The sequence below is a fragment of the Hyperoodon ampullatus genome (assembly GCF_949752795.1).
Source record: "Hyperoodon ampullatus genome assembly, chromosome: 3".
In the NCBI taxonomy this organism is placed as follows: Eukaryota; Metazoa; Chordata; class Mammalia; order Artiodactyla; family Ziphiidae; genus Hyperoodon; species Hyperoodon ampullatus.
The window spans coordinates 32,865,346-33,009,524 of record NC_136916.1 but is presented as its reverse complement, the minus strand read 5'-3'; the positions used below and the strand labels follow the sequence as shown (position 1 = coordinate 33,009,524).

General features: G+C 42.4%; 2 protein-coding genes and 1 pseudogene across 4 annotated transcripts; 2 read left to right on the top strand and 1 right to left on the bottom strand.

Moving 5' to 3' along the window:
- Positions 1–29,113: 29,113 nt before the first annotated feature.
- Positions 29,114–37,656, top strand: BCL2A1 (BCL2 related protein A1; the record flags this gene model as incomplete). The annotated part of the gene is made up of 2 exons (XM_079699719.1): positions 29,114–29,533; positions 37,549–37,656. The coding sequence occupies 2 exons, from the start codon at positions 29,114–29,116 to the stop codon at positions 37,654–37,656; spliced, it is 528 nt and encodes a 175-aa protein (XP_079555845.1).
- Positions 37,657–43,651: 5,995 nt separating this feature from the next.
- On the top strand, positions 43,652–96,085 carry LOC307050685 (5-formyltetrahydrofolate cyclo-ligase; the record flags this gene model as incomplete). Of its 2 annotated transcripts, none has more annotated exons than XM_079700880.1 (3): positions 43,652–43,776; positions 52,167–52,428; positions 95,714–96,085. In XM_079700880.1, 3 exons carry the CDS (start codon positions 43,660–43,662, stop codon positions 95,968–95,970), a joined length of 636 nt encoding a protein of 211 aa, XP_079557006.1. In that variant the 3' UTR covers positions 95,971–96,085. The 2 variants fall into 2 exon arrangements, with proteins under 2 accessions (XP_079557006.1, XP_079557005.1); XM_079700879.1 differs by having other exon boundaries at positions 43,660–43,833.
- Positions 96,086–104,713: 8,628 nt separating this feature from the next.
- Positions 104,714–105,249, bottom strand: LOC307050061 (riboflavin kinase-like; annotated as a pseudogene). Its single transcript has one exon. The product of its transcript is annotated as a riboflavin kinase-like (transcript).
- Positions 105,250–144,179: the final 38,930 nt, after the last annotated feature.

The window sequence follows — 144,179 nt, the reverse complement described above, 5'->3', positions numbered from 1 at the left end:
TAAGCCGTGAGAAAAACCTGTATAGTTTGAGATTATTATAGTATGAGGATAGTTTCTGGCTTCTTCAACCTAGAAAGAATAGCTGTGTCTAAGCATTTGCCGATAAATAGTTGACAATAACAGAGGCTAGAAAATGGGAACTGAAAAATTATACTGTATAATTAAAATATGGCTCTGTCCAAAAACCTGGGTTTTAAGAAAAAAAGACTTTAAGCGGTCCAAATCCAGCAAACAGTTAGATGTAATGGAGCCTGAAGGGCTTAAAATGAGAGAGATGAGCTATTGAAAATATTAATGAATTCAAGGCTTTGATAAAGTTTGAAGCTAAGATGAACTTTTAATTGAACTCACCTTTGGTGAGGTTTAAGCGAGACCCCTAGGCCACTATAAGCCATATGTTTCATGAAGATTTATCCTTAATGGAAGATCTCTAACTCTCAATGCAAACACTTTTTTTTTAATTTAATAGTTTTAAATTATATTCTTTTCATTACATAGTAATTATACATGACCGAGTTTCATTTTGAGCCACTTAGCGCCTCATCTTCCTAACTGTCATGCAAAATATATTAGTGCATCAAATTAGGATGGCCAGCTTTTGAACTATAGTTACCTCACCTCCGGTTTTTTTTTGTGACGTGGTTGAATATGGAGCAATTAACTCCAACTAGATGAAGTAGGTCAAAAGGGCCAAGAACCTGCAACTAGATGTGCCCATTGGGCTCTTGGTGTGGAAACCAGAGAGTGTGTTGTCAAGAGGTGTGGATGGGTCCAGGTGAATGGTTGGCCTCTAGGAACAGGGGTATAGCATGGATGGAGGGATTCATATCCCTGTGTACATAATAACATGCCTCTCTCCCCACATTTCAACATCATTTACTCATGTCACCCCAATATCCTGACTTTCCAGAGCACGGAAGGAGTGTATTGGCCAAATTATGTAATTGGACATAAAACAAGATAGAGTATGTTATCGGCTATGAAGCTGGATTCCCATGTTTTCTTGTTCTGCTATAAGGTGAACTTCCCATTTTTGCTATTCAATCAGTATAAAGACTAAAAGCAAAGATGCACTCTGAGTATTAGCTTTTGCCCAGGAGGTCCTGCAAGAAGTGGCAGGAGGGGACTTCCCTGGTGGTCCAGTGGTTAAGACTACACACTCCGAATGCAGGGGGCCCGGGTTCCATCCCTAGTCAGGGAACTAGATCCTGCATGCATGCTGCAACTAAGAGCCCTCATGCTGCAACTAAATACCCCGTGTGCTGCAACCAAGACCTGGCACAGCCTAAATAAATAAAGAAAAGAAATGGCAGGACTGCTCACCACAGCGCAGGGAATGGGACAGGAATGGGAAAGTAGGAGACGGCATGAGCTGGAGACCCGGGCAGAATCCACAGCTCCTCGGAGAGCTGAGGCCCAGGCAAAGAGATTCAGGTCCCTGTGACACGGGGACTCTGGGTTATACAATCAGCAACCAGACTGCCTTGTTGCTGAAGGCCCTCAATGCCCCTGGGGCCCCCTAAGTCTTGTCTAGGAGCCTGGGGCAGATGGGAGTCAGAGAGCCACAGAGAGGAAAGGAGGACAGTAGGGGGCATGACAGGTGCTGATGTGCTCGTGAGGGACAGTCAACATGACATGGCTTCCTACCCATCTTCATTAGCTCACCTTCAGCTGGCTTGAAGAATGTTTGTTTATACTTAGTTTCCTTACCCGGTCTAATGATGGGGAGAGGAGGCTTTCCAAGATATTCAGCCAATACAAGAACTTTGTAGAGAGGAGCTGGAAGTGCAAGGGAGTGGGGTGGGAGGAGGGATTGAGAAAATTCACCTGCGTGGCCCCAGGCCGTGGGCACCTCGTGTAAGACTCTTCACTGGTCCTTTTGACACCACCATCCACAAAGTAAAATCTCTGCAAACAGTCTGGCCTTCCCGTATTTTGTATTTTGTAGCAGCTGGGACCTGTTCCCCCTCCCCCCGCCGTGAGATCGCCTCATTCCACTAATGATTATAGTGGCTTAATTCTTCTGCCATCCTTGGCCCAGCCTCAGTAGTGATGGGAAGTGGAGGCGTGGAGCCCGTCAGTCAGCGAAGTCTGCCGTGTTTGAGGAACCCTTACCAGACGCAGAGTGCTCTCTAGGTTGCTGGGAACGGCAGGGGCCGGGGTGGCAAAGAAGCCAAAGTCTCCTCTTCGGGAGCCCCCTCCTTGGACCACAAAGCAGGCGTTGCACAGACTCGAGGAGTCTGATGTTGGTGCGTGGTGCACGTTATCATGCGCTGTGCCTCCTGAGTAAAGCTCGATGGCCTTACCATATTAAAAAAAAAAGCTTCACACTTACAGGAGATAATGGAAGGAGATACTGTGCCCTCCAGGAGGTGGAGCTTTGCGCAAAATAGAGTCCCCTCCTTCCCGCAGCACACGCCAGGCTGGACCGCTTGCCCTCTTGCGTGAGTGGAGCACAGCCTCACAGGCTCACGTGGCGGCAGTATTCAGGGTCCTTCATCGTCTGGTCTCGAACTGTCCTTCTGGCTTCATCTGCCATTGCTCCCTTCTTTGTTGTGGGACCACCAGACGACCCTACTGCCCCACTCTGGCGTGGGCTCTGCGGGCCCGTATCCTTCCGAGGCTCTTCTCCCTTCTCTGCCTGGTGAAGTCCTCTATACTCTTTTTTCCCCACAGTTAATTTTTGTCTCGTCTTAAAAAATACTGTGAAATGTGACACACACAGAAAAGTGTAAAAAACATAAATTCACAGCTCTGTGAATTATTATAAGGCAAATATCCCAGTAACAACACCCAGATCAAGAAAGAGAACATTCTCAGTCCGCCAGCATCGCCTCCTCCCACTTCCACTCCCCTCCCCCAAAGGCTCTTCTAATTACAATCCTCTCTCTCCGTCATTCTGATGTTTATGCAAACGTCCCTGCGTTTTCTTTTTTCTTTTCACCACATAGGAATGCAACCCTAAATTCTACCGTTCAGTTTTGCCTTTTTTGAACGCTATATAAATGCAATCATACAGAATGTACTCTTGGTGTTTTGCTTCTTTGCCTCAATTTTGTCCTTGTGAAATTCATCCAGGTTGCTGTGCGTAGCTGTTGGTAGTTCACTTACAATGTTGTATAGATTTCCTTTGTATAAATACACCACAAATCATTTATCCATTCTGCTGTGATAGACATTTGGATTATTTCTGATTTTTGGTGATTATGAATAATGCTGCTGTGAACACTCTTTTGCATCTCTCGTGTTCTATATAGGCCTTCATTTCTGCTGGATACAAACCTTGGAGTGGAATTTTTGGATCTTAGGGTATGCATATTGTCAACTTTAACAAATCCAGCAAACTGGTGATTGTATCAATTTATATTCCCATCAGCAGTTTATGAGAGCAGTGGCTGCTTTATATCTGTACCAACACTTGGTATTGTTGGTCTTTTAAATTTTAGCCATTCTGGTGGGGGTAAACGGTTTTAGTTTGCACTTCTCTGAAGATTAGTGAGATTGAACACCTTTGTATCTATTTATTGGCCATTTAGTATTCTCTGTTGCAAAGTTCTATTCAAGTCTTTCACTAATTTTTTTACTGTGTACTCTTTCTTTCCTTATTCTGGAGATACATATATATATATATATGCATATGTATGTATGTATACATATGTATTTAAAATATACATGTATGTATATATGTGCATTCATATACACATACATATATATAAAATAAACACATAATAGAATACATGTATATTTTATTCACATACGTATGTATATACGTACATATATAAATGTATATAGTATATATATAAATGTATGTTAAATTATCTCTATATAATATGTACACATATACATATATGTATATATAATCAGTTCTTTATGTAACGTGAATGTGATACTTTTTGTCTGTTACATGTATTGCAAATCTCTCTACCACTCAGAGGCTTGTCATTCTCTTAACAGAATCCTTTGATAGAGAGAAGTTTTTAAATTTTATGTGGCCAAATTTATCAGTCTTTCCCTTACTGTTAGTGCTTTAATTTTCTACTTAGGAAATACTTGTCATGAATATATTTTTTCTAGTATCTAGTAGGAACTTTAAAATATTTTAAATTGAGATATAACATGCATAAAGTATATAAAGTACTGGAGCTTAAGTGTACAGCTCAATGAATTTTTACAGATGTATATACCCATGTAACCACCACTCAGATCAGGATAGAAATTTATAGCAAACCAAAAGACTTTCCAGCACCTTTTCCAATCACTTATAACCTCCTCCCTAAGAGAGCCACTGTTCTAAATCTGTTTATCTTTTCTCCTGTTGTTGGATATCTGAGTTGTTTCAGTTTTTGACTATTATAAATAAGTTGCTATGAACATTCTTATACACATTTTTTGTGGACATAGCACAGATTTCTCTTATATTATATAGATAGATAGATACACACACACACACACACACACACGCACTTAGGAAAAGAATAGTCAGGTCATGGTGTTGACATATGTGTAGATATCAGCAGACCTTTTCCAAAGCGATATACCAGTTTACACCCACAAAAGCAATATAAGAGAGTACCAGTTGCTCCACATCCTCACCTGCACTTGGTATTGTCATTTATTTTAATTTTAGCCATTCTTCTTCATGGCTAGTAGTATCATATTATAGTTGAATTCACATTTCCTTAACAAGTAACGATATGGAATGCCTTTTTATATATTTATTGGTCATTTGTATATCCTCTTTTATGAAGTTCCTTATGAAATCCTTTGTCTATTTAAAAAAAATCGGGTTAATTTTTTTCTTATTGATTTGTGGAAGTTCTTTATATACTGTAGTTATGAGTCCTTTGTTGGGTATATGCTTTGTAAATAATTTTTTCCAGTCCATGGTTTGTCTTTCACCCTCTTAATAGTGCCTTTTAATTCAGAGAAGTTTTAAATTTTAATGAAGTATAATATATCAATTATTTATTATGAATAGAGCTTTTTGTGTCCTGTTTAAGAACTATTTGTCTACCCTGAGGTCTTGAAAATATTCTCCTGTGTTTTCTTCTAGAATCTTTATTATTTTACCTTTCACATTTAGGTTCATGATTCAGCTCAAATTACTTTTGTGTGTGATATGAGGTAAGAGTTAAAATTCTCTTTTTCCCCCCCATGTACAGTATCCACTTTACCCACTACCATTTAATGAAAAGATCATCTGTTCCCTCATTGAACTGTAAGTCAAGGGATTATATGTATGGGTTAATTTTTTTCAACTTTATTGAGGCATAATTGACAAATAAAAATTGTGTGTATTTACAGTGTACAATGTGATGTCTTGATATATGTGTACATTGTAAAGTGATTACCACAATCAAGCTAATTAACATATCCATTACCTTCCATATTTAATCTTTTTTCTGGTAAGAACATTTAAGATCTACTCTCAGTAAATTTCAAGTGTACAATACAATATTATTAACTATAGTCATTATGCCTACATTAGAACTTCAGAACTTAATCCTGCACACTGAAACTTTGTACACTTTGATGAGCATCTCCCCATTTCCCCCACCTACCCCAGCCCCTGGCAACAATCATTCTACTCTTTGTTTCTTATCTAAAAGACAGAAGATAGCAAGTGTTGGTAAGGATGTGGAGAAAAGGGAACTCTTGTACACTGTTGGTGGGAATGTAAATTGGTACAGCCATTATGGAAAACAGTATGGAGGCTCCTCAAAAAATTAAAAATAGGGCTTCCCTGGTGGCGCAGTGGTTGAGAATCCGCCTGCCGATGCAGGGGACACAGGTTCGTGCCCCGGTCCAGGAAGATCCCACATGCCGCGGAGTGGCTGGGCCCGTGAGCTATGGCTGCTGAGCCTGCGCTTCTGGAGCCTGTGCTCCGCAACGGGAGAGGCCACAACAGTGAGAGGCCCGCGTACCGCAAAAAAAAAAAAAAAAAAAAAAAATTAAAAATAAAACTACCTTATGATCCAGCAATCCCACTTCGGGGGGGAATTTATATCCAAAGGAAATGAAATCAATATCTTGAAGAGATATCTGCATTCCCATGTTCATTGTAGCATTATTTACAATAGCCAAGACATGGAAACAACCTAAGTGTCCATCAGTGATGAATGGATAAGGAAAATATGGCATATGCATACAGTGGAATATTATTCAGCCTTATAAAAGTAGGAAAATCCTGTCATTTGTGACAATATGGATGAACCTGGAGGACATTATGCTAAATGAAATAAGCCAAGCACAGAGAGACAAATACTGCATGAACTCACTTATATGCAGAATCTAAAAAAGTCAGACTTGGGGCTTCCCTGGTGGCGCAGTGGTTGAGAGTCCGCCTGCCGATGCGGGGGACACGGGTTCATGCCCCGGTCCGGGAGGATCCCGCATGCCGCGGAGCGGCTGGGCCCGTGAGCCATGGCCGCTGAGCCTGCATGTCCGGAGCCTGTGCTCCACAACGGGAGGGGCCACAACAGTGAGAGGCCCGTGTATCGCAAAAAAAAAAAAAAAAAAAAGTCAAACTCATAGAAGCATATGGATCTACTTTAGACTCTTCTGTTCCGTTGGTCTATTTCCCTATCCTTGTCCTAAAATCACACTGTCCTAAACTAATGTAGCTTTATAGTAAGGGTTGAAATATGGTAATTCAAGTTTTCCAGCTTTTCTTTTTCAACATTGTCTTGGCTATTTAGGTCCTTTACATTTCCATACAAACATTTTGGAATCAACTTCTCAATTACTACAATAACCAGTTGAAATTTTTTTTTCAAGATTACACTGAATGGACTTCTTTAACAGATAGTCTTCCAATCCATAAACACATTGTATTTCTCCATTTATTTAAGTTTTCTTCAGTTTCTCCTAATGTTTAATAGTTTTCTGCAGAGGTTTTGTACATCTTTTCTTAAATTATTGCTATATTGATATTTTTGAACGCTAATGCAGATACTGTCTTTTTTTTTTTTTTTTTTTTTGCGGTACGCGGCCCTCTCACTGTTGCAGCCTCTCCCGTTGCGGAGCACAGGCTCCGGACGCGCAGGCTCAGCGGCCATGGCTCACGGGCCCAGCCGCTCCACGCATGCGGGATCTTCCCGGACCGGGGCACGAACCTATGTCCCCTGCATCAGCAGGTGGATTCTCAACCACTGCGCCACCAGGGAAGCCCCAGATCATGTCTTTTTAAAAGTCTCTTATTATGGAAATAATTTCAACATATGCAAAATAAACAGCACAGTTTAATGAACTCCCATCATACAGCTTTAATGCGACTCAACATCCTGCCTTTCTTGTTTCAAGTATACCTCTGCTCACCACCCACCTCCACTCAATTATCATTTTATTATAGTTTTTTATTCCTGATGTAAAATTTATATACATTGAAATGCACGTCTCAGCAGTACATATTTTACAAATGGATATTCTTGTGTAAAACAGAGCCACGTCTAAATGTAGAACATTTCAACCCCAGAAAATTCCCTCATACCCTCTCCCAGTCAATCTTCCCCAGACTCCACAGCAACCACTGTTGTGATATCTTTTTCACTTTAGAGTAGATCTGCCCATGTTAGAGTCCCATATAAATGAAATTATACACTACAAACTCTTTTGTGTCCAGCTTCTTTCTCTCAGCAAATATCTGTTAAATTCCTCCCCTTTGTTGCATGTACCACTAGTTCATTACTTCTTATTGCTGATTAGTTTTACATTGTATGGATGGATAAACACTCTGTTTATACATTCCTCTGTTGATGGACATTTGGGTTGTTTCCCTTGTTTGGTTAGAATGGATAAAGCTGCTATGAACATTCTTGCACCAGCCTATTTCGTGGACATATGCTTTCCTTTTTCTTGTGTCAATACCTAGGGGTGGAATTCCTGGGTCAAAGGGTTTCCCCTCCCTAACATTTTATTATGAAAAGTTTCAAGCATATGCAAAAATCAAAAGTCTTTTATAGTCAGTGAAATCTTGTGTATGCATCGAAACTTATATACCTATTCTACCATTAACTTTGTACTCTACCGGCTTTATCACATAACCATCCATCTTTTCATCACTCTATCCATTGATTAACCTATTTTATTTTAGTCAATTTTCAAGTGAACTGCAGACATCAGTACAGTCCTTCTGTATAGTTCAGCATACATATTATTAACTAGAATTTAATATTTGCTTATAGTTTTTCATTTGGATGTAAAATTTACAGTCAGTTAAGGGCACACGAGATTCTTCATGATGCATGTACACTTGCTCAATTTTGATAATGCATATGTCACCCGAACCCCCATCGAGATATAGAATATTGCCATCACCCCCGAATGTTCTCTTACAACCTTTGCATTCAGTCCCCACTTTTGTCCCTTAGAGACAACCACTTCTGATATTTTTCCACTGTAGCTTAGTTTTGACTGTTCTAGAATTTCATATAAATGGGATGATACAGTATTTACTTTTTTGTAAGGTTTTTTTCACTTAGCATAACGTTTCTGAGATCCATCCCTCTTGTTGCCCGTATCAATAGTTCATTCTTTTTTTTTATTACTGAGTAGTATTCCATTTATGTATGTACTACAGTTTGTTTTTTCAGCATTCTGTTGATGGGCAACTGATCTGTTTCCAGATTGGGGCTATTATGTAAAAATCTGCTAAGAATATTCTTTATAAAACTTTGTAGAGAACATGTATTTTCATTTTTCTTGAGTAAATTCCTGAATAGAATTGGATGTCATATGGCAAGTGTACTTTTAACCCTAAAAGAAAATGCCAAACTGTTTTCCAAAGTGGTTGTACCATTTTACATTTCTACCAGCAAGTCATGAGAATTCCGGTTGCTTCACCTCCTCACCAACATTTGGTAACTGCTATGCTGTGTGTGTGTGGTAAAATATACATAACATAAATTTTATTATTAGTTATATTTAATATATTCACAGTGTTGTACAACCAGCACTACTATTTAGTTCGAGAACATTTTCGTTACCCCAAAAGGAAATCCTTTACCCACGAAGCAGTCAGTTTCCGTTCTCCCCTCCCTCCAGTCCCTGGCAATCGCTAAAATGGACATACAATACGTGGCCTTTTGTGCCTGACTTCTTTCACTCAGCATAATGTCTTCAAGGTTCATCATGTTGTAGCACGTATCAATGCTTCGTTCCTTTGTGTGACTGAATAACACTGCATTATATGGATATACCACACGTTGTTTATCCATTCATCAGCTGATGGATGTTTGGATTGTTTCCACCCTTTGGCTATTGTGAATAATGCTGCTATGTCCACATTTTTGTTTGCACATCTGTTTTCAGTTCTTTCAAGTATATACCTAGAAGTGGAATCGCTTGGTCATATAATAATTCTGTGTCAGCTGCAGGTGTTTTTTTGTAGATATTCTTTATTAGATCAAGGAAATTCTATTACTAGTGTGTTACCTTTTTAAAATTCAAAATACATATTCTGTTTTATCAAAAGTTTTTCTACACTTCCTGACTTGATCCAACCATTTCCCTTTTTATGTCAATTTGGAAAATTATACTGAATAACTTTAAAAATACTAAACAACTTTGAATTCTGGAGTCAGCCCAACTTTGTCATGATGTGCATACATCAGAAGAGCTTGCAGCGTCTCAGCAGTACCACTGAGAATCAGTAACTGGCCCTCTGGAAGAAATGGCCCCAAATGCTGTCTTCCTATCTCACTCCTGCCTCGCTCCTGGTGAGCAGGTGTTCGGGTCGTCCTCAGGATAGCTGGTCTAAATCACTTAGTCCACCATCGCTGGACGTGGAGATCCTACTCCTATATGTTCTTCAAAGTCTAGTGCAAATGCCATTGTAACAGGGAAGAGCCAAATCAGACTACATGTTGGATCTGTTTCTTTTACTTTAACCTTTGCTTCCTGCTGCTTTTGTTCACTAAAAGGATATACATAATGGCCTGCCTCGGGGAACCCTGCCCCTCTGCCTGAATGTTAAACCAAAGTGCCTTTGTTCAGGGAAGCATCCTGACCCTGTCCACCTGTGGACTGCTGCAAGAAAGAAGAAATTAACACATCCTCTCCGGGAGGCTGGCCATTCCAGGGTATATTTCAAAAACTTACGGCCTTTTTACTTTACTTCCTCATCTCCTCCCACTCTCTTTGCTGTAAAAGAAACTGGCATCCAAACCCCGAATAAAGTCGTACTCCTTTGCCTCAACGGCTCGTCTCCGATTAATTGGCCTGTCATGCGGCGATCAGAGCGAGCTTGGACTCGGTAACACCATCTCCTCTTTAAAATCCTTCCCTACTTCATGTTCTGTGTGATCGCCCCTTCCCCTACTTGTCTCCTTTGCCAGATTTTAAGCCCTTTGAAGGGAGGGGCACATCGTGGTTATCTTCAGGTTTATAGATCCTGTCATTATATAGTATGTGTTCCATGCATGTCTAGGGAATGAGTGAATATATCCTTCAAGAGAAACATAAAGCAGGAGAACAGGAAAAGCCCTAGAGGTCACTAGGTCTTGCAGTGAGCTTTTTTTTTTTTTTTTTTTAAAGCAACAGAATCCTTTTTCCAATTGAACTCCTATGCAGAGCCCACCACTAAGACATACAAATGGAGGTGCTCTGATGGAGGTGGGGGGCGTTGAGGGAAAACATAGAGCTTGGATCCTTTTTTTTTTTTTTTTAATTTTATATTTTGGCTGTGCAGCATACGGGCTCTTAGCTCCCTGACCAGGGGGATTGAACCCGCCCCCACCCCCCCTCCTCGCAGTGGAAGCAAGGAGCCTTAACTACTGGACAGCCAGGGTAGTCCCAGAGCCCGGATCCTTTAACTCGCCCTCTCCCCACCAGGAGTCCTCCAGGCACATCTCTCCTGAGCTGTAGACCCACTGGACCACCTCCCTTTAATATTCGGTCGGTGCCTCCGGCATGTCCTGGGCGGGTCTCATCCTCTCCACCAAACATGCCCTCCTTCTTGGGTTTCTTACCTCAGCAAGTGTGTCCTTGACCTCCTTAACGCCTCCAGCTTCCTCACTGCCTTGTTGCCAGTCACTGTGGGTCTGCTCCTTGAATGCCTCTTATCCATCTTTTCCTCTCCATCCTCATGATCTCTACCTTAATTTGGGTCCCAAGCATGTCTCTCCTAGTTACACAAGCATTGCAGAATTACAAAAGCATCCTCATGATCTCTACCTTAATTTGGGTCCCAAGCATGTCTCTCCTAGTTACACAAGCATTGCAGAATTACAAAAGCATCCTCATGATCTCTACCTTAATTTGGGTCCCAAGCATGTCTCTCCTAGTTACACAAGCATTGCAGAATTACAAAAGCATCCTCCCCAGCCTCTATCATTTCCAGTCCTCTCCCAGCCAAACTCTCCTCTGTTCCTGAAATGTTCTTTCTCAAATGCAAATCTGACTGAGTCAGTGCCTTGCTTTAAGCCCCACTATCCACGGGATAAGTACTATTCCTGTTAGCCCCTGACCACGGCTCACCTTTCTCCCCCTGGTTGTTGGGCTCTGGTTTATATTGAAGTTGCAGTTACCCCGAACTTCTCTTCTCTTTCCCGCCCCATCTCTCCATGCCTCCTTCTCAGCCTGGCAAACTCCTACACATGCTAAAGCGTCAGCTCCATTGTCATCTCGTCGGGAGGCTTTCCGACTCACCCTGTGTTCCCCTGTATCAGAGCACTTGGCCCAGGGGATTACGATCGATCGTCATGCACTTGGCCGTCTCCTTCACTAGACTGGGAACAGCTCAAGGGCCAACATCTTCCCTGCCAAATCTCCGGTGCCTACCAAACGGCTGTCACAGACAAGAGATTTCTTAAAATACAAGGGATGTGTATTGCAAACAAAACAGACGTAGCCACACTGATTTGCAGGTGCTTCCCCATGAGGAGTTGCTATTCCCGGTGCCAGGGGCCTCCGAGTTTTCTCAGTCCAGGCCAAACCTTTGGTAACGGGGACAGCAGCGCTTTCCACTCCGCTGTTAAACAGAGAGGCAAAGGCTTCTGTTCCTCTGCTGCAGTCCTACCTGGAAACACGAGGTGGCGCTCTGCGGAGGCCTACGGAGGTAGGCTCTGGGTGATCAGCCTGCCCAGCCCAGCAACAGGGGAGCCCCGATAATCCAGAATCAGTGGCAAGACTGACACTTCACCTGTTATGATAAATAGAGCTAACAGATGTTTGCATATATTCATCTATGTGCATATATGAATTTAAGAAAAACTTATAAGTAGCATTTTATCTACGTATGTTGGAATCAGTGCTGGGTTTTACTCCTGGCTCTGCTGCTTCTAGCTGGGTGAACTGTCAAGTTTGGGGTGTCAGATTCCTCCCCTGTGGAAGAGAGATAATACTCTGTGAGCTTTAAACGAAATGACGTTTGCAAGGTTCCTGGCATCATTCCTGGCACATGCTAGATGGTTGAGGAATATTCATTTTCCCTTTTAAACGTTTTTGTATCACCTTCTATGCCTCCTTGACACTGATTGCTTTCTTTTTTTTTTTTTTTTTTAATAGCTTCTATACCTGTCTTGTTGCTACTTATTCTGGTCTGGGAACTCCCTGAGGGCAGGACTTGTCTGATTTTTCTTTAACTTCAGCACCCAGGTCAGAGCTAGGTACATAGCGGGTATTCAGTAAATATTCCATGAAAGGATGATGACTAAATACAGCACTCCTCTCCTCATGCCCCCACCCCAGGGTCCTCTTCCTGGGCCAGATAAAAACCTAAGTTATTTAGGTCTAGGGTGGTGGCTGTTTTTGCATAAAACACACAATTGAGAAAATCTGGTAAAATCTGAGCTGGTACTTTTGCTGCCAGTGATCCCAGAGGCTTGTCTTCCTGCACGCGCCATCTGGAGAGTCTGGAAAGCCTGCCTGCAGTCCTGTTAGAAAGGCGGCCCTCCTGGGCTGTGAAGAGGCGCGCAGCTCCTTAAGGTAGACACAGGAGCACCTGTTGTGGGCAGAGCCAGCAGGCGGCACTTGCCACCCTGGCTTGGCAGGCAGAGAGGACACAGAGCCAGAGACGGTGGGTGGGCCGGGGTTCCCCTCCTTCTGTTTGGGGTTCTGTTTGAGTCCCAGTAATCCTGCCAGCCCTTCTATTCCTGGGGGAATAGGTCAGGCATCTCCCTGGGAGTCCTTTCCTAGGCCTGGGAGGAGCAGTACACTCCTTGGGGCTTGCCAGCCCAGCCAGGTTGGCAAAGGGGAGAGACCCCAAGTTCCCTCTGGCTGAGGGAAGAACTGTGCAGGTGACCCTGAACTACAAACAGTTCAGCAGGGAGGAGCTCCACTGGGAGGCTTCCTTAAAATCCCTAACTTGGCCAAGGATTTGAATTTTCCCCTGTTTGTGACTTTTTTCTTTACGTATGTGATAGTTCATCTCTTAAGAAATGGGAAGTGGGAATAGAAGATTCTGGAAATTCCCCAAGCTTTTCTAATGCTGGAGCAGTATGGCTGTTGAAGCTCTCTGTTGCAGGGATGGAGTTGGGGACAATGAAGATGACAATGGGAGGGAGTTTCCTTTGGAAGGTACCTTTTATTAGGAATGGTTACTTCTTGAGGGTGCCAGAAAATAAAGGTCATAAAGACCCTCAAATGCGATGGAGCTTCTATTAAAAAACAAACGAACAAAAAAACCCTTTTTTCAGCATGGGAAAAAAAATTGTTGTTTTTTTGGTTTTTAGGTCGCACCATGTGGGATGCGGGATCTTAGTTCCCCATCCAGGGATTGAACCCGTGCCCCCTGCAGTGGAAGCACGGAGTCTTAACCACTGGATGGCCAGGGAAGTTCCAGCATGGAAAAACTTTAACATCCACAAGATAAAGAGAATAGAGAACCCCGAGGTGCCCCTCACCCAGCTTCACAAATTTCCAACATTTTGCCCAGCTTGTTTCTTCCTCTCCCAACTTTTTTTTCCTTTTTGTTAGAGTAGAAGCTACCCAACTTATTTTAGGAGGCTAATAAGCCCTTATAAGGATCTAAGATAAGGATCGAAGGACTTTTGGAGCTGGGAGGGAATCTGGAAATGTTTTGGGGACTTCCCTGGTGGTCCATGGCACGGTCAAAAAAAAAAAGTTTTGGTCCAACTTTCTTAGGTTACAGGTGGAAAAACTGAAGCCGAATGAGGAAAATGGGACAAGAAGCCAGGCCTCGGAACTCCCAGCATCATAGACTCTTCTAGCTCCAAGCAATGAAAGGCCACAGAACATTGCAGCAAAATCTCTTCTGTAGGAGGGAAAATGTTAAGGAGGACTCCGAAAGACCCCACGCTCCTTAGAGCGCAGTGAAGCGGTTCACACTGATATGGCGCTTCCGAGTTCGTGAAACACCTTCATTCTGATTAGTGCATTTGATCCCCCCAACATCTATGACAGTAGGTGTTATCATTGTAAACCCATAGGAAATTCTGGAAGGTAAAGGGATTTAAGTTAGTGGCAGAGCCAGGACTAGCACCCGGGTCTCAGAATGTCTTTTCCTGTCGAGGGCCTTTCTCTCAGCTGTGCTGTGTCCCTGCTGGAAGGGGGTGTACTTTACTGCTGGGCCCCCTGCTCTCTGGACCCCGATGGCCTTGGGCCTCCAAGCACTAATTACAGCCTCACCCTGAAGAAGAAAAACCACAGAGATGGTGGCTTTTGAAGGGAGGGATCTGTTCTCCTGTATAAGATCCGCTCATGGCTGATGCCACTGTAGATTCTGACTCAGACCGGGGTTGCAGGGAGTTCCCCGTCAAGCAGGAGCATCTTCCTGCTTCCTGGTTTGGCTCAAGGTGATATAAGCAGAGCAAGGGGAAGAGCATTCCAGAAGGCTTTGGGCACACGGGACTACAGGTTTGATCTGGAGTGAGTCTTCTCCCTCACTGCCAGTTGGGCAGCATCTTGAGGGGCAGGGGAGGGGTAGCACCATAGCCCTTCAGGTAAAGGGAGGACCCTTTCTGGGGGCTGAGAAAGCCAAGCCAGCCCTGTCTATACTGTCCTGCAAAAATATTGGGCTGGCCAAAAAGTTCGTTCAGGTGTTTTGTAACCTCTTAAGGAAAACATGAACAAACTTTTAGGCCAAGCAAATACTATAATACGTTCACATGTGCTCTAAGCCCCAAATGCCTACCTTTCAAAGTCTTGGGGCACAAGCAGAGCCAGCAGAGGAGGACCCTTAGGGGATGGAGGAGCCCTGTGCTGACTGAGGGCTTCCTGAGGGCAAAGTCCTGCACAAAGTCCTTCCATGCTGCTCTTTGCAGATGGGGAAGGCGAACCATCCTCAGAGCACACCTGTTATTGCTAGTATTCAGTTAGGAGATGTCTCCGAGATCGCAGAGTTGGAGAGTGGCCGAGCTGGGATCAGAGCTCTGTTCTCTCTGGCTCTTCCCACCCTTGCCACCTGGCCCCCGAAGGCAGAACGTAGATCCCCCTCCCTTTCTGCCTCAGCTCCCGGGGAACAAGGCTGTGCCACCACTGCTGCTTGAACATGTGCTCAGTGCTGCCGTCCTTGTCTGTCTCCTCCTGATGCTGTCTCCCGGGGCCCCGCCAGCACTCACACGGCCCTCTTGGCCCACCTGTCTCTACCTCTGATCTCCATCACCACTTCTCTTAGGACAGCTTCTTCTCTGTTTATTTAGTTATTTATTATTGTTTTTGCAAAAGCTTTCTTTATGAACCACATGACTCCGGTTATACCACTGAGATTCTTTAAGCCTCAGTTCCCTCTCTCATCTGTAAAATGAGACGTTTGGACCTAAGGACACCTTTTCCAGTTCCCTTCCCTCTCTGCCATTCTGTGATTCTCAGAGAGAAGCCCCTCGCCTGTTCTCTGTTACTTTAGCCCAAAGTTTCATGTATATTTGCCAAGACTTTTAAATTACCAAGTGACAGATGCTCACTGAACGTGATAAATTGGATTATTGTTGCCAATTGTTCACTCCTTCCCTGTAATGAAGTCATAAATCCACACCTTTTTTCCAGAAGGCTTTACAAAACTTCCCACTAGAGTAGGAAGAGTATATTTCCCTGCCTCGTTGGGATTTGGCTAAGCTAATAGAATGTTAGCAGATGTGACATGAGTAGAGGTTTTATTTTATTATATTTTTAAATTTTTATTGGAGTTTACTTGCTTTACAATGTTGTGTTGGTTTCTGCTGTACAGCAAAAGTGAATGTCATACATGTACATATATCCCCTCTTTTTAAGATTTCCTTCCCATTTTGGTCACCACAGAGCACTGAGTGGAGTTCCCTGTGCTATACAGCAGGTTCTCATTAGTTATCTATTTTAGACATAGTGGTGTATATATGTCAATCCCATTCTCCCAATTCATTGCACTCCCCCTTGGTATCCATACATTTGTTCTCTACATCTGTGACTCTATTTCTGCTTTGCTAATAAGTTCATCTGTACCATTTTTCTAGATTCCACATATATGTGTTAATATACAATATTTGTTTTTCTCTTTCTGACTTACTTCACTCTGTATGACAATCTCTAGGTCCATCCATGTCTCTGCAAATGAGACCATTTCATTCCTTTTTATGCCTGAGTAGTACTCCATTGTATATATGTACCACATCTTCATCCATTCATCTGTCGGTGGACATTTAGGTTGCTTCCATGTCCTGGCCACAGCTATATAGGACACACTTTTCTCATGACAGATAGCAGAAGCCCAAGAGGCCACACCAAACTCCGAAGCACGTTTAAAACCTCTACTCGCTACAGCACTATTTACGATAGTATGTAGCTGCTGGTCCCAGAATAAGAGGCATGTGGAGCTAACGGGCATGTGGACTCCCCCCCTCAACACGTTGATGACACCATTTGAGCCCCCAAATCCAGCTATACCTGCACTAGATATACCAATAAAATTCTCTTTTTTGTTTAAGTCAGTGTTTAGTCAGCCATTGCTGTAATAATGCTGTGTAACAAACAATTCCCACATCTTAATGGCCAAAAAAGAGAATTTTGTTGGTTGACGTAACTGAAAAGTCCAGCAGGGCATCTGGTGCAGGTCTGGCTGGATTCAGGGGCTGGAATGGTATCATTGAGGCTCTGTCACTCTCCAGATCTCAAACAGGCTTTCTCCACTCATTCGTGGATTCAATCAACAAATACTGATGGAGTGCCCGCTATGTTCCAGATGCTGAGGTTACAGTGGTGAAAAGAGAGGCCTCTGCCCTCGGGATGCTTATGTTTTAGTGGGAGAGACAGACGATAAAAACGGAAGCAAACAAATAAGTAATCTAGTGCCAGGTAGTGATAAGAGCTATAAAGTAAATAAGGTGAGGAAGAAAACCATGCAAATACCTGGAGGGGAGGATTCCAAGTAGCACAGGACCATGAGTGCAAGGGCCCTGAAGGGCAGGTGGTCGGAGTGAGCTGAGCAGTTGGAAGGGAGGCAGGAACTAGGCAGAAAGGGGAGTGGCCAGATGGCCTGGACTGTTGGAGGTATGGTACAGAGTTTGGAATCTTGTTCCGGTGTTAAAGGAAGCCATAACAGGGTTTCAAACAGGAGAGTGTCATAAATTATAATACATGTGTATTTTAAACCTTGACCCTACATAAAACGTGTTAAAGTGCCAGTTGTTTTTTTTTCCATACAAACTATTTAGTAAATAGACTTTAAAGTCTGCTTTGAAGTAATGAGGTTGATATCTTAAAATTCAATATGGTTTCATTTGCCTAATGGTAATCAAGTATTTAATCTTTAGTTTGGGGGTTAATCAAACTAGGTTATGGGTCTCCCCTCTTATAGCCAGGATTGCTGATGGTACAGTTACAGAAAAGTCATCAAAAGTCAGCCTGCTTGCAAAAGCCAAACACTGTCAACACTTTTCCCAGAGTTTCATAACAATCTAGCTTTTGCCTTAGATACCTCATGTCCTAAGTGACACCACTGGTAACACCACAGCACTGGTTTTGAGGTAGTTTCAGAGATGCCAATAATGGACATTTTCCCCATTATGGTCAATTCATGGTCTAGCTTCTTAATACATTTAAAGTAGCTCTGTGTATGTGTGCGTGTGCATGCATGTGAGAGGGAGTGGGGAAGGAAAGAGAGAGAGAATCAGTGAAATAAAAGCATGTCTTCTGTTATTTTATAAGGTAAAAGAATTATCTGTTGAACTTGACATCATTTTCATCTGCTCTTACTTTCCTACACTCCAAAAAGTTAGTCTTCTTTTCCAATGAACATATTCTTCATAAAGTCAAATGAATATGATCCAGTAATTCCACTTATGGATATACTATATCCAAAAGATTTGAAAGCAAGGATTCAAACAAATATTTATACACCAATATTCATAGTAGCATTATTGACAATAGCCAGAAAGTGGAAGCAACCTAACTGTCCATTGACAAGTGAATAAACAAAATGTGGCATGTACACACAATGGAATATTTAGCCCTAAAAAGAAAAGAAATTCTGACACATACAACAACATGGATGAAACTTGAGGACATTACACTAAGTGAAATAAGCCAGTCACAAAAGGACAAATATTGCATGATTTCACTTAAATGAGGCACTTCAAATTCATAGAAACAGGAAGTAGAGTTGTGGTTGCCAGGGTCTGAGCGGGGAGGGAAGACGGGTGTGGAGTTTTAGTTTGGGATGATGGAAACATTCTGGTAACAATTGCACAATAATGTGAATGTTGCTAATGCCACTGAACTGTATTCTTAAATATGGTTAAGATGATAAATTTTATGTTATGCATGTTTTACCACACACACATACAACGAAAGTCAAATGGCTTTTCTGCTCCAAAATCTTTCTAAAATCCAGGTCTAGCATAAGTCTGTCTGCTACAAACGCCAGCTACCGCCTCATTAAAGTGCAGTTCATTCCAATAAACCTCAAGGCAAGGCCTCAGTTAGGAGCTCTCATTCCATCTTCATAGCGCTGACAATTATTTCTTTGTATAAACAAGTGTTTAAATATGAGGTAAGCAAAGTCACTTGTGTAAACCTCGTTGCTGCTAGGAAATTCACTGGAAGATGTGATCGCAGGCATGGATCCTCATTTCTTGAGGCACAATGTTAGTGCAGAAGCTCCTCCACAGTCACAAAGGTACAACCCATTCTCCACGGCAGCTTCTTTGTCCCCAGCCAGGCCCAGACGGCCTTTTTACACAGGGAATCATTTCAGTAGCCTTGAAGAGCAAGGCCTCCTCTTTGCAATCTTTAATGCAAGTGTCAATAAGGAAACTCTACATGTCAGAATGCAAGTTGTCCATGTCACTTTAAAAGCCATAGAAACACCACACTTCTGTAATTCATACTTTTGGTCTAAATCAGCACACCACATTTTTATATCCAGCTCCATCACTTGCTGCAATGAAAGCTGGAAACTCTGATACAAAAATCTCTCTCCACAGGCTTCAAGTCTTCTGGTGCTAAATGTCCTTGGAGAGAGCTACCTCCTCAAGGAGGTGTCTAAGAGGATGCCTCGGCCTTCTGGTACCCCTGCCAGGTACCGTGCTATTCGATGGGAAAGATGGTGCACAGCTGTGATTTTCTCTCAGAAGAAGTTCATCTTCCACACAGGTGGCAGGTACTTTTGTTTCAGTGAACTCAGAAAACTCCTGGAAGATCTTCCTCTCGCCCTCACTTCTTATCTGCCAGGCTGAGCCTCTTCAAGGGAGAAAGGTGACCTGCTATAGCTGGTGGTTAGGTGATAGTGGCAAGCCTGGTGTGGACAGAGAGAGTGATGACTCGAGAGATGGTGGGGGGTGGTGAGTGCAAAGTGAGTGAAGGGTCCTGGTGGTCCTGGGAAGTAGAGACTGCAGGGCAAGAGTGGAAGCAGAGACATCCGTTGGGGGACTGCTGTGTTTTTTAGGCAAGAAATGATGGAGGTTTGCACTAGGTTTGGTGGCAGTGGAGGTGGTGAGACATGGTCAGATTGGGGAGATATTTTGAAGGTAGAGTTCTGAGGCTGTGCTGATACATTGGACGTGGAGTGTGTGGTCGAAAGAGAAGACAAGCACGGTCCCAAGTGTTCTGGACTGAGTGGATGGTGAGGCCGTTTGCTGAGATGAGGACTACAGCGGGAGGGGTAGGTTACGGGGCATGTGGGAAACTCAAAGCTTGGTTCCAACATGGTGATGTGAAATGCCTATTAGATATTCAAGGGCAGATGTTAGGTAGGCAGTTGGGTATATGAGTCTGCAGTTCAGAGGAAAGGCATGCCGGAGAGATAGACTGGGTGGGAAGAAGAAGTCCCAGAATTCTACGTTCTGGGTCAGACCACACCACTCCGCCCCTGCTACACCTACACTGATAGGTGTGAAAGAGGGAGTCTGGAAGGCTCTTTGGTGCCCTCCACTTCCGCACTGGCCGGAGGGAAGACGGTCATGCCTCAACAAGGACAGTTTGGGTGGAATCGTGAGGAAAAAGGGCTAGTTGGGGTGGGTTCAAGGGAGAATAGGATGGGAGGAAATGGAGACGGAAAGTATAGAAAATTCTTTTGAGGAGGAGAAAAATGTGGTAGTAATTGTAGGTAGACGGGAGTCAAGGGGGGCTTTTTTCTTTTTCCTTTAAGGTGAGAGGAATTCCTAAATGTTGATCTTGCTGATGAGAGTGATCCAGTAGGGAGGAACAGATTTGCCGGTTCAGGAGACTGTGGAGGTAACTGAGGGAGCAAATCCTAGGCAAGAAGGGGCAGGATCTAGTGCCTTCACTGTCATGGGAGGGAATGGGAGGAGAAGGCCAAGGACGGTCCAACCCAGACCACATGGAATCGTACCTCCAGGAAAGTGCAGTCCCGTGAACTGCAAGAATGGAGGTCATGAGACCACCGTCCCATGCTGGGAAGGGAGAAACCCCTGACACTCACTGTGCGTCCACTTCACGGCAGCCACTGTTCACCCCACTCTACTATGAACAGAGTTTCTCAGGAAACTTTAATCCTGACCGTTTTTCAAGAATGTTCTCAGTAGGGCCAAAGCCTGTTCTTCTCCTGATGGCACTGTGTTGGGGAAATACATCTGTTTTGAAGCCCTTCCACGAAACAACTCTAACTTTGACAAAAAGAAGAATTAACTGGAAGCATTCTGAGAGTCTCAGATACCTAAACGTGGGATGGAACAATTGCAACCAAGGACTGGAAGGCACTAGGAACCTCTCCCCACTTGTCACCTCCCCTCCTTTCTGCACAGGGATTTCATTCACTTTTACCAACTGCCTTTCCAAAGAGAGAAGCATGGCCACTTCCCAGCCTCCTCTGGGAAGTCCTTTCTTTCTTCTCCAGACTGAACTTTGATGTCATTTAGTCTTGTGGCACTTATTCTGCATTTGAATTTTCTGGTGGTTTGTGTCATATCCCCTTACACCTGTGTTAATGAAACAAAACCCCTGCATACGCATCCCCGGACCCAGCGTGGGGCCTGGCATGTGATGGGCACTCAGTCAAGTTTGTTGAGCAGTCGGCTGAGTGAGTGGCTGTTGGCCGTCTGCCCTTTGCTCTTTGGGGAAATCTGAGTTCTTGTGTCTCCAACAGAGAATTGCCCTTAAGGGGCCCAGTTTCACTTGCTCTTACCGAGCACACTTCTGCTTCCTTCATTTGTGTTGTGTCTCATTGCCATTCCATTTAGGGCTGTGGAAAGTCCGAGGCCCTCTGCCCAAATCCCTTGAAGGCCCTATTCAAATAGGGTTTTCTCTTGTACTTCCCCCAAGATGAAATTTGGGGAAAGAAAAGATAATTTTACTTTTGCTTTGCGAAGTAAAACTTAACCGAAATACTAATATAGCTTCAGCCACAGTATCAGTCTAATTGTGAAGTAGGCCATTTGTCAAATACTTGACATTACTGGCCAAGATAATAATAGAATCCAGTCAACATGTATCTTGCATGTGTCAGTCCCTGTGCTGGGCCTTCTGAAGAAATCAAAGCTGAATAGGCAGCTCTCTTCCTAGGAGAGCTGCCAGCCAAGGGCACCAGACAGCACCATAGCTGCCGTATAAGACACGTCAGATGTGTTATTGCTCGGGCACAGGGTCCTGTGGGAACACACACTGAGATTTCTCCTGGCTCAGGTGAGTAGGGAAGGCTTGGTTTGACTGGGCCTTGAAGATGGAGAAGGTTGGCAACACACGGATGAAAGAGGAAAGCCGCTGCCGTTGGAGACAGCAGGAAGAACAAATTCCTGGAGCAAGGAGAGCACCCCACAGAGTCAGGGCAGGGGGCAGGACTGGGGTGAGGTGAGGTCGAGTCAGAGCATGAAGACCCTTCGAGGAGCTTGAGCTCCTCTTCAAAGACAGCGGGAAGCCCTTGGAGGATCCTGATCTGGGGAGCGGAATGAGCAATGGGTATTCAAGTGAGATTCAGAGAGGGTGAGGAAAGATGGTCTGAGCATGCACCTGTCCACACAGGTGTGCAGAAGGGATGAGGGACAAATCAGTGCAGGAGGACATCTTGCACTCAGACATTCTGTCTTATGTGGGCCCATTTATAATTGCCACCTCCCCCTGGCTTCGCCCCCCACCCCCACTCTTTCTCCTCCTCCATCTCCTTTGTGGCCTCTATAACCTTAGTCAAAACCCCACCCCACAAGCCGCATTTGGCGACACCTCTCATCTTCCCTCCCTGCCTCTCAGCTCCCTTGGTCCACAGCTGGTTGTTCTCTCCAGGGCCCAGCTTCAGCCTTTTCCCCAAAGACAACAGGAGAACTGGGGGAAGTCCCACCTGCTTATCTTGCTCCTAGGACTTCCTGGAAATTCGTCTCCTCTGATAGGAACCAAGCTCCCACCGGGAGCCCTGTCACACTGGGCTACTGGCTTTTCGTGACAGGGAGGGGACTTGCCTCCACTGTGTTTTCTGATTATCGAGGCTTGGCTCCACCAGACCAAGGGAGATGACGGGGCGGGGTGGGGGGGTACCCAGGTGGCTTCTATTTTCCCCCCTCCCTTTTGTGTTACGATGGTGTTCCCACTGAAGACCATTGCTCTCTGCAGAGAATATTCCCCGGCCCGAGCCTTGGAAAAGGGAAGCAGTCATGATAAGCTCAGAGGAGCTAAAGAGTAAACCACGGTGGGAGTTCCCCTGGGCCACCTCCTCCGAAGGAGCCAAAAGCCAAGCAAGTTTCCACCCAAGGTCTGCCTTTGGGGAAAAGAGAAGTGGACCTCGGCAGCCTCTCCCTGAGGTCATGCACACAGGACCCTTAGTCCTCAAGCCAGTCTTCAGCCAGGGTGGCTTCAGGCTTCTTCCCTCATATTCCCCATCAAAACTTAACCTTTGTCAGTCATTGCTTTCTGCTTCCTGGTCAGAGCAGGAGGTGGACTCATGGCATGATGAGATCTCTGCGATCAGGAGGGAGATTAAATGAGGTCTTCTCCAGGCAATTGTGCCTCAACCCACTTAGAAGACTTCTGGCTTCCGAGGATCTAATCCAGAGGATTCTCAGCCCTGCAGTAACCTGATGGTTATAGAGGTGGGCAGGATCACCCCAAGATTAGAATTGCCTCCTTGATTTTCCAATCCAAAGGACTGTATGAGGATGATATTGGTTACGTTGTACACGAACATGATTGTGTACAACATGATTGTGTACAAGTGACTTTGTGTGTGAGTTGCACATTGTGGCAATTTTAAAACATGTCTGCAAATTCTTGACACTCTTCCTATCAATAAAAGTGTCTGTGCTTCCTTTCCTTGAATTTGAGCAGGCACGTAATGGCTTCTACTACTAGAATATGATAGAAATGATACTCTGTGAGTTCTAAACTGGGTCATAAGAGACCACTTGGCTCCTACATTTGTCACTAGAATGCTTCCTCTTAGGATCTTCAGCCACCATGTGAGAAGTATGACCAATTTGAGATTGCCACACTGGAGAGACCATGCAGAGAGATCCTGAGACTATGTGAAGAGAGATGCCCGGCCAACCCCAGCTGTTCTAGCCGCAGCTGTTGAGACATTCCAGCTAAACCCCAGACATCGTGGAGCAGAGACCAGTCATCCATCCTGAGCCCTGCCCACGTTTCACATTCATGAGCAAAATAGATGATTATTGTTTGAAGCCACTAAGTGTTGGGAGCCGATTTGTTAGAAAGCAGTTAGAAAGCAATAGACAACATGTGTATGGATGTGGCAATTTATGTAAACACCATGGCTAGACATGAGGTTGTAGTTCACATGTATGTTTGTGATAATAATTGCAACATTGCAGCCCCCAGTACCTTACAACTGGAAGAAGTTGTTAATTAGTTATTAGGAGGCTTCATACTCTTCTTATTCTTATTTTCATGACAAACACTAGTAATTCCCTCAGCCCTAGCCAAGACACCATGCTTCTTCAGTAGAAACTTCTGGCAAAATGAGTGCAGTATGGAGAACACTTTCATCAGGCCTTAGGTGCTTACTAGGTGTGCACAGATTTGGGAAATCATATTCTACCGTCAACCCCCCTCCCCCATCCATCTGCACCCCTCAGTCCACAGTAGATCAGTGTCATACATGTGCACTTCCAGACTCTCAGAAGCCTGGCTCCATGGCCTTAGGATGGGTTCCAGGAAGGATCCCCATATTTGAAGCTATACCTCTGCAACTTCCTCTAATTATTCCCTCTGCAGTTCCTTTGATGCAATTCCCTATAATGTGGCATAGTTTCTTCTAGATTAAAAATTCTTTAAGGGCAGAAAGTTTTCTCCGGCATTTAACACAAACCCCGGTACTCAGTAGCAGCTTAGTGTGCGTTTATGGAATAATTAAGTATACATATGGTAGAGACATGGTTGGACGTAGAGGCATGGTTGGACCTAGAGACTGTCATACAGAGTGAATTAAGTCAGAAAGAGAAAAACAAATATCGTATAATATCACTTCTATGTGGAATCTAGAGAAATGGTACAGATGAACTGGTTTGCAAGGCAGAAATAGAGGCACAGATGTAGAGAACAAGCGTATGGACACCAAGGGGGGAAAGGGAAGGGGTGGGATGAATTGGGAGATTGGGATTGACATATATACACTAATATGTATAAAATAGATAACTGATGAGAACCTGCTGTATAGCACAGGGAACTCTACTTCACTTTGCTGTACAGTAGAAACTAACACAACATTGTAAAACAACTATACCTCAATAAAAAAAAAAAAGTACACATATGGTTTCCAGACCCCACCCATTCTGGCTGACCCCCTCAGACTGTACTCAGGTGAACCCCTGATTTCATAAAAAGCTCCTCATGGGGACAGAGCTGCTCAGGAGATAGGGAACCATGTGCTGGTCCTTAATGGCCTAGATAAAGGACCCTGGTGAACGCAGACTCAGGTGACAGTGGCATTGAGAAAGGATACCTCCCTTTGTCCCCCGCCTGGTTCCTGGTCAGCTACTTGTCTCTGTCCCACACTTTGCTCCTCCGCAACACACCCCCACTCCAGTCTCTGCACTTTATATACAAATAATTCTTTTCGGAAAAGACTTTGTCTTTCTTCCACCTATCCTTGAAAAGTGAGTATTTGGAAATGCTCCAAAATAAACTAAAGCAGGCTACAATACTTAAGAATTTTTAAAATAATTCCTTTTCAGATCCAGAAGATCAGGAATATAGAAACTTAAACGTAGTTGGCCCCAGTTGTGACATCAGTGCGTTTCATTTGTTCAACAGAGATCAACTACCTGGCTTCCCTGGGTCCAGGCTTCAACACTGGCAAGAGAGAGAAAAAAAGTAGTCCCTGACCTTGGAAGGCTTAATTGCCACTCTTAAACCACATGCTTATACTATTTTTCCAGAAATGCTCATCACCATGGGAATGTAATGGTGGGAGAAAATAAATTTTCCCATCCCTGTGGTGGTTCTTACATGCTTGGAGGAGAAAAAGCCGCCTGCCCTTGGCTTCCTGATCCTGTGAGCCCACAGACATCCTCTAGGAGGGGAGGGGGCGACTTCCCCAGGGGACATCCTGGAGAAGTGGCTTGACCATGTGTCTGTACGCTCCCTTGTTCTATACAGGTCCCGTGTCAGTTTAGAACTCCATGGAGAAAATGCCAAGAGAGGATTAGATGTGTGAGAGATTTGGGGGGCGGGGGGAATGCCTGTGCGGGAAAACGGGGAGGGAGGTGGAAGAGGCTGGGAGAGCTGTCAGACCACAGCGCAGGGCTGACCTGGCAGAAGAAGAGCCAGGAGGAAGGAAGATTGGGCAAGGAGAGCCTCAGGCTGGAGTGCAGTCTAAGCAAGGCTTCACAAAGCCGATGGCAAGTCACTGAATCAAAGTCACCTTTCGAAGGAGGCTGACCTACAGGAATTGCTCTTCCTATTCCTGCCTTGCCCAGTCATTGACTGGGGACAGCCTGTGGGTAGCGCAGCCTCAGTGCAGAGGCGGGTAGGCAGTAGATTCAGGGCCCAGCACCTGGCGCCCTTAGTCAATTACATTCTCGTGGTACGAGGTCTGAGAGGTGGGTTTTCATGGCCCACAAGTTCCTATGAACCAGCACCCTAAGCACCATCTCTCCCTTCCTTCTCTGGAGATAATTCAGAACTACAAGTTAAATGGATTTTTTTTTTTTCTGTTTGCAGCTCTTCAGAGACAGTGATGCAAAGAATCAAAGTTACTCCATAAGTGGATAGAAAACAAAAAAGTGAATTCCATTTCTCAAGGGACCCTGCATTATCTCCTCTTTCTCTCACCCACTGCTCCTGCCTACTAGAGACTGGCTCCTCAGTCGACAGTAAGACGCAGCCAGCAGACAGGGATATGGTTCCCTAACTGCCTTAATTGCCAGGTACTCTGGTGAAGAGACTTGAAATCCGCCCCCAAACCCCCAGTGCTCTTCTTAGCCAGTAATTTCACCACGTCTGCCAGCTGTTTCCCAGAATTGGTGCCAAAGTTAAATAAATGGCAGATTTGCATTTCACTTGAAACTGTGCACTTAGGAAGTTACGCCTTTACCAGGAAGCCCGATTTCACATTAGTCCATAAAAGAATGATGGGGAACCAGGGCTGATTAGGCCCCCACATTGCACCAGGTGTGGTTGTAGGCGCTACAGGGGTCATCTGTTTCATACCTCACCCCTCTGAGGTCAATGTGTATCGTTGCATTTTACAAACCCAGGGCACATAGTAAGGGAGCAGGGATTTGGGGAGGACCGAGGCTGGGTCCTCTGACTCCAAGTCTAGTGTTCTTTCTGGCTCCTAACTTCTATCCATACATTGGACAATTTGGCTGACTTAAGAGGAATTAGAGGGGGACTTCCCTGGTGGTCCAGTGGGTAAGACTCTGAGCTCCCAATGCAGGGAAACCAGGTTCGATCCCTGGTCTGGGAACTAGATCCCGCATGCGTTCCGCCAACTAAGAGTTCGCATGCCACAACTAAAGATCCCACGAGCCGCAGCTAAGAAGTCCGCATGCCACATCTAAGACCCAGCACAGCCTAAATAAATAAGTAAATAAATATTTTTAAAAAGAGGAATTAGAGGTATTGGCTTATAGCAGGATTTTGTCTTCTATCAGAAGTTCTTGGGTTGTAAAGATAAATGTATTTGAATTACTGTGAGTAAAATGCTGTTAAGAGAGCTTGGAACACTGTGATCACACCTTTAGTGGCTATGACCACAACTGCCATGAGGATGATGATCCACCTGAAAGTCTAGCTCAGGAAATCTATCCTAGGAAAATTCCTTTGGGTTAAGGAGTCCTTTCTAATCAACTCTTCTATAATCCTGGTGCTCAGGAGTAAAATATCAAGCTACTAATTTCCTAGTGTGACTTTTTAGAGGATCTCTTACATTTAGGGCAGCCATAGATACTAGACTGTTTTGACAGGAGACTGGACTTGGGAAATGAATAACAGAAAGGAAAGGGATGGAGAAGCTTGAACCCCTTTAGTTTTTTTAAATAAATTTATTTATTTTATTTATTTATTTTTGGCTGTGTTGGGTCTTCATTGCTGCGTGGGGGCTTTCTCTAGTTGTGGTGAGTGGGGTCTACTCTTTTTTGCAGTTCGCAGGCTCTAGGCGTGTGGGCTTCAGTAGTTGCAGCATGCGGGCTCAGCAGTTGTGGCTCACGGGCTTAGTTGCTCTGTGGCATGTGGGATCTTCCCGGACCAGGGATCAGAACCCGTGTCCCCTGTATTGGTAGGTGGATTCTTAACCACTGCGCCACCAGGGAAGTCCCTAAAATGACCCATTTTAAAGTGAACAATTTAGTGATGTTTAGTATCTTCACAATGGTGTGCAGCCACCACCTCTATGTGGTCCCAAAACATTTTCGTCACAAAATAAAAGCCTGTACCTACTAAGCAGGTACTCCCCTCTCCTCTTAGCCTCCAGCAATCACCAAGTTGCTTTCTGTCTCTGGATTTACTTATTCTGGATATTTCACATAAATGGGACCATACAATATGTGACCTCTTACGTTTGGCTTCTTTCACTTGGCATCATGATTCTGAGGTTCATCCATGCTGTAACATGTATCCACACTTCCTTTCTATGGCGGAATAATCTTCCACAATGTATCTCACCATCTGCAGATGGACATTTGGGTTGTTTCCACCTTTTGGCTATTTTAAGTGATGCTGCTGTGAACATTCGTGTGTAAGGATTTGTGTGAGTCCCTGTTTTCAGTTCTTTTGGGCATATACTTATAAGTGGAATTTCTGGGTCATGAGGTAATTCTATATTTACCTTTTTTTTTTTTTTTCCTTTTGGCCACGCTGCACAGCACGTGGGATCTTAGTTCCCCAGCCAGGGGTGGAACCCGTGCCCCCAGCAGTGGATGCAGAGTCTTAACCACTCGAGTGCCAGGGAAGTCCCTATAGTATTTAACTTCTTGAGGAACTGCTAAACTTTTTACAGGGGTTGCACTCTTTTACAATCCTGCTAGCAGTGTATGAGGGTTCTAATTTCTCCACATCCTTGAATTTAAAACTTTAAAAACTGCATTAATCACTTACAGGATGAGGAAGTGGCCTCTCTTTGAAAAATTTTCCTCTTTCACATGTTAAACTTTCTCTTTCACACAGAGCCTACGCATGAAAGTGACAAGGAGGAAGGATACTATCAAGTGATGCAAACAGAAATTCCACCAGCCTCCAGATACCATGTGTCATATTACGCCAAGCTGCGTGAGTTTGTGCTTCAGACTGCCTCAGTCCCGTCCAGGTGAACAAGCTCAAGACTTTGCTCTCCAGCAGGAAGATGATGACCGACAGCGAGTTTGGCTATATTCACATGCTGGCCCAGGACTACCTGAAGTACGTCTTGCAGATACCACAACCTGGGTCTGGTCCAAGCAAAACATCCAGGGTGTTACAAGATGTTGCTTTCTCAGTCCAAAACGAAGTTGAAAAGAATTTGAAACCATGCTTGGACAATATTGATGTTGTGTCCATAGACACTGCCAGAACAATATTCAACCAAGTGATGGAAAGGGAATTTGAAGATGGCATCGTTAACTGGGGAAGAATTGTGACCATATTTGCATTTGAAGGCATTCTCATCAAGAAACTTCTAGGAGGGCGAATTGCCCCAGATGTGGACACTTACAAGGAGATTTCTTACTTTGTTGCAGAGTTCATAACCAAAAACACAGGAGAATGGATAAGGCAGAACGGAGGCTGGGTATGTGTGATGGAAATATTCTTTGTTGTTCTTTACTTTGAAATAGGAATTGACAGTTTCCTTGCTGATTAAAAAAAAAAAAAAACTACCTAAGGATTATATTTCCTTTGGGTAGTTTGTTTTAAAAGTTTTAAAATTTTAAAATAAAATTTCTAGCTCATTTCCAATGAACCTTAAAACTTTATAGTTGGAAAACTCTTGTGGTTTCAGTTTTTATTCCTAACCGTGTAAATTGCAGGAGTGAGTTTTGGGGATTAATAAAAGATGCACCTCCCTAATGCATCTTTAGAGTCAGAGTCTAGTCTGAGACTTAGCTCTTGTTAGCATTGTCATGACAATGTAGAATTAGTATAGAAAGAGTTGGTATTAGAAGCTGTTATATTTAGATATTATGTTACAAAAGACAGGTGTAAATTTTTGCAAGTTCATTGCTTACAAATTGATTTTTTTTCTCAGTTTTCTAATATGACAAATTCTGGCTGGTAAAGCTTGGTGACTAAAAAAAAATAATGTACTGCACCACCAGCAAGAAACTATTCAAGAATTTCCAAATAAAAATTCACTTTATTATCAGTGTCTCAAAAAGCTAAGATCGTGCAGGGAGGCTATATTACAACTCATATTGATAAGGGGCCTTTCCCAGCTGGACCTATATGCTTTTCTTTATATCCCAATACACTGAATACTTACTTTTTTACAGCACTTATGTCCTCTCTTCAACACAAACCTTGGCCTCCCCTCTTCCCAGAGCTATCCAGTGGTATCAATTCTTTTACATGCAAAACATGCCTGTTGAACATATCCATAGAAAATATACTCAGCACTTCTTTGTAAAAACAATTGTTATAAATTGTTAAATACTATGTAACAATACTAATATAATACTAATTTATAGTATTTATAAATTATTTGTATAAATAGTACATGGTACTTATTCTGCTTTTTTTTTTATCCAAGGGCATTTTAATAAGTATTTTATTTTTATTTTTTAAAATTTATTTATTTTTGGCTGTGTTAGGTCTTTGTTGCTGTGTGCAGGCTTTCTCTAGTTGCGGCAAGCGGGGGCTACTCTTCGTTGTGGTGTGTGGGCTTCTCATTGCAGTGGCTTCTCTTGTTGCAGAGCACGGGCTCTAGGCGCATGGGCTTCAGTAGTTGTGGCACACGGGTTCAGTAGTTGTGGCTCGCGGGCTCTAGAGCACAGGCTCAGTAGTTGTGGTGCATGGGCTTAGTTTTTCCACGTTAATAAGTATTTAAAAGAGTACTACAGGGACTTCCCTGGTGGTCCAAGGGTTAATTAAGACTCCATGCTTCCACTGCAGGGGGCTCAGTCGCAGCATAGTCAAAAAAAAAAAGAGTACTACATATACGCTGTTGTATGTAAATGCTGTTGAATGTTTGGTTCTTTCTAGCTGATGGATATTTATGTATTTCCAGAGCTATCACAAACGATACTTCATTGAATATCTTTAATCATGTCTTCCCTTGTATGTGTGTTTTTCTAGGATGGATATTGAGACATAGAATTGCTAGGTCATGGTGTAGACACTTTTTAAAATTTACTAGATTCTTGTCCTCCAAAGTGGTTCTACCAAGTCATGCTCCCGTCACAGCTTGTTCAAATATCCCACATTTCCTCCCATCCCGGCTGACTAACATTAGGTTATAGTAGTCTGTCATAGTTTCCCTATTCCGCTGGCTTAAAAATATATACCTAATTTATCTTGTTTTAATTCTTGTTTCCTTGATTACTAGTGAGGTTAAGCATCTTTTCATATTGAGCGTCTTTACATATGTTTATTGACCATTTGTAATTCTTATTCAGAGAACTGCCTATTTATATCCTTCGCTGTTTTCCTATTATTTTGTCTTTTTCTCACTGATTTGTAGGAATTCTTGGAATATTCTGGACACAAATTATTTTTATATATGTGATAGATATCTTCTAATTTGTTGTCTTTTAAAACTATAGCTGTCTTCGGTGCTTATGTTTTAAACGTTGATGAAATCTTCTACTTGATGTTTTTTGCATTTTGTTGAGGTCTTCCTGCATAATGATAGGGCTTACTGCAGCCACTCCCCTTTCTCCATCACCTTTTCTTCCTGGAACTCAGCCTGACTTGGGGCTAGACAAAGCATGTGAGATATTTGGTCATGTTTTTTTCTGGTTGCTGTGGAAAGCTATACTGAAGGACGGGTGGAAGTTTCAGCTATTACACTGTGTAGGTTTCAAGTGAAAGGAGAAGTTCGTTAGCACAGAGGCCCACGTATGAGCATACTAGTTTACAAGCTCTGCATGAGTGTGCACTGTATTTGGAACACCCAGAAAATGAATAAACGTTACTGAAAATTTTAACTTCTTAACAATAAATTTTGTAAGCTCCTGGAACTCATAATTAGTGGAGGGTGTGGAATTGTCTCTGAGAAAGTCTAGAAGTGTACTCATCTTTTGGGGGTGGTACAGGTGCAAGTGTGAGTGAGTATGGCAGGATATAAACACACATGTGCCCCCCCCACACACATCAGCCTTCACCAAGTCCTTATGTAGGTTTTAAGCTCTTGACTTTTACACTTGAACAGCTTAGACAGAATAGAAATGCCCTTTAAGATGTCATTTCAAAGCAACCTCAATATTCCTTTCCCAGCTCATAGGAGACACTGAATCTGTTCAAGACGGGCAGTGCTTTTTTGAATCAGTACAGACCAGCATGGCAAACCAGTATCTTCTTTGCATACTGATGTTGACAAATCTGCTCAAATGAATGAACCTACTCTTGAATGACTTACTTCCAGGGAAAGGGTACAATCCCATGCCTGTGCTAGTGGAGTCAGGTGGCCCATAGAAAGAGAGGAAGATGAGGAGGCATTTTACAACTTCATCAAGAAGAAAGTACCAACTTCTGACTTTCTACCGTCCTGGAAAACTCTCCAAGTCAGTCACTGATCTCTTGTCCTGTCCACAGTCATTCATATGTGCTTGTCATTGGCTCCAGATTAAAGATGCATGCCTATAATGAGAGATGAGAGGGGCATTTCACCTACAACTAGAGAGTACCCATATTTAATTAAATTTTAAGTGTGCCCAGAGATTTTATGAAAACTTTTGGATCAAGAATGTGGTATGTGAGGACAGCAGAGATAATAAGAGCACCAACTCTGAATCAGACGGACCTGAGTTCATTTCATGCTTACTACCTGTGTGACGTAAACAAGTTATTTAACTTCCCTAAACCGCATGTGTAAAATGGGGAGACTATTGCTGTCTATCTCCCAGGACTGGTGTAAGGATTAAATCAGTTAATATTATATATAAAGCACCCAGAACACAGTTTCTACAAATAAGAACTCAATACAAGCTTAGGGCTATTGTTATTATTAGTAGTAGTAATGCCTAACTTCCCTGAATAGATTTAACCTGCAGAAATTATATCATCAACTATAGTTAGATATTAGCCACCATCTAAAACAGATGCCCTAAAGGTAAAAAAATAAGACCAGTGTATCAAAAATGGGGCCATAATCTCATAAGTTAGATTACTTATGAGATTAAGTGAGTTACTTTCCTTCCTTTCTTCCTCCCCTTTTTCCTTCCCTCCCTCCCTCTTTCTCCCTTTTCTTTCTTTCCTTTTCTTTGCTGCTTCTCATCTCACTTTCTATTCCCCTTCCACATTTACCGTTATTTCTTCCTGTCCCTCTGCCAATTTGACGTGCTGAAAACGAATAGGCTCTCATAGATCTCACAGGAGAGCTAGTGCTATTTGTTTTTGTCAGTCTTTGGCATTCATGAGGAAAGGCTGGTTCTTAAAAACCATTAGAATGTGCCTGAGATGAAATTCATCTCACCCCTTGGGATTGCCTTTCCTTTACAGCTAGGTGGCTTTCTTACTTTTGCCCTCTTCACTTAAGCATTCTCCTGTGCCTGTGCTAGTTGAGTGGAAAGGACACTCAGCCCTCAGCTCCACACGGGAAGAATCATGTCTACCTAATGCACCACCGAATACTGCAGGCTTGGCCCAGGGCCTATGGTATAGAAGGTAGCCAACAAATATTTGTTGATGGAGTGATTGAATGAACTAGCATAGAAACTGAGATTTGAACTCTGGTTTTCCCATTCACTAGAATCGTGATCTTGAGTGAGTTTCAAAAGTAACTTGAAACTCAAATTCCTAATATAATAAATATAATAAATATTATATTATGTTATATGCAATATATAATGAAGACAGTAATACATACCTTAGAAGGGAAGTTAAAAGATTAAAGGACATTTCTGTAAGAGTGCTTTGTAAACTGTCAGATATTAATACAACTATGAAGGTTATATGGGAAATTCCAGAAAGTTTAAATATGTAATTCTTAAAACTACTCTAATACCAAAAGAAAGCCCCTTTTGAAATTAGGGATGTACAGTCAGAATTGGTGCTTTCCAAGTGACCAGTATATTAAAGCCTGAGTCATAAGAGTTAGGCAAAGTAGGTTGTATTTTTTTATGATTGTCTTGCTTTAAATAATGGTCTGGTGAGGGCAAATAAAAGGACATACACAGGCATGTAGACGACTGACTAAGTATTCAATCCGGCAAAGGCATTTCCAAAAGGCGTAAAGATCTAGCAGCAGTGTAATACAATCTCAAGAATTCTTACATATCCTTTGATTAAATAGATTTGGGGGCCAGATTCGTCTTGTATTTCTTTTGAATTTTAACTTGAGATTTAAAAATCATTTAATGAAAACTAAGGTGAAACATAGTTTAAGTCTTCCTGTGGGTCCTTCAGGAAACCTAAGTTCAGCTCTCTAACCTTGGGAGTCACCCGTGACCCCTTTCCCTCATACCCTCCGTCCAACTCATCAGCAAATTCTGTTGGGGGCACCTTTGAAATACTGCATATCCAGTGCCTCCAGGCAACTTTCCTCTCTCACTTGACTATGTCAAGAGCCTCCTACCAGTGTCCCTACTTCCATGCTTGCCCTGCCATGGTCTGTTCTCCACGTAGCAGTCAGGGTGATTTTTTAAACAACTTGCCTCACTTATTCCATGTTAACACTTTTGGTGTCTACAGAATATCCCACCAGTTTTACGCATCATAATTTACTTAAGCAATTCCCAACTGTTAGACATTTGGGTTGGTTTCTGTTTTCCCTTCTTAGAAATAATGCTTCAATACTGAACATGAAGATGGTTTTCCCCCCACATTTTAGAAGACTGCCTCATGATCACTTTCTAACACTAGAATGATTGGTTCATATATGAGTATAATTACACTACTTATACATATTGGAATACATATTGCTTTCCGAAGGTTTGTATCAATGGGACAATGTCACAACTTTACCAGCATTGGGCGGAACCATTAGATATAATTTTGAGGGTTTAATAGGCTTAAGATAACAAGGTCAATTTAATAGGTCTAAAAAACAATAACATGTATTAAAATGTGAATTTATTTAACTGCTAGTAATGTGGAATTTTTTCCCATATACTTTTTTTAAAGACAATTCTATTTTTTTATACAGCAGGTTCTTGTTAGTTATCTATTTTATACATATTAGTGTATATATGTCAATCCCAACCTCCCAATTCATCCCACCCCCTCTTCCCCCCATATACCTGTTAATGATTTATATTTCTCTTTTTAACAGCCTTTGCCTTTTTTAACTATTAAGGGCTTGATGATTTTTCTCTTACATTTCAATGAACTCTTTCATGGCAAATGTAAATAGTCTCCTGGTCTGTTGTTATTTTAGTTTCTTATCGTTTTAAAAAACTTTAATCTTCGTATTGCTGAATTTGTCAGTTTTTTCCTTTGTTCACGCTTTAATATTTATTCATTTATTTATTATTTATTTATTTATTTTGGCTGCGCCCGGTCTTAGTTGTGGCATGCGGGTTTCTTATTAATCTTTTTTTTTTTTTTTTTGCGGTATGTGGGCCTCTCACTGTTGTGGCCTCTCCCGTTGCGGAGCACAGGCTCCGGACGTGCAGGCTCAGCGGCCATGGCTCACGGGCCCAGCCGCTCTGCGGCATGTGGGATCTTCCCGGACCGGGGCACAAACCCATGTCCCCTGCATTGGCAGGCGGACTCTCAACCACTGCGCCACCAGGGAAGTCCGTCATGCGGGTTTCTTAGTTGTGACATGCATGCGGGATCTAGTTCCCCGACCAGGGATCGAACCCGGGCCCCCTGCATTGGGAGCACGGAGTCTTACCACTGGACCACCAGGGAAGTCCCTCCTTTGTTCATGCTTTAGTTTAGAACTTTAATATATATAAGAGGATAACATATTAACTGCTTAATTGTAATAGATGGTGATCATTGTAACAATAATAAAAATCATTTTGGAGTGCCCCCTTAATACGGGGTTTGTGAAAATTCTAGGAAGGCGAGCACTGAAGTGGATGCACACCTAGAATGTATGGGAAATGTGTGAGTGTGTAAGGGCAGGGGAAAGAGGAAGAAGAGAAGGGGCAGTCTGTCTCCTCTGTTAGTACGTGACAGCATGCATCTCACAGCATGACTCCACACTTCACACAGAGGGTTAGTGGAAGCTGGCTTTCTGGCTCAGTCTTTTCAATGGAAAATTCCCCTGACTGGTGTTTGTCTGTGCTGCCAGTGATGCTCAAAAAGACAATTCCAAGGCACTACAGAGTTCTCTGTCAAAGAAATATGCTTGGTTTACATTTTGATATTAGTCACATAGACTGTGAACTACTTGAAGACATTTGTAACTCCCAGAAATGGAACTTGCTGGAGGCAGAGCAAATGTTTACAAGATGAACATTTAAAAAATATTATTTTAACTATTTTCTAATCTTCTTGGTGGTGGTTTGAAAATTTACGGAGTGAAAAGAACGGTGTCTGCATCCCAGTAGAGGTCCAAGCACTAAGAAGTCAGGTAACCTTATGTAACTTATTTTTTTCTGGACCTCAGTTTCCTCATTTGTCAAAATAAGAGAGGGCATTAGGCCGGGTGATCTCAGAGGTACTTTTCAGTGAGGATGATCTATAAGAATAGATTATAAATTAATTACATACAGTGTCCGGTTTATACTCTTATTTTTTAAAGAAAACATGTCTGATCAAAAAGGGAATGAATTGTAATGGAAACCACGATGTTCTCACAGGCTCAGAGGCACTGATTTAATCTGGCTTTACTGTTGAGTCCTTATGACTCTCAGCACAATGGGGTTTACAAATATAAATGCATATTTCAATACCAGACATTTAAAAGAGGGGAAAAAAGATAGATTTTCTGTCCTCTAGAGCTATGCCATCCAATATAGCAGCCACTTGTCAACTGTGACTCTTGAACAGTTGCAGTGTGGCTGGTCTGAATTAAGAGATGCCCTAAGTACAAACACACATTGGGTTTTAAAGATTCAGTACAAAAAAAAGTAAAATATCTTGTTTCCATATTGATTACATATTGAAATCATAACACTTTATTTATTTACTCATTCATTCATTCATTTATTTTTGGCTGTGAGGCAGGCAGGCGGGATCCTAGTTCAGCAAGCAGGGATCGAACCCACGCCCCCTGCAGTGGAAGTACAGAGTCTTAACCACTAGACCACTAGGGAAGTCCCAAGATCACAACGTTTTAGATGAACTAAACATATTTTAAAAATTAATTTTGCCTCTTTCTTTTTACTTTTAAGAATGTGGCTACTGGGAATTCCCTGGTGACCCAGTGGTTAGGACTCTGCGCTTTCACTGCAGAAGGTGTGGGTTCAATCCCTGGTTGGGGAACTAAGATCCCGCAAAAAAAAAAAAAAAAAAAAAATGTGGCTACTAAAAAAATTACATAGGTAGCTCGCACTATATTTTTATTGGACAGTGCTGCTCTAGAGCAGTCTGGAATGGGAGATAGAGAATGATAATAGGATGAATAGAATAAAACTGGTGAAAGTACAGAGAAGATTGACTACCTGCATTATTTAAATGAAAGTTTCTTTGCTTTTCATTCCAGCAAACTTAGTCTCCACTAATTTTTAAAATGTTAAATTTGTTCTCTCATAGGAAAATGGCTTTGTAAAGAAGTTTGAACCCAAATCTGGCTGGCTGACTTTTCTGGAAGTTACAGGAAAGATCTGTGAAATATTATGTCTCCTGAAGCAATACTATTGACCAAAAAGGACACTCCATATTGTGAAATCTGCCTAATTTTCTTGAATTGTACAAGAAGCACTTGCCAACACTTACTTCTACTTCTAAACAAAGAACTTTGATGATATAACTTGACATTCCAGAGTTATGGGAATTTTGTCCCCATGTTAATGAATAAATTGTATGTATTTGTCTCTATACGTAATTTGTGTCCTGCGTGTGGGTCCAACAAAAGGGTAAAGCTCAATACAGGGTACAGAGATTGAATTAAGAGAATGATGACCAGGAAGGTGATGTCTTTGGCAGATTTTCTTATGGGTGTGTCCATTACCCAAAAATCATTTTCGGTGTTGCCAGTCTAGACTGATGATGGGTGAGGTCTGCTTCCCATGTACCTCTGGGCTCCAAGCTTTCTGGAGTCCCCAGTGCCCCTAGATGCTTACATAGAGTTTTCCACCAATGCCCTCTCTGCCACACTTTAGAGTTGCCACGTAAAGTTGATGAATATGGCAACCAGATATGGAGGAGACTCCGGGATAGTCTGAACAAAGACAGGTAAATGATTCAACACTGGGCCACTGTTAAACTCTCTATTTAAAAATTTCACAAAGTAGAAAATTATGTCATTTATTAGCCCCTGTGTTCTGATTTTTAGGTCAGCAAATCTGGTTGCAATATGGGAGCACTGTACCTTGTTCTCGACTTTCCCACTCTTCCCTTTCCTCCCTCAATACCATGTCTGCCCCACTGGGGCTTGCTTTTCCTTTCCTAGGAAGTTGTTGATTGATCCAATAAAGAAACCAGAGTCTTCCCTCCCCAGCACCCGCTTCAGGCTATGGGCATTTTCACAGGGGATTTCAGTTAATTCATGCTTTACCTCTCATAGTGATTCTTAATGGTGGGGATTAGGACATTGGGGCAAGTCAGCAGGGAAATATTTTTGACAAAAGTAGCTTTGGTTACTTATCAAATCACATCTGAGAGGCAACTACCTAGGCCACCTGGGCTTGTGTCTGCACGAGGTAGGGAGCATTTTCTTTTTCCTCCTTCAGCCAAGTGCCTCCCCTCCCCCTACTGAACTGTGTTAAGTTTTAATTCATTTCTGCATTAATCAGAGCTAAGTGGTGGGAATGAATAGTCATGAACGGACATAAACAGGAAGCATGTGTAAGGGTACTGCTACCTGGAATACACTTGCACAAGAAACCACAAACCCTGGCTTTTACACTGCCATGATCTATTTAACAAACTGACACTGGGATATCACTGACCATTTCTGGCTTGGTTGGTGACCTGGTCTTTCAAAGTGCAGCTCACTGTGTGTTCTGTTTAGCACTTTACTTAAAAGAAAAAAGGTTTTTATGAACCTCAACTCCTACCTCAAGCCAAACACAAAAATGAAAGTGAAAACAGATCACAGACCTAAATGTTAACTATAAAACTCCAAGAGGAAAACACAGGAGAAAATCTTCACAACCTTGGAGTAGGCAAAGATTTCTTAGCTACAACACAAAAAACCTGAACCAGAAAAGAAAAAAAAAGGTAATTTAGAAATCACCAAAATTTTAAAATTCTTTTAAAAAGACACAGTTAAGCAGTCAAAGAGAGGGTATGTGAATTATATCTCAATAAAGCTGTTAAAAAAAAAACTCAAAGAAAGCAAGCCATGGAATGAGAGATAATATATGTCACATTATTATCTGACAAAGGACTTGTATCCAGAATAAATATAATACTCATACAATTCGATAACAACAGGACCATCAACCTAATTTAAAAATTGGCAAAAAATTGGAACACACTTCACACACAAAAGTAGATGGTCAACAGACATGGAAAAGATGCTGGACACCATTAATCATGAGGGAGATGCAAATTAAAACCACAATGAGACCACTGCACATCCTCCAGGATGGCTAAAATAAAAAAGACTAATAATACCACCCTTGAGAAAGATGTGGAATAACTGGAACTCTCATCTACCACTGGTGATAATGGTAAACTGTACAACTACTTTGGAAAACAGATTGGCAACTTCTCATAAAGTTAAACACATACTTGCTGTAGGACCCAGCAACTCTACTCTTAGGTATTTATTCAAAAGAAATAAAAACATAGGGACTTCCCTGGTAGAGCAGTGGTTAAGAAGCCACCTGCCAATGCAGGGGACATGGGTTCGAGCCTTGGTTCAGGAAGATCCCACATGCCACGGAGCAACTAAGCCCAGGCGCCACAACTACTGAGCCTGCACTCTAGAGCCCGCGAGCCACAACTACTGAGCCCGCATGCCACAACTACTGAAGTCCGTGCGCCTAGAGCCTGTGTTCCACAACAAGAGAAGCCACTGCAATGAGAAGCTCACGCACCGCAACGAAGAGTAGTCCCCGCTCACAGCAATTAAAGAAAGCCCGTGTGCAGCAATGAAGACCCAACACAGCCAAAAATAAATAAATAAATTAATTAATTAAAAAAAAAATCACTTCCTTACTCTATGGCCCTACAATTTGTTCCAGGCCCATCTTGTTCCTGCCTCAACTCTAGAATCAAGAAGCCCTGGTTGTTTATCAGAGAATATTTAGAAATCAAGATCTGGATGCTAGATTTCATTGCTACTGCAGTGTCACTGCTTCTAGGCCCTCTCCCAAACAGAGCTAGGAAATATATGTGTGCTTTTAACATACATATCTCTATTTATTTCTGTATCTATCCATTTGTTTATATATTTAAAACCATGGGTTCATACTGACACTTCAGGTTTTTTTTGGAGTATAGTTGATTTACAGTGTTGTGTTAGTTTCCATACTGACACTTCTAATTATCCAGCACCACAGGGTTCATTCCCCAATTCCCTCTTTCTTTATGTGTAACTTGTTTTTCCAACAAGGAGAAACCTGACTCATTATCCACAATATCTTTCCTTATTTGTTCAATTCTAGAATAAAGTTGCTTCACAATTGTTAATATACATCCCTGTGAAAAATAAACGTACTAACTAGAGTGCAATATTTGTATAAAGTTATTTTTGTCTTTGGCCTTACAGTATACAGTCAAAATACTGTTTTCCAAACTTACTTAGTTTTTTTTCTTCTCCACCCACTTGTTGTGGTTATGCTAATCATTGACAATACAGTTCAGTCTGTTCGTCCCTGCTTGTATTCTATTTTGGCTTCTCTCCACACCCTTCTTGTATGCATATGTATGTAGAACATTATAAGGGTTCCCATTTCTCCACAGCCTTGTCAACATTTATCTCTTGTTTTTTTGACTATAGCCACCCTAGTAAGAAATGGTACCTCTCTGTGGTTTTGATTTGGATTTCTCTAATGACTTAATGGTGATCTTTTTAAGTGCTTATTGGTCATTTGGATATCTGATGTGGAGAAATGTCTATTCAAGTCCTTTGTGCATTTTTATTATTTTTTTATTTTATTTATTTATTTATTTATTTATTTATTTGTGGTACGTGGGCCTCTCACTGCCGTGGCCTCTCCGTTTGCGGAGCACAGTCTCCGGATGCGCAGGCTCAGCGGCCATGGCTCACGGGCCCAGCCGCTCCGCGGCACGTGGTATCTTCCCAGACCGGGGCACGAACCCGTGTCCCCTGCATCGGCAGGCGGACCCTCAACCACTGCGCCACCAGGGAAGCCCCTTTGCGCATTTTTTAATTGAATTATCTTTTTTTTTAAATTGCTGAGTTGAAGAGTTTTTTATATATTTTAGATACAAGTCCCTTGTCAGATATATGATTTGTGTGAATATTCTCTCCCAGTCTGTAGGCTGTCTTTTCATTTTCTTGATAGTGTCCTTTGATGCACAAATGTTTTTAATTTTGATGAAGTCCAATTTACTTTCCCTTTCTTGCTTGTGGTTTTGGTGTTCTAAGAAACCACTGCCGAAGCCAAGGTGATGAAGATTTATGCCTATGTTTTCTTCCAAGAGTTTCATTTTAGCTCTTATATTTAGGTCTTTGATCTATTTTGAGTTAACTTTTGCATGTAGACATTTAGTTGTCCCAGCATCATTTGTTAGAAAAGACTATTCTTTACCTATAGAATTATCTTGGTACTTTTGTCAAAAAAAAAAAACCCATCAACTATAAATGTAAAGGCTTATTTCTGGACTCTCAATTCTATGACATTTTCCTATCTATCTTTAAGCAAATACCATACTGTCTTGATTACTGTAGCTCTGTAGTAACTTTTGAAGTTGGAAAATTCTTTTTCAAGGTTGCTTTGGTTTTTCTGGGTTCCTTGCATTTCCATATGAATTTTAGGATTGGCTTATTGATTTCTGCAAAAAGGCCAAATTTGATAGGGACTGCATTGATTCTATAGATTAATTTGTGGAGTACTGCTATCTTAAAAATACTAAGTCTTCCGATCTATAAACATGAGCTGTCCTTTCACTTATACAGGTTTTCTTTCTTTCAACAATGCCATGTAGCTTTCAGAAGTTTAACTCTCCCTTTGTTAAATTTATTCCTAAGTATTTTATTTTTCTAATGCTCTTGTAAATGGAATTTTAAAAAAATGTCAGATTATTCATTGTTAGCATATAGAAATCTGTATTAGAGCTCTTCAGAGACACTGAACGAATGGGATATATATATATATATATATATATATATATATATACCTTATATCTTATTATATATACCTGATAGTATATCTCCTATTAATATTATCTCCTGATATATGTGTATGTGTATATATATATACGTATGTATTGATACAGAATAGACAATATCTATCTAGAAAGAGAACATAAAGAATTGCTTATGTGATTATGGAGGCTAGGAAGTCTGTTCTATGTCTCCTGTTCTTTCTATTCTATTCCACTGGTCCACTGTATATTCAAGTGGCAGTACCACACTGTTTTAATTATAGAGCCTTTATAATATGTTTCAGTGTCTGGAAAGGCTAGTTCCCTGCTGTGGTCTTTTGTTTTTTCAGCGTTTTCCTAGCTATTCTTCAATGCTTCTTTTTCCACACACATTTTAGCAAATCTGATTTACTGACATAAAACTTATTAAACTTTCACATAGACTTGCTATATTTTCTCTAAATTTCCAACAATTTCAAAGTTTATTTTCTTTATCCACCGAATAATTAAATTTCTCACCTTTTCATCAGATTACTGACCCTTTCTCCACGCCTAGTTATTCCCTTGAGCTACTATCCTCTCTCTTCCCAATCCAGGTCACATGCCCTGCAAGAGAAAAAAATTCTTGGTGTCCCCACTTCCTCAAGTCTTCCGTTTCTGAAGGACCAGAACTTTAAAAAAATTTTTCATTTTATTTTTTTGGCCATGCGGCATGTGGGATCTCAGTTCCCCCACCAGGGATGAACCCACACCCCCTGCTTTGGAAGCGTTGTCTTAACCACTGGACCGCCAGGGAAGTCCCGGAACAGAACTTTTATAGTAAGTTCCAGTTATTCTACAGCGAAAATACTGTTGGACCTTGAGCCTGTAATGAACTAACTTTCAGTCCTGAGTTCTCCAGAGGTGAACAGAAGAGACATGCTGATACTAAGAGAAAATCACTTGCTTCATCAAGCATCTGTCCCGCCCATCGGCAGTAAACCAGCTCCCTCCCAGCTACTGGAAAAGAGAAAGAGGAAGGCGTTATTACAGACAAAAAAAAGTCATCTTCCCTTTAGCTAACAGGACTGTGTATCATGTAGATTTCTCTATTCGGCCTGCCTTTGCCTTTTCAGGCCCCAGAGAGCCCCAGTACTACACGACACGTGGCACCCAGGGAATCCTGAGTCTTTATAGAACTCCTTCCAGTAGTATCGCCGGCCCAGGGAGGTCAGGCGTGCAGATCTGTCACGGCTGCCCTCGACTTGCTGGGGGAGGGGCGTACATTGACCGCGAAAGCTGCACGTAGTTCGGGTACCAAGGGCGGGAGGCGTGGTGCGCCCGGCGACCCGGAAGCGGGGGGCGCGCCCGGCCGAGCCCGGACACTCCCCGGGGCCGGCGGACCCAGTGGCCTGCGGACGGGACTCGGATCGCACCCGCGATATGGCGGCGGCGGCCGTGAGCAGCGCCAAGCGGAGCCTGCGGGCCGAGCTGAAGCGGCGTCTGCGGGCGCTGAGCGCCGAGGAGCGGCTGCGCCAGTCCCGCCTCTTGGCCCAGAAGGTGGGAGAACGCGACAACAGCCACCGTCACGCCGGGCCCGGGCGCCCCCAGGCCTGCGGATCTGCGCAGGCGCAGGCCTCCGACGCGCGCACGTCCGCCCGGCGCGCGCACGTCCGCTGAGGGCGCGCAGTGTTCCCCTCTGCGCGCGCAAGTCCTGTTGTGGGTGTTGGGACGCTGTTGGCCTCAGTGTCCGGGGGCGATCGCGCCGTGGAGAGTTATGGGGTTTGTGAGGGAGAGGATGGAAGTGGGTGACAGAATGCTGAGGTAAGAGCAGCGTGAGAGCAGAAAGATCTGGAGGGTAAGACGGGCGGACACCTGAGCGCCAGTGTGCCTTCAGTGAGTCTTAATAAATTACAGGAGACTTGCTCCCGGCGGTCCGGTGGTTAGGACTCAGCACTCCCACTGCAGGGGGCGCGGGTTGGCTCCCTGGTCGGGGAACTAAGATCGCACATGCCACGCAGCGCGACCAAAAAAAAAAAAGAAAAATTAGAGTCCAGTCATGGCAGTAAAATGATCAGAGAAAGATGCAATTACTTCAGACGAGGGAGCCCAAAATGGGGTGCAGAGATGCTCAAGGATGGAAGCCCTTCACTGAGCCTGTGGAGGGCAGAGCCCTGTCTCCGTAGCCTCAGGGCCTAGCCTTCTCCTGTCACTCAGTAGGTGAACACTAAATTTTTTTTTTTTTTTTTTTTTTTGTCGGTACGCGGGCCTCTCACTGTTGTGGCCTCTCCCGTTGCGGAGCACAGGCTCCGGACGCGCAGGCTCAGCGGCCATGGCTCACGGGCCCAGCCGCTCCGCGGCATGTGGGATCTTCCCGGACTGGGGCACGAACCCGTGTCCCCTGCATCGGCAGGCGGACTCTCAACCACTGCGCCACCAGGGAAGCCCTTAAATGCTTTTTTGAATTAATGAAAGAACTGATTCTCATACTTAGGCTGCCCAAGAAGATAGGAAGCAGAAGAGAGAAATTAGGGGAATGAGTCCAGTTTCGTGCCTGTTGGTTATAATACCTCGATTTTGTTACTTTCGCAGACTGACTTGTTATATACTACCTTGTAGTATAATACGAGTTCATGTAATGCCAGTTTTCATATCAGTAAAAGGGCGGACAGATCCTGTCCTGAAGGCATGTGCTAAAGATGTCTGGGAGACTGGTTTTTGTTGGACGCCCGAGGGAAAAAAAATTGATGTCCCATGAATAAGTAAATGTTAGTAATTCTAAGTCAAACTAATGATCCGTCTTCCCCAGCATCCTGTCTCTGACATAGATACCAATGTTATATTCGGAAATTAGCATGAGAGTTCTTTTCCTTGATGTCCCTTAAATTAGATATGCCGTAAGAATTTCTTAATTATCCTTCACTAGTCTATCAAACATTAGTTTCTCAAATTCAAGGTTCCTATGGGTTAAAGCAGTAAAGCAAATACAAGCATTTCATTCCCCTCTTCATATACATAGGTGTGCAGGAGGGGATCTATGCAGATGTTAGTTTATTTATTCAAACTCAGTATTTTTAGCTATATGAGGAAGGCATTAGTTGCTTTAGTAGATGTAGAGAAGTATAGGATCTTATCCTTACTCTCTAGGTGCTTAAAATTTAACTAATTAATTCACATATATTGAACTCATACTGTGGGCCATATTTTGCTATGTACTGGGTTGTAGGAATGAAAAAGATAGGCTTGTTGGACTTCCCTCGTGTTCCAGTGGTTAAGACTCTGCGCTCCCAGTGCAGGGAGCCAGGGTTCGATCACTGGTCAGGGAACTAGATCCTGCGTGCTGCAACTAAGAACTCGTATGCCGCAACTAAAAGATCCCATGTGCTGCAACTGAAGACCCAGCGCAGCCAAATAAATAAATATTAGGGTAGGATTGTTGCTCTGAAGGAGCAGAGAGTCTTCAAGAGGAAACAGACGTGTGAATAAAGAATTGCAGTGCTTTGAGATATACGGTAAAGGTAAACACCAAAGCTGTAGAAACCTAGCTTAGGGGAGGGGGAATCAGAAGGCTTTCTTTCTATAGGGAGATGTTTGAGAAATATTTTGTAGTACAAGATGAATTTTGTCTGGTGAAGGGAAGATAGGGTGAGTGAATATGTGCAGGAATATTTTGGCAAGAGAAGGAAAGACAATTTAACATGGGTTTTGGAACTCTTTAGCTCTGGATTTAATCTGGCTCCACTGCGTTTTAGCTGCATATGGCCTTGGACAAGTCCTCTAATCTTTCTGAGCCTCTGGTTCCTTATCTGTAAAAAGGATAATGTCATCCTTGAAGACCTATTGTGAAGGTTAAAGAAGTGTGTTAAGGGATGCATTGAGTGCTTTATATATTTTTGATATATCCTTTAGGAAGAGAATATTGGCAGCATTTTTGGAAAATGGGTTGGGGGTGGAAGAATGAGAAAAAAATACATGGAGACCAGTAAGGGGCTGTTGTGATAATTTGGGTGAGAAGTAACAAAGATGTAAACAAGGGCATGGGCAGTGAAGGTGAGGGGAAAAAGCAGGTAAATGGGAGACTATGTAGTGAGGATCAGCGGGCCTTGGCAATTAACTGGATGGAGATTAGAGAGTACTGGAAAAGGGGAGTCACCTATGATTCCAAACTTTAGAGCTGGGGATAAAGGGTTTTGAACATTACTAGGCACAAGGAAGGTAAGAGTTGGAGCAGATTTTGGAGGGGCATGGGGACAATAAAGATGAGTTCAGTTTAGTTTCTTTGTCTATAGTAGATTAGAATTAAAAAAAAACTCCAGGTGGGAATAGTAGCCATATAGAGACAGAACCACTGATATCAGTAGATTGACAACTGAGAGCTGGCATCAGAGAGAGAAAAATTCAGAAGCAGACCCATGACTCCCAGTATAAATACATTTTACTCCATACAAATAAATGTACTCATATAAGAAATCTGTTTCACAACCAGGTGTTTGACAACTCTTACTATATGCAACGAATTTTAATATTTTCTATTTCATTTGCTGATTGTAACCCACTGTTGACTTCATGACCAACCAATAGATCAAAGCCCAAAATATCAACATACTGGGACTAGAACAGTGTTTTGCCATTGTGCATGTTCAATACAATAAAGGTATTAAATGATGCCTTTCTCCCAATAATTTAAAAAAAGGCAAATTTATTCTTATTGACACAGCACTTTTTTAATAATTTAGAAGTTTATCAGAAAAGTAATGTATGGTAAACAAATTATACTTTATGCCATATCTTGACTCCTCAACAAATAAGTTGAGGAAATTAGTGCCAAGTACTCATTTTGTTTTCCATTCTATCTGCCAATTTCTGACACCTGTATCATTATATTTACATTGCCAAGTTTTTATAATATTTGTGCTCTGTTCTGTAACTATAATGAGTCTACTGAGCATTTTCTGTGCCTGATTTCCAAACTTGAAATTCAAGTAAATATTATTTACAGTATTGTGGTTATATATATAGTGTTCACTACAGAACCAAATTGTATCATTGAATGTGTAAGAAAAGGATATACAATTCAATGTCACTAGATGTGTGTGGCTAGGAGGGGAATATTTCAAGTGTTAATATCAAATACTTTCTTTTTTCTTATGCTTTATAATTGCTCGAAATTATGGCGTTCTTAATTTTCCTATTTGGAGTATAAATTTCTAATTTAGCTCTCTGTTCAAGTTTCCGATTGCCTTTGTTTTTCCTTTTTGGCAAAATAAGAATATGCCTTATCAATAGATCAATAGATTCTTTTTCATTTTGTTTGTTAAAATAAATCCACTTTCTTCTTTTTTTTTTAAATTTATTTTATTTATTTATTTTTAGCTGCGTTGCGTTTTTGTTGCTGCGTGCAGGCTTTCTTTAGTTGCGGTGAGTAAGGGCTGCTCTTCATTGTGATGAGCGGGCTTCTCATTGCGGTGGCTTCTCTTGCTGTGGAGCACGGGCTCTAGGTGCACAGGCTCAGTAGTTGTGGCTTGTGGGCTCTGAGCTCAGGCTCAATACTTGTGGTGCACGGGCTTAGTTGCTCTGCGGCATGTGGGATCTTCCTGGACCAGGGCTCGAACCCATGTCCCCTGCATTGGCAGGCGGATTCTTAACCACTGCGCCACCAGGGAAGCCCTCCACTTTCTTGTTGAAAGCACTCTAGTCCACTGCTCCCTCTGGTCTGGTCGACTTTGAGTCTGTGCTATAGCCATTGCCCTGGGGTTCCTCTTTCTCTGCTTTTAAGTTAGGGCTGTTTCTTGAATCCAGTATCTTCTCTCTTAGACCTCTTCCTTCCTTCTTCTTTTTCTTTATTTTCTTTATTTATTTTTGGCTGTGTTGGGTCTTCGTTGCTGTGTGCAGGCTTTATCTAGTTGCGGTGAGCGGGGGCTACTCTTTGTTGGGGTGTGCGGGCTTCTCATTGCGGGGGCTTCTCTTGTTGCAGAGCACAGGCTCTAGGCGCGTGGGCTTCAGTAGTTGTGGCATGTGGGCTCAGTAGTTGTGGCTCGCAGGCTCTAGAGCGCAGGCTCAGTAGTTGTGGCATGCAGGCTCAGTAGTTGTGGCTCACGGGCTGTAGAGCGCAGGCTCAGTAGTTGTGCGCATGGGCTTAGCTGCTCTGCAGCATGTGGGATCTCCCTGGACCAGGGCTCGAACCCGTGTCCCCTGCATTGGCAGGTGGATTCTTAACCACTGAGCCACCAGGGAAGCCCCTTTTTTTGTTGTTGTTATCTTATTAGATTGTATTCTCAAGTAACTTTTGGGGAGAAAATATTTATGAGGGTAAACTTTTTAATACTTTATACATTAGGAAATGTTTTTACCTGATTGAGAGTTTGAATTTCAAGTTTAAAATTATTTTTCCTTGTTCTGCTCAGCATCCATGACCTCCATTCAATCTGAAGACTGGTATCTTTACCTATTATATCTTTGATTACTTCTTTTCCTTTCTGCAATTCCTGTTAATCAAATAGTAAAAATCCTAGATTGATCTTCTATGTCTCTTAACATTTTTTCTCATTTTCCCCACGTCTTTGTCTTTTTCCCCTACTTGAGGCTTTCTCCTGAATTGTTTTAATTTTGGTAATCTTAATTTTAATTTCTAGGTGTTTTTTAATTCTCCGATTGCTTTCTTTCCAAAGCAGCCTGTTGTTGTTTTATAGATGCATCTATCTTCTTGAACTTGTCTGAGAAAGCTAATGAGAATTTTTAAAAATCCATGTTCTCTGAATTATAATTATCTCACTTTCCTGTTGGATCGCTCCCCACACCTCCTCTTTTATTTTCATTTATTTATTTATTTATTTATTTATTTATTTATTTATTTTTATTGGAGTATAGTTGCTTTACACTGCTGTGTCAGTTTCTGCTGTACAGCAAAGTGAATCAGCCATGCTTATACATATATCCTCTTTTTTGGATTTCCTTCCCATTGAGGTCACCACAGAGCACTGAGTAAAGTTCCCTGTGCTATATAGTAGGTTCTCCTTAGTTCTCTGTTTCATACATAGTGGTGTATGTATGTCAATCCCAATCTCCCAATTCCTCCCACCCCCTCCCCCTTCCCCCCTTGGTATCCATATGTTTGTTCTCTACATCTGTGTCTCTGTTTGTGCTTTGCAAATAGGTTCATCTGTACCATTTTTATAGATTCCACATATATGCATTCATTTGTTTTTCTCTTTTTGCCTTACTTTGTATGACAGTCTCTAGGTCCATCCACGTCTCTGCAAATGGCACAGTTTCATTCCTTTTACGGTTGAGTAATATTCCATTGTATATATGTACCACATCTTCTTTATCCATTCCTGTGTTGATGGACACTTAGGTTGCTTCCATGTCCTGGCTATTGTAAATAGTGCTACAATGAACATTGGGGTGCATGTGTCTTTTTGAATTATGGTTTTCTCTGGGTATATGCCCAGGAGTGGGACTGCTGGATCATATGGTAGTTCCATTTTTAGTTTTTTAAGGTACTGTTCTCCATAGTGGCTATATCAATTCTCCTTTTAAAAAATCCTTCTAATTTGTGTTTTGGCTTTCTAAAATGTTTGATGAACCATTACTGTCTGTACATATTTATGAATGAAGGTGTGATAGCTAATGGGGATTTCCTTTGCTTTTTTAGTCACTTTGGAATTCCATGGGAAGAATGGATTCTGTCTGACCTGCATCCATGTTCCCCAAGTGTTGCGATCTGCTGCTCTTTTGTCTGTAAATACTGTCCCATCCACTCTGTCTTGCAGAAACTAGTCAAATCTCTATCCTCTTGTTATCAGTGCTATCATGGCTTTCTTTTTTGGTGCTTTTTTACTGTCATATAAATGAGATTTGAGGAAGAAAGAAAGATAAGTGTGTATACATAGTCTCACACTGAATTTTAACTGATGTTTATTACTGCTTATTCAGCTTCTGATTTACTGTGTTCTGCTTTAAACAGAACAAGATGGACATTTAACTTTCCCAGAAAGTACTTGGGTGCCAAAAGCCTCAGATCTGCCCAACATCTGGGTTTCACAGTTCCATTTGCTTTGCCCACTTCAGGCCTGATAATAGCTATGTAACTGCTCGGAAAGGTAAACTTCCTTCCTTAGCACTGGTTTGGTGTGCTCTATCTACTTAACTTCTGTGTCCCTTTTTATTAGGAATAACTTGACTTTCTGTGCCTGTGTCTTTCTGGCACTCATATTTATGTCACTTTTTTAAAAAAATAATTTTATTTATTTATTTTTGGCTGCGTTGGGTCTTCGTTGCTGCATGCGGGCTTTCTCTAGTTGTGGCGAGCTGGAGCTACTCTTTGTTGTGGTGCGTGGGCTTCTCATTGTGGTGGCTTCTCTTATTGCGGAGCACAGGCTCTAGGCACATGGGCTTCAGTAGTTGTGGCACATGGGCTCAGCAGTTGTGGCTCACAGGCTCTAGAGTACAGGCTCAGTAGTTGTGGTGCATGGGCTTAGTTGCTCTGTGGCATGTGGGATCTTCCCGGACCAGGGCTCAAACCTGTGTCCCCTGCATTGGCAGGTGGATTCTTAACCACTGCACCACCAGGAAAGCCCTATAAGTCACTTCTGCAGTAACTTTTCCTTCTTAGCTCGGAGAACGGGGAAGAACAGAAAAGGAAGAAAAAAAAAGGGAACTAAGAGCTAACTTCTGAGACTGGGGAAGTTCTGAGATTATTAAAATTTCTAATGTGAGCAAAACTCAGCCCTTTTCTTCTGCCTCATGAATGATTAAACTGAGTACAAAGGGGGTACTTTCCCTGGCGGTCCAGTGGTTAAGACTCCGTGCTTCCACTGCAGGGGGCACGGGTCCAATCCCTAGGCGGGGAACTAAGATCACGCATGCCAGCACGGTCAAAAAATTAATTAATTAATTAATTAAACTGAGTATGAAGGGATGCTTTCCCCCAGGTGCACCTTCTTTACAACATGGTGCTTGCTTTAGAGGGCCTTTGCCTCTCCAGGATCCTCCCCACCTTCCATCTTTGTGAACATTTTAACATTCATATGAACAGAAGAGCTTATAGCAGATGGGACGGAGGTGGGTAGAGCTAAGAGAACTGTATGGCATGTTGTCCGCCACAGGGAGTTTACAGACTGGCCAGGATGTTACATTTAGGGCACACCAAACAATTAATAATCAACTTATGACAATACATAATTGTTAGGTTGTATAGTGACTCTAAACATAGTAAGGGTTCTCTAGGAGTCAGGAAAAGTTAGGCCTTGAGTTGGGCTTAAATGGGTAGAATTTGGCAGGAGAGAAGGCTGACTATCCAGGGAGTAAAGAAGCTTGTGAGAGCTTCAGTGTTAAAATAAAGAAGAGACTCTCGGGGAAGTGGGTGACAGGATGGAAGTCTGCTAGAACGGGTAGGTGGAGTTCAAGCTTGGAATTCTCGATGTAGACAGCAGGGCCTCACAGTGACTTTTTTTTTTTTTTTTTTTTGCGGTACGCGGGCCTCTCACTGTTGTGGCCTCTCCCGTTGCGGAGCACAGGCTCCGGACGCACAGGCTCAGCAGCCATGGCTCACGGGCCCAGCCACTCCGTGGCATGTGGGATCCTCCTGGACCGGGGCACGAACCCGTGTCCCCTGCATCGGCAGGCGGACTCTCAACCACTGCACCACCAGGGAAGCCCCTCACAGTGACTTTTTAATGAATTGTCACACCTGCCAGAGTAGGTGTGCCAGGGAAGTGTAAAGGGATCAGAGAAGTAAGTGTTGGGTCCAGAAGTTAAAGTCAGGCTTCAGGATGCAGTATTATTTGACCTATTATATACTACTCTGCTGTTTTTGTTTGTTTGTTTCTGGATAAAGAGGTTGGAGAAGGCTGAGAGAAAAGGGAGAAAGTGTTAAAACTGTTAAGGGGAGCCACTAGTTTTTAAAAGTATAACCTTGGAAATTATAACCGCCATCATTTCCCATTTAGGTGTTTACCCATAGTCAATATCAAAAGTCCAAAAGAATCTCCATCTTTCTGAGCATGCAAGATGAAATTGAGACAGAAGAGATCATCAAGGACATTTTCCAACAAGGCAAAACCTGCTTTATTCCACGGTACCAGTTCCAGAGCAATCACATGGATATGGTGAAATTAGCATCGCCTGAGGAAATCTCTTCACTTCCCAAAACATCCTGGAATATTCATCAGCCCAGTGAGGTCGAGGTTCGGGAGGAGGCCTTGTCCACAGGTAAGTGTTATGGTATTAGAATCCGCACCTTTAGATGCTCTCAGGCTGTGATGGGTTGTTAGACCTCTGATCCGCTTGTTATATTTGGGTCAGTGGGGGTCACTTTTCCTACAGGGATGAATTTGTATTTCACTTATATTCCAAGACATCGACCTAACCTAGTTTAGGGTGCGATGCCCTCTGTAAGCTGTGAAGTGTCAACTGTAATAGTAAGGTATTAAGGTATTGTTGCCTTTTCACAGACTCCTGCCCTGACCTTGTGGGTTGGATTATACATTTTCTCTGAATAATATTGCATTTCCCATGGTTTCAATTATGGTCTGTATGGTAATGAGTACCTTATTATTAATGCTATAAGCATTTATATCTCCAGCTCAGACCTGTCAACTACTTGGGTATCACATGGTCATCTCCAACACAACATGTTCCAAACTGAATCATATTCCCTCATGCCCACTATCCTGTGTTTCTCTTAGTGTATAGTACCATCACCACCCAATTCACAGTGCCAGAAATCTCAAGATCATCCTTGACTCTTCTCTTTCCCTCATGTTGCATGTGTGCCCATTGCCGAGTCCTGGTGATTTTACTTACTGAGTTATTTATTGAACCTGTCCACTCCTCTCTAATCCCACTGCTACCACTGCAGTCTAAGCCACCATCTTCCCTTGCTTGGGTTATTATAACAGCTTCCTAACTCTTCTTCCTCTCCTCCCTCTCAATCTATTATCTATGTAGTAATTGAAACAAGATTTCTGAAATGCAAAGCTGACCATTTCTCTCCCCAGTTTAAAGTCTTTCAGTGACTTTCTGCTGCCCTTAGTTTGAATCACACATTCCTTAATGAGGCTCTTCCTGATTTGGCCTTGCTATTCTTTCCATTTTTACATCTTTCTACTCCCTCACTTTATAGTCTGAGTTTCAGCCACTCTGAATCTCTCCCAGTTTCCCATTTTTAAAAAATTGAAATATAGTTGATTGACAATATTGTGTTCGTTTCAGGTGTATAGCAAAATGATTCAGTCATATATATATGTATATTTTCCATTATAGGTTATTATAAGATATTAAATATAGTTCCCTGTGCTGTACAGTAAACCCTCATTGCTTATCTATTTTATACATTGTAATTTGTGTCTGTTAATCCCATACTCCAAATTTATCCGCCTTGGTAACCGTAAGTTTGTTTTCTATGTCTGTGAGTCTGTTTCTGTTTTGTATATAGATTCATTTGTATTATTTTTTTAGATTCCACATACAAGTGACATCATATAATATTTGATATTATATCCATCCATGTTGCCACAAATAGCGATGTTTCATTCTTTTTTTATGGCCGAGTAGTATTCCACTGTGCGCGCGTGTGTGTGTGTGTATGTGTGTGTACACACATGTACACCACATCTTCTTAAACCAATCACCTGTTGATGGGCCCTTGGGTTGTTTCTATGTCTTGGCTATTGCAGATAGCTTCTGTGAACACTGGAGTGTATGTATCTTTTCAAATTAGGCCAACCCCATTTTGCTTTTTCTACTGCTGGACCTTTATACGTGCTATTCCCTGGCCAACAGCCACTTGGGAGATTTAGTCATTATCAAGCAGTCAAAGAGCTGGAAGTAAAACAAGCTAAGGGTACTATTTTGTACTACGATGCCTCAAACCTGTCTTAGAGGTATGTATTTTTGATTAAGACTTAAATAGTTGCAAAGAAATCCCAGTGAAGCTTTATGCAATCTTCTCTCAATTTCTGTTCCTTTTCATTGTTACAACATAGCCTATAAAATCAGTATGACAGCATGGGAAGGGACACAGTCAAGGTCTCATGGTAGTAGGGGGATTATTTACATTGCTACTTTTTCTCCTATATTATACAGTCCTGTGCTTTGCTACATGTTTAGACACCAAAAGTACACTCAGATCTACCTCCTAGACCAGATGAATGCCAACATTATAAAAATTTTAAGACAATGAAACATAAGGGAATGTAGTGTATCTTGGGAGGTAGCCTAAGCTTATAGATAAGGAAAGATAGGAATTGTAGGCTCTGGCATTGCTCACACTTCATCAACTGCTTCTCCAGACTCACGGGCTTGTGGGTGGAGCCCAGGGCACTTTCCTAATTCTGGTTGACCATATTAACATCTCCTTCCATGCTCGCATCACTCTGTGATGTCCCGGCTAATTGAAATGCTACTTGGTATCCTCCAGTAACGAGTTTCTCCAGAGGCAGCCCATTGTCTTTGTAGAAAAGCTCTGCTCCTTGTAGAATATATTGCTTTGGTTGAACTAAAATGTGTCACCCTGAACCTTCATGTATTAGTTCTATTTCTGTTTAAGCACGATAGCGGGGAAGAGTAAGGAAGAAGCATGATCTTTCCTCTTAATTTAGCTGTACTTCCTGGTTAGGATAAACTCCATTCAAACAAGTGAGCTAAATCATTTATATATAGGTTTTAGCACATCATTTGGCACATAGGAGCTATTCAGTAAATGGTAACTATTATTAATTTTAAACAAGGAAGGCAGGATTATTCATTATGCAGTCAACTCAATGCTACCTGAGTGTTTAACATTTGATAATTTCCAACAAACATTTTCTGAACATCTACTTTGTATCAGACACTGTATTAGCTCTGGAAAGATAAGGTCCTGGACTTCAAGGCGCTCACAGTCTAGGTGGGGAGACAGAAAACATACATAAGTAGAATGACTATCCCAACCTGTCTTATATATCAAATATAAGTCAAATGAAAAGAATATTAAGAATATAGAAGTTCAGGGCTTGGCCCTGAATAGAAAAAAGTTCACTCACAAAACTGCTTGTGCATATTTTTTCTCCTCCATACCATTTATTCATGCTGTATTTGTGGGACAGGTTGCTTTTTCTCCCCATGTGTTTTTCTTTGCAGATGCTTGCAATTGGCATTGCAAAGGGTTAGGGAATTACACCTGTAGTTTCTTGCAATTGCAACCTGGGAGCTAATGCTCTTTGCTGTTGTTTATAGAATGTTCGATTCGCAGTCTCTGCTGTTTGTTATCTCCCAGCATCACATTCTGCACCGTGGATTTTTACTCACATCAGCAGTTTAGAATGTGGCATCTTCAATGCTACAGCATAAATCTAGCTTCACAGTGTTTGTGACAAGCTGACTAGAGCTCAGATTGTCCCCAGTATAGCTTATGCAGCCTGCTTATCTTTCTGGTTCGCTCACGTTATGACAGGTTAGAAAAAAGTGAGCTCTGGTGTCCTCAGTTGCAATTATAAGTTCCTAAGCAAAAATTTCACACGGGCTATTTTTGTATTATGTATACAGAAAAATAACAGAAGGGCAAAAGAAGTGGAGGGACTGCCTCTTTACTGAATTTGTTCTCAAAGTGAAGGCTGCTTGGGCAATTAGATTAGCCAAGAATCTTTCCACTGAAAGGACATAATCTAATTCAACGTGGCTTAAGCAAAAATAGGATTTTATTGGCCCAGAGACTGAAAAATCCACAGAAGGGCTAGCTTTAGATATGGCCAGATCAGAGTCATTAGGATCTACTCTATCTCTGCCTTTTGACTCCACTTTCATCTATATTGGCTTCATTTCTTGGTGCCACAGGTGGCCGTGGTAGTTCCAGGTTCCACAGCATCCTTACTGCTAGCAGTCCCAGCAGAAAAGAGCAAGTCTGTTTTCTAACGGTCCCAGTAAAGTCCTGGTCTTAACTCTTACTGACCCGAATTGGGTCAAGTGGCCATCCTGAAATCAATCACTGTGGCCAAGGACATGGACGAGGCTGAGTGACCTAGGCCTGGGTCTTGTCCATCCCTGAGCCACAAACTGTAACCAGGGAGAAAGAATGTGTTGACTGACTGGACATGGTCCTGTGCCCACCTGTGCGGCCCTACCCAAACCACTGAGCTGAGAATGGGCTGGGAGCATTTTGCCACAGGAAAAAGAAGTACTGTTTCCAGAACAAGGGCAATGGATACTGGACAGTCCAAAATCAAACTCACCTATGCTGTTAATCATTTCTGAAATTCTATAGAATATAACAGGCTCTTTGCAGTCATAACTTTGTCAGAGCTGATTTTTTATTTTTGATCTTTCTGGAAGCTCTTTAGGAATTCATATCTATGTGTGGGTGCCTGACACATAACTCAAATAAATAAATGATCATAATGAAGTTTTCTATTCCTCAACCAAAACATTTAAAAGTGACTGAATGGGGCAGTGTCAAGGACAGAATCTTTGAACCTGACATGTGTAACTTCCCTCTAGGTAGTTCATGATCAGTACTTTTGGGAGGGTTAGGCTTGGTTTATTGAAGTCATTCCCATGAAACTGAGCTCCTTTCTTTCTTCAGTAGGGTTGCATGGCACCTGCAAGAATATAGTAAAGAGAGTGGGTATGAATTTCATCAAGGCATTTGGCAGAGTCGTGATAGCCTTGACGATAGGGTGGAGAAATTTGGGTTGGATCGTAATACTTTATTCAGAAGATCTTTCGTGAGTGCTCCTCTGTGGGAGGAGTAATGGGGGATGCAGCGGGGAACAGGGTGGACCTCTCCTTTGTGCGGTCCTGTTCAGCTTTTTGTTGCCACTTAGATGTCCCACTGTCCCTGGATTTCAGCATGTCAAAATTCATTCTTATCGTTCTCTTTGTGTTTTTCACATTTCTGTTAGTAGCCAGTTTGTAAACATAGACTTATTCTTGTCTCTTTTCTACCCATCCAGTTATCAAGTATTACCAGGTTTTTCTTTGTAATATTTTTATCACCTGTCTTTCTCTAATTCCAGTTTTGGAGGATCCTTTGTCTACAGTTTTGATTCTTCATATCTGTTCCATTGGAATACACTTCCAGTTGGTTTCCTGGCCATATTGCCTTTCCTAAAGTACCTCTTTTTGTACAGGCCATCTACCCTGTTCAAGCCTTTCCTGGTACCCAGCATAGATCTGTGTGCCTGAGCAGACTGAAGTTCCTGCTAGCTAACTGTTGCCAAGAGAAGGGATACTGGATAAAATTTAAACATTCAGGCCACTGTCTGGACCGCTCTGTCTTTTTACCTTGACTCCTTCTTCCGCCTGCTGCAGTTCCTCTGCTTCAGCCAAAGTAGTCTGCTGGAAGACAGTATTTCATAGCAATGGAGAACCCAGACTTGAGAATCAGATAAGCCTGGATGTGAGTTCTACTTTTGCTACTTTCTAACTATGTGACTTTGGGGAGGTTGTTGAACTCCTCTAAGTGTCAGTCTTGTCACCTGTGAGTGGATGAAGCTACCTCACAGGTCTGTTATGAAGCTTGAATGAAAAGTGCTTGGCATATAGTAGGTGCTCAGTAAAGGGGCTCTTGTTGCTGATGTGGATTCTGTTGTTTTTGCAGTGGTTGAGTTGTCATCTGAGAACACACTATGTGCATTACTGTGAAATTTGGTTACACCTACTGTTTTTCAAGGCTAGAATGTCTTAGGTGTTCCTTCCAGGTGGTATCTTTTAGTCTAGCGCTTAATGTCATTGCCTTTTGAGTCAGACTGATTTGAATTTGAATCTAGGCTTTACCACTTGGGGAAATTACTCAACATCACAAAGTACACATTTTCCCCTATGAAATCAGGGATAGTTGCAGTGGCCACTCATTGTGCTGTTTAGAGGATAAAGTAAGGTGATGTATGTGAAGTGCCTTGTAGTGAACTGGCTCATGTAGTGAGGGATCAAAAATGGCAGTTACTGTCAACAATAAGCTCTTCTCACCTTCTCTAACCCTTCCTTGACTGCCCCCAATCCTCAAGTCCCTTTCCTCTCTAATTCTTACTCACCCAGCACTTAACATATATCCACCTGTTGTACAAATTCTCCTAGGGGGTATATTTCTTTTCTTTGCTGAGAGACTTTGCAGTATTGGGATTTATAATAAGAAATATATATTTGGTCTTCATCCCAGTTTCTGGCAGAACTCCTAAAATCTTTGGAATTTCCCAAGTAATAAGAGCCATAAAGGTGTCTTGATATTCATAGCACACCCCTTTCAACCAGACCTGAGTTTATGTTGATGTGGTGACTTTGGAAAGCAACCAGGGGAATCAACTTTTGATTAGAGGGTTGGAATTTTCAGTCTCCCCACCACACTGACTTCTGGGGAGGGGAGAGGGGCTGGATGTTGAATCAGTCACCAGTGACCAATGATTTAATCAATCATGCCTTTGCAGTGAAGCCCCCATAAAAACCCAAAGGACGGGATTTGGAGAGCTTCCTGGCTGGCGAGCCTGTGGAGCTGCTGGGTGCTGTGCGCCCTTTCCCTGTACCTTGCCTTGTATATCTCCTCCTGAGCTGTATCCTTGTACAGTCAACTGGTAATCTAGTTAGTAAAGTGTTTCTCTGAGTCCTGTGAGCTGCTCTAGCAAGTTAATCAAGTTAATCCAACCCAAGGAGGGAACCTCCGATGTATAGCCTGTAGGTCAGAAGTACAGGTAACAACCTGGACTTGCCATTGGCATCTGACATGGGGGTTGCAGGTAGGGCAGGCAGTCTTGTGGGACTGAGCCCTTACCCTGTAGGATCTGACACTGTCCCCAGGTAGACTGTGTCAGAACTCAGTTGAATTGTAGGACACCCAGCTGGATGTCAGAGAATTGCTTGGTGGCCCAGGAAAAAGCACTGGAGACTTGGATTCTTTATTTATTTTCTCAATTAATTAATTTATTTTTATTTATTTATTTTTGGCTGCGTTGGGTCTTCATTGCTGCACGCGGGCACTCTCTAGTTGCAGCAAGTGGGGGCTACTCCTCTCTGCGGTGCGCGGGCATCTCATTGTCGTGGCTTCTCTTGTTGTGGAACACAGGGCTCTAGGCGCGCAGGCTTCAGTGGTTGTGGCTTATGGGCTCTAGAGCGCAGGCTCAGTAGTTGTGGCTTGTGGGCTCTAGAGCACAAGCTCACTTGTTGTGGCGCCTGGGCTTAGTTGCTCCACAGCATGTGGGATCCTCCTAGACCAGGGCTTGAACCCGTGTACCCTGCATTGGCAGGCGGATTCTTAACCACTGCGCCATCAGGGAAGCCCCGACTTGGACTCTTTAAGAGCAGAGCCTTTCTCCTAAATCATCTGTACTCCTGGTGCCAGCATCATGGTTTTTTTTGTTTGTTTTCTTATTATTTTAAAAAATATTTTATTTATTTATTTATTTATTTGGTTGCGCCAGGTCTCAGTTGCAGCAGGCGGGCTCCTTAGTTGCAGCTGGTGGGCTCCTTTGTTGTGGCTTGCTGACTCCTTAGTTGTGGCATGCAAACTCTTAGTTGCGGCATGCATGTGGGATCTAGTTCCCTGACCAGGGGTCGAACCCGGGCCCCCTGCATTGGGAGTGCAGAGTCTTAACCACTGCGCCACCAGGGAAGTCCCCGAACATCATGTTGTTCACATCAGACTTTCAGTGAAAGTGTCTTGAGGTAAAGCCAACACTATTATGAATTCAAAGAATGCTTATATAAATTTATGGATGATCAATATTTTATAGTTGTTAAAGGAAAGCTGGATTTAAAAAATAATAAGCATCTACCTAGGGGCATTTAAAAATATATCAGAAATAGTTGTTTTATAAGATGCTGTGACACTTTTATTTGGTATTTGGGAATAAAGGGTTCACGTTAGACCTGGGCTGGAATAACCTTGCAATTGATCTTCTCCCAGCACTCGCTTTGGGGAAGCTGTAGAGTTAAGATCCAGGTGGAATGTTGTACCTGCCGTGTGTGCTGTGCGCCGTTGCACCTTGGTTGGGAGCTATGAGTTGGTGCATAGGCCTTGGGTCTCTGAGTCTTGATCCATGTAAAAACCTGGTAGGAACTCACAGGTCTCAAGGGAACCTGCACACACCTTGGCTCTTGATGCACCCCATGTGGATGAGGGAGCAAAAGAAGCTGCATGCTGGGGTAGCTCCTGGGCCCAGGAGGAGGTGGAGATACTGCTCTGTGTCCTTCGATAATGCCAAGTATGCACAGTCATACCTAGACTGAAGTCTGTTGCGTCTCCTGAGTCAGAGTGCCCGGTGAAACGTGTAACAGCCTCTGGGTCCCTGCTGCGTTCATAATCCAGTCTGTGGGCATTAACGTATCACGTTCTTCTGCACACTCCACAGGCCTTCGCAGGAGTTTTGGGTGACCTCTCCCTCAGGACAGTTGAGAACGTTGCCTTCAGAGTTAGGCACTGGGGGACGTGGAGCAAACACTAATGGTCCTCGTTCCATCTTCCTTGTGTTCAGAGGGGATCATTGAAGCCCACGGAGGTCAAGTGACTTCCCCAAGTTCATACAGGCAGTTAATAACAATGCAGTGGTCACCCAGTTCTCCTGTTTTCCACTCCAGTGCCCTTTGAAGTGCCATGTCTTTTCTTAACACCTCATTCATTAATGTTGCTTTACCACCTGGATTTTCCTTCTCTCCTGACAGTATACTGCACCAGAACCATTATTCACGGAACAGGTATTGTTGGTAATTGTATGCACGGGAACATCGTCATATTTTCCCAAGGAAGAACTTGCGCTAAGTCACATGTATCTAAAAGTACACTGGTTGTGAAGTTAAGCTTTTTTTTTCAGTCATTTTATATTCAAGTAAATGCACAGGAAGAACAGCCTAGGCTTTCATATGAATGATAAGTGTACACATGGTAGGCTTCCTTGGAGCTGTTCCAGGATTGTCTATTTTATCTTTTGCAGCAGCAACTTCAGACTATATTCTCATTTCCGAAAGTGGTAGTTTACTTTTTGTTACCTCCCAGCCCATTAAGATGAAAAGATACTTCCTTAGGGATTATGGCCTGTTATTCTTGCCAAGATGCGTTAGCCTGCTAAATGTTCTATTCAAACATAGTGATTCATTGAATGTACTATGGAACACTTAAGTGTCATTAAAAGGGCTAACCTGGGTGACTTAAAACTCTCTACCTATAGAACTTCAGGTGTTTAAACTCCTTTTCCAATTCAGTTTTTATTTTATTAACTTTAATCAAGACATTAAAATGTCTATTAGGTTTATGTATGTTTCTGTATATGTTAAATTAAGAGAAGAGGCAGAATTTTAAAAAATATTTATTTATTTATTTGGTTGCGCTAGGTCTTAGTTGCGGCACATGGGCTCCTTAGGTGCGGCAGGCGGGCTCCTCAGTTGCAGCTCACAGGCTCCTTAGTTGCAGCTCGTGGGCTCCTGAGTTGTGGCTCTCAGGCTCCTTAGTTGTAGCATGTGAACTCTCCGTTGTGGCATGCATGTGGGATCTAGTTCCCTGACCAGGGATCGAACTGGGCCCCCTGCACCGAGAGCACGGAGTCTTATCCACTGTACCACCAAGGAAGTTCTGAGGCAGAATTTTTAAGAGGAGTTTGAATTAGGAAAAAAATAAGTTGTTTTTAGTTTCGTCTTCTGATCCTTAAACCTCAAGTCAGAGTGGTGAAAACTGGTTTGTAAATAAATACCACCACGGGTGTCCGTGCCCCATTCCTGCTCTCTTCATCAGCAAGTCCTCTCTCCTTTTCTCTCACTCCGTCCTCAAGGGTTAATGGAACAGTTTTGGGGCTGTTGTCCTTTTTTTTTTTAAATATAAATTTATTTATTTATTTATTTATTTTTGCTGCGTTGCGTCTTCATTGCAGCGCACAGGCTTTCTCTAGTTGCAGCGAGCAGTGGCTACTCTTCATTGCGGTGCGCGGGCTTCTCATTGCGACGGCTTCTCTTGTTGTGGAGCATGGGCTCTAGGCGTGTGGGCTTCAGTAGTTGTGGCTCACGGGCTTCAGTAGTTGTGGCTCCTGGGCTCTAGAGTGCAGGCTCAGTAGTTGTGGTGCATGGGCTTAGTTCCTCTGTGGCATGTGGGATCTTCCCGGACCAGGGATCAAACCTGTGTCCCCTGCATTGGCAGGCGGATTCTTAACCACTGCGCCACCAGGGAAGTGTGGGGCTGTTGATGTCTTAGAGAACCACAGGTTAAGGATAGCCTCCATTTTATCCATTTTATGGGCAGGAGCCCAGAGGATCTATTTCCTCGCATGCCTTCAGCAGTGAAAACAGCCCTTTAAAATTCTTCATTAAAGCATTCTGAGGGGACTTCCCTGGCGGTCCAGTGGTTAAGCCTTCGCCTTCCAGTGCAGGGGCTGTGGGTTTGATCCCTGGTTGGGGAGCTAAGATCCCACTATACCTCGTGGCCAAAAAAACCAAAACATAAAACAGAAGCAATAGTGTAACAAATTCAATAAAGACTTTAAAAATGGTCCACATGAAAAAAAATTAAAAAGCATTTTGAAAGGCCACAAGACTGGGATGTTTCTTTATGATGAATTATAACCTGTTCTTCTTTCCAGGGAAGTGACTTAGGGAATTTTATCCATTGAAAAATGAGGACAAGAGATGATTTCAAGGAAGCTGGGCCAGTAAAGTGAAAGGAAGTTCTGCCTTTGTCCACTTGGCAAATGTCAGGGCTGACTTCTCTATCTTAGGTTATTGTGGTGACCTCCTAACTGGCCACCCCTGTCCAAACACTTGACTTCTCTGTCTCATGTTCCTGCCAAGTGACCTTAAAACTCACCTGGATTGTATCACTCGACCACTTGAAAACTTTGTCTTCATTGCCTAGCAAATAAGTCCAGATTGAGTAGCAAGATCCAAGGAAGAGGAAAAGAGGGATGTGTGTGTGTGTGTGTGTGTGTTCTTTTTTGGGGAGGTTTTTCTGTCTTTGTTCTTCTAGTTCCCTCAACCTGAAATGCCCATCTTCTTTGTCTGACTTTTGGAATCTTAATCATCCTTTAAGTCTCCTTAGCTTCCTCAGTCAGATTTAAACATTTCTTCCTTTGTATTTCTACCTATGTTATGACACCTCAGTGTGCTTTGTGTTGTTGAATTGGCTTTATTACATCACATGCTTGTAATTTCAAAGGTTTTTTTTTTACCTTAATATTTGCAGGAATTGGGAGCCCACCACTTAAGAGGGAAGCCCATTCCACTTTAGACTGCTTTATAAAATGATAGAAGTTATTCTTTATTTTAAGCTTGTGCCTTCACGTAACTCTTTCACCTGGCAGTCCTGCTGCCCTTTCAAGAAACACATAAATAGTCTCGAAACATTTCCCTTGTTGTGTTTGGGCTTGAAACAGTACCCCAGTGAATTTGAGGTATCACCTTTTTCTACATCGGCTTAAATATCCTTTTTAAAGTATTATATAGGACTTCCCTGGTGGTGCAGTGGTAAAAAATCCACCTGCCAATGCAGGGGATATGGGTTCAATCCCTGGTCCGGGAAGATCCCACATGCTGCGGAGCAACTAAGCCCATGCACCACAGCCACTGAAGCCGGCCCGCTTTAAGGCCCGCGTGCCACAACTACTGAGCTTGCATGCTGCAACTACTGAAGCCTGCACGCCTAGAGCCCATGCTCCACAACAAGAGAAGCCACTGCAATGAGAAGCCCACGCACTGCAACGAAGAGTAGACCCTGCTCGTCGCAACTAGATAAAGCCCACGTGGAGCAACAAAGACCCAATGCAGCCAAAAAAAAAAAAAAAAGTATTCTATAAGCCTAATGATTGTATGTTGAATGAATGATTGATAGTAGCTGCAAAGAAATGCAAACATAATCTACCAATGTTTATTTTTTTTATCCTCCTCCTCATCTATAAAATCAGATATGTATTAACTAATTATCTGCAAGTAAGCAAGCAGAACAAGCCAATATTACTATTGGATGAAGTGGGCAGGGAGCTATGAGATGGAAATTGAACAGAAACAAAAAATGTCTTCCTAACTGCCCATCTCATTACTTTGGTTTAAAGCAAATACACATAATAATTTAAGTGTTCTTTGGGTGTAGTGATGCTGGAAGCCAGAATCACTTGTAAGAAGTCCTGGGATGAATTAGTTTATCTGATTGTCTAAACCAGTTGTTTTCACACTTCAAGCCTGACTCATTGGGGCTTTTAAATTCAGTTTAGTAGCATTAAAAAAAAAAAAAAATACAAACAGGGCTTCCCTGGTGGCGCAGTGGTTGAGAGTCCGCCTGCCGATGCAGGGGACATGGGTTCGTGCCCCGGTCCGGAAAGATCCCGGATGCCGCGGAGCGGCTAGGCCCGTGAGCTATGGCCGCTGAGCCTGCGCGTCCGGAACCTGTGCTCCGCAACGGGAGAGGCCACAACAGTGAGAGGCCCGCGTACCGGAAGAACAAACAAAAAACCCCCCCAAAAAACCCCAAGAAAGACATAGAAAAGAACCTTTTATTTAAATAAAGGTTTGTATGCGTGTCTATGTGTATCTGTGTTATGTGTGCATACATGTGTATGTGTCTGTGTCTATGTGTATATAAAATGGGTCACGATGTTTTTCTTACTGTAGGTTCCAGAAAGTTTGAAAGCCACTGGTTTATGCATCTACTTCTCAAAAGGGCGTGTATCTTTTAGTTGGCCCCTGGTGGAATATCAGTGGGCTCACTGAGCAATAGGACAAACAGTACATTTTCTTCAAGTGTTAATTTTACTTAAACATTTTGGTGAAAACAAATGCAAGTTTTGTTAATTTCTCTAACTTTTAACATGTTTTATATGCTTCAACACTATGTTTCTTAGCACTGAAGACTTCTTAACTATTGTGTTTAATTGTGGATTTTTTTAATGGATATAAACCAACCTTCTTTTTCCATGTAAAGCTCTATGTCTCAAATTCTACCTTATTATCAATTTTGCTACCTCTTTGTGTTTGAATATGCCTTTGACTTTCTCCTGAATCTTTGGTGCCATTGTCTGTGGGCATGCCTCTTGTAAATAGCATACAATTGGGTTTTTGTTTTTGCACCCAACTGGGAGTCTTCTTTTATTAGAAGGGTTCAGCCTGTCCTCTTTTCGGTGATAACTGGTATGTTTGGCGTTCCCTTCTGTTACTTGTTATCTTGGTTTCTGTTTTTGGAAAAAGAATATTTTTTTGCCATTTCCTTTTCCTTTGTATCCTTTTTTCTCTTTACTTCATAGTCAGGTATCCATTTCTATTACTGGTTACATTAAAATGTTTTTGAACCTCAAATACTCATTAGCATTATCAATATAGTATTGATTGACTTTTTTACTCCTGTAAAAGATAAGAAAGTGAATGTGCTTTTTTGTCCTAGATTTTAATAAATATAAACTGGGATTTAAAATCAGTAATAATAGTTTTAAAATGTGTATCTATTCTTTAAGGAATTTTTTGACATTTGATTATTTTCTTACTATATTTATAAAGAACAGTCATTTAAAGTCAACTCTAAATTTTCCTAGGTTCATGGTTCATTGCTTCTGCTTTTAAATCATGTCTTCCGCATTCTTGACTTACGTATTTTTATTAATTTCTTGGTCAGTTGGAGTATTCCTTTAAGTAATTTTTTTCAGTATGATCTGTGGGTGGCATATTTTTGGGATGCTTTTATTTTTGAGCCTGTGTTTGTATATGCAGTGAATTCTTGAATGGAGTAAGAATTCTTGGGTCACACTTTTTTTTTTTCACTCAAAATTCTAGACCAGGGGTTGGCAAACATTTTGTCAGGTGCCAGATAATAAATATGTAGGCCGTGGGATCTCTGTAACAACAATTCAACTGTGCTGTTGTAATATAAAGTAGGCAATATTTATATAGGGTATGGCAATGTTTCAGTAATACTTTATTTACAAAAACAGACAGCAGGCCAGATTTGGCCCTGGGGCTGTAATTTCTTGACCTGTTCCAGACAATTGATCCATTTTCTTGTGGCATTTAGCGCTGTAGATGAGAAGTCTTGTGTCATATCCATTTTTTCCTTAGTAAGAAACTTGCTTTTTTGCTGCTTGGGTTCTTTTTTTTTTTTTTTTTTTTTTTTGCTTTATCACAAATTTAATCAGTTATATGTATACATATGTTCCCATATCCCCTCCCTTTTGCGTCTCCCTCCCACCCTCCCTGCTTGGGTTCTTTAGGAATTTTTATTATCTTTGAAATTTACAAATTTCATACTCATTAATTTTATGAATTCATTGATACTTAGTGGAATTCCTTGGTGGTCCAGTAGTTAGGACTCAGTGCTTTGATATTTATATTACCAAATAAACCAGCAACACTCACCATTCTTTCATTTTTCATGAAAAGATCTACATTTTGAAAAACATACCTAGAAATATCTCTCCCCAAAGCCTTCAAAATACAAGTTATATTTCACTTTGAATCTAAGAAGATTATTTTCTGTGAAGAAAGTGTCTGCTCTGATCAGAAACCCAATAAAGAGCCCCTTCAATGATGACTCATTTTCACATCATAAAATTATAACTGAACTGGCAGATAATTTATTATAACATTGAAATGGGAGAGAAATAATATAAAGTACAAACTATTACATATTTTGTCTTCCTCTCTAATCTCTTTTTTTCAATTGAATTGAATACAGTTTCAGTGGAAATTCCTATTTAAGTTTAGAGTGCTTAAAAACAAGCTAGATACTTCGTTCTGCATGCAGCACCTTGCTTATTGCTTTTATGTCTCCTGGCACTGCGCTACAAATCACAAAGCATTTAGGGAACATTCAGACCTCACTGAAATCATAAATCAAAAATTCCAGAGCGCTCCGTACTGACCTTGAATAGCTGATTACTGGGGCAGCTCGGAACACACACACACATACTCTCTCTCCCTGTCTCTCCTCTCCTCCCCTCTTCTCTGTCCCACATACACTTATACCAAAGCTTCAGCATGTCTTCTCCTATGTTCTCACTAAATTGTAGGTCTGTGTGTTAACTGGAGATACCTCTCCAAGTTGAAAAGTTTGAAGACTTCTATGGATTTAAAATTTTGCCTCTTTAGTGCTGGTTCTTAATCTTCTTATTTAGAAACATAATTTTTAGGTTGGACGAGTTACAAGTTTCATAGTTGTGATAGAAGTTTCATTAGAAAAAGTTCTCAGAACTTTCATTAGGTATGCCCCTCTCCCCACACTTGTTCTAGTTGCTCACTGGTAGCTAGGTGTCTTTAATAAATGTGGTTGGAAAACTTCTGTTGGTTTTTCTGACCATCTTACTTTTTTCTACTCATTATACTTTTCACTAATCCACATTAAAAAAAACTTAAATATTTCTGAATTTGATGGTTATAACAAGCTTCAAGGGAAAAAGAGACTTAGCTGCAGTATAAATGTAAAAAATTAATAAACAGAAGCCTCAGTTAAATAGTCAGGAGACCGGAAGAGGGGAGCGCTCATGCCCTGGGATGATAGCAGAGCCCAATGGGAAGAATAGACTCCTTTCCTGTCAAGGACTCAGCCAATGAAAGGCATGGACTCTTTGTTTCCTATAGTCCCCCACTTCCAGCTTCCTTTTCCCCTTCCGTAAAAGTGTTCTCTTTCACTTGCCGTGAGGAGACTTGCATGTGGCTCACCATGGTTGCAGACCCCTAATTGCAATTCTCTGCAGATCCTGAATAAACCCATCTTTGCTGGAGAAATATCTGGCAGTCTGTTTATTTTGGGTCACCATAAGAAAAATATATATCAAAATAATGAGTGAAAATGATATATATTTGGCATATGTGACATATGGAAATGTACATAAAGAGGCACACAGGAAACCTGTGTCCCTTCACCATTTTTTAAAAAGTGGTTTTTTGCTATGCAATCTTATGTCTTTGGAAAGAGCATATTGATTTTACTCCATTGAGAATATGGCTTTCTACAATCACCTTAACAGTTAATTGATGATGGGAATCAATCAAGAATTGTACTTCATTTGCATAGTTTGCTAACTTTTACGTTTCTATTGAGTTGGGAGAGTTAGTGAGGAGAGTGGTGATGATATACCTGCACTACCTTGCATAGAAATATTTAACATTGTCTTAAGCTGTTTCAGAGGAGAGGTGAATTAGACGGAGGCTGGGGAGTGGGGGAAACTGTGGGAAGTAAAATAAATAGTTGACGTACGTGGTTTTGCAGGTTTGCCCTTTTGATACTAAAGGAGTATTTTTTTTCTTTTTGCGGTATGCGGGCCTCTCACTGTTGTGGCCTCTCCCATTGCGGAGCACAGGCTCCGGACGCGCAGGCTCAGCGGCCATGGCTCACGGGCCCAGCCGCTCTGCGGCATGTGGGATCTTCCCAGACTGGGGCACGAACCCGTGTCCCCTGCATCGGCAGGCGGACTCTCAACCACTGCGCCACCAGGGAAGCCCAGTATGTTTTTTTAAAAAATAAATTTACTTATTTTTTGGCTGCGTTGGGTCTTTGTTGCTGTGCGCAGGCTTTCTCTAGTTGCGGCGAGCGGGGGCTACTCTTTGTTGTGGTGCGCAGGCTTCTTGTTGCGGTGGCTTCTCTTGTTGTGGAGCACGGGCTCTAGAGCGCAGGCTCAGTAGTTCTGGCACATGGGCTTAGTTGCTCTGTGGCATGTGGGATGTTCCTGGACCAGTGCTCAAACCCGTTTCCCCTGCATTGGTAGGTGGATTCTTAACCTCTGCGCCACCAGGGAAGTCCCAGGAGTATGTTTTTATTACCAGAAGTTCTTGCAGAAAAATGTCCTGGCGGTTGTATGCTTGCATTCACATCCCTGTGTATGCACACTCACTGAATAGATCACATAGCCCCAGAGTGTTGCCACTGCATAGACCCTGCACACCTAGAGTGCAGTGCTTTATATGGCCTGCGTATCTGTTTTATCAAGCTGTCTGTCACCCCACCACAGTGTAGACACATCCACATCAGCTCCCCTTTTGTTTTTGGGTTCTGCCCAGATCCTAACTTCCGACAAGAGGTTTTTTCATTCTGCTGTATCCAGGACTCTTTCTCAGTGCTCTTTTTAAATGCTGTTGGGTAACCTCTGGGAAGTGTAGATTCAGACTCTTCTGTCAAGGTAAATGTTTGGACAGTATACCTTACAGGTAAAGCTAATATTTACATAAAGAGACAACCATGAGAGACAACGAAGGGAGAACTTAGAGGCTGAAAGGAAACTGTGGAACTCAAAGCAGTGGTCTTCTAGACCTATGATCAGGGCCTCCCTTGGACAAAAACACAAATCCTTTTATTCATGAGCTCTGCCTATATTCCTTCCACTGTATTTATCCTCAGGCATTAGCCTCTCAAAAGCCATCATAGCTGTCACACAGGCAAAAAGGTGACCCTGTTCCTTTTCTTTTTAATTAAACTTCTAAAACTTCAAACTGCAGTGATTTTTCCTTCTTCACTCCTCTGAAAGAAGTTTAGGTCTGTCCCATATTGGTGCTTCTGATGGGCTCTGTTAGAGATTATGTGCCTGAATATTCAGGCCCAGATAGAGAAAGAAGGGAAAAGTTTAAATGTGCTAGTTTATTTTCCTTGATTAGAGATGTAATAAAGTGAGGGGAGCAGGGAGCAAGTGTGTTGTAGGCAACTGCTGGAGAGAACTTTGCCAGTGTATGAAGTTTGTTTTAATTTCCAGTTACAAAATGAATAAGTCACAGGGATGTGATATACAGCATGGTGATTATAGTTAATAATACCGAACTGTATATTTGAAAATAGGTAGGAGAATGGATCTTAGAAGTTCTCCTCACGAGAAAAAATAGTTTGTAACTAGGTATGGTAACAGATATTTTTATAATTAATTTTTATTGGAGTATGGTTGCTTTACAATGTTGTGTTAGTTTCTGCTGTACAGCAAAGTGAATCAGCTATACGTATACATATATCCCCTCTTTTTTGGATTTCCTTCCCATTGAGGTCACCACAGAGCACTGAATAGAGTTCCCTGTGCTACACAGTCGGTTCTCCTTAGTTCTCTGTTTTATACGTAGTGGTGTATGTATGTCAATCCCAATCTCCCAACTCATCCCACCCCTCCCTTCTCCCCCAGCATCCATACTCTACGTCTACGTCTCTATTTCTGCTTTGCAAATAAGTTCATCTCTACCATTTTTCTAGATTCCACGTATAAGTGATATTATACGATATTTGTTTTTCTCTTTCTAACTTACTTCACTCTGTATGACAGTCTCTAGGTCCATCCACATCTCTGCAAATGGCACAATTTCGTTCCTTTTTATGGCTGAGTAATGGTGACAGATATTCACTGGACTTATGGTGGTGACCATCTTGCAGTATATACGAGCATTGGATCATTACATTTTACATCTGAAATGAATACAATGCTATGCCAATTATACCTAAACTTAAACAAAAAAAAAGAGTTTGTTTTCTGCATTGTAGTGACAGCCCTAGATTTGAAGGGGCAGAAACTCTATGGCTTGGAGCCTTTGTTAGGAGCTGTGGCTGTACCTACACTTCGCTCAGCACACTGCACCAGGTGTAAGCTGGGATGAGGACCCAGGCATCTTTCTTATTAAATTGACTTTGCACTGGGTGTCCAAGGCCCTAGAAGGGTCAAAGTTTGCTTCCTGGATGCTTGCTGCGTAGAGACCTACCATTACATAACATACCTGCTCTTCCTGGCTTGTGACTTGACTGATGTTCTGCTGTGGTTTCTCCCAGCTGTTCCCAAGGCAGGCTTTTCTTTAATATGTGATTCATTATCATCTTCTTTTTTTCCTAAATTTTACCTTGTAAAAATACCTCAAAGTTTCTGACATAGACATGGCATCCTTTCCTGGTTTCTAATACTAATAGATATTTTCTCCCAAGTTTATTTTCCTTTGTTCATTTCACTGGAAGAATAGAAAGTCAGTAGGTGTGCTGAGGTCCTTATCTTGAATTTTAAGACTTATTTCTTAATAATGATAATTTGACAAGTTCAGGTTCGTTTCTACTTTGTCTCCTTGTAGTAGAAATTGTGTATCTTTTGTAAATCAAGATTTTTCTTTGTGAACTGTGGGAGTTATATTACTGATAACATTTTGGATTTATCCATAAAAGTTGCTACAGGATTTTTTTTTTATGAATCCCTCCCTTGAAGCAAACAAAAACCATATCACAATATTTGGAAATCTGCGTGGACTGAACAAAATTTTTTTTGTGTTTTTTTTTTAACTCTAAGAAACTGTAAGTGCCAGCCATAAAGACATTCTCTATTCCATATGCCTAAAGCCCCAAAGAAGTCAGAATTAGGCAAGTAAAAATCAGAAACGGAGCCCAGTGATCAATTATATAACACTTTGCCCTTTTCTTTTCCTTTCTAAAATGTTTTATTTGCTCAATCATTTATGCAGCACATATTTTCTGAGCCCTCTATGTGCCAGGCTTTGTGCCAGGAATGAGAGTACTAAGTTGGCATAGCCTGAGGGCTGCTTATAAGGGTCAAGTATCTTAGACTCTACTGGAGGAAACACCATAAGGTGTGTAAAGGACTCTGAGAGCTCAGACTCTGGAGACTTAATCGTAGTGGGCACAGAAGGTGAGGCAGCAGTCTCCCAAGGAACTTTATGTTCAGAAGCAGAGATACTGGTAAATTATGAGTAGCTACCCTTTGAGTGTGTTAGTACATACTAAGCATTATGCTAACTGCTTTTATATATGGACCCTCATTATTCATCCTGACAACAATATTATCAGTTTCACAGATGAGGAGAATGAGTCTCAGAAAGCCCATTATTTATAGACACGCTGCAGTTAAGAGGAAGAGCCAGGAGTTCCTGCCAGGGCTGCTTTCCCCAAAGGCACGCTCTTTGTAACACAGCACAGTGCCCTTCCTTGCTGCCATTGTGTGCATGGCTGAGAACAAGAGGAGGGCATGTTGAACCTATCAGTTAGAATTAGGTTTGGCTGTATATGGCAGAAAACCCTAAAGTGACAGTGGGTTACTTGGAAAAGAAGTCTGGGAGTAGTGTTAGAAGTCTGTGGCTGCCGTGGAAGCCCCACAGTCATCAGGGACAAGTCTTGTTTCATCTGCCACATGGTCCAGCATGGCATCTCAAGCTTTTGCTGTCAACTCTGCATTCCAGGCACCAGGAGGAAAAAGAAGGTGGTGTGGGAAAAAGAGCACCCCTTGTGTCATCAACTCCATTTGTCAGAGCTTGGGCACGAGGCCGTATGTGGCTGCCAAGGAAGCTGAGAAATACAGTCTTACAGTGGGATTCATGGCCTCCTGAATAAAGTCCTAGTTCTGCAACTAAGGAGGAAGGGGAGAATGGATGTTTAGGTGGGCCCCCAGCAGCCTGTACCATGCTCAGCCCGAGGCAGGTTGTGACTCGGTTGGTTGTCATGGGCTGACCCGAGGCTGGAGGAGCCTGGCAGGTCCACATCACAGAGGGTGTTGTATGTCATACCTAAGGGGTTGAAGTTTATTCTGTCGGTGCTGGGGAGTTGTTGAAGGACTTCAGTCAGGGGAGTGACATGACCAGTTCTGTGTTTCGGAAAGATTGCTCTGCCAGCTGTAAGGAGGACAGGCTGGGGAGATGAAGGCCAAAGGAGTGAGGCATCAGATGGAATCTGACGGAATAGAATGGATAAGAAATGATGACCACCTGATTGAAGAGGAGGGGTACATACAGGTACAGGCGGGATGTAGAGCCTGCTGGCCTTGGTGACTGACCATCTGAGGACCTTGAGGGACAGTCTGGCTTTGCCATCTGCGTGTGAGGCTATTAACTGAGGCAGGGGGAATGCAGGAGGGAGAGCAGGTTTGGTGGGGTTCAGGGAGCAAGTAATGAATCCCAGTTGAGGTTTCTCTGAGGCCTCAGGGAGTTTCTGGGAGATAGCTATTTGGATGTATAGATCTGGAGGTTAGGAAACAGGAGATACTGATTCAGGAGTCATCAGAGTATGGTTATGGGGTGAATCCTGAGATTACAGACAGGAGCCTGGTAGCTAGAAGATGAGGCTATGACAAATAGGGCCAGACTAATATTAATTCCCCATTCTAGATGAGTTTTCTAGGTCACATGATTTTGAAATTATTTCTTAGACTAGGATAATTGTAAAAGTGGAGAGAAACTGTAAATATAAATTTGGGAAGGTTTAGCTGAAAGGAGAAAACAGCAATCCTTAAGTATATGGAAATGGGTATGAATTATGGGCTAGAATTAAGAGACTACAGTTAAAGGTAGTTTTTTTTTGGTACCTCTGCTTTTGCTATAGAAAGGGAAGGATAAAATGAGAGAGGGATCAGGACTTCCCTGGTGGCACAAGTGGTTAAGAATCCGCCTGCCAATGCAGGGGACACGGGTTCGATCCCTGGTCCAGGAAGATCCCACATGCTGAGGAGCAACTAAGCCCGTGCGCAACAAATACTGAGCCTGCACTCTAGAGCCAGCGAGCCACAACTACTGAGCCCACGTGCCGCAACTACTGAAGCCCGTGTGCTCTGCAACAAGAGAAGCCACCGCAATGAGAATCCTGCCCACTGCAACAAAGAGTAGCCCCCGCTTGCCACAACTAGAGAAAGCCCATGTGTAGCAACAAAGACCCAACAGAGCCAAAAAAAAAAAAAAAAGAGTGGGGTTTTGGTCTCAGATGGAGCTGGGTTTGTTTACCAGTCCTGTTGTGTACTAGCCAAATGGACTTGAGTAAACCCCCTCTTCTTTCTAAGTCTCTATTCCTTCATTTGAAAATGGGTATCTGTTTCACTGCATTGTTATGAAGACGAAATAAAATTTGTAGAAAGCTTTTAGTACAATGCCTAGTACATAGTGCTTGATGATGATGAGGATCACTACTCTTTTACATGAAATAGCGATTTCAGTCCTGATTGTAACAATCACTGGGGCTGGTATGCGCCCAGAGTGCTCTGGGGACCCAGGACAGGGTTCTCTTTGCCCGGAAGTGTTTGGGAAGAGAGGTACTCTCTGAGCCGGGTCTTTAAGTGTGAATAGTAGTTTGTTATGAGGTTTTATTGGGAGGAAATATATCCCTTTTAATAAGTTTCTCAAAAAAGTGCATTGCCACAGGAAACCTGACTAGTATACTGAAAGTATTCTCAATGTATAAATAGATTGAAAAAGTTGGTTAACAGTCTCTGAAGAAATTCATTTGGGTCATCTTACGAGCCCTACTGCTTGAATTTTTTCAACCTTAGAAATATGTTAGTTTTGATTTATCAATGTTTCTGGTTTTGTTTTGAAGAATTAATCAAAAGAGTAATCCTCAATTTTATTTTAATTTCCTCCTTCAGAAAATTAACAGTGATTAATATATGTTCATTATGGAAAATGTCAAAATATATAATAAGCTTTTGTATGCTTTTTTACTGAAGTATAGTTGATTTACAATATTATATTGGTTTCAGGTATACAGCATTGTGAATCAGTATTTTTATAGATTATACTCTATGAAAAGTTATTACAAGATAATGGCTATAATCCCCTGTGTTATATAAAATATTCTGTTGCTTATCTATTTTATTCGTAGTAGTTTGTATGTCTTAATCCCACACCCCTAATTTGCCCCTCCCCCCTTTCCATTCCCCTTTGGTAACTACAAGTTTGTTTTCTATATCTGGAATCTGTTTCTGTTTTGCACATACATTCATTTGTATTATCTTTTGGATCCCATGTATGAGTGACATTATATAATATTTGTCTTTCTCTGACTTATTTCACTAAGCATAGTGTTCTCTAGGTCCATCCACGTTGCTGCAAATGGCAGAATTTCATTCCTTTTTATGGCTGAGTAATATTCCATTATATATATATATAGATACACACACACGCACACACACACACACACACACACACACACACACCCCACATCTTCTTTATCCATTCATCTGTTGATGGACACTTGGGTTGCTTCCATATCTTGGCTATTGTAAATGTGCTGCTATGAATATTGGTGTGCATGTATCTTTTCAAATTAGTGTTTTCATTTTTTCTGAATCTATACCCAGGAGTGGAGCTGGATCGTATGGTAGCTCTATTTTTAGTTTTTCGAGAAACCTCCATACTGTTTTCCCTAGTGGCTGTACCAATTTACATTCCCACCAACAGTGTACAAAGGTTCTTTTTTCTCTATATGTTCTTTAACCCTTCCTAATTTGTCTTTTTTTTTTTTTGTATTCATCATTTTCTTTCTGGTTGGTAACAATTATTTATATATTAAATTTAATCATTAGTCTGTCATGTATGCTGCAAATATTTTTATCCATTTTATTATTTTCTTTTTAATTTTGTGTATGTTTTTATTTTGGGGGGAATACAGATATTTTAAAATTTTATTAGTGAAATCTGTCAGTCTTTTCCTTTACTATCTTTACCTTTGGCTTCTTTTTAGGGAATCGTTATTCTTGAGAATCTGTAAATTTTCATTTTATCCTATTATTTCATGTTTTTTACTATTAAGGCCTTAATCCTTTTTGAATGTGCGTTAATGTATAGAGAAGGAACCTAACTTTTTATTAAAAAAATAGCCAAGTGTCCTAACACCATTTAGTGAATAATATACCCCTTCCTTGCTGGTATGAAATGGCACCATTTTCATGTATAAATTCTTGTATATGTTTGGGTCTGTTTTTGGACATTTTAGTTCTTTTCCAGTGATCTGTTTGCTTATTCTGGCACTAGTGCTATGGTGTTTTGATTAACATAGCTGTATAAAGGTTGTTTAATGTATTTTAATACCTGGTAGAATAAGTCCTGCCCCATTATTCTTATTTTAAAAAAACTTAGCTGACTATTCTTAACATTCATTTTTGAGATTAACTTTAAAATTATTTTGTCAGTTTCTCCCCTCAGATCCTCTAGAGACCTTGGTTGGAATTGTGTCAGAATTTTAGATTAGTTTGGGGAAAATGGATTTCATTACATCAGCCTTCTCCTGGAATATGGCATGCTTCCCTAATCAAGGCTTTTTCTTTGCTCCTTTATAGATGTTTTTGCTTTTTTTTTTTTTTTTTTGCGGTACACGGGCCTCTCACTGTTGTGGCCTGTCCCGTTGCGGAACACAGGCTCCGGACGCGCAGGCTCAGTGGCCATGGCTCACAGGCCCAGCCGCTCCGCAGCATGTGGGATCTTCCCGGACTGGGGCACAAACCTGTGTCCCCTGCATCAGCAGGCGGACTCTCAACCACTGCGCCTCCAGGGAAGCCCTGTTTTTGCTTTTAATCATGTTGTTTCTGCACATTTCTTGATAAGTGTATTCCTAATCAATTAATATTTGTTGTTGTGAATGGAATTTTTTTCCATTATATATATTTTTTAATTTTTAAATTTTATTTTATTAATTTTTTTAAACAGCAGGTTCTTATTAGTCATCAATTGTATACACATCAGTGTATACATGTCAATCCCAATTGCTCAATTCATCACACCACCACCACCAACCCCCTGCCACTTTCCCCCCTTGGTGTCCATACGTTTGTTCTCTACATCTGTGTCTCAATTTCTGCCCTGCAAACCAGTTCATCTGTACCATTTTTCTATGTCCCACATGCGTTAATATACGATACTTGTTTTTCTCTTTCTGACTTACTTCACTCTGTATGACAGTCTCTAGATCCATCCACGTCTCTACAAATGACCCAATTTCATTCCTTTTTATGGCTGAGTAATATTCCATTGTATATATGTACCACATCTTTATCCATTCGTCTGTCGATGGGCATTTAGGTTGCTTCCATGCCCTGGCTATTGTAAATAGTGCTGCAGTGAACATTGGGGTGAATGTGTCTTTTTGAATTATGGTTTGCTCTGGGTATATGCCCAGGAGTGTGATTGCTGGGTCATATGGTAATTCTATTTTTAGTTTTTTAAGGAACCTCCATCCTGTTCTCCATAGTGGCTGTATCAATTTACATTCCCACCAACAGTGCAAGAGGGTTCCCTTTTCTCCACACCCTCTCCAGCATTTGTTGTTTGTAGATTTTCTGATGATGCCCATTCTAACTGGTGTGAGGTGATACCTCATTGTAGTTTTGATTTGCAGTTCTCTAATAATTAGTGATGGTGAGCAGCTTTTCATGTGCTTCTTGGCCATCTGTATGTTTTCTTTGGAGAAATGTCTATATAGGTCTTCTGCCCAGTTTTGGATTGGATTGCTTTTTTTTAAATATTGAGCTGCATGAGCTGTTTATATATTTTTGAGATTAATCTTTTGTCCATTGATTCGTTTGCAGATATTTTCTCCCATTCTGAGGGTTGTCTTTTCGTCTTGTTTATGGTTTCCTTTGCTGTGCAAAAGCTCTGAAGTTTCATTAGGTCCCATTTGTTTATTTTTGTTTTTATTTCCATTACTCTAGGAGGTGGATCAAAAAAGATCTTGCTGTTATTTATGTCAAAGAGTGTTCTTCCTATGTTTTCCTCTAAGAGTTTTAGAGTGTCTGTTCTTACATTTAGGTCTTTAATCCATTTTTGAGTTTATTTTTGTGTATAGTGTTAGGGAGTGTTCTGATTTCATTCTTTTACATGTAGCTGTCCAGTTTTCCCAGCACCACTAATTGAAGAGACTGTCTTTTCTCCATTGTATATCCTTGCCTCCTTTGTCATAGATTAGTTGACCATAGGCATGTGGGTTTATCTCTGGGTTTTCTATCTTGTTCCATTGATCTGTATTTCTGTTTTTGTGCCAGTACCATTCTGTCTTGATTACTGTAGCTTTGTAGTATAGTCTGAAGTCAGGGAGTCTGATTCCTCCAGATCTGCTTTTTTCCCTCAAGACTGCTTTGGTGATTTGGGGTCTTTTGTGTCTCCATACAAATTTTAAGATTTTTTGCTCTAGTTCTGTAAAAAAATGCCATTGGTAATTTGATAGGGATTGCATTGAATCTGTAGATTGCTTTGGGTAGTAGAGTCATTTTCACAATGTTGATTCTTCCAATCCAAGAACATGGTATATCTCTCCATCTGTTTTTATCATCTTTAATTTCTTTCATCAGTGTCTTATAGTTTTCTGCATACAGGTCTTTTGTCTCCCTCGGTAGGTTTGTTCCTAGGTATTTTATTCTTTTTGTTGCAATGGTAAATGGGAGTGTTTCCTTAATTTCTCTTTCAGATTTTTCATCATTAGTGTATAGGAATGCAAGAGATTTCTGTGCATTAATTTTGTATCCTGCAACTTTACCAAATTCATTGATTAGCTGTAGTAGTTTTCTGGTGGCATCTTTAGGATCCTTTATGTATAGTATCATGTCATCTGCAAACAGTGACAGTTTTACTTATTCTTTTCCAATTTGTATTCCTTTTATTTCTTTTTGTTCTCTGATTGCCATGGCTAGGACTTCCAAAACTATGTTGAATAAGAGTGGTGAGAGTGGACATCCTTGTCTTGTTCCTGATCTTAGAGGAAATGCTTTCAGTTTTCACCATTGAGAATGATGTTTGCTGTGGGTTTGTCATATATGGCCTTTATTATGTTGAGGTAGTTTCCCTCTATGCCCACTTTCTGGAGAGTTTTTATCATAAATCGGTGTTGAATTTTGTCAAAAGCTTTTTCTGCATCTATTGAGATGATCATATGGGTTTTATTCTTCAATTTGTTAATATGGTGTATCACATTGATTGATTTGCGTATATTGAAGAATCCTTGCATCCCTGGGATAAATCCCACTTGATCATGGTGTATGATCCTTTTAACGTGTTGTTAGATTCTGTTTGCTAGTGTTTTGTTGAGGATTTTTGCATCTATATTCATCAGTGATATTGGTCTGTAATTTTCTTCTTTTGTAGTATCTTTGTCTGGTTTTGGTATCAGAGTGATGCTGGCCTCATAGAATGAGTTTGGGAGTGTTCCTTCCTCTGCAATTTTTTGGAACAGTTTGAGAAGGATGGTTTTTAGCTCTTCTCTAAATGTTTGATAGAATTCACCTGTGAAGCCATCTGGTCCTGGACTTTTGTTTGTTGGAAGATTTTTAATCACAGTTTCAATTTCATTACTTGTGACTGGTCTATTCATATTTTCTATTTCTTCCTGGTTCAGTCTTGGAAGGTTATACCTTTCTAAGAATTTATCCATTTTATTGGCATAGAGTTGCTTGTAGTAGTCTCTTGGGATGCTTTGCATTTCTGCAGTGTCTGTTGTAACTTCTCCTTTTTCACTTCTAATTTTATTGATTTGAGTCCTCTCCCTCTTTTTCTTGATGAGTCTGGCTAATGGTTTATCAATTTTGTTTATCTTCTCAAAGAATCAGCTTTTAGTTTTATTGATCTTTGCTCTTGTTTTCTTTGTTTCTATTTCATTTATTTCTGCTCTGATCTTTATGATTTCTTTCCTTCTACTAACTTTGCGTTTTGTTTGTTCTTCTTTCTCTAGTTCCTTTAGGTGTAAGGTTAGATTGTTTATTTGAGATTTTTCTTGTTTCTTGAGGTAGGCTTGTATAGCTATAAACTTCACTCTTAGAACTGCTTTTGCTGCATCTGATAGGTTTTGGATCGTCGTGTTTTCATTGTCATTTGTCTCTAGGTATTTTTTGATTTCCTCTTTGATTTCTTCAGTGATCTCTTGGTTATTTAGTAACATATTGTTTATCCTCCATGTGTTTGTGTTTTTTACGTTTTTTTCCCTGTAATTGATTTCTAATTTCATAGCGTTGTGGTCAGAAAAGATGCTTGATATGATTTCAATTTTCTTAAATTTACTGAGGCTTGACTTGTCACCCAAGATATGATCTAAACTGGAGAATGTTCCATACGCACTTGAGAAGAAAGTGTAATCTGCTGTTTTTGGATGGAATGTCCTATAAATATCAATTAAATCTATCTGGTCTATTGTGTCATTTAAAGCTTCTGTTTCCTTATTTATTTTCATTTTGGATGATCTGTCCATTGGTGTAAGTGAGGTGTTAAAGTCCCCCACTATTATGGTGTTACTGTTGATTTCCTCTTTTATAGCTGTTAGCAGTTGCCTTATGTATTGAGGTGCTCCTATGTTGGGTGCATATATATTTATAATTGTTATATCTTCTTGGATTGATCCCTTCATCATTATGTAGTGTCCTTCCTTGCCTTTTGTAACATTCTTTATTTTAAAGTTCATTTTACCTGATATGAATATTGCTATTCCAGCTTTCTTTTGATTTCCATCCCCTCACTTTCAGTGTGTATGTGTCCCTAGGTCTGAAGTGGGTCTCTTGTAGACCGCATATATATGGGTCTTGTTTTTGTATCCATTCAGCAAGCCTATGTCTTTTGGTTGGAGCATTTAATCCATTCGCGTTTAGGGTAATTATCGATATGTATGTTCCTATGACCATTTTCTTAATTGTTTTGGGTTTGTTTTTGTAGGTCCTTTTCTTCTCTTGTGTTTCCCACTCAGAGGAGTTCCTTTAGCATTTGTTGTAGAGCTGGTTTGGTGGTGCTGAATTCTCTTAGCTTTTGCTTGTCTGTAAAGCTTTTGATTTCTCCATCGAATCTGAATGAGATCCTTGCCGGATAGAGTAATCTTGGTTGTAGTTTCTTCTCTTTCATCACTTTAAGTATATCATGCCACTCCCTTCTGGCTTGTAGTGTTTCTGCTGAGAAATCAGCTGTTAACCTCATGGGAGTTCCCTTGTATGTTATTTGTCCTTTTTCCCTTGCTGCTTTCAATAATTTTTCTTTGTCTTGAATTTTTGCCGATTTGATTACTATGTGTCTCAGTGTGTTTCTCCTTGGGGCTATCCTGTATGGGACTCTCTGCACTTTCTGGACTTGCATGGCTATTTCCTTTCCCATGTTAGGAAAGTTTTCTACTATAATCTCTTCAAATATTTTCTCAGATCCTTTCTGTCTCTCTTCTCCTTCTGGGACCCCTATAATGCGAATGTTGTTGCGTTTAATGTTGTCCCAGAGGTCTCTTAGGCTGTCTTCATTTCTTTTCATTCTTTTTTCTTTATTCTGTTCCGCAGCAATGAATTCCGCCATTCTGTCTTCCGGGTCACTTATCCGTTCTCCTGCCTCAGTTATTCTGTTATTGATTCCTTCTCGTGTTGTTTTCATTTCAGTTATTTTATTGTTCATCTCTCTTTGTTTGTTCTTTAATTCTTCTAGGTCTTTGTTAAACATTTCTTGCATCTTCTCGATCTTTGCCTCCATTCTTTTTCTGAGGTCCTGGATCATCTTCACTATGAATTTTCTGAATTTTTTTTTCTGGAAGGTTGCCTATCTCCACTTCATTTAGTTTTTTTTCTGGGGTTTTATCTTGTTCCTACATCTGGTACATAGCCCTCTGCCTTTTCATCTTGTCTATCTTTCTGTGAATGTGGTTTTTGTTCCACAGGCTGCAGGATTGTAGTTCTTCTTGCTTCTGCTCTCTGCCTTCTGGTGGATGAGGCTATCTAAGAGGCTTGTGCAAGTTCCCTGATGGGATGGACTGGTGGTTGGTAGAGCTGACTTTTGCTCTGGTGGCTCAGTAAAACTTTAATCCGCTTCACTGCTGATGGGTGGGGCTGGGTTCCCTCCCTGTTGGTTGTTTGGCCTGAGGCAATCCAACACTGGAGCCTACCTGGGCTCTTTGGTGGGGCTAATGGCGGACTCTGGGAGGGCTCACGCCAAGGAGTGCTTCCCAGAACTTCTGCTTCCAGTGTCCTTGTCCCCACGGTGAGCCACAGCCACCCCCTGCCTCTGCAGGAGATCCTCCAACACTAGCAGGTGGGTCTGGTTCAGTCTCTTATGGGGTCACTGCTCCTTCCTCTGGGTCCCAGTGTGCACACACTACTTTGTGTGTGCCCTTGAAGAGTGGAGTCTCTGTTTCCCCCAGTCCTGTCAAAGTCCTGCAGTCAAATCCCACTAGCCTTCAAAGTCTGTTTCTGTAGGAATTCCTCCTCCCATTGCCGGACCCCCAGGTTGGGAAGCCTGACGTGGGGCTCAGAACCTTCACTCCAGCAGGTGGACTTCTGTGGTATAAGTGTTCTCCAGTCTGTGAGTCACCCACCCAGCAGTTATGGGATTTGATTTTACTGTGATTGCGCCCCTCCTACCATCTCACTGTGGCTTCTCTTTTGTCTTTGGATGTGGGGTATCTTTTTTGTGAGTTCCAGTGTCTTCCTGTTGATGATTGTCCTGCAGCTAGTTGTGATTCTGGTGGTCTTGCAAGAGGGAGTGAGAGTGCGTCCTTCTACTCCGCCATCTTGATTCAGGGCCCCCCATGATGAAATTTTTTAAAAAGACCTTTTGGGAGGTCTGAGTTCTTCTGCCTGCACTCAATAGGTGTTCTGCAGGGGTTGTTCCACATGTAGATGTATTTCTGATGTATTTGTGGGGAGGAAGGTGATCTCCACGTCTTACTCTTCTGCCATCTTGAAGCTCCTCCTCCATTATATTTTCAAGTTGGTTATTTTTGTCATATAGGAAGGCTTAGGAACATAGGCTCAAATTTCCAAATGGTTCTATTTGAACCAGACTTCTGGTTCCAGAAGTCTCTGAAGTAATTTTAAAGTTATTTCCTTCAAAATTTTAAGTTCTATAAAATGAAATTTTAGAAAACTTAATTTCATAAGAAACTTGCATCTTTGATAACATGTTTTCAAAGTGAGGTATCTAAGACTAGGTTTTTAAAGGCTGCTGTGTTTTGGATGGGCTGAGTAGTTTCACCAATTTCCAGCAGATGTCAGTGTTGTATACATTTATTAGTCTGAGGTGGAGGTTTTGTCTCCAGTCTCCCACATTTATATATTCTTTAGTCATTTAATTAGCATACTGGGGATTATTTGAACTGGAAGAGATTTTGGAGATCATTTAAGTCTGTCCTTTGATTTTGCAGAAGAAAGAACAGGTGTAGTAGATGGGAAATGACCTGTCCAAAGTCACACAGTCACACAGAGTGAGGCCGAAACTCAGGTGTTCCTGTTTCTGAAACACCCTCTCTCTGAAAGACTGGTAAAAGATAGTCACCAAAACCACAGAGAAGAAAATGTGTAGAGTCCAGTATAGAAGCTGTATTTGGGAGAAAGGGAAGCAGATACTCTTCCATTTGTTTGGGTAGGTAAATAGTAAAAAATTTGTATGAACAAGATGTTAGATTCTTAGATTATAATAATAATTGGGTGAAATGAACAGAAAACAGTTGGCTTTTGTTACCTGAATGTAGAATTATTGGATGTGAAAGTGACCTTTGATAGAATGTCCTGTTCTTCATACTGTAGATATAACATCAGAACTTGTATACGGCCAATGGAATAACTCCCTGCCCACTCTCTGCACAGCCTATTTGGTTATGTTTAAGAGAAATGATATAAATCATTCAGTACCGCCTGTGTCAGAAAATATTATCCAATAATCTATAATCTTTTCCAGTAAATACAGCAAGTAATAGAAAAATGTTTTTTTTTGTTCTGTCTTATGAGAATTCAGGGTAAAGAAACCAGGGTAACACTTAAGGGCAGCTTTAGACAAAGTTATGAAGTGGGCAAAGTGACAGTTTCAGAGAAATAGCCTTCCTTTAATCAGCTGACTCTTCCCTGTCAACATCTGCTTATAGAAAAAATATGGGCCATTTAATCTTCATCGCAGAGGTGGAAGCTTCCAGGGTACATATGCTAAGCACCTACCCCTCTGACATCAGCGCTCACTGGATTTTGGAGGAGTGAGAGCCCATGTGGATTGGTGTGAAGGTGAAGTAAGTACCCATGGGCTGAGTCTTAAAGATAGGGTGGGACTTACATAAAGTACGGAGACCCGAAACATGGGACAAGCCTGTGAAGGCTAGAAAGTGAATCTATCAGGACACCTGGTGAAAAGGTGATTATGTTTAGAGTTTAAGGTCAATGAAACGAAGGTAAGATTGAGGGTAGATTTGGCTTTAGACTTTTTTTTTTTAATTTTATTGGAGTATAGTTGATTTACAATGTTGTGTTAGAGGTGTATAGCAAAGTGATTCAGTTATACGTATACATATATTCATTCTTTTTTAGATTCTTTTCTCATATAGGACATCACAGAATATTGAGTAGAGTTTCCTGTGCCATACAGTAGGTCTTTGTTGATTATCTGTCAGATATAGTAGTGTGTGTGTTCATTCCAAGCTTATGATTTATCCTTCCCCCTCCAACGTTTCCCCTGTGGTAACCATAAGTGTGTTTTTGATATCTGTAAGTCTGTTTCTGTTTTTTTTTTTTTTTTTGTGGTACGCGGGCCTCTCACTGTCGCGGCCCCTCCCGTTGCGGAGCACAGGCTCCGGACGCGCAGGCTCAGCGGCCATGGCTCACGGGCCCAGCCGCTCCGCGGCATATGGGATCCTCCCAGACCGGGGCACGAACCCGTATCCCCTGCATCGGCAGGCGGACTCTCAACCACTGCGCCACCAGGGAGGCCCTGTTTCTGTTTTGTAAATAAATTCATTTGTAACATTTAAAAAAAATTAGATATCACATATGAGAGATAATCATATGATATTTGTCTTTCTCTCTCTGACTTACTTCACTTAGTATGATAATCTCTAGGTCTATCCATGTTGCTGCAGATGGCATTATTTCATTTTTTTCATGGCTGAGTAATATTCCATTGTATCTAAGTACCACATCTTCTTTATGCATTCATCTGTCAATGGACACTTAGGTTGCTTCCATGTCTTGGCTAGTGTAAATAGTGCTGCAATGAACATTGGGTGCATTTATCTCTTCGGATTATGGTTTTCTCTGGATACATGCCCAGGAGTGGGATTGCTGGATCATATGGTAGTTCTATTTTTAGTTTTTTAAGGAACCTCCATACTGTTCTCCATAGTGGTTGTACCATGGTTTTAGACTTTCTGGGGTGGAAGTCACAGTATGTGATGCTTTTCTAAAGATTTATTGTTTTGAAATAATAAGTTGAAAAAAATAGTACAGAGAGGTCCTAAGTAGCCTTCACCCATTTTCCCTCGATAATAACCTCTTACACAAGTGTAGTACAAGGTCGAAAACGGGACATTGACTTTGTACCATCTACCAACCTTATTCAGGTTTCAACATCTACTCATTTTTATGTTTGTGTGTGCATATTTCTATGCAGTTTTGTCACATGTATAGATTTGTGTAACCACTACAACAATCAAAATACAGAACAGTTTCTTGACTACAAAGGAACGTATTTGTTTTACCCTTTCTAAAGATTTTTAAAAGCTTCGAAGGAAATCCAATTTTCTATTGGCTAGGGAGGGCTAGAACTGTGGTGTCCAGAGTCCTGGGTCTCGTTTGCAGCCCAGAGATCTGGCTGACAAGGGTCCTCTCAGGAGTCTCTTCTGACATATCACCGGTAGTGTGTAGGAAGAGCGGGCAGTTTTGTAATAAATTTTATAAGGAATGAAACCGCTTAACTAGTAGAGTTTTTTTAAGTGGCAGAAAAGATCTATTTGCTTTCTCCCCTATAATCTTGAAGATACTGCCTACTTGTTCTCTGTGATTTCCCCACCTGCCAGTGGAGTTCTGATTTTCCTGAAGACTCAGCCTGGCTCTCTGAAGCCGCTGGTCTTTCCTTTGTTTTCCTCTTAACCATCTTTAAGTGTATAAGTTCAGTAGTGTTAAGTATATTCACATTGTTGTAAAACAGATCTCCAGAACCTTTTCATCTTGCAAAACTGAAACTGTGTCCATTAAACAATCCCCCGTTCCCCCTCCCACCTGCCCCTGGTAACCCCCGTTCTACTTTCTGTTTCTATGAATTTGACTATTTTAGTTACCTCATATAAGTGGAATCATTTAGCATTTGCTTTTTTGTGACTGGCTTAATTTATTGATTGATTGTGTCACACAGATATACAGGGAATTGTCCTTAAAATTCTCAGAATCACTAAGCTTTGAATCTAAAGAGATCTGGGAAATTGAAGGTTTCCGTCTATCCATTTTACAGATGAGAAAAATCAGACAACCGGAGGTTGCCTGAGGTTAGTGAAAAATCATAGGAAGTTCTATAATTTCTTCTCAGTTTTGTTGAACTTTTTAAGGTCCATCTGATTATGAACAACAGTGAAAGTATCCCAAACCTCAGAGCCAAAGTAAACATTTAGAAAATGCCATTTGGATAAAGCTACTGCTGCTGTTGATCTATTTTCTGCAAAGCATTTTTGCATATCTGCAATAAAGACAGTTTAATTCTTTTTTTCCAGTAAGATTTATTTGGTTGATATCTGCGAAGATAGGATAAGATGAAATATAGTTTTGTTTTGTTTTCTTTTCTTTTTTAACCTATGGTAGATGCTCCAAAGAAGGCCTTTGCAAACTTTTTCTGTAAAGGGCCAGATAGTAAATATTTGGGGCTTTATGTGCCAAACAATGTCTGTTGCAACCATTCAGCTCTGCTTTTTTAGTGTGAAAGCAGAGCATGGCTGTGTTCCATTGAAACTTTATTTACAAAAGTAGGCAGCAGGCCAGATTTGGCCCATAGGTCATAGTTTTCCAGCCCCTATAGTAAAGTATTGGGACCTTCACTTTCACTTTTTGGGTCTTTGGCGTCTAACTTGCTCTCGCATATAGGAGACAGTTGTAGTTGTTTATGGTGATGGTGATGATTTAGAAAATAATGTGAATCAAATGATCATTTCCTACTGACATAATTTTAGTTATTTCCTATATATCTTGCTAGCCTTATGATAGAATAAAAAGCACTTAAGGAAATAACTTTTTTTAAAAAAATAAATTTATTTATTTATTTTTGGCTGCATTGGGTCTTTGTTGCTGCGTGCGGGCTTTCACTAGTTGCAGCGAGTGGGGGCTAATTTTCGTTGCAGTGCATGGGCTTCTCATTGAGGTGGCTTCTCTTGTTGCGGAACATGGGCTCTAGGTGCACGGGCTTCAGTAGTTGCAGCATGCAGGCTCAGTAGTTGTGGCACACAGGCTTAGTTGCTCTGCAGCATGTGGGATCTTCCCGGATCAGGGCTCAAACCCATGTCCCCTGCATTAGCAGGCAGATTCCTAACCACTGCACCACCAGGGAAGTCCCAACAGCTTCTTTTCAAAGGATGTTTGTAAAGGGAAAGGCCATTTGTAACAGGCGGGATCCTTTCCATGACATCTGTTTCAGAGACTTCGTGTTTCAGAGAGTCCTCGTGGCCCCCTGCTCTGCTCAGGGCTCGGGCACTCACTTGTGGATATCTCTGGCCTGCACACAGTTGGCAATAGAGGGTCTACCCACCATTACAGGTGGTTTGGGCTAATTGGAAATCTACGTACCGTAACTCTGTTGGAGTATTAGTTCTGGGACTGTTTTGATTATTCAACAAGAACTAACTTTCAGAGTTCACAGAAAGAGAATAGGTATTATTCATACCCTAAGTATAATAACAGCTAACACTTATTGAACATTTACTAGAGCTTTTACATACCTGCCTTTATTTATTTATTTAGTCACTCTATCAAAGTAGGTAGTCGTATTATTTCCATCTTAAGGAGAAGAAACTGAGAATTAAGAGAGAGTAAGTAACTTGATTAATGTTTCTTAGCTAGTAAGTGGTAGTTAGGGGATTCAAACCCAGGCAGTCTCTCTAGAAGCCGGCACACTCAGTTGCTGTGCTATATAGCCTCCAAGGCTCTTGTCCTTGAAACACTAGAAGGCTCATGTTTTAAAAGGTTTTAGCAGAATTTGGTTATATAGGCACATGGTAAAAAATACAAACTGTCCAAAGGATAGAGTGAAAGTGTAAAGTGTCCTTCCCACCCAAGTAAGTCGTCCTGTTCCCTGATTCCTTTCTCCAGAGCCAACCACTGTTGCTGGTTTTTTTTCGGATCCTTCCTGAGATATTCTTATAGGAGTTTACCAATATTTATTATAGGTAAAAGGGTGATCAGTCTTTATAATCCATCTTAGCTCAAATTCTGTCCTGTTGTCCTCAATATTTTTCAGGGCTCTCTGGGTTAGGAGGAGGAGAATGTCGTTGGTAAGATACTCAACAGCTAAGTCACCAAATACTATTCATGTTTCTTATTTCTTTGCTCTCAGCTTTACCTAGAAGAATCTAAATTCCTATCATCTCCTACTTCCTTCATTTAAACACATAGTCAGTGTTTGCAGGGTTTACAAGCTTGAACTTGGAAACACTTAGATTTTAAATATAAGACACACAGAGATTGTCTTACGTTCTGAATACCTCATTAGCTGATTAGTGGAGTGACATGTCATACCTGGGGATCCTAGGGGAACGGATGCCTCACATGGTGTTGGGTGCTTGTCCCAGTGCCCTTGTGACAAATACAGTCCCTGTATTTTGACATGAATGTTAGGACCTGTGCTAAAAGAAAGGATCTTATAATAACAACACAGAAATATCAATCATATGATAATCATGTCTTTAATAGATGGTTTTTACTATAGTGTGTTTGATTCTATATGGAGATTTCCAAGTGGGCAGAATACATTGTGACCAAACATAGCAGAAAGAGTGGAGGTGCATTTACAATGAGATTTTTAAAAATAGCTGTCTGCGTTAGGTGGTTTCATTGAATACTCTTTAAGAGCATTATGGATTTGCAGGGAAATACATTTTTTGAAAACCCAATTTTTATATATAATCAGAACTTGAGTATATTTTATGACTATGAGCACATAAATGGTTTTGTTTACTAGCTTGTATGCTCTCTACTGTTTTACTATGAAGAGTGTGTTGACTTAAAACAAAATGCACAATGTGAGAGTTGCGAGTTAAGTTGTATTTGGGGCAAAATGAGGACTGCAGCCCAGGAGACAGCATCTCAGATAGCTCTTAGAAACTGCTATGAGGGGGCGAGGGAGGAGCCAGGATATATAGGAATTTTTCAACAAAAGGCAGATAGTCGGGAACGTCAAAAGATTATTGTTAAACAAAGAAAACCAGATATCTCAAGTTAAGGAAATTAGCGCTTTTCTATGTATGGGAAGATGCAAGAGTCTGGGCTCACTGAAATCATTCCTTTGATGTGCACCTCAGCTATCTGGGGGCTGTATCCTGTGTTTTCACATCCTGAGTTTCCTCAGGGCTCACTGCAGGGAGTGGCTGCAGTCTGATGGCTGCTAGATGGCGGGTATTCTTTTCAGCCCTGAGTTTTCTCAGGACTCACCAGCTCACGCTGGAGGGCTGCAATCATTGGTGACTGGTGACATCCTTTGTTTATTGATATGGCAGGATATATTCCATTTATAAATTTTCCATTTATCAAGTGATTCAAGGGGGTCGTGCTTCAATCTGTTCTTTCCGAGGCAGGCATTAATGAGTTCAAAGCATATGGTATTGATTTTTGAGAGTTCTACCATAAGAGCTATTAAGAATTATTGATTCTGCATTTTATTTTAGGGTTTCAGCTTCTTCATGTTTGAGCAGCCTGTTTAATGGAAGCGCCCGTGTCTCTACATGGCCTAAGGAGTATGCATGCAGCAATTGATTAAGCTGATATTTGGTATTAATAGCTTAGAGACTCTTTACAGCATAATATGCTTATCCATTTTAGGTGAAGGCAATTTTGACTGATGTTTCATAGCTAATAAGTGGTAGTGCTGGGATGCAGACCCAGGTTGTCTGTCTCCAAGTCTGCACACGCCACCCCTCTGCTCCACTGTCTCTAAGGCGCTTGCCCTGGTCATGTTTCCTCTGTGCCTTTGCCTAAGGCCACTTGTACCTTTTGGCAGTAGGAGCACTGTGTGCTGTCAAATCGTGATCCACCTGGGCAGCCGGCCCTCAGCTTCATTTCTTATAAGCTGAATGCCTTTAAGGAGCAATTTGACCTCTCTGAGCACTGTGTATGTTTCTTCACCTGTGAAGTTTCAGGGGAGAGTAGTAATCCTTGCCCTCCTGCCTCACCAGGTAGAGGTACTGAGCAGCTGATTTAATTCATCCTTCTATCCCTGGGGCATAGAATAGTGCCTGACAAATTGTAGACACTTAACAAGTGTTAGCTTCTCTGCTTTCTTCTCCTCTTCCAGAAGCTGGATTTTGGATGAGAGTTAGATGCTGCGTAGGCTGGTCTGAACAGGTAACTTCTTTTTTTTTTTCATGCAAGGATATTTTATTGAAGTGCTCTCTTCTTGCATTTTTTGCATTAAGCTCAATTAATACTTTTATAGATTATTGCTCCTGCCCTGCTTTCATATAATCTATTTGTTCTTTTTTTTTAAACATCTTTATTGGAGTATAATTGCTTTACAGTGTTGTGTCAGTTTCTGCTGTACAACAAAGTGAATCAGCTATATGTATACATATATCCCCATATCCCCTCCCTCTTGCACCTCCCTCCTGCCCTCCTTATCCCACCCTTCTAGGTCGTCCCAGAGCATCAAGCTGATCTCCCTGTGCTTCTGCAGCAGCTTCCCACTAGCAATCTGTTTTACATTTGATAGTGTATATATGTCAACGCTACTCTCTCACTTCGTCCCAGCTTCCCCTTCCCCTCCTGTGTCCTCAAGTCTGTCCTCTACATCTGCATCTTTACTCTTGCCCTGCCACTAGGTTCATCAGTACCATTTTTTTAGATTCTATATACATGTGTTAGCGTATGGTATTTGTTTTTCTCTTTCTGACTTACTTCATTCTGTATGACAGACTTTAGGTCCATCTACCTCACTACAGATAACTCAGTTTCATTTCTTTTTATGGTTGAGTAATATTCCATTGTATATATGTGCCACATCTTCCTTATCCATTCATCTGTCGATGGACATTTAGGTTGCTTCCATGTCCTGGCTATTGTAAATAGTGCTGCAATGAACATTGTGGTACATGACTCTTTTTGAATTATGCTTTTCTCAGGGTATATGCCCAGTAGTGGGATTGGTAACTTATTTTTTTTAAATAAATTTACTTATTTTATTTATTTTTTTGGTGCACTGGGTCTTTCTTACTACATGTGGGCTTTCTCTAGTTGCGGTGAGTGGGGGCTACTCTTTTTTGCAGTGCACGGGCTTCTCATTGCGGTGGCTTCTCTTGTTGTGGAGCATGAGCTCTAGGCACACGGGCTTCAGTAGTTGCATCATGTGGGCTCAGTAGTTGTGGCTCTCGGGCTCTAGAGCGCAGGCTCAGTAGTTGTGGTGCACGGGCTTAGTTGCTCCACGGCATGTGGGATCTTCCCAGACTAGGGCTTGAACCCGTGTCCCCTGCACTGGCAGGTGGATTCTTAACTGCTGCGCCACCAGGGAAGCCCTGGGATTGGTAACTTCTTGAATATAGTCAGGGAACTAAGATAAATACGGTCACGAGACATCTCATTCTATCTTTTGCTTTCATTCTTCCCTTCATAGTAAATAGAACTGAGCTCAGCATCTCTCTGGGGAAACACAACAACTCTGCTCCTAGAGATAGGGGAAAGGATTCCTCCTACTTAATGGACCATGAGCACCTTGCAGTGTAGGATAAGAGCTGTTCACACTGAACTGCATGGGCAGGGAGGACTAGATGGAAGTTTCACTGAGGTTTGTTAGGACTGTTATGATTAGACAAATTAATAAAAAGATTAGAAGGACCTTACAGGCATGGAAAATAGCGTCACAAGAGCAAAAGCAGGAAGCTGTGGGGTGGGCTTGTGGGACAGCGAGTCCATCCATTTAACTAGGATCTCCCAAGTGTAACTGAACGGGAGGTACTGTTGGAGAGGTGACTGGGGTGAGAGCGTAGTGGGCTCCGCATACCCAGTTTGATGTTATCTTTAAGAGATCGTTAGCGACTAAAAGTTCTGGGGCATGGGGAGTCATGATGAAGTCCGCGTTTTAGGATGGATTGGGACTGGCAATGCCTGGAGGTGGGGTGAGTAGTTGGACTTCTGGGAGAAATGGCGCCTTCAGAATCACAAGTGGAGCTGAGGACTCTGGCAATAGTGCAGAGAGGTGCCTGGAGAAGGAGGCCCTGAGTCATGAAGTTCCTGAGGAGGACTTTGTGGGAGACATGGCCATGACACCCGACTTAGAAAAAAGAGAAAGGAGAAAGAAATAGAAGGCTCTGCACAGGACATGTTGAAAGTAGGGTTAGAAAGCTCTGTTTAACTGCTGGGCTCTCACACTGACTGTTTTCAGCCTTCTCTTTAGTATTAGGGCAAAGATAGTCCACTGGCTGAGCTGATTATATTTGTCTGCAAAACCCAGGATGGGGAGTCTGAATTCAGAGCATCCTAAGAGGTGTCTGTGGCCCAGCTGCTGCCTCCTTGGCCAGAGTTAAAAAGGATGTTTTGTGAAGGTGAACTGAATCCTCAGTGCCTAGCACAGACTTTCAGTCTCAAGAATAAATAAAGGCCTTTGTAGAATCCTCTTTCCTCATTTTTTTTTGGTCAGTGAAGATTCTGCAGCTCAGCGTCTGTCCCCATCTCGCCACTTAAAGTATCCTTGCCCTGCTGATTCCCTTGTTGCTGAATCTAATGATATTGTCTTGTCCTTACCTTACTCCCTGGTTGGGGAGCTAAGATCCCACATGCCTCATGGCCAAAAAACCATAAAACGGAAGCAGTATTGTAACAAATTCAATAAAGACTTTAAAAATGGTCCACATAAAAGAAAATCATTTTATATATATATATATATATATATATATATATATATATATATACTCATCTTTCAGGTTGGCCTAGAATTCTATTAAAATTCAAGCATGGAGGATGACTTGGAAAAAATTATGGTCCTCAAGGAAATTTTCGATCTGGTAGGGCAGCCAGAGACATATACAGACAGCTGTAGTACAAGGTAGACTTCTGGGAGAGCTATAATTGGAGTACAGAGAGGAGCAGGAATAGAGGGGGCAGCATTAATTCTAACGCGAGGGATTTGAGAACATTGTTTTCTTAGCTTTCTGTTTCCTTCCTTCACTCTCGTCTGCCAACTGCCCACGGGTGAATGCTCTGAAATTCTACCTTCTTTTTCTCATGTGTTGACTCTGATGGAAATTTTCCTGGCTGTCCTTTTGTTACCTTTGCCTTAAAAAAAAATTATGGTAAATAACACATAACATGAGATCCACCCTCTTAACAGATTTTAAAATATATGGTACAGGATTGTTAATGTTGTACAGTAGATTTAACTCTTCATTTACTTCTTCCCCCAGCCCCTGGCAACCACCATTTTACTTTCTGCTTCTATGAGTTTGGCTCCTTTCGATACCTTCTGTAAGTGGAATCATGCAGTATTTGTCCTTCTGCAACTGGCTTAGTTTGCTTCACCTAATGTCCTCAAGGTACTTCTACGTTGTAGCATATGACACATTCCTTTTTTTTCATGGTTGAATAATATTGCATTGTATGTACCACATTTTGTTTATCCAGTTATCTGTTGATGGACATTTAGGTTATTAACACTTCTTGGCTATTGTGAATAATGCTGTAGTGAACATGGGAGTGCAAGGATCTCTTCAATACCCTGACTTCAGTTCTTTTGAGTAAATACTCAGAGGTGGGATTGCTGGATCATATGGTAGATCTATTCTTAGTTTTTTGAGGAATCTCCATACTGTTTTCTACGGCAGCTGCATCTTTTTATATTCCCAGCAACAATGCACAAATGTTCCAATTTCTCCACATCCTCGCTAACATTTATTATTTTCTGTTTTTTAAAAATATGGCTGTCTTAACAGGTGTGAGGTGATGTCTCATGGAGGCGTTCACTTGCATTTCTCTGATGATTTAATGATGTTGAGCATCTTTTCATATACCTTTTGGTCAGTTTTTGGTCTTCTTTGCGGAAATGTCTATTCCAGTCTTTCATCCATCTTTTTAATTGGGTTATTTGTTTTGGGGTGGTAGGGGTCTCTTTGCCTTTAACTCCCAAATCTTCGTGCCCTGCCTGACGGACTCCACATGCCTCTGCGACTCCTCAGCCTGGTCCTTCTGACCTATTCCCTCCTCATCACTCTGCTCCTGCCATCCTTCCCTTGGTTTCTGAAATACACTCAGATCCAACTCTGGCACATTCTTAAAAACCTAGGTCAAGTCAAAGTTGCCCATGGATCCTTCCCTGACTACCCAGCCATGTCGCTCTCCCTCTGCTGAAGTCTCTAGGACTTCTTGTCCCTAACGCTTTTTGGGCAATTGGCAGGCACTGCTGCCTTACGTTGGAATGGATGTTACACGTGTGCATTTTTTATGTTAACTGAACTCCGTCTCCTGAGGGGCAGGGATGTATCTGTGTATCCCCCAGAGGACTTTACAAAGCACCTTTGCCACACTGTAAAGAGGCAAGAAACCTAGGAAAAGATGTGTGCGTGTGTGTTCTGGGTAAAATGACGGAGCTGAACTTTAAGCCCAAGAGTGCTCTGGCAACAGCAGGAGGACTTGGAGGAAGCAAAGTCAAGTGCACAAGCCACCGTTATTCCCGAGAGAGAAGAGCAGGGCAGGGACAGGGAGGAAAGATGAAAGTCAGTGACCAGGGCCTCTTAGCAAGTTGGGATTGGAGTAAGTGAGCATGTTTCCATGAGAAGGTCAGGACTGTAATCTGAGGCGTGCTCTGCCAGAATTTTGCAGGCAAGGGATTACAGGTGTGTGCTGGGAGCCGGAGAGAAGCTGAGTTCACCTCACAGTTCTGCAGGGAGTCATAACAGCTGCTGACAGTGGGGGCCAGCCTAGCTGGCAGTCTGAGTACCTCTACTCTGAACACCCTGTTCCAGAGAATTCATGGCTTCCAACCCTGGTATGTCCTTGCCAGCAATGCTGCGTGAGTGGTTAGCCCTTGCTAAGCTGTAGGTCACCCAGAAGCCCCCAGGACAGCCCTCAAAAGGCCAAGGCTCAGTACAGGAAGGCTATAGGCAGACTGCTGCATTGCGTAAGCGATGTGGCTCTTGAGTAGTGCTGGTGCATCATGCTCCCTGCCAGGGGCTGGAGGACCATTCCCTGGACCTCACAAAATCCATAGACATCCTCGTGACCTTTAGAGCATTCATCACACCTTTCACTGTGGTCAGCTTTTTATAACTTTCAAGATCCTGCCTTCTACCTTGAGCCTCAGCAGCCTGCTCTGCCCTGATGATGCCATGGCCAGTTCTGGTGCCTGTGTTCCCTGGGAGAGTTCCAGCCAGAGGACCAATTATGGGACCCCATCTTGTACCTTTGGAATGTTCCTGAGTGGGTCGAAGGTTGCTCTCATGTGAATCCAGGGAAGCAGGACAACCCGGCCTTCCCTCTCCAGTAAGAGGGGAAATGAAGAGGTTACCCTTGGTCCTCGTAACAGCTAACCCTCCTTCTGCTCATCGACTTTGAGAATAGCTCCGTCTTTTCTGGCTTCTTTCTGACCCTTTCCCACTCCTTCAGTTGTCAGTGTCCTGGGACAGTATGTAGGGTCAGCTGTGTGCTTAAAGAAAGAAAATTAGGGAAAAAGGAATTCTTAGGCCCTATCCCTGGAGATTCTCTTTAACTAGGTGTGGACGGGGCCTGGGAATCTGGCATTTTTGTACAGATATACATGAAAGAACGGCTAGGAGATGGATGACGGACTTACTAGCTGCTGAGTAATTTTTACGTCTTTCTTTGTCCAACTCTTTACTTTTAGGATTTTTCTAGAGTGATCATGTATTTCTTTAAAAATCAGAGAAAAAAAATAGATGTCATTAAAAAACAAAAACCAGATCTGGAAGCGATCAGTCTTTTCCAGACACCATTAACCTTCGTAAATTTATTCCTCATTTCCGCAGGGGGACTTGATCTCATCTTCATGCCGGGTCTTGGGTTTGACAAACACGGCAACCGTTTGGGGCGGGGCAAGGGCTACTACGATGCCTACCTGAAGCGCTGTTTGCAGTCCCAGGATGTGAGGCCCTACACCCTGGCCTTGGCTTTCAAAGAGCAGATTTGCCTTCAGGTCCCCGTGGATGAAAATGACATGAAGGTAGATGAAGTGCTTTACGAAGACTCCTCAGCATCTGAAATCCTGATGACCACAGCCAAATAATCAAGGTTTTGTGCCAGAGAAAAGCCAAACGTGTATTTTCCCTTGTCAGAAATTAGTGGAAATTGCACAATAATGTGAATATGGGCTGTAGTGTTTTCAGTGTAATTGTTAGATACCGAACATGAAACCATTTAAAAAAATCAATAGCAGTGTGTGTAATAGAACATTAATTAAAATGGAGGCTATCACCATATGACTTTCAGCTTAACTTTCTGGTATTAATGTCCCAGGTTGATCTTTCTGTTTTATTGTTTAAGTTAAATATTTATGAGGCACTATGCTCCAACTCAGAGTGTGAGGGGAAAATAAACTCATCTGAAGTGGACACTTTCATTAAGTCCTGTCATGGGCCTGGGTCAGTCTGGCATGCATATGGAGGTTCAGAAATTATTAAATGATTTATTGGTGTTTGCTTTGTGTACAAAGTTCTCCAAGAATATTATACCCTTTCATCATGGCTTCACTTACTCAACCTGAAATTTTATGTCTGACAGTTTGTAGCTTTTGATGGTTAAAGGACTGAAACCTTTTATGATTTAAATATTTTAATTTCGGCCGATTTGTTTCCATCTCTGCTGTTCTGTGTGTCAGTCACTTACGAGTTTAAGATCTGATATCCTGTAAGTTAGAAATTATTTCTGTTTATGGGTGGTATCTGCTTTGGAAATGAAATTTGGGCTGAAGGTTGGCAGATGCCATCACAGCCAGGGAACGGGAATTTTGTGGGGGGAAGATTTGGTTATAACCAGAGACCCAGGGGGCTTCCTGGGTCCTGCTCTCTCACTCACACCCCACATCCTACCTCTCACCAGGTCCTGTTGATTCTGCTTCCCAAACCCTCTTATATCTGTTCCCTTCTCTCCTCCTGTCGTGCCTTTTGTCCAGACTCTCAGCATCTCTAAGCTGAACTGGGCAAGAGCCTCAGCTGTGGCTTCCTTGCCTTCAGTCTGGTCCTCTTCGTTTTATTTCTCAAACTACAGTCAAAGTGATCTTATCAAACATGAACCTGATCATGAAGCACCCCTGCTGTCTCATTCTAGCCTCTCCTCTCCCCGTATTCTTCTTCTGTACAACGTATGCAAACGTTCACATAGCTCCCTAAACACTGCCAGCTTCTTCTGCCCTTTGTGTCTTGTAAGTGTGCTTTTCCTCTGGCTGCAGTGCTCTTTCCTCTTTTGTTCACTTGGAAGACTCCTGCTTATCCTTCAAGACTCAGCTCCAATGTCACCTCTTCTGTGGAGTCTTCCTGTGTTTCTTCACTTGTTCAAGCGGCCCTGGTCATTGTCCTCCTTATCACATTGTCCTACATGTCAAATATTAATGGTCATGTCTACCCCTTCACCAGACTGTGAGTGCCAAAGAACAGGGATAATCTTTATATTTCCCACTCTCAGTAGACACACAGACAAATGGCGGGTGTTAGAGAATTTTTTTAAAAAATCTAAGGTACTAGAATTTATTAGATTGCTAATTTTAATTTATATTGACATAAAATTATTTAGCTTAGAAATTAATACTTGTTAGTTTGGAGGAAAGACTTTACTTCTTCGGCATTGTTTTCGACTCTAGAAACATATTTTCTAGTTTGTGAAGGAAACAATTTATTTAATGACCTGTGTCTCTCCTCATCTGATACTCTCATCCACATGAACAAATCAGTTTTCTAGAACTGGCCAGCATAAGCGCTACATGTGGCCTTTGAACTCTGGATGTGTGGCCAGTCTGAATGGAGAAGTGCTGATTCAGCTTCTGACTATCTAGTATGACAATGAGAATTTTTTTTGAATGAGTTAGTTGAATACATTCAGATGTGTTTCATTTGAAACACGCATCCCTGTTCATAATACCACATGATTTGGTGTTTTATGCACAGAAGTAAAAACACTTAAAAAATGTCAATTGGGCTAAAATCAAACATTCACAATATAGTATATACAGGGAGAAATGGGAGGGAGACAGAATTTCTACAAGCTGTGAAACCACATTACTGTACTGGTGAGAAATCTTTAGGATTACTTCAACCATAAGGTTAAGGTGAAAGTTAACATAGCTGACATGGCTGTTGGTCTGAAGTGGTTAAACAGTAAACTTCCTGGACGGCTGCAGGTCTGGAAACTTTAGAACTTGAACACGTTAGAACTTAATCTGTGTTGTTCTTCTGGCAAAGGCGAGCATTGAAAAGCCCCTCCCCAGCTCCTCAAGTGCAAACAGAACACAGAATCAACTGGCCAGAAGACCCAGGTGCTGAGATTCAGGAAAGCCCGAGGGCTGCAGGGTCCCTCGCCTGGAAAGAGGACCTTCCTCTAGTGACCATTAATGGGCAGTGGTCATTGCGCAGAGGGTATAGGAAAGGGGAAAAAGCCCTGACGGTGCAGGTGATGGTGACACAAGCAGAGGCTGAGAACAAGGCCTCGAACTCAGGAAGAGAGCCAACATGAAAGAAGAATGATGATGGTCTTAGGTGAGGGGACAGTCCAGGCAGAAGAGAAATAGCAACTAGATCTGAACAGAACAATGCTTAGTATTGGGGAATTGGAAATATATGTATGTCTATAATTGCTGCCTATTCTATAGAACTGTGCTTAGTTTAACCAGAAAGTAAACCATTAACTTTAGGTCATCTAACGGATATCAGTAAGAACAGTACACTAATTACAGAATTCTACTAAGGAAGAGATTGATAACTGTGTCTTATGTCTAGGCGTGAGTGACATGGTGCAGAAGCTTATTGGTTTCTGGTCCCAGTTCTTTTTTTGTTTTTTGTTTTTCCTTTCAGAGATCATTGAAATTCAGTTAATCACATTGCATTTAGTCATAAGTTAACATGCTTATTTCCTCCACTTGCCTGTCACCTCCTCAAAGGAAGATTTTCTGCCAAGTTCATGGTTTACTCCGGTACCTATCACAGTCCCTAACACAAAATAAATGGCCAATAAATCCTTGATGAAGGAATGAACCAATGTGTTTGTTGCCCTGAGTGCGTGGTGACCTTGCCGGTTTTTACGTTGGTTGCTATTTGCTGCTGAGATTCTCTCCTTTCAGCATCATCTCGGGGTTGGATTATTCTAGAACACATTTTCTATTACTGCAGTTGCAATTCCTTCCTTGGCCAGTCCATATGTGTGTGTTGCATTATCTGTGCTGTTTGGCCTTGTTAATACATTTCTTCTTTGCATCTTTGTGGTCATCTTTCCTCCTATGTCCAGGCAGTCTTAGGCCTCCTGCCCTTTAAGGGTGATCTCTAATCCCTGCAAGCCCCTGCCCCAAATATATGTTTATTTATGTGCTTAAAAATAAGCAGAGAGAGGGCTTCCCTGGTGGCGCAGTGGTTGAGAGTCCGCCTGCCGATGCAGGGGACACGGGTTCGTGCCCCGGTCCAGGAATATCCCACATGCCATGGAGCGGCTGGGCCCGTGAGCCATGGCCGCTGAGCCTGCGCGTCCGGAGCCTGTGCTCCGCAAAGGGAGAGGCCACAACAGTGAGAGGCCCGCGTACCGCAGATAATAATAATAATAATAATAAGTGGAGAGATGTTCAAAATGGTGGAGGACTGAGATGTGGAGATCACCCTCCTCCTCATAATACATCAAAAATACATCTACATGTGGAACAACTACAGAACACCTACTGAACGCTGGCAGAAGACCTCAGACCTCCCAAAAGGCAAGAAACTCCCCACGTACCTGGGTAGGGCAAAAGAAAAAAGAAAAAACAGAGACAAAAGGATAGGGACAGGACCTGCACCAGTGGGAGGGAGCTGTGAAGGAGGAAAGGTTTCCACACACTAGGAAGCCCCTTCGCTGGGACGGGGGTGGCGGGGTGTGGGTGGGTGGGGGAGGCTTCGGAGCCACGGAGGAGAGCGCAGCAACAGGGGTGCGGAGGGCAAAGCGGAGAGATTCCCGCACAGAGGATCAGTGCCGACCAGCGTTCACCAGCCCGCGAGGCTTGTCTGCTCAACCGCCGGGACGGGTTGGGCTGAGAGCTGAGGGTTGGGCTTCGGTGGATCCCAGGGAGAGGACTGGGGTTGGCTGCGAGAACACAGCCTGAAGGGGCCTACTGCGCCACAGCTAGCTGGGAGTCCGGGAAAAAGTTTGGAACTGCCAGAGAGGCAAAAGACCTTTGTCTCGGCGTGCATGAGGAGAGGGGATTCCTTCCCAGTGTGCCCACAGAAGGCAGAGCACCACCTAAGCAAGCTCCAGAGATGGGCGCATAGTAGAGGGAGATCAGCTTGGTGCCCTGTGACCACCTAGAAGGGTGTGATAGGGAGAGTGGGAGGGAGGGAAAAGAGGGAGGAGATATGGGGACATATGTATATGTATAGATGATTCACTTTGTTATACAGCAGAAACTAACACACCATTGTAAAGCAATTATACTCCAATAAAGATGTTAAAAAAAATAAGTGACAAATTTCTTTCAAAATAATAATTATGTATGTTAGGAAACATACACATAAAAGGAAAAGATGAGATAATTGAAACAGTTATATCTATGATTTATAATATGTACTCAATTTCTATAAAGGAGAGCAACGTTATGGACATTTTTTGGAAATTTACTATTTTTGAAAACCTTATTTTAACCCCTTTTGAATGATTCAAAAGTCTGGTTCTAATTTCAGTTCGTTTTAGTATTTGGTTTTTAAGGGCTTCTATAGCTGAAAAAGATACCTTCCAGAATTAAGCAGATCCACATGGAAGCAGTACTGCCCTGACACTAAAATTTGCAGTTCTGTCAGTTTTGCAAATTTTTTTAAAAGTTGAAGTTGGGCGAGTAAGTATCCATATTCTTGAGGTGGATTATTCTTGCATATTAATCAGAAGATGCTGCACATTTACTTTGTTAGTAAATGGGTTTTAAACTTACTGAAACTCCTTGAAAGATTTTAAACTGAGTTAGAAAAATTCTGCTTCCAAGTTTTTTAGTTGTGCAGATATGAAAGTGTTTATAGGTGTCGAGCATAGTCTATCGCAACACAATCATATAATGATGAAAATATTTCCAAATAATCGTTTTCAGTATGCTCTCTCCATATCATGTTTCTTTCTGAAAAAAGTTCCTTTCTGTGTCTTAGATGATATATGACTTTTACCCTGAAGATTCAAATGAGATGTATTTGGGGTGGAGGTGTGGAATGCGGGGAGATATTTGCTTAGGTAGCAATTTACTGGTGGCCATTTATAATCATAGAAAAGTCAAAGAGTTTTGAACACTCAACCTTTGTGTAAAAAAATACGTACAAAACTCATCTTTTTTTTTTTTAGTGTTTATTTATTTGGTTGCACCAGGTCTTAGTCTAAGCAGGCAGTCTCCTTAGTTGTCACGTCTGGGCTCCTTAGTTGCGGCTTCTGGGCTCCTTAGTTGCGGCTCACCAGCTCCTTAGTTGTGGCACACGGGCTCCTTAGTTGTGGCATGCAAACTCTTAGTTACGGCATGCATGTGGGATCTAGTTCCCTGACCAGGGATCGAGCCCAGGCCCCCTGCAGTGGAAGTGCAGAGTCTTAACCACTGGACCACCAGGGAAGTCCCAGCAGTGCTTTCTACATGGTATCCAATAGTATATCTTGACAAAAAAGATGTGCCCAGATATTTTTACCCCTAAATTGTTTTATGAGTACTTCATCCATATTTCCGTGGCAGGAAGAGCAAGTGTTTTCTACATGGTATGCTACATTTTGGGTTTTTACTATTAAGGAAGAAAAAAGACATAAACATTTAGGATTATATTTAGGGAACATTGTTTAAAATATATTAGTAATTCATGATATTAAATATTACTGAAAACATTATGGAGGTTTGTCTTCATCTTCTGGACCCATAGCTTCCACTAACCATGATGGCTTCACACTTTTCAATAAATATATGAAGAGTGAGGTTCATCATTGCTATTATGAGCACAGATCCCTGCTACAAAATATCTTTGTGATCATTTCAAGTTTGGCAGCTCACTACCTGGCAAATCTCACTGTTCTTTTTCCTCGTCATATGGCTGATGAATAGCTTTTACCCGTAGCAGAAGTATATCGGTTATTATTGCTCGCTTGTGTTTGCATTATTCGAGTTATCTTTGTGCTACTGTTTCTTTGCAAGAATCTTTTTAAGCCCCTTTTCCATTTTAAGAGGGTTGGTTTAGTAAAAACTACATAATATAACACATAAATCCATGTGCCTGGAAATATTAAAATAACACAGTACGTCTCAGTATGCTGAAAGGAACGAAACACTTCCTTTCACAATATCCAACAGCTATTTTCTGGCTTGCATACTAACTGGACATGGGGCCTTCTGATGTGCTGGCAGAGTGAGGAGCCGATGTCAGCCTATGTTTTAAGCTTCAGCAAAACTTAATTCCTTGTCTTTTAAAGATAAAAAATAAATATAACTAAAGATTTTAATTTCTTCCCAAGCCCCAGTGGTTCACCTTGCCCACTCCCTGGGGCGTGTCACCCTGTTTGGAGACCACTGCTCTAAGAACATGTCCTCCCAGCTGGATGGGTAGAGGGTTTGGTTCTCTGGTCCCTCCACTAAGAGACAGCCTGAGCTGCAGGGCCCTGACTTCATCCGCCCCTCCTCTCCTTGGCTCTTGTTGACCACATGTTTGTATCTGACCTCCCATGACCCTTTCATCTCGCCGGTCCCCTGTGTCCCAGTACCGGTCTCCTTGTCTTCTGAGTGCTCTTTTGGGGCTGTTCTCTTGCCCACAGTGTTTTGAGTACTAAGAGAAATAATTTCTCTAAGTTAGTCCTTGACAAACAGAGTGCCTTAAAGAACCCTGTCACCTAGGAAACAGCAGATGCCTTTCTTTCGGTTCTTTTCCTCTCAGGCTTCGCCTGGCTGACCAGTGTCCACTGTTTGGGTGCATCAGAGGACTTCTGAGCCTAGATAAAAGACGAGGAGCACTTTTTAAGTCCCTCAATTCTCTTTGCATTTCATACCTCTGCCCACCCCCCAGTTGCAGCTGTTTTTCTTATATGTGTCCCGTGAATATCCTACCTATACTTTTTTTTTTCACTTGATCAAGATTTATTTCAAGGCCTGAAAACACTGACTAATCAAAAGTGGCCCTACTGCAATTTCTTATGTAAATACTTAATATAAAACTTAAAAAATTGTAGACACTATTAACTAAGTCCTAAACCACACACTATAGGTTTTTCAAAAACAATAGTTATTTTAAAAAAATGTAAGGTGACAATATCAAAGAATTTTCACACTTAATGAGGATATAATCAGTCGCAAGCTACTCAAAGAAACACAAATCTTTTTTACACCTTCCATGTTTGTTTTTAACTTTGTTTCATAGAACCACTGATAATTGAGGCTTCTTTCAAGTATAGGATTTCTAACATTAAATTACATTTTCTAAGTATTTCTATAAAGAAGAAATGAAAAAGACACATACTGCATTGTTTACCGTAAATTCATACACCAAAAAGTCAAAACAATCCAACTGAATTTATTCTTGCTTCCCCCTTCTCCAACATTAGCTTTAGATGTTTTTCTAAATATTATATAAACAGTTTTGTTAAAATCATTTCTCTCATTTATGCAGATTAGGGGAAAATGGTTTTATAATGAGTTATCTTTAAAATTACCTTCTTGATAGCACCCTTTAGCCTTAAATTATATTGTGCACACACAGCTACAACAGTTTGCATTTGCTCAGGAACATATAATTACATTAAAAACAAATAACTTTGTATTTCATAGTTTAGTTGACTCTTAAATAGTTTCCCTAGGGGGGAAACAAGTATTTTGTGTTGTTTAAGAAACTGGTATATATAAATGTACTGATAGGTGTTCATTTAAACTTTGAGGAATCCTACAGATGAAGTTTTGGGTGTATTTTCTAAAATGCAAGAAATATGCACTTAATCACTCTTCATATGGTGAAGGGATGGGATGGCAAATACAGACACAGATGAAACTCTACATTTTGTAAATGTAGAGTTGGATATTCTAAATGGAAAAACTGACACTGACAATTGTTTACAGAAAACAAAGGTTAAGAAAAATGTTGAAGAATATCTACTCTTAAAGAGAGAAGTGTTATACAACACAAAAATGAGACCTAGAGATTCGAAAAACACTCATTTTACTGTTTTAAAAGAAAAAAAATTAATAGGGAGAGAGTCTAAACCAATTAGAACTGAGGCAGCTGTAACAAAAATGGAACCCAGTACAATGATTTGAGCCCTTAAAGGAAATGACTAATTAAAATGAAATTTCACAAGTCTTTATGTCTATAATAATATATAAATGCACAAAATATCAAAAATACAGTCTGGATTTTTCCCCTTAGGTTTGTAATAAACTGTCAAACCTCTGCTTAATATAGTTACTTTTATAAACCTTCTGATTAGCAGAGCATGCTACACAGTACATGCATGCTAAAATTTTACCATGAGAATTATAGTTCTCATCTCAAACCAGTGACTTGCCTGTTACCCATATTTATATATATTTCATTTCCATTAAAAAACACTTAAGACTTTTCGAGTGTACATTTTAATCAGCATATTACATAAAAAAGAATCTTGATTTTTAAAATGAACCTTTTCAGTACTGTAACATGATGGGTTTAATTGAACAGTTGGAACATAATATGGTAACTACATTGTACTGTTTAATTCACAGCTGTAGGAAAATGTTTGATTTTTAAAATATAACCAAGATGAGACTGTAGAGTTATGAGCAGTAAAATATTAGAAAACAGTGAATGAATAAATAAGATGTTTTTCCATCAGTGGCCATTCATTATTTTGCTTTTAGGAACCTGGAAGAAATTGTCTTCTTTGAGTTTCAAATGTTCTGGTAAATCTAGTCGTTTCTTAGCTTCCTCAATATCACCTTATCACCTTGAATTGCTGAAATAAGTGACTCTAAAGAATCAAAGTTCTTTTCTGGTCTGAGGTAGCCGACGACAGCCATATTGAGAAGTTCCCCACAGAAGTCCTCTTTGAAAGTATGCATGATATGAGTTTCCATGGACTGTTTCGTATTCTTGTAGTGTGGGTTCCAGCCTATGCTCACCACCATCTTATGGACGTCTCCACTTCCAACACTGACCCAACCATGGTAAATGCCAATGGATACATCAGCTGGAAGATTATCTATTACTTGTTCAGGAAAGTTAGCTGTAGGGATGCCCAGCTGCTTGGAGCTGCGACCGAAGCCCCGCACCACCTGGCCGCGGCAGAAGTACGGCAGGTGCCTCATGACGCCCTCAGCTTGGGGTGCGGGCTGCGGTCCAGTCTGCGCGTCCGGCGGAGCCGCCATTGAGGCGGTGCCCGGACCTCCTGGACCTGCTGGGGGACACGGGAAGGAGCTCCGCAGGCCGGCCAACGGGGCGGGCGCACAGGCGTACAACGGGCCGAGTGGAGTGGACGACACGCCCCGGCGAGACCCTCACCGAACAGAAGGTGCCGGGCCACTCAGAAGCTGCGTCTGGGCTCCGGAACGCCGGCGACCTCGGAAGTCCCTACCTATACTTTTCGTCTTAAAATGATATGTTTAAAAAGTATACTTAAGAAGCAAACAATTGTTTCAGTGGTGAATCAGATCCCAAAGAGTTCACTATTAGAAATGGTGAACATTTGCTTTATCACTGAGAAATAATCTCTTTAGGATTGAAATGCAAAAAGTGTTTGCTATTTCCTCTCAAGAAAAGGCATAACGAGTACTATATTATTCTGAAGATCTGGGTTGGATACTTGTGGACGTTGATGCTGGAGAATAGATAGATCCTATAAGTCCTAAATACTTGCTGTTCCTCAAATCTAACAAGAAGGTAAGGTAGCCAGTGCTACTCCCTGTAGTAATGCTTAAAATATTGATATAAGACCCAGTGGACAAGACACCTCCTCCACTCCATCCTCCACGCTTCCATGCGTTATCGTCATAAAATATATAAAATATATATAAAATATATATCGCTTGTTTGCTTAACAGCTTTTGATGGTTCTCTGTTGCCCAAAAAATAAAGTGTAAACCCCTGGCTAGCATCTAGGACCCTTTGTAACTTGATTACAACCTCCCTTCATACCTCTCTCTCCCTCTTTCTCTCTCAACACACACACACACACCCCTCATTTCTTCTAGACCAATAATTCTAGTTACATCAGAATCCCATATTCTGGGTAGGAGCTAGATTAGATCATTATACAGTTGGCTATTAGAATGCATCTAGAATAAGAGAGCTGTGTTAACAGCAGGTGGTTCAGCAATGGGAGATCTCAATGAGGCACCAAAATGTTCTCAAAAGTGACTTATCGATTGCCTGCGGATCTTTTTTTTAAATTTTATTATTTATTTTTTTGGGCTGTGCGGTGGGCAATGCGGGATATTAGTCCCCCAACCAGGGATGGAACCCATGCCTCATGCTGTGGAAGCGTGGAGTCTTTTTTTTTTTAAACATTTTTATGAGTATAATTGCTTTACAGTGGTGTGTCAGTTTCTGCTTTATAACAAAGTGAATCAGTTATACATATACATCAGTGTCTTATAATTTTCTGCATACAGGTCTTTTGTCTCCTTTGGTAGGTTTGTTCCTAGATATTTTATTCTTTTTGTTGCAATGGTAAATGGGAGTGTTTTCTTAATTTCACTTTCAGATTTTTCATCATTAGTGTATAGGAATGCAAGAGATTTCTGTGCATTAATTTTGTATCCTGCTACTTTACCAAATTCATTGATTAGCTCTAGTAGTTTTCTGGTAGCATCTTTAGGATTCTCTATGTGTAGTATCATGTCATCTGCAAACAGTGCCAGCTTTACTTCTTCTTTTCCAATTTGGATTCCTTTTATTTCTTTTTCTTCTCTGATTGCTGTGGCTAAACTTCCAAAACTCTGTTGAATAATAGTGGTGAGAGTGGGCAACCCTGTCTTGTTCCTAATCTTAGTGGAAATGGTTTCAGTTTTTCACCAATGAGGACGACGTTGGCTGTGGGTTTGTCATATATGGCCTTTATTATGTTGAGGAAAGTTCCCTCTATGCCTACTTTCTGGAGGGTTTTTATCATAAGTGGGTGTTGAATTTTGTCGAAAACTTCCTCTGCATCTATTGAGATGATCATATGGTTTTTCTCCTTCAATTAATTAATGTGGTGTATCACGTTGATTGATATGCATATATTGAAGAATCCTTGCATTCCTGGGATAAACCCCACTTGACCATAGTGTATGATCCTTTTAATGTGTTGTTGGATTCTGTTTGCTAGTATTTCGTTGAGGATTTTTGCATCTATGTTCATCAGTGATATTGGCCTGTAGTTTTCTTTCTTTGTTTCATCTTTGTCTGGTTTTGGTATCAGAGTGATGGTGGCCTCGTAGAATGAGTTTGGGAGTGTTCCTCCCTCTGCTATATTTTGGAAGAGTTTGAGAAGAATAGGTGTTAGCTCTTCTCTAAATGTTTGATAGAATTCGCCTGTGAAGCCATCTGGTCCCGGGCTTTTGTTTGTTGGAAGATTTTTAATCACAGTTTCAATTTCATTACTTGTGACTGGTCTGTTCATATTTTCTATTTCTTCCTGGTTCAGTCTCGGAAGGTTGTGCATTTGTAAGAATTTGTCCATTTCTTCCAGTTTGTCCATTTTATTGGCATATAGTTGCTTGTAGTAATCTCTCATGATCCTTTGTATTTCTGCAGTGTCAGTTGTTACTTCTCCTTTTTCATTTCTAATTCTATTGATTTGAGTCTTCTCCCTTTTTTTCTTGATAAGTCTGGCTAATGGTTTATCAGTTTTGTTTATCTTCTCAAAGAACCAGCTTTTAGTTTGGTTGATCTTTGCTATCGTTTCCTTCATTTCTTTTTCATTTATTTCTGATCTGATCTTTATGATTTCTTTCCTTCTGCTAACTTTGGGGTTTTTTTGTTCTTCTTTCTCTAATTGCTTTAGGTGTAAGGTTAGGTTGTTTATTTGAGATGTTTCTTGTTTCTTAAGGTAGGCTTGTATAGCTATAAACTTCCCTCTTAGAACTGCTTTTTCTTTTTTTTTTTTTTGCGGTACGCGGGCCTCTCACTGTTGTGGCCTCTCCCGTTGCGGAGCACAGGCTCCAGACACACAGGCTCAGTGGCCATGGCTCACGGGCCTACCCACTCCGTGGCATCTGGGATCTTTCCGGACCGGGGCGCAAACCCGTGTCCTCTGCATCGGCAGGCGGACTCTCAACCACTGCGCCACCAGGGAAGCCCTTAGAACTGCTTTTGCTGCATCCCATAGGTTTTGGGTTGCTGTGTTTTCATTGTCATTTGTTTCTAGGTATTTTTTGATTTCCTCTTTGATTTCTTCAGTGATCTCTTGGTTATTAAGTAGTGTGTTGTTTAGCCTCCATGTGTTTGTATTTCTTACAGATTTTTTCCTGTAATTGATATCTAGTCTCATGGCATTGTGGTTGGAAAAGATACTTGATACGATTTCAGTTTTCTCAAATTTACTGAGGCTTGATTTGTGACCCAAGATATGATCTATCCTGGAGAATGTTCCATGAGCACTTTAGAAGAATGTGTATTCTGTTGTTTTTGGATGGAATGTCCTATAAATATCAATTAAGTCCATCTTTTTTAATGTATCATTTAAAGCTTGTGTTTCCTTATTTATTTTCATTTTATATGATCTGTCTATTGGTGAAAGTGGGGTGTTAAAGTCCCCTACTATGATTGTAGTAGTCCCCTACTATTACTGTTGATTTCTCCTTTTATGGCTGTTAGTATTTGCCTTATGTATTGAGGTGTTCCTATGTTGGGTGCATAAATATTTACAATTCTTATATCTTCCTCTTGGATTGATCCCTTGATCATTATGTAGTGTCCTTCTTTGTCTCTTGTAATAGTCTGTGTTTTAAAGTCTATTTTGTCTGATATGAGAATTGCTACTCCAACTTTCTTTTGATTTCCATTTGCATGGAATGTCTTTTTCCATCCCCTCACTTTCAGTCTGTATGTGTCCCTAGGTCTAAAGTGGGTCTCTTGTAGACAGCATATATATGGGTCTTGTTTTTGTATCCATTCAGCCAGTCTATGTCTTTTGCTTGGAGCATTTAATCCATTTACATTTAAGGTAATTATCGATATGTATGTTCCTATGACCATTTTCTTAATTGTTTTGGGTTTATTATTGTAGGTCTTTTCCTTCTCTTGTGTTTCCTGTCTAGAGAAGTTCCTTTAGCATTTGTTGTAAAGCTGGTTTGGTGGTGCTGAATTCTCTTAGCTTTTGCTTGTCTGTAAAGCTTTTGATTTCTCCATCACATCTGAATGAGATCCTTGCTGGGTAGAGTAATCTTGGTTGTAGGTTTTTCTCTTTCATCACTTTAAATATGTCCTGCCACTTCCTTCTGGCTTGCAGAGTTTCTGCTGAAAAATCAGCTGTTAACCTTATGGGGATTCCCTTATGTGTTACTTGTTGCTTTTCCCTTGCTGCTTTTAATATTTGTTCTTTGTATTTAATTTTTGATAATTTGATTAATATGTGTCTTGGTGTGTTTCTCCTTGGATTTATCTTGTATGGGACTCTCTGTGCTTCCTGGACTTGATTAACTATTTCCTTTCCCATATTAGGGAAGTTTTCAACTATAATCTCTACAAATATTTTCTCAGTCCCTTTCTTTTTCTCTTCTTCTTCTGGGACCCCTATAATTCGAATGTTGGTGCGTTTAATGTTGTCCCAGAGGTCTCTGAGTACTGTCCTCAATTCTTTTCATTCTTTTTTCTTTATTCTGCTCTGCAGTAGTTATTTCCACTATTTTATCTTCCAGGTCACTTATCTGTTCTTCTGCCTCAGTTATTCTGCTATTGATCCCTTCTAGAGAATTTTTGATTTCGTTTATTGTGTTGTTCATCTCTGTTTGTTTGCTCTTTAGTTCTTCTAGGTTCTTGTTACACGTTTCTTGTATTTTTCCATCCTATTTCCAAGATTTTGGATCATCTTTATTATCATTATTCTGAATTCTTTTTCACGTAGACTGCCTATTTCCTCTTCATTTGTTAGGTGTGGTGGGTTTTTGCCTTGCTCCTTTATCTGCTGTGTGTTTCTGTCTTCTCGTTTTGCTTAACTTACTGTGTTTGGGGTCTTCTTTTCGCAGGCTTCACGTTCGTAGTTTCCATTGTTTTTGGTGTCTCTCCCCAGTGGCTAAGGTTGGTTCAGTGGGTTGTGTAGGCTTCCTGGTGGAGGGGACTAGTGCCTGTGTTCTGGTGGATGAGGCTGGATCTTGTGTTTCTGGTGGGCAGGTCCACATCTGGTGGTGTGTTTTGGGGTGTCTTTGGCCTTATGATTTTAGGCAGCCTCTGTGCTAATGGATGGGGTTGTGTTCCTGTCTTGCTAGTTGTTTGGCATAGGGTGTCCTGTACTGTAGCTTGCTGGTCATTGAGTGAAGCTGGGTATTGGTGTTGAGATGGAGATCTCTGGGAGATTTTCGCTGTTTGATATTACGTGGAGCTGGGAGGTCTCTTGTGGACCAGTGTCCTGAACTTGGCTCTCCCACTTCAGTGGCACAGCCCTGATGCCTGGCTGGAGCACCAAGAGCCTGTCCTCCACACAGGTTTCTGTCCTCTATTTCCACACAGGTATTGCAGTCTACTTTGATATCTGAATGTTGAGTCTGATCAAGGAAGCTGTAAGTTCCACTTGTATGAGTTCTTTGAGCAGTTTCCTTACTCTGGAGCATCAATCCTTGGTGAGACAGGCAGAATCATTCGTCCATGAGCTGGAGATGGGGTGCTGGCTTCTCCCACACTGCTGTCCGCAACTTTATTGGCAAGTCAGCCCCACCCTGGCGCCCCTGCCTGGGCGGCAGGCTGGGTGCAGCTGCGTGCAGTGCGAGTCAGCACCCCTGGGCCCGGACTGCCACTGCCAAGGGGTCTGGAGCGCAAGGTTCCTCGGTCCCGGGGTGCACAGTCCGCTCCTCTGCGCTTTGCCTGGTGGGAGGCTCGGAGTTCTCTCGCTCCGGACACAGGGGCGGGGCGCCCGGCTGTCCCCTCCAGATAAGGGGTGCCCTGTTCGCTCCTTCCTCCTCCTGCCCGGGAGGCGCACGCATGGGTCTGGTCGCGGCCGTCGCCTCTGCCGTTCACGGGCTGGCAGAGTGTCCCCGCCCCACCGCAGGTGCAGCCAGAGGCTGGAGTGAAGCGAGAGGGATTCCCCTCCGCGAGTTCGGGCTTCCCCACCCGGCGTGGACCCGGGAATCGGTCTGCTGCCGCCGCGGCTGCGAGAACCACTTCACGGCAGCGCAGCCTGTGCCACCGGCTCCTGCTGGAGGAGGCGGTGGCGGCGCGGCTCGCACGGGGACTCGAAGCATGGAGTCTTAACCACTGGACCGCCAGGGAAGTCCCGCCTGGGGAATCTTGTTAGATGCAGATTCTGATTCAGTAGGTCCACAGTGGGACCTGAAATTCTGCATTTCTTTTTTTTTTTTTTTTTTTTTTTTTTTTTTTTTGTGGTACGCGGGCCTCTCACTGCTGTGGCCTCTCCCGTTGCGGAGCACAGGCTCCGGACGCGCAGGCCCAGCAGCCACGGCTCACGTGCCCAGCCGCTCCGCGGCATATGGGATCCTCCCAGACCGGGGCACGAACCCGTATCCCCTGCATCGGCAGGCGGACTCTCAACCACTGCGCCACCAGGGAGGCCCTGAAATTCTGCATTTCTAACAAACCTTCAGGTGCTGCTGCTGGTTTGCTGTGCACTCTGAAGAGCAAAGCCCTAAGCTGTGCTGTTCAGGATGGCGGCCCTAGTCGCATGTAGCTCTTTAAATTTACATTGTTTAAAACTGAATAAAATTTAAAATTCACTTCTTTGGTCACACTACCCACATATCAAGTGCCTACTGTATTGAATAGCACAGGGATAAAACATTTCCAACACCGTAGAATGTTCTATTAGACAGCACTATTTTCTAGAGCACTGTTTTTCAGACTGTTTTCTACAGGTCACCTACTAAATCAGAATCTCTAGGGATAGGGAACTGGAAATTTGCATTGTAAACAAGCACCCCAGGGGGTTCTTATCCATGCTAAAGTCATAGGAAAACTTTTACAGAGATCTAAAGTCAGATGTTTAGAGATAAGTCTAATGTGAGAATGGGTAAATATCAGAGACAGACATGGAGCAAGCAGCTCAGCTTAAATTGGAATGCCCTTCCTGTCAGCCATGGGAAATATGTCCAGTTGTCTACAGGTGCAATAGATTTCACCTGGTGGAGCTGACCTCTGACGCCAAAGCCAGTAGGGTGGAAGAGGTATAAACCCCTCAAGCCAGGAGTGTTCTGCAGGTGTGCAGCCTGTCCCAGATGTGTTCTCTGATCCCACCTGCCTCCTGGTCCACCGGGTGCTAACATCTGGTGAGGACTAGAGGCTGCATTCAGTTTCAGGGATGACTCTCAACCCAGGTAAGTACAATCCAGAAATAATTCTCTTCTTTTTCTTTAGATCTTTTGGATCTCCCTTTCCTGTGCAGGAACATATTTTGGGCAGATCCTCTAGTTTTTGGATCACCCTTCAGATATAAAAAGAAGTTCCATTCTCAGGTTTCAAAAAGTTCAGTCCAACCTTATATCAAAAGTTCACTTTCTCATCCAACTCCATGCTTGTTTCTTTCTTCCAGTTGTGGGGAAGTGGGGAGAGGTCTCGGTGTGGTATTTCACTTCCCTTGCTCCTTTCTTCTGCCTCAGAAAGTTCTGACAATGGAGGATAAGGACAAAGCTCACCTGAGTGGGTGCTGGTGTAACCTGGCCATCAGTGCCTTCTCCATGCCAAATGCCCACTTACAGGCTATCTTTCATAGATGCACTTTGTGAGAATCTCTGCTGGGGCTGCGTGCACCAAACCACTCTCCCGCTGACCTCTGGTAGCCTCCTCCCAGCCCCTGCCCTCCAGAGGCACAGGGAAGGCAAGGAAAATGACACAGCGTTCTCTATACCTGCAGAGTCCCTTATTTCAAAGAATTGTCTTAATCTCTTATCTTTTCTAATACAACCTGGAGATGGATGATTGTGGTGGCTAGTTGAAGAACCAAGCTGGCTACCTTTTACCTGCTGGTAAAGCTGGCACGGATATGTGTGTTGGACACCTCTTGTGGTGCTCCTACGTCCTCTGGGGCTGCTTTTTTCTCCAGCCATTGCAGCAAACTGGCTGCCTACAGGTGAAGACAGCATCTCTCCTCACCTGCAGGGCTTCCCACCCTGGAATGTCTTGTCTGAGTAAGACCCTTGCAAGAGCCCTCTCAGTCATCCTGGCACATGTGCACACCTGGCAGTGTGGGGAAGTCAGCATCGAAGGGGCAGCGCTTGACCAGTGCAGGTCAGGAGCCCGTGGATGAATTCTCTCCACTTCTAACCTTTGGGCAGACAATTCTGAGTTCTCTTCTGCATTGTTCCTCAGAGGATCACCAGGCTAGTAGCGTTGAACTTCCGTGACCTTTCTCTGCTTCCTCTTCTCAGTCCCCCATTCCTGTTTCTCGGGTCACTTCCCCAAATATACTTCTGCATGCATTTCCTTGTCCCAGGGTCTGATTTTCAGGGGACCAGGCTAAAACATGTCCATCACTTCTCTTTAGACTGTGTAGATACCTGTCACCATTGTCCCTGCCTTGGAGACTGCAGAAATTCCAGGGACAAGGAAAAGCCCCATGGAACAACATTTTATACATGGTAATTGTACATGGAGAGCTGACAGGCACAGACTGATCACCGAAGCAGAACTCCATGGTGGTTAGCAGTCTGCATGGCATTCCTGTTGATAGAAGTTCACGTTCTTGTTCTCGTTTTTTAATGGGGGTGATGTACAGTGGACAGATAAACCTTGATTTAGTTGTTGAAGAGAGCTCTCCAAAGGCAGGAGGTAAATTGGAGTCTACTGTCTGAGGTTACTTTGTGTCTGACTATATCAGCTATGGTCCTTTACTTCAAGCAGAGACCGAACTTAAGTAAGAGAAAAAGAGATATTGGAAGGAGCAGTGGGTGCTGTGATGAGCTGCCTGATCCCCCTTTAGGACTGAAATATGCTTTCCTCCAGCTGCCAGAATGTTGGCTGCTGGCAGCTCAGAGCTGAGGCCCTCGCCTGGAATTGCTCTTGGCTAAACAAAGTCATCTTTCCCAAGGTTAGCGCCCCTTCTTGGTGACAGCCCATACCCAGTGTCTGGTCATTGTAGAGGTACGAAGGCCTGGCTCCTTGCTTCAAGGCAGGCCGCCACTGAAGGGCCATCCCAGCTGCAGCTCCCATGGGACTGGCTGAGGCCTGTGTGCTGTGCACAGCTGCATTGCAGTTCCAGTTCTCTCCCTGCCCAGTTCTGTTTCTTTCCCTCCCTCAAAGCCTTAGAGCATTCCTCAGTAAACTTCCTGCACACCAATCTCCAACTCACTTTGTTTCCTGGGAAATCTGATACTGGGAGTTCACAGAACTGAAGGAAGAACTAAACGCACGAAGGACAGAAAACAGGGCAGCCCTGGGGATCCTAGTGGCAGAAACTTGTAAATCCTTTAGAGGGATGTCAGTGCATCTCTGCTCAATATTCACATTCTTGGTAGGGAATATATGATGGGCTTGTTAAGGTCAGGAAGAGGGGCCCTGTGATTGCAGCCCCGTCAGAACTACATGAAGCAGCAGACAAGAAAGAAAAACAGTTAATTGTCTTCTGGACCATGGTATTTGGAGTTTCCTTGGAGGAAGAAGTTGAATATGTTGGCTGAGGACTGGAGCTCTAAGCAGAGGGTGCCATGGCTCACAGGTTGCCAGAGAACAGGATTGCCCCTGACCCTGGCGCAGGAGCAAGTGGAAATAAAACCCTGGAAACTTTACCCAAAGTCCATCAGGGTGCATCACCAAAACGGGAGACAGGTTTGCTGACTGGTTCTTGCCTGCTGGGTGGCTTCTTATAGGAGGAACGGTGTCTCTCAGGCGGACTGAGAATCCTGGAAGTTCTGCCAGATTTGGTGGAGGGACCCTACCTCTGGGGGATGCATATGTAGCAGGCTTTTAAGGAGTGCTTTCTACGTACCAGGAACCACCAAACATTAACTTTCGTCTTCCTCTTGAGTTCAGAACCAGCTGAGAGATAGACACAGGGCTCAATCAGAGGGTAAGTCAAGTACCAGCTTTGTTTTTTTAAATTTTTATTGGAGTATAGTTTGATTTACAATGTTGCGTTAGTTTCAGGTATACAGCAAAGTGAATCAATTATACATATACATGTATCCACTCTTCTTTTTTCTTTTTCTTTTTTTTTTTTTAAAGATCCTTTTCCCATGTAGGCCATTACAGAGTATTGAGTAGAGTCTCCTGTGCTATACAGCAGGTTATTATTAGTTATCTATTTTATATATATTAGTGTGTATATGTCAGTTCCAATCTCCCAATTTATCCACACCTCCCACACCCCCATTATCCTCTGGTAACTGTAAGTTTGTTTTCTACGTCTGTGACTCAGCTTTGTTAATAGTGGGTGGAGGATGTGGCTTGGATGTAGGGCTTCCTAAGACTTGGCTCCTGCCTGGCTCCTCCTGCACTCATCCTCAGCCAGTCATGAGTACAACTGGCCACCCGCAGGCCCTCCTAGCAGGGGCAAGAGCTCAGCGTGTGGCAGAGAGCACTTTTTCTATGGGGAGACAGGTCCAAAACAAAGAAACCAGGGAAGGCTGAATCCATCAAACTCATAGGTCCTTCTGTGAATCCTAGCAGCCAGTGGGGGGAAGGAGGAAAGGAGAGAGGGCAGGAATATTACTCTGGCTGAAGTCTCCGACCAGAGCCAGGGACACGGAGGTGCAGGACAGCTACTTTCCATGTATGTACATACACTAACATATTCAGGTCCTTGTCACTCTAGGAGGTAGGACTGTGCCCAATTCACAGAGGAGGAAACTGAGACCAGGATCATATTCCAAATAAGCAGAGGCTCAGGATTTGAACCAAATCTTCCCTGATTTTAAAGCCCTTGTTCTTTTCACCACCCTGTGCCTCCATCTTCATTTAGAATGCTGAAGAAAGGAAGTCTTTCTTCGATCTCTTCCTGAACGCTTACAGGGAGCTCTCCTGGGTCCTGGGTCCTGGGGCCACCAGCTCAGTTTGGGCTTGGTTGCTTGAGGTCCCTCAAGTACTTAAGTCCACGAAGTTGGGCATGTGGCAGATTGGAAGAGACAGTCTCCTGGCATAAATGGGAAGACTGGGAGAGGTGTCCCTTCATGTGGAGCTGGACTTTGGTCTCCCCTTCAGGACCTATGCCTAGGGGCCAGGCCAGGCTGTCATCATACGGTCGAAAAGGTGGTTATAGTGGTCTCACCGGGCCTCCCACTGGGGAGCCCTGGGCCCCGTGAGGGCAGCTGCTGTAGCTCAGTCCCTCCAGTTGGGTCTGTAGAAATCAGTTCGTGAAATCAGCTTTTTCCAGGACTGGGCCAGCTGGGGTTTCTCTATCAGCTCAGATATGCATTTTTGTTTTTTCTATTTTTTTGGCTGTGCCACATGGCATGTGGGATCTTAGTTCCTCCACTAGGGATCGAACCCGCGCCCCCTGCAGTGGAAGCGTGGAGTCTTAACCACCGGACTGCCAGGGAAGTCCTACAGAAATGCCCTTTTGGCTTACTTCTCTCTGATCACAAAGCGCCAGCACTCAACCAGTCCTCAGTGGGCTACTTGCCCCAAATCTGGGTTTTCTCTCGATTTCCTTAGAAGCCTTTCTGTTCTCCAACAAGTGGTTATGTTTCTTGCTTTCCAGTTTCTCTATAGATGGTCCAACCATTACACATCTTCATTCCCTCCCCTTATCTTTCTCTCCTTCTTTCCCATCTCCCTCCCCTCTCATCCCTTTGCACCCTCTCTTTCCTTCTCTCTCTCCTTCTTTCTTTGTCTCCCTCCAAATCCATCTCCCATCTCTATGTCTCTCCCTTCCCCTCTCTTCTTTCCCAGCACCCTCACTTTGAACCCAGGGGGATGGGGCTTTCTGCAAAGGAAGGGTCCTTGTCACATGATTATGAGACCTCCAATGTTATCTAGCAGAAAGCAGTACCCTGGGTATGTTCTGCTAGGGACTAAGGGACCATAAAGGAGTCCTGAATATGCTGGAAAATCACTGGAAGGTGCTGGATTTGGGGCAGATGCTGCAGGGGTGAAGGTGGGTATCTGTGCCCCCAGAATGAGAAAGCAGGTGACAAAAGGAGAGGGGTTCCATACCTCATTTTATCCTCTTGATAGTTTTGCCCAGACCTAGTCCTGCCAGTGTTATCACCTGTAAATGCATTGATTTCTGTCATCGAATCCATCCATTTTTTAATTAAGGCTTAGATAAAGTTAAAAAAAAATCCCATCCACATCAGGCACCAGAAGGGAAATTTCAGAGAATGAGATGATCAGATTTCTAAGTTTATTGAAACACCTATAGATAACTGCATGGCTGCTCATGCCATTTTAAAAAAACAAGTGCGGCTAGGCGAGCCACTTAATAATGTGGGAATTGTTGGCGGTGCGGATTGTGGACAGAGGATGAGCTCACCCTGGGCAGCAGGGGTTGGCTGTTGCGGAAATGAACCACTGTGGCATGCTGCAGGCCAGCTGCACAGGGTCACACTGCAGATGGAGCCTCACAGCTTCTTAGGACCTGCCGCTGTGCAGCCAGCCACCCTGCAGGCAAAGTGTCCAGGTCTGTCCAAGAGCAGGAGAACCCAAACTCATCCCGTCCGGTGTCAAGCCACACCCTGGAGCTCACTCTTGGATTAGCTATAGGTCTTCAGAGGCGTTTAATCCTTACCACAATCCTGAGATACATATTATTACCCCTATTTTCCAGGTGAAGAAAATTGGTGAGCACAGGAGGGAGGGAACTTAAATACAGAACCACAGGATGAAGCAGCAGAGCTAGGGCTGTAGCCCAGGTTTTCCAAGTCCTGGTCATGTGCACCTTTTGCTCTATCAGGCTACTCCACCACCAAAAACAGTCTAGATGGGGAGCAGTTAAAGGAGCCATCTTTTGGCCTCTGCGGTAAATGTGTGAGAGTTGGTAGGTGAAAGGGGCATATGGAACATAGGAGTTACGAGTATAGACTCTAAAATCAAGCTCTGTGGGTTCAAATCCTGGCTCCCCCACTTAGGAGCTGTGTGACCTTGTATAAGGTACTTAACTTCTCTGTGCCTCTTTATAAAATGGGGAATGATAATAATATCTACCTTGTAGGTTTGTGGTAAAGGTTAAAAAGATAATGGATAAAGCATTGAATACAGTGCCTGGCACACAGTAAGTTGGATAAATTGTATATATAGCTTGAGCCCACTTTTAGAATCAGAGGAAGTCTGTGAAAGTGCCTTGTATAGTGCCTGTCTCATCTAGGTGATCAGGAATTTCCAGTCCCTCCCTGCCATCTTTCCTCTGGTTTTGAGTCCTTATAGGCCCTCCCTGCAGTGGACTAGGATGCTGCAGGTACCAGGTTAGAAGAGCTGCATCTCAGAATTGACCCCTGACTATGCAGTACACTAACTGTGACCCTGCAACTGGCCTGGGCCTCAGTTTCCTCAGCTATAACATAAAGGGATAAGGACATAGCTAGGTTTGAGCAAGTGTGTTTCATGAACTTCTACATCAGAATCACCTCAATGGATTGGTGAAAATGCACATTCGTGGGCCTTTCTCCATGTTGACCAAATCAGAATCTCTGATGGTGGGGTTCTAGAACCTACATATGTAAAAAACACTCCCCACTCTGTGTCCTGGCCCAACTCTCAGGGATTCTGATATAATTGGTCATTAATAAAATAATGAAAGTAAATAATAAAATACATTAATAAATTAAAATTTAATTTAATTTTTATCTCTGGTTGTTGTACAGATTTTTTGTTTGTTTTTGGTTTGTAGCAGTTTTACTGGATGTGCCCAGATATGGTTTTCTTTGTACTTATTCTGTTTGGGGTTCATAACACTTCTTACATCTATGGTTTGATGTCTTTGGTCGGTTTTGGAAAATTCTCAGTCATTATCTCTGTAAAAATTACTTCTGTTCATTTGCTCTTTCCTCTCCAAGACTCCAATTACATGTGTGTTGGACCTATTTGCCATGTCCCATTTTGTCTTATATAATTGCCTCCCCATCCCCATTCAATATTTTCCATCTATTTTTTTCTCTCCATTCTTTCAATCCAGATATTCTCTAGTGACCTTTGAAGTCTCTAATCCTTTCTTCAGCTATGCCTAACTCACTATTATACTCATCTATGGAGTTCTTAGTTTTAGTTATATATTTTCAGTTTTAGAATTTTTATTTGATTTTTAAAAATACATTTTAATCCTTTACTAATATTCTCCACCTTGTCCTTCATTTTCTTTTCTTTCTTTTTTTTTCTTTATTTATTAGGATTGCAAAATGGTTACATTCTCTCCTATTCTCTATCATTCTATCTTCATTTATTATTAGCTGGAAAACATCTAAAAGGTGCAACTTCCTCTCATCAACTATTTGATTAATTGAGGTATAGATTTTACAAGAGAGGCAGGATAAATGCTTCAATCAAACTTACAGATTGGGACTCATTATTAATCCTTATTGTGATGACTAATACTTTTTAAAATTAATTTTTATTGGAGTATAGTTGCTTTACAATATTGTGTTAGTTTCTGCTGTACAGCAAAGTGAATCAGCCATATATATACATATATATATATATATATATATATATATGTATATATATATCCCTTCTTTTTTGTATTTCCTTATGTCCTTCATTTTCTTGGACATATTACTCACAGTTATCTTGAAAGCCTATCTGATAATTCCAATATTGGCATCTCCTTGGATCTCTTTCTATGTCTATGTTTTCTCTTGTTTTTTGGCCCTTCACCTCTCCTAGGATGCTTTGTAATTTGCCTATTGAATGTCAGATATTGTGTATGAAAAAGTGTGAGATAACTTGAGACTCTGAGAGGATCTACTTTTGCTTTTGGAAGTTAAGGGAGGGGCACATCATCATAATCCAGTCTGGGTTGAGCAGATTTGAAACTAGGCTTTAGTCTTTGTGAAAAAGCCTCTCTTTCTGGTTAGTCCTTATTCCTAGGTTTCAGATCCTAGCTGAAATCTTGGGGTGTGTACCAGGATACCCCGTCTTGCCCTGACCCCCCATTTTTCTCCCCAGTTTGCCGAGATGACAAAAACACTGTTTAGCTTCACACCCTGTTGGCCACTGGTTTCTACTTTGTTTCTCCTTCTCTTGGCTTCTTCACTGATCAGTTTCTACAAAGCACAACTTCTCAGTTTTTAGGTTTTTCTTAAGAATCAGCAAATGCTTCAAGGCCAAACGCTGTGCCCAATGTCAGGTTCACCGCCTGTGATTTCCTTCTCTGAGATCTCAGTGCCTTGAGATCTTGCCACATTTGCTAGCTCTCTGTTGTTTTTTAAACAGAATTTTAAAAAAACTTAATTTTGTTCATAGTTTCTATTTGTTTGCAGTAGAAATGTTGATCTGTATAAGTTAGTGTGCCCTAGAACAAAACTCCTTGGTATTGTTTGTCTGATCTTCTCGGAGGTTTTAGTGTGAGAAGCACTGGACAGAATCAATTCCTTGCTACATCATAAGAACCACCCGAGGCCCTCGTTTAAAGGTCTCATTTCCTGGTCCTAACTTAGGCATACTGAATCACAGTCTCCAAGGAAAAGGACTGGGAATTTGTAGTTCTAACAAGTACTTCTAACAAAGGCACAATTTGGAAACACTGAACAAGTGACTCTAGGGTCTTGAGCACTTTCCAATTGTATTCTGCTTATCTAAGCTTATTCCAGTGACCCTACCTACCTACCAATAACCCCTGTGTATACTGGTGAGAAAGAGCCTGGCAGAGAGGGCAGAGTGCTGCCTTCTTACCACCCCCTCCAAATTTCTTTTGCATTCTGCACCTTCAAGAGTGGGAGCTTCCTTTTGCTGAGTTATTTCCAATTTCTTCCTTAGACGTTTTAATCAGAGATGAAAAATGACTGGTCTTTTGCCAGCATTTCAGTCTAAGAGGAAGTTATTTGCCTCTTAGAAGTCAATTAATTTGCAATGGCTTTAGCGCAGAAGGCAGTGTGATAATGTAGAAAGGGACCTGCAATCTGGGATCAGGGATGAGCCCAGGGTACTTTGGTGGCCTAGGAGATGTGGGCGTCCCCTGCCACCTCCTCTCCTCCCTGCATTAATGTAAGCTCCCTTTGCCTGCTTGACTATATCTGTTTCTCATCCTCCAACTGCCAGTCATAGGACTAGAGTACAGTGCTGACCTTCACCACTGACATCCTTTTTAACCCTTGCTGGCTCCTCTGCCATCTCCTTGCTGATTCCCTGCCATTCTGCTGAGTCCCCCAATAACATTTTCCTGCATTAACGTCTTCCCCTTGTTTTCTCTTCCTTATCTCCTTTTTCTCTCCTTCTTCCCTTCTCTCCTCCTTCTCCTCACACCACTCCCCCTCTTCTTCCTTCTCCCTATTCCAGAATCAGAAAAGGGGCTGTAGTATCCTCTCGTGTACCTTCCCTCTATCATTCCTCACCACAGCTCTCTCCAGAACCACCTCTCAGCAGATGGGAGCTCAGACAGGAGGATAACGTTGTCAAATCCCTTTTCTCTGGACTGTATGGTAAGACCAGTTTCCCTAGTTCTCTCTGGCTCAGGAGGACACATCCCACTTTGGAGGTCTCTCACTGTCCTAATGCATGGACTGCGCAGTAAATGCTACCAACATCAATAAGAAAACAAGGAAATATGCCCAATGGAAAAAGGGAAAAGGACATGAAAAGGTAACTCATAAAAGAAGAGACACCATTGACAGATGAATGGATAAAGAAGATGTGGCACATATATACAATGGAATATTACTCAGCCATAAAGAGAAATGAAATTGAGTTATTTGTAGTTAGGTGGATGGACCTAGAGTCTGTCATACAGAGTGAAGTAAGTCAGAAAGAGAAAAACAAATACCATATGCTAACACATATGTATGGAATCTAAAAAAAAAAAAAGGTTATGAAGAACTTAGGGGCAGGACATGAATAAAGATGCAGACATAGAGAATGGACTTGAGGACACAGGGAGAGGGAAGTGTAAGCTGGGATGAAGTGAGAGAGTGGCATGGACATATATACACTACCAAATGTAAAATAGATAGCGAGGGGGAAGCAGCCTCATTGCACAGGGAGATCAGCTCAGTGCTTTGTGACCACCTAGTGGGGTGGGATAGGGAGGGTGGGAGGGAGATGCAAGAGGGAGGAGATATGGGGATATATGTATATGTAGATCTGATTCACTTTGTTGTAAAGCAGAAACACACCATTATAAAGCAATTATACTCCAATAAAGATGTTAAAAAATAATTAAACAATGAGACACAAATAGCCACAAATATGTGAGAAATATTTAATTTCATATATCATCGTAGAGCTCCAAGTCAAACCAAGGGAGTGGTAAAAACTAATCAGAACAATGATAGTGAGTTTTGTCTCTGATGCAGGGAAATGGACACTCTTATATACTGCTGTGAGAGTATAAGTTTTTCAGTCTTTCTGGAAAGCAATTTGGCAAAATGTAACATATATCTTATAATTTTCTATGACTTTTGACCCTGTATTTTTACTTTCAGGAATTTATACCAGTGAAATTATGTAAACTATTTGCCCAGAGTTATAAACAAAGATGTTCAGCATAGGGCTGTTTTCATAGTGATAACTTGTGTTATCTGGTGAAATATAGCCACACAATGATGGGGGACTGGCACATTTATACCAATCATACACTGCATAGCCATTAAAACTATTGTTGATGGGGCTTCCCTGGTGGCGCAGTGGTTGGGAGTCCGCCTGCCGTTGCAGGGGACACGGGTTCGTGCCCCAGTCTGGGAGGATCCCACATGACGCGGAGCGGCTGGGCCCATGAGCCATGGCCGCTGAGCCTGAGCGTCCGGAGCCTGTGCTCCGCAACGGGAGAGGCCACAGCGGTGAGAGGCCCGCGTACCGCAAAAAAAAAATATATTGTTGATGAATGTTTAAAGAGGAGGAATGTTCAAGTTCTCAGGTTTAAAAAAAAAAAAACAGGTTACAAAGCAATATGTCACAATAATTGCATTTTGTGGGGAAAAAAACAGCAATTGCATTTTGTAGGAAAAAAAATCAATGGAAGAATATATACTAAAATGTTAATATGGCTATATCTCTGTTTTATCATACACAAAAATCAAAGAAGCATGATTTATTAAAATCGATAGAAAGAAAGCAGTAATACGGATCACTAGAGTGTAGGAAGAGTGGCTTGCATTCTAGTCCTGAATTTGCCTCCTGTGCTTTGAGAGGCTTAGAGCAGGTCATCTTTGTTCTTTGAGGGGCAGTTTCCTTATCTGTAAAATAGAGGTAGCCCTTGCTCCATGTAATAGCATTCATATGTGTTTAGGACTTTCCTGATCACAGATCCTTTTTTTAATCCATTGTTTGATTTTGTCCTCACAACTGTATCTTGCAGGATTGATCAAAGAGATCAACAATTTGTAGGCCATTGGCTATTTTATTATCAGTTGATAAATGAGAAATCCATCATATTTTTATGTGCTGTATTGCAAAGAAAAGCTTCCTAAAGATCACGAAGGGCAAGGCTTTGAAGGAACTAGAATGGCCTGGTGTGGTAGCCGAGTTAAAGCTGGGCAGGATCTAGGTGGCAGACAGTCCACACTGTTGGGTCTGTGGTCAGTTACTAGCTGAGGATGGAGAGGTTGGTAGCAAGCCATGGCCAGGACTGGAGCAGGCCAAAGAGAAGTGTTGGAAAAACCAGAAAGTGATGATGGAGAAAGCTCCTCAAGGTGCAGGGATTGACCCAGGAAAGGTGGTTTCCCTGGAGGTCCAGCTCAGGGTCCAGATATAGGACTTGAAGGCCCTAAGAAAAGAGTTGGAGCCAGCCCAACTGGGCAGAGGAGAGACTGGAGATTTTTAAGGCTGGGAGCAAGCATGGCAGGCCTCACTAGGGAGCCCAGAAACAAAGATTTGACACATGCAGACTTGTGTGCAAGTTGCAAGTCTGCACTTATGCAAAACCAGCAGCAGTGGAGAATGGGTAATAGATGAACCAATCTACAGATAACCTGGAAAAATGAACTCACTTAAGTAAAAATCGAGCGGTTAACCTCCTGCTCACTAACAGGTCAGAGCCTAATCTTTAAAACTGATGTCCCTGATCTCAAGGTGCCTTAGGTGGTAATATGAGCCATGACTGACATGGTATATCTTCTCCATAAATACATTTTCCTCTAACAAAAAAGTGTAGCTTTCCTGCCCATGGGGCCACTTTTTGATGCTGAGTGTGCCCTGAACTGAACTCCTCTGTTTATGGAAGAGGCTCAGTATGAAACTGCAAATTGACTCTTCTATCACAATCCTTTTAATTACTGCACGTACCCAATTTTATTATCCAATTATGGGCAAGATTAAAGTTCATCAAACTACTTGTTTTATGTGAAATTCCTTCATCTCCAAAAGATCAGAGGAACATTAAAGAACAAATGAAACAGTTGGTTGCAGATTATACAGGTTGATTTATCATTGATCTTCCATGAACAGCAAAACGGCTCTGAGATTTCTCCCAGCCTAATAGGCCTATGTGTACAGTGTACTGTATATCTTTTCATTTCAGCCTTGAAGAAAATATGATATATCCCCGGTGGGAGTCATAATTTCACTGAATGTATACTGCTTAAGGCTCCACAGTGCCCAGCCAGTTTGTTACAGCAGATGGATGAGAGCTCACTGTTTCATGAAATTGCTTTTGAATATTTGCAGAATGACCTTTTCCCACTCTATCCCATGGAAATGCATTAACTCATTCTACACGCCATGGAAAAATATGAACCACTCTCCTGCAAGGCCTAGTTGAAACATCACATCTTTTTCTATGAAACGTTTCCTGACATGTTCCCCACCACCAAAAAATGTCATTTCCCTGAAGTTCCCTTCCAGAGAGAAAAGGGGAAGGAACAAAGGCATCTACTGGGTGATATTACCAAGGTCACACAGCTGGTAGGTGGTGGTACCAGGATTATACTTCAGGTCTGGCCGTCTCCAAAGCTCTAGCTACTTCCACATCCCTGGAGCACATTGTTTATACCTGTCCTGTGGCCTTTATCCCCTTTTCCTTTTTATTTGAGCAATTGGAACACATTTTCCAATTCATCCCACTCCCCCCACCCCCTAGTGTCCATTGGGAGATTGGGATTGACATACATACACTACTACATATAAAACAGATAACTAATGAGAACCTACTGTATAGCACAGGGAACTCTACTCAGCGCTCTGTGGTGACCTAAATGGGAAGGAAATCCAAAAAAAGAGGGGGTATATGTATACGTATAGCTGATTCACTTTGTTGTATAGCAGAAACTAACACAACATTGTAAAGCAACTATACCCCAATAAAAATTAATTTAAAAAAAAGATAATTATATGAGGTTATGGAGGTGTCAACTAACCCAACTGTGGTCATCATTTCGCAATATATACTTATATCAAATCACCACTTTATATAACTTAAAATTATACAATGTCCTACATCATTTACATCTCAATAAACCTAGGAGGGGAAAAGAAAATTAGAGCATCTATGTATTTCCCTTAAGAAATTAATATTCATTGAAAATCTAATAATATGGATTTATGGTTGCATCTGAGGAGAAATTAAAGGAATGAATAATCTAAAAAAAAAAAATTGGAACCCATTTTCCTTCTGTCACAGTGGGAGCTCCAGGTATTGCTTTCTGTGCCCTCCTCTGCCAGCAGCTCCTCAAGCATATCTTGCATTTGGAAGATACTCATTGTATCAGTCAGGGTTTAAACAGAGAAGCAGAAACCCTAGAAACTTGTATACGTATATATTTGGTTCTGTGACAGGGTTAGTTATAGGAATTTCATGTGTTGCATTTGGTGTTGAAGCTTGAAGATCATGGGGTGGGCCGTAGGGAAGAGAAGATGGATAGAGGAGGGAAAGAATATGCTGGAACCACAGGTACAAGCTGGGCCACAAGGATAGACTGAACCCATGTCAGTTCTTTTGCCTCTGACCTTGATGGTGTGGGTGGTCTGCAGAAGCCAGGCCCTTTATCCTGGAGCTAACCATACACACCTGGCCCAGGATTTGGAGAAGCTGAAGGATTCAGAGGCAGGTGGGGCAGTTGCAGGCCTGACTTCCTGCATCACACCAATGGGCTGGGTCAGCAGAGCAGTGACCATACATGTGAGTAAAATGGCTACTGCTCCCTTCCCACTGCCCGGATCTCCCACAGTGATCCCCCCGTGCCCTGCCCTAACCAGAAGCCTACAGGAAAGGGGGCTCTGGGAAATGTAGTTCAGCCTAAGAAAGTCACTATGGTCCACTTCTGTCAGCTTGGCACACACACGCATCTCTTTAATCCATACTTAGTCTCCAAATAAAGACAACGACAAAGTCATGCTTCTGTGTCATGTGCTACAACTAACCTGCATTCATCCAAAGAGGCACTAACCCTTTCCTCAGAACAGGATATAAAGTCCCTTTTTTGGTCTTGGGGTAAGGTTCGCTCTTTTCATAGCCAATTTACACTCTCCCTTTGAGATATTAAATACTGACATATAAGGCTAACTGCTATTAACACAGCTTATGCAAATGATCAGGGGATGATAAAGCGAAAAATACATGGCTTATTTGTACAAATATTTATATCAAAATAAGAAAGAAATATTCATGAGTATTATAGTCTCATTTTCTACAAATGGTCATAGCTGGCATTTATAATTACCTTCTTTCATTACTCATTCAATATTTCCTTTGCTTTCAGCAGACGCCCTACATGGTGGATCTAGGCCAGGAATTGGCAAACTTTTTTGTAAAGGGTCAGATAGTAAACATTCAGGCTTTGAGTGTTATAAAGTCTCTCTCTCAGCTATGCAACTCTGTGGTTACAATGCAAAACAGCCATAGACAACACATAAACAAATGGGTGTTATGATAAAACTTTATTTACAAAAATAGGTGGAGAGACGGATTTGGTCTGTGGGCTACATTTTGCTGATTACTGCCTAGGTCATTAGCAGTCCTGCCTGAATTGGGTTGTTGTAATAGTTTTCCAGTTAACAGAGGGGAACTCTTGCAAATTGGGATGATTTAGTTGGCTCTGCAAGTGTCCTGATAGCTAGAAATATACATCATATAGGGCTTGCACTGGCTGCATGTCACAGAAAACTTATCTAACAATGTCTTAAACACACAGGAATTTCCTAAAGAAGCCTATTCAGGGCCGGCGCAGCCACTTAAGGGAGAAACCAAGAGTCTAGGTTTCTTTTGGCTCTCTGCTTTGTCATTCTTAACCTGTGGGTTTTATCCTCATGGTTGCAAGATGGCTGCCTTTCCTCTAGGCATCACTTTCACATCCCAGGCAGGAAGAGGATAGAAAGGCACAGCCATATGCCAGGTGAGTTGGTTTTGTTATCCCTGAGGTCCCACACAGCAGACTACTGTTGACATATCCCTGGCTAGTCAGATTCACCAGGTCACCTCTACCTGCAGTGGAGTTGGGGAGATGTTTTAAATTAGACATATTGACATGCTGAACAAAATCAGGGTTCTATTATTGGAATAGAATATTGAGAGAAGGAGAGAATCAGTGTTGGATAAGCCACTAGCAATGTCTATCACAGCTAGGAAGAAAGAGATGATGGGATGGCGGGGGTGGGGGGAGGGCATAAGGACGAGAGCTCAAGGCCACTGGTACCCCAGTTGTACTCATTATAAAGCTGAAATGTCATGTCAGGAGTTTTTAAACGGTGCTTGAACTATTTTCACCTCTTTCTAAATGGGTCTTCCTTGACTCAGCAAATACCCCAAATGTTTCCTGCTACTCTAATTTGTACCCTCATTTGAATCTCCTTCTTTACAAATACCCAACTCATGAGACCATAACATTTTCCTTCATTTATAAACAATTCTTTCTGGCTGTTTAGGAAAGAAAAGGAGGATAGTTAAAAAACACATAATTACTCAAAGACTACATTAATTCTACTTGGATGTCCCAGCAGGGAACTACATCCTGGAGAATTAATGAGTGCCTGACCTACAGAACTGTAATGAAAAAAATGTCACAGGAGACCAAAGTTTTGATTTATTGATTAGAAGGGGGTTTTCCATGCTCTTTTGTTTAATTACACACTCTAGAAGAGGCAAAGCCGACAGAGAGAGACAGAAGAGGCAGAGACTTAAGGGAGCTGAGAGGTTGGAAACTGCTGTATTGCATTCCCCCTTTTGTAAAGCTGTAGCTATTGGAGCTTGTGGGCAGAGACTCTAAGAAAAGGTGACTTGGGGGAGAAAGCCAAGAAATACATAAAAAGAATCCCTGCTGGTGCTTTGACAAGGAGATTGGTGGATGTAAGCACCATGGTCCATCCTGTTGGGTGAGCAGGCTGGCTGTCGGGACAGGTGGGTGCAGAGCTCACCTTATGTGCACACCCATCCTGAGGATCCTGGGATCTTAGCCTGGCTCCCAGAAACCCTTGTCCTGAGCATGTGCTGGGCTTTCCAAGAGCAGTAGTAGAGAGGCCTTTTGGGACTAAGGCCTGATCTGGGGACAAAGGGATCAAGATTTCTCAATTCAGAGGCTTCTCAATCAAGAAACCTCAAAGATTTGTCAATCAAGGCTACACTATGCTCTTGGGGGAATGTCTGAATAACTTGGAAACCATCCTGAGGTAGGTGCTGTGTTCTTTTGTGTGTAAGGCTGAGGGTTGCCCTCCTGATGGATGCTAAGCCAGACCTAGGAAGCTTGTCACAGCTTCCTGTTGGGGGTGACAGTGCCCTCTGGGATCCGCCGGCTGCTTCTGTGACCTCCTCTCAGTCCCTCCAAAGTGCCAGCTCCTCCCACCCAAGCTGCCACACACACCCCTCGCCCTGGCAGGTGCTCTTTTCCCCTCCCTCCCCTTTAATCCTAGGCTGTTGTTGATCTCCCTGCTCATCCATCAGAGCTCTGATGTCATTTTCTCCAGGAGGACCCCAAAACTACACCAGGTCAAGGCCTACTGTTACCCACTCTCTAACTTCTGATGGTTTTTTTTTTCCAATTGAAAAAATGTTATGTGTTAATATATATGAAACATAAAATTTACCATCTTAACCATTTTTAAAAAAAATATTTATTTATTTATTTGGCTGCACCAGGCCTTAGTTGTGGCATGTGGGATCCTTAGTTGCAGCATGCCAGCACTTAGTTGCAATGTGGGGGATCTAGTTCCCTGATCAGGGATCGAACCCTGGCCCCCTACATTGGGAGCATGGAGCCTTAGCCACTGGACCACCAGGGAAGTCCCCATCTTAAGCATTTTTAAGTGCACAGTTCAGTGGCATCAAGTACATTCACACTGTTGTGCAACCATCACCGCCATCCATCCCCAGAACTCTGTTCATCTTGCTAAATGAAACTCTGTACCCATGAAACACTAACTCCCCATCCCCCCTCCTCAGCCCCTGGTAACCACCCTTCTACTTTCTGTCTCTATGAATTTGACTCCTGTAGGGCCCTCATGTAAGTGGAATCATGCAGTATTTGTCCTTTTGTGACTGACATTTCACTTAATGTACTGTTTTCGAGGTGTTTCCATGCTGTAGCAGGTGTCAGAATTTCCTTCCTTTTTAAGGCTGAATAATATTCCCTTGTATATATACCATATTGTTTATCCATTTATCTATTGATGGACACTTGGGTTGATTCCACCTTTTGACTCTTGTGAATAATGCTGCTATGAACTTGGGTGTACAAATATCTATTTAAGATCCTGCTTTCATTTCTTTTGGGTGTATACCCCGGTATGGAAATGCTGGGTCATATGGTAATTCTGTATTTAATATTTTGAGGAACCCCCATACTGTTTTTCCATAGCAACTGTACCATTTCTACATTCTTACCAACAGTGGACAAAAGTTGCAATTATTCCACATCCTGGTCAACACTTGTTTCTTTCTGTTTTTTTTGATACTAGCCATCCGCATGGGTGTGAGATGGTATCACATTGTAGTTTTGATTTGCATTTCCCTAATTATTAGAGATGTTGAGCTTTCTGATACACTTTATTCCTAGAGTTTACTGCAACTTGTGATGAAACATTTATTTGTGAGATAACTTGCTTCATGTCCATCTTTCCCATTAGGCCCCGAGTCCTATAAGAGCAGGAGCCATGCCTGGCTTTGCTCACAATTTCATCTACAGAGCCTTGCTCACTGCTTAGCACACAGTAAGCACTTTACCTAAATCTCTTCCTTAATCCTGTGAGGCAGTGTTTACAAATCCATATAGATGAGGAGGCTCAGAGAAGTTAAGTGACTTACCTGAGGTCACACAGCTGGTAGGGGATGAGCTGGAATTCATACCCACATCTCCCCAGTTACAAGCCTTGCTCTTTCTACTAACATTCCTGAGGGAGTACCACAGTACCCACTGAGTACCACAGCAAGCCTGTTTCAGAGATGGCAGGTGGTCTTCATCTTAGCACCAAGGGCCTTGTCGCAGTTGAGCAGTACTGTGGATTTGCTGTTGGTGGCCTCTCTCCTAGTCTGGAGGATGTTTCCTTCCTTCTCTTGTGCTGGTGTAGACCGGATCCTGACTCCAGCTAGTACATGAGGACACACATTAGCCCCTTGTGGAGAGTTTAGTTAAACGACAGCTTAACACTGTTGCCTCGGCATCCATGTTGTGGGCTGAGCCTCCTGCAGGGGCTGTGAGCTGACAAGAACCTCTCCCTTGAGAGCACGCCCCAGGTAACAGCCCACAGTCACAGGTGAGTGTCAGTTCCTGACATGACTTCCCCAAAGGCCTTGGTGATGAATAGTCTCTTGGTCCTCCCAGCTCCTTCCCCTTCTGTGTCCCTTAGATCAGAACCCCGTGGAGCTTGCCAAAACCCTGCTCTCCTGCCTTAGCCCGGGAACCCCAGAAACACTCCACCCTGAACCCTAATAAAGGCATGTGCCCCCGGTCTTGCTGCTCACACTGTCTGCACCGTGCCTTGACCTCCCCTTGGGGTCCCTCCAGGTGTGGCGCAGACCTGGGAAGAGTAGACTTCTCTACCTCACCTTCCCTTGTGGCCCTTTGAACCGTGGCTTACCATCCAGCACCCCACCCAGGGCTCTACTAACGGATATTAACAAAGTCCCAACACCCCTTTTCTCCAGCCAGTCTGGCCTTTAGGGGTGTTGAGCCAGACTCCTCACCTTGTCCTGACTGCATTCTTTCTTTACTTTAACCCTCTGGATTCAGGACACACCCAGTGCCAGCAGGACGCCATCCCTCATGGCTTGTGACAGTTTTCCCCCAGAGCCAGCCCGTTCCACCATCCTGCCTTCCGTAGAGACCTTTGGCTCACCTCCCATGTCCTCCATGGGACTCAGCAGCTGGGACTGTGTCCCTGACCCCAGACCATTGTGTCCACCTTCTGCCCACCTACTCTGGCTGCTGGTTCCATGGTGGCCCTGGGACCGTTGTTGCCAACAGGGCCCTTCCTGCCAGGGGGAGCCTGGCCTTCTGTGCCCAAGCAGATGGCACTGGAATGTGGTGAGCTCCCCTCAGGGCAGGGAGAGGAGAGGAGGGTTGGACACAGGGACTGGGTATTACTTGGAGCCACTTCGTCACTGCGATGTACCAGGTGCATCCTAAGAGCTCTGGGCAGAGTGATTGCACTGCAGCCAGATGGGCTCTGAAGGGACCCACATGGGCCTGTGTCTTGTGGCTGCGGAAGGACCAGGATGGGGATGGAGAGGCCCAGAGGGTGGATGAAGGAGAGCCAAGGAGAGCATCTGTTCTCATTCTTGCTGTCGCTTTTCGAGCCCCTTCCCTTTCACGCTGTTATTTCAACCCCCTTTGTGTAAAGTCATGCAGCTAGTATTGCTGAGTGTCTACTGTGCTGCAGACCAGGTGCTCAGCTCTGGGGCGCCGTGGTCGTGCCTCGTTGGAATTCCAGTCCACCTGGGGAGATGCACTAGAGGGGGCACACCATCCATCAGACAAGTTGAACGTTCACCCCACAGCGTCCGAAGGAGCAGGACATGAAGCGGTGGTGAAGGTCCCCTGCAGGGCGGTGTGACTCTCGGGGAGCTCAGAGAAGGCTTCCTGGGGAGACCACACCTAAGGAGCAGTCTGAGGGCTGAGCAAGAATCAAGTGGGAGAAGAGGGAGGAAGGGTGTCCCAGGCTGGGGAACAGTGTGCGAGGTCTCATTGTCGGAGGGAGAAGAGCAAATTTGAAGGACTCAAGAAAGGTCAGGGTGGTGGAAGTGGAGAGATGGGGGCGTGTGGTGAAAAGTGAGGTGCTCAGCTGACTTCTAAGATAAACTCCAGGGCGGGCAGGGGTCGTAGGAGGCTGTTTCTTTTGTGGGCTGAGAGGATGCACAAACAGGAGAGGAAATCGGCCAGTGGTGGTGACCATCAGCATCCTACTTGTAGTTCATACGTTTATGGTGCTTACCTGGTGCCAGGCATGGCTCTAAGTGTTCTGTGAATTCTCCTTAGGAAAGAATGAGCAAAGAACAAGGCAGCAGGGTGGATTCACAAAGATCTGCATGGTTTTCTTTGGAGTCATCATAAAGGGAAGGCCAGCAACTTCACGTCCGCTTTAGATTCCTCCACACTAATTAACGGGGTCATTTTACAAGTCAGTTTGGATGGTCAAAGGCTGGACTGAGGCTGAAATGATTTAATAGATGGGAAAGCCAAGATGGCTTGAATGCTTTGCCTTTTACCTACAATTGTTTTTAATATGCTGGAAACCTAAAAACGATATTCATTATGAGCAGATTAAATTTTACTTGTTTGTTTTTAAAGAGTTATTACGTCAGGTGGTGGATTTAGAACAGATGCCTTTGGAGATCAGATTCATGACTTTTTTTTTTTTTTGCGGTACGTGGGCCCCTCACTGTTGTGGCCTCTCCCGTTGTGGAGCACAGGCTCCGGATGTGCAGGCTCAGCGGCCATGGCTCACGGGCCCAGCCGCTCCGTAGCATGTGGGATCTTCCCGGACCGGGGCACGAACCCGTGTGCCCTGCATCGGTAGGCAGACTCTCAACCACTGCGCCACCAGGGAAGCCCCCATGACTTGTTTTATTAGAGAGCAGAGAAATCGTGAAACATGCCATTTTCTGCTGCATTCTACCATGTTATTTTTCTTTTTCCTGGGTGAACTGCATGCCTTTTCCTCATATTCTGGCAGACATCTACTAATAGACTACATGAAAAATGTTAGTTTTATTTCAGGTCCAGTTTTTTCGAGTTTTTTGAAGGGCTTTACGGGAAAGAAGCATGGGTTGTTGTCTCTGTGCGCGACCTTGATGAAAGATGAAAATCTCTTTCCCTCTAGGAGTCGATGTATGATTTAGGATTCTAGGAACAATAAAGCATTCTGCACACAGAGAGGTATCTGGCTAACATCCCACCTGAGTTTCCCAGTCTGTGAAGTGTGAATGACAATACTGTCTACTGCCCAGGGCTACAGTGCAGATTAAATAAGGTCATTCAAGCGAGAACCTAGAGTGGTGGTGAGCGCTCTATGAACTTGAGCTGTTAATTACATGCATGTTGACATGAGGCACAATCATGGACACTTGCAGGTGCATGTTCATATTGACACAAATGTGCACATGTGTGCATGCACACGCACACACATGCAGGTTTGCTGAAATTCCCAAACAGAAAAGTAGTTTTAGGTGGTTATTCATTTGTTTGTGTGGGGCTTGAATGGAGCAAGGGCGAGTTTGACTAGAAGTAATAACCCCACCATCCAGCCCATCCAACAGACGTCCAGCTATGCCCTCAGGTGGCTTCCTGCTGACTCCCAGGCATCTTTGATCTCCCGCCCAGGCTTGAGTGACCATGTTGGGCCCCTTGGGATCAGAGCAGCCACTCCAGACACTTGAACCATCACCATGACCTGCACTGGCAGTCAAGAGGCTGAATGTGGTGGCAAAGGAACAGAAGAGCTGTGCCCTCTCAGGCCCCCTCCTGCCCGGATGGACACCAAGGACAACTACCTGGTCTGCTTTGCCTTTGGTCTCTCTGGCCCCTCTGCCTGGGCACCCTCTCCACACCTACCCTCAGGTCCAACATCACCCATATTCCAAGGCCTGCCTCAAAATGCCATCTCCCCCTTCTCACCTCTTCTGAACCTTTCTATTTAGACCTGTCTTGCAGATATTGACATTTCTCTTGTGTGTTGTCCCCGCCAGAGCTCCCCTAGGAGGCTGGTCTTCCCTGAAGCCCCACATCAAGCTGGGCCCAGGTAACACAATGACTAGAGCTGCTCCGGGTGTCTTGTCTCCACACAGTAGCTCTCCAAATTCCAGCTGGATCCCGTCCCTCCCTTGCTTTACCCCTTCACTGATCTCCAAGGCACTCAGGATGGGATCCGTAGTCTTTCTTAGGCTGCCTGGTTTGACCCTCCCTCCTTCTCCAGCCTCACTTCCCAGCAGGTTCCCTCGCACCAGGCCCCAGACATGTTCTCCAGCACGTGGAGAAAGCCAAGCTCTTCTCTGCCACGGGGCCCTTGCACATGCTAGGCCATCTGCTTTGAGTTTCCCTCCCCTTCTCCTGGCCACCCCTATGCAGCCTTTAAGTCTGAGCTTAAGTCACTTACTCAGAGCAGCCTTCCCTGATGTCCCCTTGTCCCACACGCCGTTCAACTCAGATGACACGTACTTATCATTCATGACATTCATGACTGTATGTAAGTGCGTGTTTGTCTTTGTGATGGTTTAAGTCGGGCATCCATACTAGAACTCCAGGAGGGCAGAGTGAGTCTGTCTTGTTCATCGCCGTATCTGCAGCACTGAATATGAGGTCTATGTAGAGCCGGTGCTCAAAAGTAATTATTTTTGTGACTAAATGAAAGAGAGACAGGCACAGGTCTGAAATTGCCCTTTTTTTTGCACTTCCTGTTTTGGAATCCAAGCCTGCCCGGACTTTAGGTCTTTGTTGTGAAACCCAGCTCTGCAGTGTTGTTCTTCTAACCTGGAACCAGGCGCTGCCCGGCCTTGGCTCGCGGACCACAGTTCTTGCGTCTAGTGGGAGCTGGCCAGGGTCCATAGGCCAGGTCTGCAGCTCTCGGCCCTTGTCTACGTCAGGCTGCAAGAGCTGAGAAAAACTGTCTGCCCACCAGCAGCTCTTCACCAGTGACCCACAGAGCTAGTGTGTGACCCCATCAGCACCCTCAAGCTTAGGTCAGTGTAACCCCAAGGGGTGTATTCTACACTGATTCCCAGAGTGGCCCTGTGGGGTTAAGTTCTGTCTACACAACGGTAGCTGGTTTATAATACACACTTTATTGGCTGACTTCCCTTCCCTGTCTCTCTTCCTCATTCTTCACACCCCAAATAAACTACTTGACCTCAAATCCTTGTCTCAGAATCAACCTCTAGGAGAACCCAAACTATGACAAGAAGTATTCCTAAACAATACGACACTATTCCATTATTTATTTGTTTTTAAATCTAAGTCTAAACATTTTTTAAAATTAATTAAGTAATTTTATTTATTTAGTTTTGGCTGCATTGGGTCTTTGTTGCTGCGCGCAGGCTTTCTCTAGTTGGGGCGGGGGTTGGGGTGCGTGGGCTTCTCATTGCGGTGGCTTCTCGTTGTGGAGCACGGGCTCTAGGCACGTGGGCTTCAATAGTTGTGGCTCGCGGGCTCTAGAGTGCAGGCTCAGTAGTTGTGGCGCACTGGCTTAGTTGCCCGGCGGCATGTGGGATCTTCCCAGAGCAGGGATCGAACCCTGCATTGACAGGTGGATTCTTAACCACTGCACCACCAGGGAAGCCCTATTCCATTATTATTACATAATACACACTCTGGCAAAATGCTCCAGCACAAGTCTGCTCCTCAAATCCTCCCACGAGTCCCACGGATTTGTCTTAGCTTCATTTTACTGATAAGGAAATGGGGATACATCAAAGAGGTAAAGAAATCTGCCTAATGCTAAACAGCTAATCAATTGCAGCCCTGGTCTGTTGCCCACGGCACTTTTCTTTCCATCACCAGGACTCACAGGCTGTGGGTCTGAACCAAGCAGATGACCATGTAGAGATGGAGCAGCTAACTGCAAGGCCCAGGCTGTGAAAGATGAGCTCAGACCCCAAGACTGTCAACACTTAAGAGAAAAGTATCCAGATGACTGGGCATAGACATTCATTCACAAGTTCCCAGAGACTCATGCAGACCCACAAATGCCAGTGTGTGCACACTTAGGCTCACACATGCAGAAACAGGTATACCTGTTGGTGTCAACCTAGGTTTTCTAATTGAAAACAACCAGGACAGTAAGGCACGTTCTGTCCAGCATCACACACTCAAGCTTAGAGAACCTAGGAGCTTCCTCAGGCCATTGGGCTCAGCCTCCTGCTTCTAATCTCTTCAGACACCTGAACTAGCACAGAATGAGCCCCTGTCAGCTCAGAAAGGGCACTTAACCAGCTACTGAGTGAGTTGTTAAGGACCCTGGAATGATAACAGGCTTCTCAAAATGAGAAGATGAGGGATTTTCTTTTTGACAGTTTGAGGTTTAAAATTACACAGTAGAACTAATAGGCTCTTTCTGTCTCATAATGATGTTTGTCATGATACAAACACTTAAATGTTTGGAGGCTGGTCTCCTTGGACGAAAATCCCAGTGTCAAATGGAATTGTAACGCCATGATGAGCCATTATGCCGTGCTTGATGACAGTCCCTGTGCGATGCTCACTGTCCAGCAAGGCTGTTGTTCTCGGCACGTACGACGTGGGCTAATAACCAGGGGGGCTGTGTTCTCCACGGAGCTGTCACACGGGCCACGGGACTAGAAGGCAGGAACCAACAGCTCAGGAGCCCTTGGGAGTTAGATGGGTCCCAGAGTTCTGCCATTTCCCCCTAGGCTAGAAACATACAGAGCTGTCTGAATGTTATGGTCCAAACAAGGTCAGCACTAGAATAATTTCATCTACAGGTACTATTCCTTTGATGGAGTCATCACAGATAATTAAACTTTAAATTACGCGATCTGCGAGAAGAATGAACATTGAGACCATTCTGCCCGGAACATCTTAATTTCTGGAATCATTACAGTCTGATGAGTTGAGTCCTCAAATGGACTTTGTGAAAGTTGGGTGGTGAGTTGCTCTGCATACGTATGGAGCAATATTAGGAAGACGGCAAGCTGAAAATGAGCATTCCAGGATGGATTAAGCCATCTAAATACAATATTAGAAGATTTTATGATGTTGCGTTTCTAGGTAGGTTGGACTTCTGAATCCTTAAGAAATTAAATTTTCTCTCCATCGAGAAATATCTTAGTCAGAGCTCTTCTGGTTTCAAGTGAGAGAAATCAATGTAAACTTATTCAAATGCAGGGTGATGTTTTATAAGTGAGGCAGGATGGCCAGTTAGAGAAATTAGGTGTTTTCTCCTTCCTTCTCTCAAAGGGCTAGCAAAAAGCTTCACTGTTTTGGAAGGCTGATGTATCCTTTGCTCTAGGAGGGAGGAGGATTTTTAAAGTCAGTTTTATCGAGATAATTTACACACAGTAAGATTTATCAGTCTAAAAAGTACAATTTGATGAGCTTTGAGGAAGATGTACTGCAGTAATATAACCACTGTCACAATCACGATAGAGAATATTTCCACACCCCTTCCCCCTCAACAAAAGTTCCCATAGGCCCCTTTGTGACCAGTCCCCTCCCCTCACCTGGGTCCCAAGAAGCTCTGCTTTCTGTCACAGTTTTGCTCTGGGTAGAAGTTCCTATACATGGTTTCTACAGCCTCACGATTTTGAGATCCATCCACATTTCTTGCTTATATTCTTGCTTCCTTCTTATTGCTGAGTAGTATTCTATTGTATAGCTAGACAACAGTTTATCTATTCACCAGTTGGTAGATATTTGGGTTGTATCTAGCTCTGAATACAGTACATGCCTTCATCTGGACTTATGTTTTCATATTTTGTGGGTAGATAACTAGCAGTGAGATTTCTGGGTCATAGAGTAAGTGCATGTTTTATTTTATGAGAAACTACCAAACTTTCCCAAAGTGGGTGTACTATTATGCATTCCAACCAGCAAAGTATGAGAGTTTTAGTTGTCCTGCATCCTTATCAACACTTGGTACTATCAGTCTTTAATCTTAGCCATTCTAGTGCACATGCAGGGGTATCTTAATGTGGTTTTAAAAAAATTTTTATTGGAGTATTGTTGATTCAGGTGTTAGTTTCAGGTGTACAGCAAAGTGAATCAGTTATACATATACATATATCCACTCTTTTTTTTTTTGAGATTGTTTTCCCATATAGGCCATTACAGAGTATTGAGTAGAATTCCCTGTGCTATACAGCAGGTTCTTATTAGTTATCTATTTTATATATACTAGTGTGTATGTGTCAATCCCAATCTCCCAATTTTTCCCTCCCCCCGCCATCCCTTGGTAACCATAAGTTTGTTTTCTACATCTGTGACTCTACTTCTTTTTTGTAAATAAGTAAATTTGTACCCTTTTTTTTTTTAAGATTCCACATATAAACAGTATCATATGATATTTGACATTCTGTGTCTGACTTACTTCACTCACTGTGACCTAAATGTCCATCAACAGAGGAATGGATAAAGAAGATGTGGTACATATATACAATGGAATATTACTCAGCCATAAAAAGGAGTAAAATAGTGCCATTTGCAGCAACATGGATGGACCTAGAGATTTTCATGCTGAGTGAAGTAAGTTAACGTGGTTTTAATTAATTAATTAATTAATTATTATTTTTTTGCGGTACGCTGGCCTCTCACTGTTGTGGCCTCTCCAGTTGCGGAGCACAGGCTCCGGATGCACAGGCCCAGCGGCCATGGCTCACGGGTGCAGCTACTCCATGGCATGTGGGATCTTCCCAGACCGGGGCATGAACCCGTGTCCCCTGCATTGGCAGGCGGACTCTCAATCACTGCGCCACCAGGGAAGCCCTGGTAGCATCTTTAGGATTCTCTATGTATAGTTTCATGTTGTCTGCAAACAGTGACAGTTTTACTTCTTCTTTCCCGATTTGTATTCCTTTGATTTCTTTTTCTTCTCTGATTGCTGTGGCTAAAACTTCCAAAACTATGTTGAATAATAGTGGTGAGAGTGGGCAACCTTCTCTTGTTCCTGATCTTAGTGGAAATAGTTTCAGTTGTTCACCATTGAGAATGATGCTGGCTGTGAGTTTGTCATATATGGCCTTTACTATGTTGAGGTAAGTTCCCTCTATGCCTACCTTCTGGAGAATTTTTATCATAAATGGGTGTTGAATTTTGTCAAAAGCTTTTTCTGCAGCTCTTAAGATGATCACATGGTTTTTATCCTTCAATTTGTTAATATTGTGTGTCACATTGATTGATTTGTATATATTGAAGAATCCCTGCATTCCTGGAATAAACCCCACTTGATCATGGTGTATGATCCTTTTAATGTGCTGCTGGATTCTGTTTACTAGTATTTTGTTGAGAATTTTTGCATCGATGTTCATCAGTGATATTGGTCTGTAGTTTTGTTTTGTGACATCTTTGTCTGGTTTTGGTGTCAGGGTGATGGTGGCTTCATAGAATGAGTTTGGGAGTATTCCTCCCTCTGCTATGTTTTGGAATAGTTTGAGAATGATAGGTTAGGTGTTAGCTCTTCTCTAAATATTTGATAGATTTCACCTGTAAAGCCATCTGGTCCTGGGCTTTTTTTTTTTTTTTTTTTTGGAGGATTTTTAATCACAGTTTCAATTTCAGTGCTTGTGATTGGTCTATTTATATTTTCCATTTCTTCCTGGTTCAGTCTTGGAAGGTTGTGCTTTTCTAAAAAATTGTCCATTTCTTCCAGGTTGTCCATTTTATTGGCATATAGTTGCTTGTAGTATTCTCTCATGATCCTTTGTATTTCTGCAGCGTCAGTTGTTACTTCTCCTTTTTCATTTCTAATTCTGTTGATTTGAGTTTTCTCCCTTTTTTTCTTGATGAGTCTGGCTAACGGTTTATCAATTTTGTTCATCTTCTCAAAGAACCAGCTTTTAATTTTATTGACCTTTGCTATTGTTTCCGTCATTTCTCTTTCATTTATTTCTGAACTGATCTTCATGACTTCTTTCTTTCTGCTAACTTTTTTTTTCTTCTTTCTCTAATTGCTTTAAGTGTAAGGTTAGGTTGTTTATTTGAGATTTTTCTTGTTTCTTGAGGTAGGATTGTATTGCGATAAACTTCCCTCTTAGAATTGCTTTTGCTGCATCCCATAGGTTTTGGGTCATAGTGTTTTCATTGTCATTTATTTTTAGGTATTTTTTAATTTCCTCTTTGATTTCTTCAGTGATCTCTTGGTTATTTAGTAGCATATTGTTTAGCCTCCACTTGTTTGTAGTTTTTACAGTTTTTTTCCTGTAATTGATATCTAGTCTCATAGTGTTGTGGTTGGAAAAGTTACTTGATACAGCGTCAATTTTCTTAAATTTACTGAGGCTTGATTTGTGACCCAAGATATGATCTATCCTGGAGAATGTTCCATTCGTACTTGAGAAGAAAGTGTATTCTGTCGTTTTGGATGGAACGTCCTATAAACATCAATTAAGTCTATCTGGTCTGTTGTGTCATTTAAAGCTTGTGTTTCCTTATTTATTTTCATTTTGGATGATCTGTCCATGGGTGAAAGTGGGGTGTTAAAGTCCCCTACTATTATTGTGTTACTGTTGATTTCCCCTTTTATGGCTGTTAGCATTTACCTTATGTATTGAGGTGCTCCTACGTTGGGGGCATAAATATTTGCAATTGTTATATCTTCTTCTTGGATTGATCCCTTGATCATTATGTAGTGTCCTTCTTTGTCTCTTGAAATAGTCTTTATTTTACAGTCTCTTTTGTCTGAGTATTGCTACTCCAGCTTTCTTGTGGTTTCCATTTGCATGGAATATCTTTTTCCATCCCCTCACTTTCAGTCCGTATGTGTCCCTGGGTCTGAAGTGGGTTTCTTGTAGACAGCATATGTACGGGTCTTGTTTTTGTAACCATTCAGCCAGTCTATGTCTTTTGGTTGGAGCATTTAATCCAGTTACATTTAAGGTAATTATTGATATGTATGTTCTTATTACCATTTCTTAATTGTTTTGGGTTTGTTTTTGTAAGTCTTTTCATTCTCTTGTATTTCCTGCCTAGAGAAGTTCCTTTAGCATTTGTTGTGAAGCTGGTTTGGTGGTGCTGAATTCTCTTAGCTTTTGCTTGTCTGTAAAGCTTTTAATTTCTCTGTCAAATCTGAATGAGATCCTTGCTGGGTAAAGTACTCTTTGTTGTAGGTTTTTCCCTTTCATCACTTTAAATATGTCCTGCCACTCCCTTCTGGCTTTCAGAGTTCTGCTGAAAGATCAGCTGTTAACCTTATGGGGATTCCCTTGTATGTTATTTGTTGCTTTTCCCTTGCTGCTCTTAATATTTTTTCTTTGTATTTAATTTTTGATAGTTTGATTAATATGTGTCTACTTCTCAATTTTGGGACGATTCATTTTCTATTCAGGTATTCTGCAGATGCAGAGTACATCAAGTTGATTGTGGGGATTTAATCTGCTGCTCCTGAGGCTGCACAGTGAAATTTCGCTTTCTCTTCTTTGTTCGCACAACTCCTGGGGTTCAGCTTTGGTTTTGGTCCCACCTCTGCATATAGAGGCATCTGTTCCCACCCAGACAGGATGGAGTTAAAGCAGCAGCTGATTAGGGGGCTCTTGCTCAACCAGGCTGGGGGGAGGAAGGGGTACAGTAGTTATAATTGGAATGTGCGATGAGCCTGCGTGACGTTGCAACAGCCTGAGGCGTACAGTGTGTTCTCCTGGGGAAGTTGTCCCTGGATCACGGGACCCTGGCAGTGGCGTGCTGCACAGTCTCCTGGCAGGGAGTGTGGATAGTGACCTGTGCTTGCACACAGGATTCTTGGTGGCTGCAGCAGCAGCGTTAGCATTTCACGCCCGTCTCTGGGGTCCGAACTGATAGACGTGGCTTGCGCCCATCTCTGAAGCTCATTTAGGCGGTGCTCTGCCTTCTGTGGGCAGATGGGGAAGGACTCCCCTCTCTTTGTGCACCCTGAAACAATGGTCTTTTGCCTTTCTGGTAGGTCCAGACTTTTTCCAGGACTCCCGGCTAGCTGTGCCGCACTAGCCCCCTTCAGGCTGTGTTCACGCAGCCAACACCAGTCCTCTCCCTGGGATTTTACCTCCGAAGCCCGAGCCTAAGCTCCCAGCCCCCACCCGCCCCAGCAGGTGAGCAGACAAGCCTCTCAGGCCAGTGAGTGCTGGTCGGCACTGATCCTCTCTGTGGGAATCTCTCTGCTTTGCCCTCTGCATCCCTGTTGCTATACTGTCCTCCATGGCTCCGAAGCTTCCCCCCCGCCCACCCCCATTTCTGCCAGTGAAGGGGCTCCCTAGTGTGTGGAAACTTTTCCTCCTTCACAGCTCCCTCCCAGAGGTGCAGGTCCCATCCCTATTCTTTTGTCTCTGTTTTTCCTTTTTTCTTTTGCCCTACCCAGGTACGTGGGGAGTTTCTTTCCTTTTGGGAAGTCTGGGGTCTTCTGCCAGCGTTCGGTAGGTGTTCTGTAGGAGTTGTTCCACATGTAGTTGTATTTTTGATATATTTGTGGGGAGTAAGGTGATCTCCATGTCTTACTCCTCCACCACCTCGAAGGTCTCCCCTTTCTTTCCTTTGTGCTTGGTCCAGTTTAACTGGCTCACATGGTGCTGCGTGTGAAGGTCTTGCACCTCTGTTCCATGTCTTCTTTATTCATTCCTCTGTTGATGGACTGCCACAGGTCATAAGTCAGAATTTCTATCTTTTTTTTGGAGTATTGTTTTAGTTTATACTTTATAGCAAAGTGAATCAGCTATACGTACACGTATATCCCCTCTTTTTTGGATTTCCTTCTCATTTACGTCACCACAGAGCACTGAGTAGAGTTCCCTGTGCCATACGGTAGGCTCTCATTAGTTATCTATTTTATACATAGCATCAATGGTGTATATATGTCAATCCCAGTCTCCCAATTCATCCCACCCCCCTTTCTGACTTTGTTTCCATATGTTTGTTCTCTACGTCTGTGTCTCTATTTCTGCTTTGTAAATAAGATTGTCTATACCAATTTTTTCAGATTCCACATATATGCTTTAATACACATTATTTGTTTTTCTCTTTCTCACTTACTTCACTCTACATGACAGTCTCTAGGTCCATCCATGTCTCTACAAATGACCCAATTTTATTCCTTTTTTATGACCAATATTCCACGGTATATATGTATCACATCTTCTTTATCCATTCCTCTGCTGACAGACATTTAGATTGCTTCCATGTCCTGGCTATTGTAAATAGTGCTGCAATGAACATTGGGGTGCATGTGTCTTTTTGAATTATGATTTTGTCTTGGTATATGACCAGGAGTGGGATTGCTGGGTCATATGGCAGTTCTATCTTTAGTTTTTTAAGGAATCTCCATTCCTCTGTTGATGGATTACCACAGGTCTTAAGTCAGAATTTGTATCTTGCTGCATAAAGACTGTGCCTCCTCAGCTTTCTCCTTGTGGGTCCTGTACATCTGTCATTGATGGGTTGTATTTCCAAGGCTAAGGTTGTTCATGTGTAGGCTCAGGTTTTCAGATGGAGTGCAGTGGGGATGGGAGGGAGAGGGGTTGAAGAGATGGAGAGTCTAAGAGCTTGGAATCAGGCTCTGAAGGTTAATCCCAAAATTAGAGACCTGTAATCTTCAACTCAGAAAAGAAGATAGCCCCATTCATCCCATTCTTGTGGGATAGAAATCCTACTCTGCCCATGAAAGAAAGGGTTAGTTTCTATTGCATCTGGCCAAGGATCCCCAAAGTATCAGAAAACTAAAAAAGATATAACATAGCCAGAGAGTAGAATCAAGGCCTCTTGATTTCTACTCTGATGATAATAATAATCACTATCATAGAAATAAAGAACATTTTTATCATACAATAGCCTACAAAGCACCATCTGTGTAAATCACCTTATTTCACCTAATTTTTTTTTCCTGCTTTTAGGTTCTCTGCTTTCCAGCACTACAAATGAACCTGTAGAGATGAGAGTCTGCCAGGTCAGCAATATGTTACTATTTTTACCTGATAACTATGTACAGAACATTCAAAGCATGGGTCTGGTCCCTGAAGGATGAATTTACAAAGAATGCATTTAGTATATTGTCAAACCTGGATTTTAGCTGTGCATACCTATGTATAGTG